The sequence below is a fragment of the Somniosus microcephalus genome, chromosome 12 (genome assembly GCF_052327205.1).
Source record: "Somniosus microcephalus isolate GS21.2 chromosome 12, FLI_Smic_1.0, whole genome shotgun sequence".
Classification (NCBI taxonomy): Eukaryota; Metazoa; Chordata; class Chondrichthyes; order Squaliformes; family Somniosidae; genus Somniosus; species Somniosus microcephalus.
This window is the reverse complement of record NC_140998.1, coordinates 81265888-81374560: the sequence shown is the minus strand read 5'-3', so window position 1 is coordinate 81374560 and position 108673 is coordinate 81265888. Positions and strand designations below refer to the sequence as shown.

At 43.8% G+C, this 108673-nt stretch overlaps 1 protein-coding gene across 4 annotated transcripts; it reads left to right on the top strand.

The window, feature by feature from the left end:
- The first annotated feature begins 38126 nt into the window (after positions 1–38126).
- Positions 38127–108350, top strand: gch1 (GTP cyclohydrolase 1). Of its 4 annotated transcripts, XR_015080244.1 has the most exons (7): positions 38129–38679; positions 72445–72554; positions 77663–77718; positions 94446–94477; positions 96403–96487; positions 96678–96769; positions 103495–103582. XR_015080244.1 is itself a non-coding variant. In XM_086003222.1 (6 exons), exons 1-6 carry the CDS (start codon positions 38328–38330, stop codon positions 96675–96677), a joined length of 657 nt encoding a protein of 218 aa, XP_085859348.1. In that variant the 5' UTR covers positions 38127–38327; the 3' UTR covers positions 96678–96753. The 4 variants fall into 4 exon arrangements, 3 of the variants coding, with proteins under 3 accessions (XP_085859348.1, XP_085859347.1, XP_085859346.1); XM_086003222.1 differs by lacking the exon at positions 103495–103582 and having other exon boundaries at positions 38127–38679; positions 96656–96753; XM_086003221.1 differs by lacking the exons at positions 77663–77718; positions 96678–96769 and adding an exon at positions 76888–76943 and having other exon boundaries at positions 38150–38679; positions 103495–108350.
- The last annotated feature ends 323 nt before the right edge of the window (positions 108351–108673 follow it).

The following is a 108673-nucleotide window of genomic DNA, read 5'->3' as shown; positions in this document are numbered from 1 at the left end:
AAACCCCGTGTCATTTCATGGGTGCCGAAGTCCTGTGGCTTTTGCTGTATCTCTGCAGCTCCTCTTGCTGCTGCTTTGTATGATACAGCCACACTGAAAGCCTTGTCCAGTGTCAAATCTTTCTCAGAAAGTAGCCTTTTCTGTGTTCCTTCACTTAGGAGACCGCAGACGAATTTGTCTCGTAGAGAATCTGCCAGTCCTGCCCCGAATTGGCAGTGCTTTGACAGCTTTCTTAATTCGGTGAGGTAATCAGCGTTACTTTCATTCTTGTGCTGATTCCTCCTGAAGAATTTGAATCGTTCCGCTATCAGCAGCGGTGTTGGGTTTAAGTGCTCCTGTAGGGTATCAACAATCTCCTTAAAATTCTTGTCCATCGGTTTGGCTGGAGTGATTAAGTTTCGTAACAGCCCATATGTCCTTGCGCCCATCAGATTTAGAAGTACCGATGCCTTTTTATCATCCTCTACTTCATTCGCTGTGCAATATACCTCCACTCTTTCCACATATGTGGTCCAATCCTCTGTCACTATCGAAAGCAGTAATATTGCCAGTCTTAGGCATCCTGAAAATCAAAAATGGCGCCTCCCGCGCTTTCCTTTCTTCCCTGCTGAGAAAAAATGGCGCCTCCCGCGCTTTCCTGCCGCTGCCGCTACTGACAACGTTGTTCTCCGCGGTTTTTATTTACACAGATATTTTTAATAGTTGGAGACTCGTTCCCGCCGGACTCTCTGGGACTTTTCCCTCCCTCTGCTTGGTCCGAACGCCAACCTGCTTTGCAGCGCCGGCCGTCTCCCGAGTGCTCCACCCTCCGTCTCTGTTTGCCTCTGCCTTCCGACTCGCTGCTCGGCCCCGCTGCAGAGCCACCCGACCGAGCCCCAGCCCGCTGCTCAGGAAGGATTAGTGCAGTACCTGCCACCAGCCCGGCTAGCTGGTGAAACCAGTGTTTTTTTTTTCTTCTTCGACCTTCGTCTGAGGAATCGATCTCCTTGAGGTGCTGCCGAATTGCAGGTAAGTCCGTTTCCAATTCGTCGCCACTGTTGTATCCGTGTGTTAATGGAGACACGGAATGCAGGAGTTGGTTTAACAGGTGTTTACTGAACAAAGTCTGGAGGTGAACTAAAAGATGCAAGACGCTATACAGGCTTATATACCCGAGTGGTCACTACCGGTATTACAGTACACAGGGGCTCTTAAAGGTACATACACTACAGTATGTTGGCCTTCATTGCAAGAGGATTTGAGTATAGGAGCAAGGATGTCTTACTACAGTTGTACAGGGCCTTGGTGAGACCACACCTGGAGTACTGTGCAGTTTTGGTCTCCTTACCTAAGAAAGGATATACTTGCCATAGAGGGAGTGCTGCGAATGTTCACCAGACTGATTCCTGGGATGACAGGTCTGTCGTATGAGGAGAGATTGGGTCAACTCGGCCTCTATTCACTAGAGTTTAGAAGAATGAGAGGGGATCTCATTGAAACGTATAAAATTCTGACAGGGCTAGACAGACTGGATGCAGAGAACATAGGAGCAGGAGTAGGCCATTCGGCCCTTCGAGCCTGCTCCACCATTCAATGTGATCATGGCTGATCATTCAAATTCAGTACCCTGTCCCTGCCTTTTCCCCATATCCCTTGATCCCTTTAGCCTCAAGAAATATATCCAACTCTTTCTTGAATATATTTAATGAACTAGCCTCCACCGCCCTCTGTGGCAGAGAATTCCACAGGTTCACCACTCTCTGGGTGAAGAAATTCCTCCTCATTTCAGTCCTAAATGGCTTACCCCTTATCCTTAGACTATGACCCCTGGTTCTGGACTCTCCGGCCATCAGAAACATCCTTCCTGCATCTAGTCTGTCCAGACCTGACAGAATTTTATAGGTTTCGATGAGATCCCCTCTCAATCTTCTAAACTCCAGTGAGTATAAGCCCAATCGACACAATCTCTCCTCATACGTCATTCCTGCCATCCCAGGTATCAGCCTGGTGAATCTTCGCTGCACTCCTTCCATGGCAAGAACGTCCTTCCTCAGATAAGGCGACCAAAACTGCACACAATACTCAAGGTGTGGTCTCACCAAGGCCCTGTACAACTGTAGCAAGACATCCTTGTTCCTGTACTCGAACCCTCTTGCTACGAAGGCCAACATACCATTTGCCTTCTTAACCGCCTGCTGCACCTGCATGCTTACCTTCAGCGACTGGTGCACAAGGACACCCAGGTCTCTTTGCACTTCCCCTTCTCCCAATCTATTGCCATTCAAATAATAATTACCTTCCTGTTTTTGCCACCAAAGTGGATAACCTCACATTTATCCACATTATAGTGCATTTGCCATGTTTCTGCCCAATCACCCAACCTGTCCAAATCGTACTGGAGTTTCCCGACATCCTCCTCGCAGCTTACCCTCCCGCCCAGCTTTGTGTCGTCTGCAAATTTGGAGATATTACATCCAATTCCCTCGTCCAGATCATTAATATATATTGTGAACAGCTGGGGTCCTAGGACCGAGCGTTGCGGTACCCCACTAGTCACTGCCTGCCACTCGGAAAACGACCCGTTTATTCCAACTCTTTGCTTTCTGTCCGCCAACCAGTTCTCTATCCAAGTCAGTACCTTGCCCCCAATCCCATGTGCCTTAATTTTGCACGCTAATCTCTTATGTGGGACCTTATCGAAAGCCTTCTGAAAGTCCAAATACACCACATCCACTGGTTCTCCCTTATCTATTTTACCAGTTACATCCTCAAAAAATTCCAGTAGATTAGTCAAGCATGATTTACCTTTTGTAAATCCATGTTGACTTTGTCCGATCCTGTCATTGCTTTCCAAGTGCTCTGCTATTACATCTTTTATAATAGACTCTAGCATTTTCCCCACTACCGATGTCAGGCTTACCGGTCTATAATTCCCCGCTTTTTCTCTACCACCTTTTTTGAATAGTGGGGTAACATTAGCTACCCTCCAATCCATGGGTACCGTTCCAGAGTCTATCGAGTTCTGGAAGATGACCAGTAATACATCTACTATCTCTAGGGCCACTTCCTTAAGTACCCTGGGATGTAGACCATCAGGCCCTGGGGATTTATCGGCCTTCAGTCCCATCAATTTTCCTAACACCATTTTCCTACAAATACTGATTTCTTTCAGTTCCTCTCTTTCATCAGACCCTATGTTCCCCGGCATCTCTGGGAGGTTATTTGTGTCCTCCTTTGTGAAGACAGAACCAAAGTATGTATTTAGTTGGTCTGCCATTTCCTTGTTTCCCATTATAAATTCCCCTGATTCTGACTGTAAGGGACCTACACTTGACTTCACTAATCTTTTTCTCTTCACATATCTATAAAAGCTTTTACAGTCAGTTTTTATGTTCCCTGCTAGCTTACTCTCATATTCTATTTTCCCTTTCTTAATTAATCCCTTTGTCCTCCTTTGTTGACTCCTAAACTGCTCCCAATCCTCAGGATTATTGCTTTTTCTAGCCAATTTATATATCCTCTCCTTGGATCTTATGCTATCCCTAATTTCCCTTGTTAGCCACGGTTGAGTCACCTTTTTTGTTTTATTTTTATGCCAAACTGGGATGAACAAATTCTGTAGCTCATCCATTCGGTGTTTGAATGTTTGCCATTGCCTATCCACCGTCAACCCTTTGAGCGCCATTCCCCACTCAATCCTACCCAACTCGCTCCTCAGACCATCATAGTTTCCTTTATTTAAATTGAGGACCCTTGTCTCTGTGTCAACTACTTCAGTCTCCATCTTAATCAAGAATTCGATCATATTATGATCGCTCCGACCCAAGGGGCCTCGTACAACAAGATTGCTAATTAATCCTTTCTTGTTACATAATACCCAGTCTAAGATGGCCTGATCTCTGGTTGGTTCCTCGACATATTGGTCCAGGAAACCATCCCGTAAACACTCCAGGAATTCCTCCTCCACAGTATTGTTATTAATTTGGTTGGCCCAATCTATATGTAGATTAAAGTCACCCATGATGACTGCTGTGCCCTTATTGCACGCTTCTTTAATTTCCCTTTTAATGCCATCCCCAACCTCCACCTTACTGTTGGGAGGTCTATATACCACTCCCACTAATGTTTTTTTCCCCTTAGTATTTCTCAATTCTACCCATACAGATTCCACATCAGCAGAGCTAATATCCTTCATTACAATTGTATTAATCCCTTCTTTAACCAGTAATGCTACCCCACCTCCCTTTCCTTTTTGCCTATCTTTCCTGAATATCGAATACCCCTGGATGTTGAGTTCCCAGTCTTGGCCATCCTTGAGCCACGTTTCCGTAATCCCAACCAAATCATATTCGTTTACCTATATTTGCGCAGCCAATTCATCCACCTTATTACAAATGCTCCTCGCATTAAGACACAAAGCCTTCAGGCTTGTTTTTTTAACGCTCTTAGACCTATTAGAATTATTTTTTACTGTGGCCACATTTGATTTAAACCGTTGATTTCTCTGACTGCCACTTTTGTTTTGCTCCTTCCTATCTTTTGCTTTTATCCCTGTTTTCCTTTCCTCTGTCTCCCTGCTCAGGTTCCCAACCCCCTGCCATTTTAGTTTAAACCCCCCCGAACAGTGCTAGCAAACCTCCCCGCAAGGATATTTGTCCCGCTCTGGTTCAGGTGCAACCCGTCCGACTTGTACAAGTCCCACCTTTCCCAGAAGCAGGCCCAGCGAGCCAGGAAACTAAAGCCCTCCCTCCTGCACCAACTCTTTAGCCACGCATTCATCTGCTCTATCCTCCTATTCCTATACTCACTAGCACGTGGCACCGGGAGTAATCCAGAGATTACAACCTTTGAGGTCCTGCTCTTTAATCTGCTACCTAGCTCCCTAAATTCTTGTTGCAGGACCTCATCCCTCTTCCTACCTATGTCGTTGGTCCCAATGTGAACCACGACCTCTGCCTGTTCACCCTCCCCCTTCAGAAAGCCCTGCAGCCGTTCAGTGACATCCTTGACCCTGGCACCAGGGAGGCAACAAACCATCCTGGAGTCACGTCTACAGCCACAGAACCGTCTATCTGTTCCCCTTACGATAGAATCCCCTACCACTATTGCTCTCCCACTCTGGCTGGGGGATCTAGAACAAGGGTCACAGTCTCAGGATATGGGGTAGGACATTTAGGACTGAGATGAGAAATTTCTTCACTCAGAGGGTGGTGAACCTGTGGAATTCTCTACCACAGAAGGCTGTGGAGGCCAAGTCACTGAATATATTTAAGAGGAGATAAATAGATTTCTAGGCACAAAAGGTATCAAGGGGTATTGGGAGAGAGCGGGAATATTGTATTGAGATAGAGGATCAGCCATGATCATATTGAATGGCGGAGCAGGCTCGAAGGGCCGAATGGCCTACTCCTGCTATTTTTCTATGTAAACGTGTGAGTTTGGTGAGTAAGGGAGTGAATCTTAAGGGTTAATTTTTTAAAATAAAATATAGTCTTGTGTGCCTGAAATTAACATTTAACTTAAATTTACTGCTTTTACGTTTCTTCCAGGCTTGGGCAGGGCAAAGCAAGCTCTGTGCTGGAGAGTGGGTGGGGCTAGTTAATTAATTAACTGGTCTAATTGGTCTGGATCTGCAACTGCCAGAGAGGTAACTCATAAATCTCAGTAGTATAAATAAGGAAGGCAAGAGTGCAGTTTGCACTGAGTGCAGCTTGGAACAGAGTGTAAACTTGCGAGTTTCGTGAGTAAGGGAGTATGGGGAAGGAGGTACGACTTTCTTCTTTTTCTATCCTTGTCAGCCTCTAGGAGAGCAGGAGTTAAAAATCTGCACAAGAGGGGACAGAGAATCAGCGGGAGGTCAGCGCTGTGAAACCCCGCAACCGCATTCAGAGAAAAGTAAAAGGTGACATTGCAGGGAAAAGGCAGAGGCAGCGGACCTGAGCGGGAGCGAGAGGAGGCTGAGCAAATAAACAGCGCGGCAGAGGAAGTGGACCTGACAACAAAAACAAGGAGTGACGTCACAGGAAAACAGGGAAGTGATTGGTCGGTCAGTATTTCTCTCTTTTCTTGGGCATCGGTTTAAATTAAGAGCCGGGATTAAAAACTGAATGTTCAAAACTTAAACACTTAATTAAATACATTAGCGATGGCGTGGCAGACGATGTGTTATTGCTGCAACATGTGGGAGATGGTGGAAACAATTGAGGTCCACGGCGACCACATTTGCAGTAAGTGTTGGTTGCTCGAGGAACTTCGGCTCCGTGTTGATGAGCTGGAGTCCGAGCTTCAAACATCAGGGAGGGGGAGAGTTACCTGGACGCTATGTTCCAGGAGGCAGTCACACCCCTTAGATTAATTAATTCAACTTTGGTCCATGGTCAGGGACAGGTGGCTGTGACTACGAGCGAGGCAGGTATGGGGAATCGGGAGGTAGTGGTGGAGGAGCCTTAGCCCTTGCTCTTGTCCAACAGTTATGAGGTTCTTACTCCCTAGGTGGACGAGAGCAGGGACTGCAGGGAGGATGAGCAAACTGACCACAGCACCGTGGTACAGGGAGCCATTCAAGTCGGGGGTGCAAAAAGAAATGTGGTAGTGGTAGGGGACAGTATAGTTAGGGGGATAGACACTGTTCTCTGCAGCCAAGAATGTGAGTCCCGAAGGCTGTTTTGCCTGCCCGGTGCCAGGGTAAAGGACATCTCCCCTGGGCTGGAGAGGAACTTGGAGTGGGAGGGGAAAGATCCAGTTGTCGTGGTCCATGTAGGTACCAACAAAATAGGTAGGATAAACAGAGGTTCTGTGGAGGGAGTATGAGTAGCTAGGGGCTAAATTAAAAAGCAGAACCACAAAGGTAATGATCTCTGGATTACTACCTGAGCCACATGCAAATTGGCATAGAGTAAATAAGATCAGAGAGATGAACGAGTGGCTCAAAGATTGGTGTGGGAGAAATGGGTTTCGATTCCTGGGAGCTGTTCCATCAGGACGGGCTTCATTTGAACCAGGCTGGGACCAGTGTCCTGGCGAATCGAATAACTAGGGCTGTAGATAGGGCTTTAAACTAAATAGTTGGGGGGAGGGATATGCTGAGCGGAAATTTAAAAAGTCAAAGAAAAATGAGAAGGCAAAAGTGCAGGGTAGCGATAGGGGTAATGATGACCAGAGTGTGACAGGAGTGGACAGAGCGTATACACATAAGAGTGCATCAGAAAGAGGGGTCAGAGTAGGGAAAAATGGTAACAAGACAGTATTAAAAGCTCTATATCTGAACGCATGCAGCATTCATAAAAGGTAGATGAGTTGATAGCACAAATAGAAATAAATGGGTATGATCTGATAGCCATTACAGAGACGTGGTTGCAGGGTGACCAAGGCTGGGAACCGAATATTCAGGGGTATTTGCCATTTCGTAAGGATAGGCAGAAAGGAAAAGGAGGTGGTGTAGCTCTGTTAGTAAGGGATGAGATCGGTGCAGTAATGAGAAATGACACTGGCCTAGAAGATCAAGATGTAGAATCAGTTTGGGTGGAGATAAGAAATAATAAGGGTAAGAAGTCACTGGTGGGAGTTGTCTACAGGCCCCCAAACAGTAGCCACACTGTAGGACAGAGTAATAAATCAAGAAATAATAGAGACATAAAGGTATGGCTATAATCATGGGCGATTTTAATCTTCATATTGATTAGACAATGCAAATTGGCAAAGCTAGACTTGAGGAAGAGTTTTTAGAGTGTATATGAGATGGTTTCTTGGAACAATATGTTGTGGAACCAACCAGGGAGAAGACTATTTTAGATCTGGTAATGTGTAACGAGGCTGGATTAATTAATGATCTCGAAGTGAAGGATCCTCTTGGGAAGAGTGATCATAGCATGGTAGAATTTCAAATTCAGTTTGAGGGTGAGAAAGCTAGGTCTCAAATTAGTGTCCTGAACTTAAACAAAGTTAATTACAAAGATATCACGGCAGACTTGGTTAAATATATATGGACTGGGAAAATATATTACAGGGTAAGACTGTAGGAAAGCAGTGGCAAACATTTAAGGAGATATTTCATAACTCTCAGCAAAGATATATTCCAGTGAGAAAGAAAGACTGTTATGAGAAGGATGAACCATCCGTGGCTAACTGAGGAAGTAAAGGATGGTATCAAATTGAAAACAAAAGCATACAATGTTGCGAAGAATAGTGAAAGGCCAGAGAATTGGGAAATGTTTAAAAACCAGCAAGGACGACACAAAAAATGATGGAGTGAGCAGATAGCTTATGAGAGTAAGCTAGCAAAAAATATAAAAACAGACAGTAAGAGCTTCTACAGGTATATAAAAAGGAAGCGAGTAGCTAAAGTAAACGTTAGCCCCCTAGAGGATCAGTCTGGGGAATTAATAATGGGAAACCGGGAAATGGCGGAGACTTTGAACAAATATTTTGTATCGGTCTTCACGGTAGAAGACACTAAAAGATTCCCAGTAATGGATAATCAAGGGGCTATTGGGGTTGGGGGGGAGCTTAAAACAATTACTATTACTAGAGAAAAAGTACTAGACAAACTAATGGGACGAAAGGTAGACAAGTCCCCTGGACCCGATGGCCTGCATCCTAGAGTCTTAAAAGAGGTGGCTGCAGAGATAGTGGATGCTTTTGTTTTCAATTTGATACCATCCTTTACTTCCTTAGTTAGCCACGGATGGTTCATCCTTCTCATAACAGTCTTTCTTTCTCACTGGAATATATCTTTGCTGAGAGTTATGAAATATCTCCTTAAATGTTTGCCACTGCTTTTCTACAGTCTTACCCTGTAATATATTTTCCCAGTCCATATATATTTAACCAAGTCTGCCGTGATATCTTTGTAATCTACCAAAATTCCCTGGATTCTGGAGAGGTCCCAGCAGACTGGAAAACCGCAAATATAACGCCCCTATTTAAAAAAGGAGGGAGACAGAAAGCAGGCAACTATTGACCAGTTAGCCTAACATCTGTCATTGAGAAAATGCTGAAGTCCATCATTAAGGAAGTGATAGCAGGACATTTAAAAAATCATAATATAGTCAAGCAGAGTCGGCATGGTTTTATGAAAGGGAAATCATGTTTGACAAATTTGCTGGTGTTCTTTGAGGATGTAATGAGCAGGGTGGATAAAGGGGAACCAGTAGATGTCATGTATTTGGATTTCCAGAAGGCATTCGATAAGGTGCCACATAAAAGGTTACTGCCCAAGATAAAAGCTCACAGGGTTGGGGGTAATATATTAGCATGGATAGAGGATTGGCTAACCAACAGAAAACAGAGAGTCAGGGTAAATGGGTCATTTTCAGGTTGGCAAACTGTAACTAGTGGGGTGCCGCGGGGATCAGTGCTGGGGCCTCAACTATTTACAATCTATATTAATGACTTGGATGAAGGGACTGAGTGTAATGTAGTCAAATTTGCTGATGTTACAAAGATAGGTGGGAAAGCAAATTATGTGGAGGACGCAAAGAATCTGCAAAGGGATATAGATAGGCTAAGTGAATGGGCAAAAATCTGGCAGATGGAGTTTAATCTGGGAAAATGCAAGGTTACCCCACTATTCAAAAAAGGTGGTAGAGAAAAAGCGGGGAATTATAGACCGGTAAGCCCGACATCGGTAGTGGGGAAAATGCTAGAGTCTATTATAAAAGATGTAATAGCAGAGCACTTGGAAAGCAGTGACAGGATCGGACAAAGTCAACATGGATTTACAAAAGGTAAATCATGCTTGACTAATCTACTGGAATTTTTTGAGGATGTAACTGGTGAAATAGATAAGGGAGAACCAGTGGATGTGGTGTATTTGGACTTTCAGAAGGCTTTCGATAAGGTCCCACATAAGAGATTAGCGTGCAAAATTAAGGCACATGGGATTGGGGCAAGGTATTGTTGACTTGGATAGAGAACTGGTTGGCGAACAGAAAGCAAAGAGTTGGAATAAACGGGTCGTTTTCCGAGTGGCAGGCAGTGACTAGTGAGGTACCGCAAGGATCGGTCCTAGGACCCCAGCTGTTCACAATATATATTAATGATCTGGACGAGGGAATTGGATGTAATATCTCCAAATTTGCAGACGACACAAAGCTGGGTGGGAGGGTAAGCTGTGAGGAGGATGTCGTGAAACTCCAGTACGATTTGGACAGGTTGGGTGATTGGGCAGAAACATGGCAAATGCACTATAATGTGGATAAATGTGAGGTTATCCACTTTGGTGGCAAAAACAGGAAGGCAGATTATTATTTGAATGGCAATAGATTGGGAGAAGGGGAAGTGCAAAGAGACCTGGGTGTTCTTGTGCACCAGTCGCTGAAGGTAAGCATGCAGGTGCAGCAGGCGGTTAAGAAGGCAAATGGTATGTTGGCCTTTGTAGCAAGAGGGTTCGAGTACAAGAACAAGGATGTCTTGCTGCAGTTGTACAGGGCCTTGGTGAGACCACACCATGAGTATTGTGTGCAGTTTTGGTCACCTTACCTGAGGAAGGACGTTCTTGCCATGGAGGGAGTGCAGCGAAGATTCACCAGGCTGATACCTGGGATGGCAGGAATGACGTATGAGGAGAGATTGTGTCGATTGGGCTTATACTCACTGGAGTTTAGAAGATTGAGAGGGGATCTCATCGAAACCTATAAAATTCTGTCAGGTCTGGACAGACTAGATGCAGAAAGGATGTTTCTGATGGCCGGGGAGTCCAGAACCAGGGGTCATAGTCTAAGGATAAGGGGTAAGCCATTTAGGACAGAAATGAGGAGGAATTTCTTCACCCAGAGAGTGGTGAACCTGTGGAATTCTCTGCCACAGAGGGCAGTGGAGGCCAGTTCATTAAATATATTCAAGAAAGAGTTGGATATATTTCTTGAGGCTAAAGGGATCAAGGGATATGGGGAGAAGGCAGGGACAGGGTACTGAATTTGGATGATCAGCCATGATCTCATTGAATGGCAGAGCAGGCTCGAAGGGCCGAATGGCCTACTCCTGCTCCTATCTTCTATGTTTCTATGTTATCCACTTTGGTAGGAAAAATAAAAAAAGCAAATTATTATTTAAACGGGGAGTGATTACAAAATGCTGAGGTACAGAGGGATCTGGGGGTCCTTGTAAATGAATCACCAAAAGTTAGCATGCAGGTGCAGCAAGTAATTAGGAAGGCAAATGGAATGTTGGCCTTTATTGCAAAGGGAATGGAGTATAAAAGTAGGGAAGTCCTGTTACAACTATACAGGTCGTTGGTGAGACCACACCTGGAGTACTGCATACAGTTTTGGTCTCCTTATTTAAGGAAGGATATACTTGCATTGGAGGCAGTTCAGAGAAGGTTCACGAGGTTGATTCCGGAGATGAAGGGGTTGTCTTATGAGGAAAGGTTGAGCAGGTTGGGCCTATACTCATTGGAGTTTAGAAGAATGAGAGGGGATCTTATTGAAACATAAGATTCTGAAGGGGCTTGACAGGGTCGATGCAGAGAGGATGTTTCCCCTCGTGGGGGAATCTAGAACTAGGGGCAGAATTTCAGAATAAGGGAAAACCCTTTTAAATCGGAAATGAGGAATTTCTTCTCTGAGGGTCGTGAATCTTTGGAATTCTCTTCCCCAGAGAGCTGTGGAGGCTGGGTCATTGAATATATTTAAGGTGGAGATAGACGGATTTTTGAAAGGTAAGGGAGTCGAGGGTTATGGGGAGCGGGCAGGGAAGTGGAGTTGAGACCAAGATCAGATCAGCCATGACCTTATTGAATGGTGGAGCAGGCTCGAGGGGCCAAATGACCTACTCCTGCTCCTACGTCTTATGTAAGTGCCACGTGACAGCACTGTCGATGGCACCTTCCATCACTTTGCTGATGATTGAGAGTAGACTGATGGGGCGGTAATTGGCCGGATTGGATTTGTCCTGCTTTTTGTGGACCGGGCATACCTGGACAGTTTTCCACATTGTCGGATTGATGCCAGTGCTGTAGCTGTACTGGAATAGCTTGGCTAGAGGCACGGCTAGTTCTGGAGCACAAGTCTTCAGCACAATAGCCGGGATGTTGTCAGGGCCCATAGCCTTTGATGTATCCAGTGCGCTCAGCTGTTTCTTGATATCACGTGGAATGAATCAAATAGGCTGAAGACTGGCTTCTGTGATGGTAGGGACCTCCAAAGGAGGCTGATATGGATCATCCACTCGGCACTTCTGGCTGAAGATGGTTGCAAATGCTTCAGCCTTGACTTTTGCACTGTGGTGGGAGTCCTTTGAAAAGTGAATATGTGCTGTGATAGTTGGAGCAACGGCTGAACATGCGAGAGTGTGTGCACCAAGGTTTTCTGACGATGTATTAGAGGTCTTGGTGCAAGACATGGAGAGGAGAAGAGGTATCCTGTATTCACAGGGGGGCAGGAGGCCCTCCAAACATATGCTCAGGAGGCAGTGGGAAGAAGTAGCGGCGGAGGTCAATGCTAGGAGTGTAGCTCCAACAACATGAATGCAGCACAGGAAGAAGTTTAACAATCTCACATGAGTTGTCAAGGTGAGTGAGTTCAACCTTCAAATGGCATTTCCTACCAGCTGTATAACTAGTCTCAGCCATTGCTTAACTAACTATATCCCCATAACCTACCTACCAACAATCGCTATCAATCAGTACTCAACCCTTCAATTCATATGCTTTACCTCACCCTCACACGCTTAGCACTGTTTCAAGCCTCGCACCCACAACTCGCAGCTCACACACACTGGAGCTATTCAACTTTGTCAGCCACAAGCAATGTTGTCCTTGGCCTGCTTTGAGGTTGCAGTTGTGGCTGCAGCAGTTGGCAGATTTCACTAACGACCTCTTTTGTGAAGCGAAGATGTCTCATGCATTGGTCCTTGCTGAAGTTGAGGTAAGAGAATTGCTCCCTGAAGACCTTTGGCAGATAGGGCCTCCTGCTGAGTGCCCTTCTCCCCCTACCTCCTTCTCCCTCTTCTAGCAGCTTGTCCTGCTCTGTGTGGCCACTCTTCATTCTCCCAGTCATGTTCAATTCTCAGAGGAATCCCTACCAGACCACCCATATCTGGAAGCAACTTATTTCAGCACAAGATTTTAAATGACCAAAAAGCTACTTCAAGACCACTCCCTGTAGACTATTCAAACTTTAGCAAAGTATAGGAAAACTCCAAAAACACATACAATTGCACCAGCAGCCAGAAGAAATAATCCAGCAACTAACCTATTAGTTTATGATCCCTTTAAATAGTGCTATGGCTGGGTGTCCCTTCATTCCGTTTAACATCGTGTTCTGGAGTGTAGAGTTCGAACATGGCAGCGCTGGCCTCCAATCAGCGTTGCTTACTGATTTGCGTCATCTCACTGCTCTGTATATTGCCGGCAGTCATTAGGTGCGCGCACGCACACACAATCCCCTTTACCAAGATGACGTCCTGCGCACTCCCCGTCTAATGTGTGCGCGCACATCTCGGACCTCATTTTTGATCCTTATGTGGCCGCGTAGTGCCTAAAAAAAAATGAACGCCACATGGCCCAATTGAGCCCCATCTTGTATTACTGGTGAAAAGTTCAATTTGCCCAAAAATATCTTGCATTCTGATATAAGAAGTGCAGAAGTTGAGTGTATGTTGTCTATCAAGATCTAGTGGAGTCAAAGTAACTTTCAATTTCAGTACTATTTCTGTTGTTTGAAGGCTTTTATTTTCTGGCCTTGTTTCCTTCAATGTAAAGAAATTATACCTGTTACCCTTCATAAATGATGTTTGTAAATTCTTGTGCACTTATTTCTGCACTGGTTTTTACCTTTCAAAAGGACCTCTGCAAACATTAAATTTGGGGTTTTGTGATTGATTCCTGGAAGTATATATCTGCACCTGTCCACCCTCTAGTTTTATTTTCTTCATTTTATTTTTCCTCACACTCTGTCACTCTTTCACATGTCAGTAATTACAATGTTTACATTACTATCAACCAAACTAGGTGATAATTGGAGTCAAACAGCTGCAAATGTTGGAAATCTGAAATGAAAACCGAAAACACTCAGCTGCTCAGACAGCATCTGTGGAGAGAATGGAGGAGTTTGACAGAGGGTCCACACCCAAACAATATCAACTCTGTACTCTTCACAGATGCTACCTGGCCGTCCAAGTGTTTTCAGAATTTTCTGTGATAATTAGAGACAATGTTCCCTCTAATTTGCTTTTTGTGCGCTGTCACCTTAGGGAACATTGATTAGAGACCTTCATTTCAAAACGTAACTTTAAAAAAAACTAACGTTAGCGGAGAAATTATTTTCTGTGTGTGTGTGCCTCTCTTTTTACCTTCTCTCTCAACTTGTGTGTCTCAACTTGTATGGTTGTGACGGTTTAAAGTATTTTATAATACGAAACCATCAAAAGTTGCAACATATGTAATCAGTACAGCCTCGCCTCTATTTCTCTCCTCACACTCTCTCTGAATAAATGTTTGCCCTTTAGATTCCCTCAAATAGTTTTGAAAAACAGCTAAATAGATTTGTTAGAGACTGAGAGAGAAGCATTATGTTACTCGGCTAGCTAAATGTTGTCGATTTGTTATGAGAAATTTGCATACTGCACATGCTTAAACTGCTGGATCTGTCTTCAACCAAGAGTCACCAATTTGGCCCAAAAATATCAAGTCCTAGTTCAAGCTAAGGCCTTCAGGTAAAAACTTTTAAGGAAGGCATTCAAAGACACAAGGCAGTTCACTAGGTTACTGTGAAATGTGTAATTAAAAAATATATATATATTTTCTTTAAAACCTTACTTTGGAAGTTAGAAATTTCAGTTACTGAGGAAAAGGTGGACAGTATTTTTACCCCAAAAACATATTGAGTGATTAGATTGTTTCATCAACGAATGAACTGAAATGTTGCCATGCTAAGAGTTGTTTTTCCATTATAAATGTTGATGGGAGCAGTTTCTATGTTAATGTAAAAAATATGACTCAAAATCAGGACATAAGAAGTAGGTGCATAATTTACATAATTTTATTTACTGTAAGTGACCTCCCTTCTCCATAAGTTTTCAGGCTTTCAATCTAATGTCTATATTTGACTTTACTTATTCTTTTCCCACACCTCTTCCTCTTTGTGTAATGTGTTCACTTTTTAGTCGCTGATTTTTTGGAGGGGATTCGTAACTTCTGCATTATTAAATATATTTTCTCTGCCTATTGTAGGAGTGCCTTTACTTTCCCTCCTGTTTTCAGAAGAATTAGAACCAGAAACTGAGAATTGAAACTGATGCAGTGGTGCCTCGGGAAAGCTAAGCCAGTGCATGGGAATAAGCAGCAATATGACTGAGCAAGGTAAACCAGTGACCAGGATTGAAGCATTGTGAGCAACTAAAAGAGTGAAAATGTGGTCTAGGATTCAGTTTATATTTCTGTAATACAGGAAGATTGTGTTGTATAACTGCTTTTACATTAACATTATTCTCTCAATAATGACTAGTACTGCTGAATTGCCAACAAAACATTGATTTGGCTCCCATTTGTGATTATGTGCAGCATAAATTTTAGTACATTTGGGCGAAAGAAAACCCTGATTTGTTTATGCTGCAAATGCAGTGCACCCACCAATATGAATGCTAGCAGGTTCCATCACTACATTATTTTTTTTAATGTTCTTGGATGTGGGAAACACTGAAAAGACAGTATTTATTGCCCATTGCTAGTTTCCCTGAAGGCATTAGGAGTTAATAATGTAGCGTGGGACTGGAATCACATGCAGGCAGACTGGTTAGGGGTGGCAGGTTCCTTCCCAGAAGGGCATTAATGAAGCAGTTTGTTTTTTGAAAGAAACCAGCAGCTTTCATGGGGTTACTTTATCTGGTGCCAGCCCACAAATTGCCAGAATTGTTAAATTCAATTTCCCAGCTTCCCAAAGTATTTTTGTTTTTTGTACGATGTAGTTACAGTATTATAGTTCAGTCATATTACAGTAACAAGGTTGCTCCTGACATCTGAGCAGCTTTTGTTTTTTTATGTTATTGCCTGTTTTATTATCATATAGTGTGTGAGCTCAAGCCCTGAAGATTTACAGCTCGAGGGGACTAGAATTTCCTCCTACTGCCAGTACTCTATGGGTTAACTATGTTTCATCATTAAAGCACCTGTTATCTTTAAATGTGGCATACTCTGTGAGTCACAGTAATGAATATTTATGATGTTTATGCTAATGTGCACTTTGTAAGCTACATTACCATGATCTTCCAGAGGTAGAGCTGGTTTTCTTTAGTGCCAGCAACAGTGGTATTGCAACATTAATTTACACATATAGTGCATTCTGAATGGGATTCTGCAGTGCAAAAAAGATTTATTTCAAAGTTGGACACATTCTGTTCTGCAGTACATGGAATGTGGGTAGGTCTTAACTTAAAGAGCTAGAGAAAGATGCTTTAGAGTTCCCACCTTTTTTATTATACATTCTCGGGATGTGGGTGTCACTGGCAAGCCAGGCATTCATTGCCCTCAAGAATATGGCGGTGAGACGTCTTCCTGAACCGCTGCAGTCCATGAAGGTTCTCCCACATTGCTGTTAGGTATGGGGTTCCAGGACTTTGACCCAGTAGGGTCCAGTAGGAATGAATGGCCAAGGATTGCTCGTATCCCTGGACTTGCTATCATTAGAATTCTCTTCTCCTTGTATCTATAACATATATTAAAATTCTTTAGACCGTGTGCATTTCCAATTATCACACTTCCTGCTGGAATGATTTTTGTCATGCCTGTAACTCTTAGTAATGCCTAATGTAATGCTCCAGTGATCAATGGTTAAACATCGACACAAATATCCAGACTTTTACTTTAAGTCCCCTGACACTATGTGACACTGACACTGCCAGCACTGAGCCTGACTGCTAACTTCAAGATGTTGCAAGTTAAAGGTATTCTCAATATTCATGCTGAATTGTTGAAACTCAATATTTTCTCCCATGCGAACCCTGACGTAAAGTAAATAAGTAAGTAGGCGAATTGCTGCTTCCCCATTGCCAGTGATATGGTGCAAATGATTATTTTGGACCCAGTTTGTAAACTGATTCCAAACTACTCGGCAAAAAAAAAGTTGCCCAATGGATTTTCTCCCCTGCTGCTTGCCGCATTTTAAAATAAATTAATAAATAAATGGCGGTCATTTCCCATTGCTGGCAATGTTTACATAAATAAATCCATTGTGGCTACTAGCTCACTTCATGAAAACTTCCTCGGCGTTCCCAGTGCCTCCTTGCAGTCCCTGTGGCACCAATACAGCTTGTATGTGTTTAAAAATCAGGTGGCCTTAGCTGGCATGATTTAAAAATAAATGCTGCTGTCTTGCCTGCTAAACGCTTGCTGTTTCACCATAAATGCTGCTGCTCACCCCCTTTGAGGGAGATCAACAGCCAGTAGGTTCAAGCATTCGGGGGCTGTGGAAACTAAAGGGAGACGCTCCAGACTGCCCCCAGGACTCATGCAGACCCTAGAGTAGGTGGGAGCCTGGTAGTAAGTAACTGTTTCACTGGGCATCATTATGCTGGGGTATTCCATGAGTGCTGCAAGAGGTAAATGAAAAACAAGGCAGAGTACACCCCCTCGGTGACCAGAACTGGACACGGTACGTGGTCTGACCAGAGCATTTTACAATCTGGACTTCTCACTTACACTCAACTATTTTGACTATGTAGTTCAACATCTATTGGTTGAGTGGTTGCTCTCTGTTAGTTGGACATGTTTGGGTTGAGTCTACTAAGACTCTCGCTGGATCTTTCAACTTCAGCAGGGGTGTAAAATGAGTGATATCAGTTTGGCCGCTCATTACAGGACTTCCATCACCTTTATAATCGAAGCCCTTAATCTTACTTTGGTTAACTGTTTGGGGAGGGCATGTTGCTCATGTCTTTCCTTGTGAATACTTGGAGGAAATAGTCATTCAGTATATTAACTATCGTGTTCATCCCGGTTTCAGTTCCATTTGTATCTTATTGTTTATGGGAAGTTGGGCCTGTCTCTCTGATCCATTTTCCCCACTCTGGCTGCTTGAAATATGCCTGAAAATGGGTGGAAAACCTATGCTGTAGACTGCAGTAACATTGTTCGATTGATGGAAGAGGTGGAGAGCTAAAGCTGGGTGTTGGTGTACAAGTGGGAGCTGATCCACTCATTCCCTTATCTTGCCCTGGATATATCATAAGAACATAAGAACATAAGAAATAGGAGCAAGAGTAGGCCAATCGGCCCCTCGAGCCTGCTCCGCCATTGAATAAGATCATGGCTGATCTGATCCTAACCGCCAATCCACTATCACAGAACCATCTCCTGAATCTAACAGAATTAGACACACGAAATAGGAGCAGGATCAGGCTACACGGCCCCTGGGCCCGCTCCGCTACCCACAGGGCCATGACCGATCCGAACCTAGACTCATGTCCAAATTCCTGCCCGCTCCCCGTAACCCTTAATTCCCTTTACTTCTAGGAAACTGTCCATTTCTGTTTTAAATTTATGTAATGATGTAGCTTCTACAGCTTTTTGGGGCAGCATATTCCATGGACCTACCACCCTCTGAGTGAAGTAGTTCCTCCTCATCTCAGTTTTGAAAGAGCAGCCCCTTATTCTAAGACTATGCCCCCTAGTTCTAGTTTCACCCATCATCGGGAACATCTTCCCTGCATCCACCCGATCCAACCCCTTCACAATCTTATATGTTTCAATAAGATCGCCTCTCATTCTTCTGAACTCCAATGAGTAGAGTCCCAATCTACTCAACCTCTCCTCATATGTCCATCCCCTCATCCCCGGGATTAACCGAGTGAACCTTCTTTGTACTGACTCGAGAGCAAGTATGTCCTTTCTTAAGTATGGACACCAAAACTGTACGCAGTATTCCAGGTGCGGTCTCACCAATACCTTGTACAACTGAAGTAATACCTCCCTATTTTTATATTCTATCCCCCTAGCAATGAAAGCCAACATTCCATTGGCCTTCTTAATCACTTGCTGCACCTGCATACTAACCTTTTGAGTTTCGTGCACCAGGACCCCCAGATCCCTTTGTACTTCAGTACTTTCCAGTTTCTTGCCATTAAGATAATAACTTGCTCTACGATTTTTTCTGCCAAAGTGCATAACCTCACACTTTCCAGTATTGTATTCCATCTGCCAAATCTCTGCCCACTCATTGCTCCCAGATCATGATTTATACATGTCACTTTCCTTCTTTTCCTTGCTGATTTTCTTGTTTTGTCTCTTTTTTGTACCTACATTTGTGAACCTACATTTGTGATAAACTATAAAGACAGTGATTATTATTTTGTTAAATAGTGAGAAGTGGAATGTTTTCACCACTGTGCAATTACTGTGGCTCAGCATGGGCCTGTGACGTAACTAATGGGAAGTTTCTCCACCGTTTTTGCAAGGTTCGTTGTGGATCTGTGGCTGAACTGACGAGACTTCACACTTCTCACTATTTAACAACATGTCATTGTTTTGATACTTTTCTTCATGTTTTTTCCAAAGTAGGTACAAAAACCACAGGAAAGTCAGTGAGGGAATACAACAAAATACATGGCATGTGGAGTGCAGCAATACCCTTGAAATGATGAAGCAGGTGTAGAGCTAAAGCTGGGTGTTGGTGTATAGAAGCTCACTCACTCATTCCCTTAACTTGCTCTGGATGCTGCCGTGCTCCCAGATCAAAATTCCAATCTGTCGTGCATTTTTCCTATATTTCCTTGTTGATTTTCCTGTATTGTACTTTTTGCAGCTACATTGGTGAAATAGCATTCAGGAAAGTATGAAGATGATGACCCTATTATCTCGTTCAGTGGTGAGATGTGAAAAGTTTTTGCCACTATTTTTGCATGACTCAGCATGGACTGTGGCTCAGCCACAAGGTCACTACCAGAAGGACTAGGTGGTTCAAAACCCTTGACCATATACAGGCAGATGATCTAGATTTGCTTTAGAGCTCCAGGTGTTGTTAAGGTCATCTTCAACAGAAAGGGGGATGACTAACACCATCAAATGAAAGAAGATATTAAACCATTTAAAACAAGGGCTTGTTGAGCAGTTATCCACCAGAATATCAAGTTGAGCCTCACCAACTATCCAAAGCTACATTGTGACTGGTGAGATAGGTTCTCTCTTCCTCATCCTTATGAGCTTACGCTCTCACTAACATTGAAGACATCTCTGTGTCAGGTATTGGTATCATCTGAACCAGGTTCTGTCTTTAATGTCTGTGCTGCCTGTGAAGACATTGCCAGCTGGTGTGGTGGGTGCTGACTCTCTGCATGCCTTCAAGAGGGAGTTGGACTGGTTCCTGACTGGGGCAGAGATTGCATCATATAGAAAGTAAGTGTCTTTATTGGTAATATTTGGTCCATGTGATCTGGACATGTTTCGATCGCCTGAGGTGGTCGGAGAGGAATTTTACAGTGTATTTTTGCCCTTATTGACCCTGTGGTTTATCTTCTTGCCTCTCCCAGGCAATTACATGGCTGCAGGGGTGGGTGTGAAGTGCGGGGGAGGGGGGCGGTGGAAGAGGGAGTGGGGGGGGTGAGGAAGGAGTGTTTAGCCATGATGGTCCAGCCATTGTAGTGTAGGGCTGAACTGATGGACCAGATGGTCTTTTCCTGCCCATCATTTAAGTATGTAAGATAGCCTAATGGTCAGGATAGTCACCATTCTCATGTTTCGGGGAGGGGAACTCACTTGCCAACGCCTGATTCAGAATTGGACATCCACAATCAGGATTTGCTTTAGATCAGAATGTAAATTTTTCTCCACACATACCCTTTCGAACAGTGCTCAACATGTTTTTAGCTATTAGAATAGTAATGATTTTTTTTTTAAATATTCATTCATGGGATGTGGGCTCTTATGTTCATTAATAAATAGACATTCTTATTATGAACACAGCTAGCTTTTGCTAGTTACTTCATTGAGCCCATGTGGACTAGGTACAGTATCTGTAGAGGCTTCCATCTTGACTGCTGCCTTGTGGGTAGCCTATTGCCTCATGGGTACTGTAGTCTTAATATACATACAGCTGGGTAGTGTAGTCTTATACATACAGCTCTACACAGCTCTACGGCTCCACCTAGTGTCCACTATAGAATGACATGTTATTGATCATTACATCCTCCTTTCTTTGAGGTTTAACAAAATCAATATCAATCAACTTTCAAGAAAACAATAAAGATAATATCAGTAACACTTTTGTTAGTGCTCTATAAACATAAACATTTTCAAAACAGTCAACACATTTTCAAAGCTTTACATTGTACTCAAAGATTAAGTCTATCAGGCTTTTTTACTTCACGTGTGGATCTTCTCAACACGGGTAAGTCTGATGTGTCTTCATGAGATTGTTCTGGCGGTGAATGACAAGATGCAGTTGCGGCATTGTCATCAATCTGCTCTTGTATAGATCGAGGTCTCCTTGCGATCTTTGCTTGGAGAGGGTTTCAGTGTTTCCTTCACTCTTCATGCCATAACTCTCAATGTAGTCAAGGCACTCTCAAAAAACTGCTGGCAGCTGGATCCCATCATACAGCATAGTCCTCTCAGCAGCCTCGGCTAATGGAACACCAAAGATTGGCCTGAGGGAAGAAGGAGTATCCACCGGAACTGCTTCCTGCTCTGGTGCAGGCTTCTTCTTTTTCTGCTTAACAACATCTGCTGCGGTTATATCTTTGGACTTTTTCTCCTTGTGTTTTTCCTCTTTGTGCTTTTCTTCCTTTGGCTTCTCTTTGACCTTAAAGTCTTTTTCTTTCTTCTTGGAGAAACTAGGCTTTTTGAAGACATGGATACCCTTTGGCCTTTTCATCCTTGATGGGCTCTCTGCTTCATCACCTGAGTCATTTGGTCTGCTTATGGCACAGTTTATACGGTAGACTCTCTTGACCAGTTCTAAGTCTTCACAAGCTTTGTCACCTAGTATCGAATCAAGTCTTTCAGCCACAACAGAAAACATGAGATGATGCACTTTGTCTTTGACTGTCACTTTAAGTCTGCATACACCTAAGCTATCTATTTTCTGTCCATTATAGCTCTTCAGTAGTACTGACTTTTTCTGTATTTTGGGCTTTTCTTTCATATTGTTAATGTCACTCATACTGATTAAGTTTGCTTTTGCCCCAGTGTCTAGTTTCAAGGTAACTAATGCTCCATTTACCTGCAGTGGGATCATCCATTTGTCCTCTTTTACTGCATTAACTTTATGTTCAGCATTGTCCATTTCTGAGGGCTGCACATTTTCTGTATCTTTTTTGATATCGTCACATGACACCATTCCTACAAAAAAAAGTCTCACTTAAATCAGTGTCCTCAATCACATTAACTTGTTGCCCTTTCATTGTTTTTACTTTTGAAAAGCATTGTTTGGCAAAGTGATTCTTTCCATTACACTTTGTGCACATTTTTCCAAACGCTGGGCATTGTCTTAACTGGTGTTTGTAACCACAGCGATTACAATTAAAAATTTCATCCTTCGATTGCTTTTCATTTCTGTTCTGCCCACGTTTCTTCCCCTTGTAGGACACAGCACCGACAGCAGCATTATCACTCATTACAATCGCATCATTATTGATTTCACTGAAAGTCTTCGCGTGCTTTCGAGCTAGCTCGCTGGCTTGGCATATTTTCACCGCATTTTCCAAATTTAGTTCGGTTTCTCTCAACAGACGTTCCCTGACTTTTTTTATCATGAATACCAAACACAATCTGGTCACGAATCATGGATGCTTTGAGCTCAGAGAAATTACATGTCTGTGCTTTCAGTTTCAGATCAGTTATAAAGCTATCAAAAGTCTCATTTTGCTGCTGTGTCCGAGAACAGAACATGTATCTTTCATAGGTCTCATTCTTTTTGGGAGAACAATGTGCATCAAATTTCTGTAGCACATCGTCTAATTTTCCTCTGTTCTCCTCTGGATTAAATCCAAATGTATTAAATACCTCTATCGCCTGTGGGCCTGCAACCGTAAGCAGCAATGCTATCTTCCTTGCGTCTGGCTTCGTACCGAATCCGATGGCTGCAATGTAGAGTTCGAATTGTTGTTTAAGAGTCTGCCAATTGTAGTCGATGTTTCCTGTGAGTTTCAAACGCTCTGGTGGCTTCAAATTCTCCATGTCGCTTTTCACAATTTTCAGCAGATCTTCACCATCCTGGTACCATCTTATGTTCATTAATAAATAGACATTCTTATTCTGAACACAGCTAGCTTTTGCTAGTTACTTTATTGAGCACATGTGGACTAGGTACAGTATCTGTAGAGGCTTCCATCTTGACTGCTGCCTTGTGGGTAGCCTATTGCCTCATGGGTACTGTAGTCTTAATATACATACAGCTGGGTAGTGTAGTCTTATACATACAGCTATATACAGCTCTACGGCTCCACCTAGTGTCCACTATAGAATGACATGTTATTGATCATTACATGGGCGACGCTGGCAAAGCCAGCATTTATTGCCCATCCCTAATTGCCCTTGAGAAGGTGGTGGTGAGCCACCTTCTTGAACCGCTGCAGTCAGTGTGGTGAAGGTGCTCCCACAGTGCTGTTAGGGAAGGAGTTCCAGGATTTTGACCCAGCGACGATGAAGGAATGGCGATATACTTCCAAGTCAGGATGGTGTGTAAATTGGAGGGGAACTTGTAGGTGATGGTGTTCCCATGCGCCTACTGTTCTTGTCCTTCTAGGTGGTAGAGGTCGTGGGTTTGGGAGGTGCTGCCAAAGAAGCCTTGGCGAGTTGCTCCAGAGCATCTTGTAGATGGTACACACTGCAGCCACGGTACACCGGTGGTGGAGGGAGTGAATATTTAAGGTGGTGGATGGGGTGCCAATCAAGCGGGCTGCTTTGTCTTGGATGGTGTCGAGCTTCTTGAGTGTTGTTGGAGCTACACTCATCCAGGCAAGTGGAGAGTATTCCATCACACTCGTGACTTGTGCCTTGTAGATGGTGGAAAGGCTTTGGGGAGTCAGGAGGTGAGACACTCCCTGCAGAATACCCAGCCTCTGACCTGCTCTGGTTGCCACAGTATTTATGTGGCTGGTCCAGTTAAGTTTCTGGTCAATGGTGACCCCCCAGGATGTTGATGATGCGGGATTCAGCGATGGTAATGCCATTGAATGTCAAGGGGCGGTGGTTAGACTCTCGCTTGTTGGAGATAGTCATTGCCTGGCACTTGTGTGGCACGAATGTTACCTGCCACTTATCAGCCCAAACCTGAATGTTGTCCAGGTCTTGCTGCATACGGGCATGGACTGCTTCATTATCTGAGGATACCAGGAAGCACCAGTGTGGAAAAATGCAGTTTGAAACCTCCAAATCTATTGTATTCCAAATCTCAGCCACTCAAAATGGGAAAGTTTTGACTGGAGTCAATGCATCTCTCCACAAGTAGAGGGAAATCTGATGCAGTGTCTCCATCATGTAGCTTTGGTAATCACCAAAGAGCAAAATTAATAGTGGGCTAGGAAACACCTTGCCCACCTTACCATCTCTTCTGTGGAAGGTGTATGCTCTGGGGAAGACCTAGGAGCTGGGAAATGGGGCCGGGGGTGGGGCGCGGTTTAGAAGTTGCATCCCCTCATTTGGAGGGGAGCCTATTCCCATTTTTGTTAACCCCAATTAAATAAATCCCAGTATTCAAACCCTGCACCATCAAAATGTAGGTACCCAGATGATTTGAATTAATTGAGAAAAATAGTAGCGAATGCTACCCACATTGTTTTCCTCAGGTGTGCTGCAGCACGTTGGACTTTTAACATGTGGTAACATCTGGGTTCCTACCTCTAATATACTATTTGCTGATTTCAGTGTACGGTGCAATGACAATGAAAGCCACGTGCTTCCCCGTGGAGGAAGGTGAAATTGGTGAATATGCTGCAATTGAGCCACTATTGTGTAACTCATTGTGGTTACATTGGCATAAGTCGAAGCAAGTTGGGTCAATTACAGTTAACATGTGGCTCAGGAAACCCCAAGTAATTTGAGGGGGAAAAATGGGTATAAGTCTATAAAGATTTTTTTTTAAGTTTATCTACCCCTGGCTCCATTCACATGTTGGGTCCCAAACTGAAAAATAAGGGAAATTACTTGCATGGTAATTCCTGTAATGCGAGGGATGGTTACTTCATACACATTCTTCTGAACTTGCATTAGGAAATTGTGCAATGACTTCTCCCTTGAATAATGGGAACTATTATGGTCAGTAATTTAACTTGAGTACTTCTCTGTTAAATATGTTTTAAGAATGCAATATTATGTCCACCAGTCTGAAAGAGAAAGTTGAAAAATTATGGCTGAATGAAATTTACAGCACTGAGGCCCCTGAACTGAATCCAGATACAGGAAAGATCAGGAGTACTTTGGAATCATGCTGTTTTATCACTGGGCCAATGTATGCTTTATAGAGTACTGAAGTTACCAAATATAAAAAGTAGGTTGGAGCTTCCTAAGCATTCCCCCTCTTCTCCCAGGTCATCTAGCCATTTTTGTCATTTTATTGCCTCTGTACAGTTCTATTAATTTAAATGCTTCAGTGTTTGTAACTGAGGAAAGAGTAATGCTTTTGTAGACTAGAATGGTTGAGTATCATTATGGTCACTTTCTCACACATGTTGAATATAAAACAGCACTTTATCCATCCACTCTTTAATTCTGTCTATTTCTGTCTGCAGTGACTTGGTCACGGACTGCCTTTTGTTAACATTCTGCTAATGACACTTCTACAGAGAATGTAATTTTTCCTGGCATTAATCAGAATGCTTATGAATACAATAAATGGATTGGCAACCATATGTCTGTGTTGTGAAAAGATGATGAATGCCCACTTTTTATGTCCTCTGAAGAAGGTGTATATCCACTTCATGAGCACACCCAGCTCTACCTCACCACCATCTCTCTCGACCCCTCCACTGTCTCTGATTTGTCATGCTGCTTGTATGACATCTGATGCTGGATGAGCAGAAATTTCCTCCAACTAAATATTGGGAAGTCCAAAGCTATTGTCTTTGGTCCCCACCACGAACTCCGTTCCCTAGCCACCAGCTCCATCCCTCTCCCTGGTCATTGTCTGAGGTTGAACCAGACTGTTCGCACCTTTGGTGTCCTATTTAACCCTGAGATGAGTTTCTAACCACATATCCCCTCCACCACCAAAACCACCTACTTCCACCTCCATAACATTGCCCGTCTCCGACCCTGCCCCAGCTCATCTGCTGCTGAAACCCTCATCCATGCCTTTGTTGTCTCTCGACTTGACTATTTCAATGCACTCCTGGCCGGCCTTCCATTTATCACTGGCAACTCTGCTGCCCGTATCCTAACTCACACTAAGTCCCGTTCACCCATCACGCTTATGCTCACTGACCTACATTGGCTTCCGGTCCGGCAATGCCTCGATTTTAAAATTCTCATCCTTGTTTTCAAATCTCCCTATTTCCTCACTGCGCCCTATCTCTATAGCCTCCTCTAGCCCCACAACACTCAGAGATCTCTGCCCTCCAATTCTGGCCTCTTGCGCCGATTTTAATGGCTCCACCATTGATGGCGGTGCCTTCAGCTGCCTATGCCCTAAGCTCTGGAATTCCCTCCCTAAACTCCTCCGCCTCTCTACCAATATTAACATTTAGCTGTGCAGTTGCCTGAAGCTCTGACGGAGGCCGCTTGCTGGTTTCTCAATGGAAAAACCGTGCAGGCGCGGAAGTTTGAATGGGCCACACAGCCCCTTAAAGGGACCGCGCACCGAAAAAAAATTAGAGCGAACATTGCTCTCTACCTCTCTCGCCTCCTTTAAGACCCTCCTTAAAACCTAACACTCACTTGTCCTAATATCTCCTTATGTGGTTTGGTGTCAAATTTTGTTTGATAATGCTCCTGTGAAGCGCCTTGGGTCGTTTTACTACGTTAAAGGCGGTATATAAATGCAAGCAGTTGTTGTTGTATTTGTCACCAGGTAGCTTTCCCTGGCCATGAGATGCCATATCACAACAAAGGCTAGAAGTGTTGAGGACTACTGCACAGACTAGTGTGATTTGTTACAGCTCACACAAGTAATGACTGAAACTAGGAGAAAAAGAATAGCAGTGCATAGTTTGAGAAAACTGATAGAAATTTAGATGAGCATTGTGTACACAGAGCTCTGCGTCTGTGCTACATTGCTGTGCTCCCTCTTTCAGCTCCACAGGCAAATCTACCAGACCACCCATGACTGGAATAAACTTTTAAAATCAGACATAAAAGAGCCCAAGCACCAGCAAGAGGATGTTCCTAGAAATCAGAATTACTTGTGGAATAGAGAAAATAGCCAAAAAAAGACCCAGAACTTAACTAGTAGTCTACAAGGACAAATTAGCAACGAACCTGTATGGAGTGGATGTGCCCAATTTCCCCAAATGGTCCTAAAACAGGCATAGGGTCCCCTTATTTTAATAAAGTGATGCTTTTTAATACTTGCACGTGCTTTGGATGCCTATGGAGCAGCCCGATCCAATATTGCGAGGAGTGCAAAACTGGCTAAGAAGTCAGGAGCACCTGGGGATGAGGGAAGAGGAGGGCACTGCACAGGAGGCCCTACCCACAGCGGGTCTTCAGGGAACACTTTGCTCCTCGGTCAGGTTGATCTAGGAAATGTATGAGGTGCCTGCACTTCACCGAGCTATGCCACCAAGCTATGCCACCTGCTGTAGCCACAACTCTGGCTGTCAAGGTCACCGTGCCCCTTAACTTTTACGCCACTCCAAACCTGAATCAGGCACAGACCATTGCTTCCTTGAGTGTGAATAGAAACATAATCAAAGTTACATGCTCTGTTGATGATTTTGTTCATGGAATAAAACGTATTTATTGTAGGACAGAGCAATTTCAGATAATGTTTTTGTTTGTCATTCCAGGCTGCAGCAGGTGACATTAGCGACATCTCCCAGTTTGCTGTGACCTGCTGTACCCTCAGGCACCCACTTTACACCTATAAAATGGGCACAGTGGGATTAAATCTCCAGGCCTTGAAGTTTCAGATACTGAGAAAGAAATGGCAGACAAAAACCTTTGCACAAAGCATTTTGAGTGATTTGTGGTGAAAAGATAATATAGCACCATGTGTGTTGTTACATGGAGACAGTGATCCGATTAACACTGGAAATCCTATTAGAGTGCCACTTACAAGGGTTACTGAGGAAACGTAACACGTAAGCATACAGATAAGTGGGCATTTGTACATTGGAATTCCTACAAGAAATGTTTACATCGGAGTTTTCAATGGAGCACATGACCCACATAAGAACTTTAACATATTGCAGCTATGTGTGAGTAAAGTGTGTGTGTATACATAAACTTTTTATATATACATAGAAATAAACAGGTTACAACACAGAAACAGGCCATTCAGCCCAACCAGGCCTCGTCAGTGCAAATAAATAGTTCTAATCACATTTACCCATCCCATTCCCATATCCCCTTTAACCCCTTTTCCTTCTCTGCCCATCCAATCTAATCTTGAATGTTGACATTGCTTTTGCTTCAACCACATTCTCATTCTGTGTAAAGAAGTTTTTCTTGCTTTCTGTTCCAAATCTCTTACATTTAATCTTGTATCTATAACCTCCTTGTTCTTGACCCCTCAACTACTGGAAACAGTCTGCTTCTATCTACCCTGTCTCATCCTTTCATCATTTTGTTCTGTATGCCAATTTCTCTTTCAACCTCACTTTATCTTTCTAAAATATATATATATATATATATATAAAATATAATATAAATATAAAATATAGGTCTGTGTATGTGTGTATCTATGTGGTGGATGAAAAAGAGGTGGATAGGAGTCGGGAGGCATGACCCCAGAGTCGGACGCCTGAAATAATGGCAGTAGAATTGCAAGTTCTTGTTGTGGAAACTGGCATGAAGACCAGAAATGGTATATGTGCCAAAAAAAGTCAACAGTCCCGGGGAAGTGGCACAAGGAGAGGCCCAAGGCCTTTGGAGGCGGCAGCCAGGGAACCACAGCAGTGGTGGAGGTGGGGCAGGGGGGCGCCAAGTGCAGGAGAAACAAGTAAAAAGTAAAAATAACTTAACTAAATTACATAAAACTCGTAGGTTCAAAAACAGCCCTGGCAAAGGAGCCGCAGTGCCACCTAACATCAGGAGGAACAGACCTGGGAGATGGAGTTTGGAGACACAGCAGCAGTTGAGCGACTGAAAAGGTAAGTATAATGTTAACCATACAAACCTTACAGTTAAAAGTATTTCCAAGGTGTGACACCCAGGTATGACTGAAAAACATGACAAAATTACGACGCAGGAAGTGTGACAAACTGATAGTGTGCACAAGATGCAAAATATTTAATATGAGAGAGAGATATTCTAGAGGATCTCCTGTGGCACTGCTTGTGGTGAGTCAGAGATCATTCTATTGCAAGAGGGTTGCTGCGATGTAGGGGAAAGGTGCACAATTGTGAAAGAAATTGAAATCAAAAGTCAAGGATATCTGCCTTGAGACAGTGAAACAAGTGCTTTTTAATTTTTTAAGTGAAAATAAATAATTGGTGATTCCTTTACCCACTACAGCTCTATAAACAAAGCTACATAAACTTCTCTTCTAGGAATGCCAGCCTTGAAGACGTTCTGCTCTTCTCAAAGACGGGATTTCTGTTTCTCTCTTTTACTTTGTTCATCTTCATTGCTTTTTGTTTTCCTTCTCGTGTTTGGTCAGGTATCTACCAAAATTCGATTTCACAGCCCTATCTCTTTCCTCAGCAACTGTCCCTGGCTCTTATTCCACGTGGATTCCTACTGAAATTCCACCCTTCATGTTTTGGATCCACCCAGGATTACATATATCTCCAAGATATTCAGCGTTCCTCAAACCACTGCTCTCGCCACATCCTAAGATCCACGCTCAATGCCATGCGCTGCCACATACACGCTCTTGACCTCTCTCTTCAGCAGCACTGACTTATTCTATCTCAAAGCTGTCCTGGTCCGTAGTTCCATTTCATCCTTCGCCTCATCCAGCGCTTTAACAATAAACTTTTTTTCTTCCTTTCAGGTGTCAAGGATCATAAGCTTCAACAACTCTTGGACACCAACGCCACTCTGGAACATTCTTCCCCTTCACTTTCCTCTGACCCCATCCCTTCTTCCAATCTCATTCCCTGCCGTGTTTTCACTATCCCCTCTGATCCCGATCGATCAGTCCTCAGCAAAGGCCTATGCTTCATCCACTTACGCCCCACCTCAATGAATTTCGAGCTCTGCACGACGCTGAGCTCTTTTTCCGTCATCTTCGTCTCCATGCCCTCTTGTTTGGCCAGGAGTCTTCCCCCCCCGTCCCCCTTCCCCCGCACAGCTGACCCTTTCTCCCGTTTTCAGAATTCTCGTTCTACCTGGACCCCTCCCTCTGGCCTCTTCACCTCTAGATCTTTTCATTGCGAACTGCCGGCGTGACATCAACCATCTCAATTTCTCTGCTACCCTCACTCACTCCAACCTACCTTCCTCTGAACTTCATTCTCTCAGATCCAACCCCAGCATTGTCATTAAGCCTGCTGACAAGGGTGACACTGTTGTTGTTTGGTGAACTGACCTCTAACTTGCGGAGGCTGAACGTCAAATCTCTGACACCTCCTCCTACCTCCCCCTGGACCCTGACCCCACTACCGAACATCAATCCATCACTTCCAAGACTGTCACTGATCTCATCTCCTCTGGAGATCTTCCCTTTACGGCCGCCAACCTCATAGTTCCCCAACCCCACACAGCCAGCTTCTACCTCCTTCCCAAGATCCACAAACAGGACTGCCCTGGTAGACCCATCGTTTCAGCCTGTTCTTGCCCCACGGAACTGATTAATCCTATCTCGACTATTTTTTCTCCCCTTGTCCAGTCTCTTCCCACCTACATCCGCGACTCTTCCGACGCCCTCTGCCACTTTAACAGTTTCCAGTTTCCTGGCCCCAACCATCTCCTTTTCACTATGGACGTCCAATCCCTCTACATCTCCATCCCCCACCAGGACGGCCCGAGGGCGCTCCCTTCTTCCTTGAACAGAGGTCCAACCAGTCCCACCCTCCTCCACCTGGCTGAACTTCTCCTCACATTGAACAACTTCTCCTTTGACTCCACTCACTTCCTCCAAATTAAAGGTGTTGCTATGGGAACCCGCATGGGTCCTAGCTATGCCTGCCTTTTTTTGGGCTATGTGAAACATTCTTTGTTCCAGTCCTACTCAGGTCCCCTCCCTCACTTCTTTTTCCGGTACATTGATGACTGTATCGGTGCCATTTCCTGCTCTCGCCCTGAACTAGAAAATTTCATTTACTTTCCTTCCAATTTCCACCCTTCCCTCACCTTCACATGGTCCATCTCCAACTCTTCCCTTCCCTTCCTTGACTTCTCTGACTCTATTTCTGAGGATAGGCTATCTACAAACATCTACTATAAGCCAACTGACTCCCCCGCTTCCTGTAAGGATTCTATTCCATTCTCCCAGTTTCTCCATCTCTGTCTCCTCTGTTCTGACGATGCCACCTTCCATACTAGTGCTTCCGATATGTCTTCCTTTTTCCTCAACCGAGGATTCCCCTCTACCATGGTTGACATTGTCCTCGACCGTGTCCGTTCCATTTCCCGCACTTCTGCTCTCTCCCCTTCTCCGCCCTCCCAGAACCACAATAGGCTTCCCCTTGTCCTCACCTTTCACCCTACCAGCCTCCACATTCAACGGATCATCCTCCGCAATTTCCGCCACCTCTAGCGTGATCCCACCACCAAACATATCTTCCCCTCCCCTCCCCTTTCAGCATTCCGAAGGGACCGCTCCCTCTGTGACACCCTGGTCCACTCCTCAGTCACCCCCAACACCCCCTCCCCTTCCTGTGCAAGTGCAGGAGATGCAACACATGCCCATATACCTCCCTCCTTCCCACTGTCCAGGACCCCCAAACACTCCTTCCAGGTGAAAGAGCAATTTACTTGTACTTCTTGCAATTTAGTATACTGTATTCGCTGCTCACAATGTGGTCTCCTCTACATTGGAGAGATCAAACACAGATTTGCAGAACACCTCCGTTCAGACCGTAAGTGTGACCCCGAGCTTCCGGTCGCCTGTCACTTTAATTCTCCGCTCCACTTCCACTCTGACCTCGGCCGCTTACATTGTTCCAACGAAGCTCTACGTAAGCTCAAGGAACAGCGCTCATCTTTCGATTAGGCACTTTACAGTCTTCTGGACTCAATATCGAGTTCAACAATTTCAGACCATAACCTTTGCACCTATTTTTTCACATGGCTGTTGATGATTCTGCCATTCCTATTTACACCTCTTCGAGACTCATCTTTTGTTTCTTTACTTGTCCTATTACCATCTCCTTTTGCTTTGTACAATCATACCTTTTGCCATTTAATCACTTCTGCCTTCCACCCTATCACAGACCTTCCCTTTTGTTCTTTCATCGCCTCCCCCATTTCCTTGCCGCTGCACTTGCTTAAAATCTGTTACATCTCTAACCTTTTTCAGTTCTGACGAAAGGTCATCGACCAGAAACGTTAACTCTGTTTCTCTCTCCACAAATGCTGCCTGACCTGAGTATTTCACAGAATCATAGAAGAATCATAGCTCTGATGATGTGGAATCTGTATGGGTAGAATTGAGAAATACTAAGGGGAAAAAAACATTAGTGGGAGTGGTATATAGACCTCCCAACAGTAAGGTGGAGGTTGGGGATGGCATTAAAAGGGAAATTAAAGAAGCGTGCAATAAGGGCACAGCAGTCATCATGGGTGACTTTAATCTACATATAGATTGGGCCAACCAAATTAGTAACAATACTGTGGAGGAGGAATTCCTGGAGTGTTTACGGGATGGTTTCCTGGACCAATATGTCGAGGAACCAACCAGAGATCAGGCCATCTTAGACTGGGTATTATGTAACGAGAAAGGATTAATTAGCAATCTTGTTGTACGAGGCCCCTTGGGTCGGAGCGATCATAATATGATCGAATTCTTCATTAAGATGGAGAATGAAGTAGTTGACTCAGAGACTAGGGTCCTCAATTTAAATAAAGGAAACTACGGTGGTCTGAGGAGCGAGTTGGGTAGGATTGATTGGGGAATGGCACTCAAAGGGTTGACGGTGGATAGGTAATGGCAAACATTCAAAGACCGAATGGATGAGCTACAGAATTTGTTCATCCCAATTTGGCATAAAAATAAAACAAAAATGGTGACTCAACCGTGGCTAACAAGGGAAATTAGGGATAGCATAAGATCCAAGGAGAGGACATATAAATTGGCCAGAAAAAGCAATAATCCTGAGGATTGGGAGCAGTTTAGGATTCAACAAAGGAGGACAAAGGGATTAATTAAGAGGGGGAAAATAGAATGAGAGTAAGCTTGCAGGGAACATAAAAACTGACTGTAAAAGCTTTTATAGATATGTAAAGAGAAAAAGATTGGTGAAGTCAAGCGCAGGTCCCTTGCAGTCAGAATCAGGGGAATTTATAATGGGAAACAAAGAAATGGCAGACCAACTAAATTCATACTTTGGTTCTGTCTTCACAAAGGAGGACACAAATAACCTCCCAGAGATGCCGGGGAACATAGGGTCTGATGAAAGGGTGGAACTGAAAGAAATCAGTATTTGTAGGGAAATGGTGTTAGGAAAATTGATGGGACTGAAGGCCGATAAATCCCCAGGGCCTGATAATCTACATTCCAGGGTACTTAAGGAAGAGGCCCTAGAAATAGTAGATGCATTGCTGGTCATCTTCCAGAACTCGATAGACTCTGGAACAGTACCCATGGATTGGAGGGTAGCTAATGTTACCCCACTATTCAAAAAGGTGGTAGAGAAAAAGCGGGGAATTATAGACCGGTAAGCCTGACCTGGGTGTTCTTGTGCACCAGTCGCTGAAGGTAAGCATGCAGGTGCAGCAGGCGGTTAAGAAGACAAATGGTATGTTGGCCTTCGTAGCAAGAGGATTCGAGTACAGGAACAAGGATGTCTTGCTACAGTTGTACAGGGCCTTGGTGAGACCGCACCTTGAGTATTGTGTGCAGTTTTGGTCGCCTTACCTGAGGAAGGACGTTCTTGCCATGGAAGGAGTGCAGCGAAGATTCACCAGGCTGATACCTGGGATGGCAGGAATGACGTATGAGGAGAGATTGTGTCGATTGGGCTTATACTCACTGGAGTTTAGAAGATTGAGAGGGGATCTCATCGAAACCTATAAAATTCTGTCAGGCCTGGACAGACTAGATGCAGGAAGGGTGTTTCTGATGGCCGGGGAGTCCAGAACCAGGGGTCACAGTCTAAGGATAAGGGGTAAGCCATTTAGGACTGAAATGAGGAGGAATTTCTTCACCCAGAGAGTGGTGAACCTGTGGAATTCTCTGCCACAGAGGGCGGTGGAGGCCAGTTCATTAAATATATTCAAGAAAGAGTTGGATATATTTCTTAAGGCTAAAGGGATCAAGGGATATGGGGAGAAGGCAGGGACAGGGTACTGAATTTGGATGATCAGCCATGATCTCATTGAATGGCGGAGCAGGCTCGAAGGGCCGAATGGCCTACTCCTGCTCCTATCTTCGATGTTTCTATGAATGGTTCCAGCACAGAAGGAGGCCATTCGGCCTGTCGAGCCCGTGCCAGCTCTCCAAGAGCACATCAACTCGTCCTACTCCCCCGCCCTTTCCCCGTAGCCCTGCAAATTTCTTTCCCTCAGATACTTATCCAACTCCCTTTTGAAAGCTGTGATTGAATCTGCCTCCACCACCCTTTCAGGCAGTGCATTCCAGATCTTAACCACTCACTGCGTAAAAAAGTTTTTTCTTACATCGCCTTTGGTTCTTTTGCCAATAACCTTAAATCTGTTCCCGCTGGTTCTTGGCCTTTCTGCAATGGGAACAGTTTCCCTCTATCTACTCTGTCCAGACCCCTCAAGATTTTGAACATCTCTATCAAATCTCCTCTCAATCTTCTCTGCTCTAAGGAGAACAACCCCAGCTTCTCCAGTCTATCCACGTAACTGAAGTCCCTCATTCCTGGAATCATTCTCGTAAATCTTTTTTGCACCCTCTCTAGGGCATTCACATCCTTCCTAAAGTGTGGTGCCCAGAATTGGACACTGTACTCCAGTTGGGGCCAAACCAGTGTTTTATACTGTAGGATTCGCAAAATTGAACTTTATATTATAAAGGGTCGAATGGCAGAAGAGGCCATGATTTTAAAGACTGTTTTAAAAGAAGCCTAGGAAAAAGGGGCATTCAAAATGGCCGCCAGACCCCGTGACCAATTTATTGGGACACTGTAAAATGGTTCCTGCAGTCCTCAGACAGCTTTGTGGATTCAGCCCACAGTAAGTTCTGGAAGCCGTTTCTGAGAGAACGAAACCAGACATCCACATATACATATAGATTGGATGCAGATCCAGTCAAGATTGGCCTGTAGATAAAGGCCATCTAAATGTTTACCCAGACAAAAGGGAACAGTTTCATATTCATGAGAAGAGCATCAAGGACCCGTTAAAGACATCACCAGGACATTAAAAACAATGAAGGTCATTCCAGACCAGAGATGGCCCGTCACCGGCCATCCAAGAACAGTTTAAAATATAATAACTACCCCGTTGTGCTCCCAGCCCGCCAAAATTAAAACAAAAGACTAACCTGATTTGGCGCGAGATAAGGGCTTCTGATGAGAAGTATATCTGGGAACCCAGGGGTAGAAAGAAAGGCGGCCATCGTGGTGATACCATCGTATCGGTGGCGTTATCGCTAGAAGAAGGAGAAGAAGATGGTTCGAGCCGGCGTCCCACCCCAGGGTAAAACATCGGGAGATCATCGACCAACCCCGGGCCGTTGACGAAACGGGAGGCCATCGACCCACTCCGGCTCGGGAGAAGAGACAATAAAAAACTACAGAAGAAACTATGGGGGCCAGCCTGAGGATCCTCTGACCGGGGTCGAGCCGACGATCCCCGGCCCCGCCAACATCCAGACCAGCCGGTGTCCAGCCGTCCCCGACCCCCACCTCAGGAGAGAGGTGTGGCGCAGCTCGCTGGGGCTCCACCAACCACGTGGAGACAGGACTCCTGAAAGGATCAAACGCAGACCTGTTTCAAAACCTTACACTTCCTAGTTGGATTGGTGAGCATGTTTCTGGCCCTTCATAATCAGATCTAGATAGGTTTAAGGGGGTGGACATTTAAGGGTATAATTAACATGAGTTGTCCCTCGATGTTCCGTGTGTTTTCCCCATTTCATGATGATCTTTGTAGAGTATAATATGCCTGTATTTGCCTTAGTTAGTATTGTGTCGTTATGATTTGTTTGTGTTTTTCCCTCCCATGTACCCTCTTATTTGCTTGCATTTGATTTGTTTTACATTATGCAACAAAATTCCATTTCGTTTCATCAAACTTGGTCTATAAGAGTTTTCTCTACATTGTAGTTCTTGCCCCAAAGTCCAGAGTACAGAATCTAAGGGGCGAGTGGGTCGAACCACTCATGGTTTTACTGTGCAAGAGAGAGAGGCCTCTAGAGAGAGAAACCTCTGTGATCTAAAACCCCTTACAATACAGGTTCATCATAATTTCCACACTTTTGTACTCTATACTTCTGTGAACCCAGGATCCCGTAAGTCTTTTTAACTGCTTTCTCATACTGCCCTGCCATCTTCAAATGTTTTTGCACACTTACCCCAGGTCTCTCTGTTCATGCACCCCCTTCAGGATTGTACCATTTAGTTTATATTGCCTCTCCTCATTTTTTTCTACCAAAATGTATCACTTCACACTTTTCTGGGTTAAATTTCATCTGCCACATGTCTGCCCATTTCACCAGCCTGTCTATCTTCCTGAAGTCTATCACTCTCCTCCTCACTGTTCACTATACTTCCAAGTTTTGTGTCATCTGCAAACTTTGAAATTGTGCCCTGTACACCCACGTCCAAGTCATTAATATATATCAAGAAAAGCAGTGGTCCTAGAACTGACCCCTGGGGAACACCACTGTATACCTTCCTCCAGTCTGAAAAACAACCGTTCACCACTACTGTTTCCTATCACTTAGCCAATTCCGTATCCATGCTGCCACTGTCCCTTTTATTCCATGGGCTTCAACTTTGCTGGCAAGTCTATTATGTGGCACTTTGTCGAACGCCTTTTTGAAATCCATATACACTAAGTCAACTGCATTACCCCGCATTTTCTGTTTTTAGTTCAGATTTCCAGCATCTGCAGTATTTTGCTTTTGTCTACATAAACTAAGTTGTTTTTGAATTCTAAGTATAAAAATAAAGAAAAGTTGCTCTAATCAGCATAATCTCTCACAGCAGCCTCTTTCTGAAGTTAGAACAAGTGCTTCAAAATAGTTACTTCAAAAAAGGTCCAGGTTGTTTTGATATCATTTGGAAAACAAATGTATGAATATTATCATAGCTGAGGAAAGACCGAGTTATAGTTGCACTAATACATGCTGGGAGATTCTCCACATTGCATAACTCAGTCTATTGCATCCTGAGAACTTACTGGGTAACCATCTCCACTGCCAGGGAAGTGTAATTACAGCATGACACATTTACATGTAAGTGTGGATGTAAGATTTTATAATGGGAGAAGTTCACAGGCAGGTGTAAGATTTTAATATATAAATATATAGATTGGGAAATATGTAATTTATGTTTTAACAAAAGCAAAATAATTAATTTTGAGCCACGATTATTTGACTTTTTATGAGGACAAAGGGTTTTGGGGAAAATCAAGTCAGTTGAGTAAAAACAGAAAATGCTGGAAACACTCAGGAGGCAGCATCTGTGGAGAGAGGGAGGTAGGGTTAAAGTTTCGACAAAACCCATTTGAGTCGGCGGGTGTCTGCTTTTATTGGTAAGGTTTCCTCAGGCTCAGATAGAGCTCTGATTTGCTGCGTTATGAATATGATTTTTGTTTTGAGCCAGTCAGGCGAAAACGTGACAAGAATTGTTTGCTATCGAGGGGTGTGAAGAGAACATAAATGCCAGCGGCAAAATCTGTGCCAGATCCATCCATTAAGTTAAATTAAAATAGGCAGGCGCAGTGGTGTACGTTTAATTTAACACAGAGAGAGGTGTTGGGTTGTTGGTTGCTGGGGATTCCGGTGGGAGGGCTGATCGCTTTGTTTGGGGGCTGGGATTGGACACTTGAGAGTGATCTCAGAGAAGTTTTCAATGAATGCGAATGACGCAACCAGGGAGCGGAGATCCCCGCAGCCAATGGCAGGTCGCCAGTCCAGAGCTATTTGTACTGAAGGAGCCGGAAATATTAGTATTGTGTTGGAACGAGCGGCAGCGGCGAATCCTTTCACTTTCCTCTTTCCAGCTCCTGTTCCCCCACATTCATGGATTGCGGAAAGCAGATAGCTAAAGGGGGCAAGGCCGAGGGGCAGAGCGGCGGTGCCGGTTCGGGCAAGCTGCCCATGCCTGCTGCCGGTGGTGCCAAGGGCTGGGCGAACGGGCACTCGGAGCCGCCCGAGTGGCAGGCGCCCCAGAGAGCGCCGGCTCAGTGGAAGGAGGAGCGGACCCGCAGCCATGAGGACAACCAGATGAGTTTGCCGAGTCTGGAAGCCGCCTACTCGGCTATCCTGAAGGGGCTCGGGGAGGACCCCGAACGGCAAGGGCTCCTCAGGACACCGTGGAGAGCCGCCACGGCCATGCAGTTCTTCACCAAGGGTTACCAGGAGAAGATTTCAGGTAGAGTCAGCGTGACGAGGAATCGGGGGCTCACCTCCCTTTTACTGCCTTCAAAAAACTCTTCCGTGTTTCTCTCGCTCTGTGATTTGACATAAAATATTTTAGGAATGTCCTAATTTTCGGTTTAATATAAACATTTGCTACATGTGTAATGATGGGCAGTGGTTCTGATTTTGAGAGATTGTGGTTGTTTGGAGGTGGTATCGCTGTCTTGAAAAGCCCCTTTTGATTTGGTGTTATTCGGTTTCTCACTCATTCACTAAAGTTTGTTTCTGAATATACTGTAGTCAGCGCCGCCGTAACAAGGTGTTTGACAGTCCTAAAAGAATCGTTTTGTGTTCTTTCTCCCCTCCCCGAATTGTATCACCTCCTCTGGCTAAGAGGGCAGGGAACCTGCTCGGCCAATTGGGCTTCAACCAAAAAGTAGAAGGACCCAACGTGAAGTATCAGTGTACATATGTTCGGTGTTTGGCCTTGTGGGGGAGTGCAGATTGACATGTCTTTATATCCCGAACAACCCAACTGAAATCGCGAGCAGGTTTGTGGCGATTTCTAATATTCCCTGCGTGCCACCCTGATAGTGAAAATCTCCAAAGCTGAACTGTCGATAGTTTATACGTGACTTTAAAACAAATTGTCTGCTAGAATAAACCAGTAATTCAGCATCCCTAACAGCACGCCTATTGTATTACCAAGCATTTTAAAGTCAGTGTTATTAAAGATACCAAAGCTAACTTAATCCTCTGCTCAGTTTTGTTTCAGCAGGCTGTGCCCTGTTTGTTTTCATTTAGCAAACCATTAGATTCTCAATGTGAATTTCACGTAACTAAAAGAAGACAGATCTGCGAATTTTAAATTGGTCTGCAAACCCCCCCTCTACTACAGGGGAGGAAACAAATTAGGCTCTGGAAAGTGAAATTGATGTGCCTCAATAAATCCGAGACTCGATGTTAGCGAAACAAAACAAGGCTTTTATTGACTTAGAAGGTAACACACAGAGGAGAATGTATCTTCCATCCAGAGGTCTGCCGTACTGGATGTGCTGCAGGCTGGGCCAGCTTACATAGGAGCCAGGTATGGGCGGAGCCCTACACACAGTACAATACAATGGAAATGAAACTGAAGCCAACCACAGTCACAGGCAGAGAAATACTGATGAGTGATGAATGGAATATTTCATCACAGAAACCATGTGCCGTGTATGCTTTTGTAATTTTTTAGACCTATATGTGTTTCACTGGTGAGATGTACTTACTTTACAGTGATGACCAGACTCATTTATTTAAAACAGCCGGTCCCTTCAGGAATATTTGATATAGTTTTTAGGATATATAAGATTTTGTAATAAAATGCAATCAAATCTATAATTCAGTCGTTCGTACATGCCGTGGTCCCATGCAAGGAAGCTTGACTTTACATGGGTTCGCATGATGAAAGGTGATTTCTAATTGCAAGAAAACCTGTAATTTCTCAATCAGATCTCTGTTAGATCCGTGATTCTGAGAGTATTGTGGCGGAGCCACCAAGGGTCTCAGAACAATTAGTAATAATCCCTTTAACTACAGTGTAGTGCAGCCGCGGACTGCACCTTTAAACTGCCTGTTAACTACTGTATTGTGTTTTCCTGCACTTCACGTGATGACGTCATGACGCCGATCACGTGACCACCAGTGGCGCGAAGAACGCGATGACGTCATGACGTCAGCTTCAAGAATCTTACAGTAGTCGTCGAGTGCCCAGCAAGCTGATTAGACCTGTGTACCATTTCTCCTGTAGTTTCCCTGTTAACTTCATTGTTCATTAAAACCTGTTGATTTGATTCATCGAGTCGAATACCTTATTCAGATAGGAACCTCCGTTCCTACATTGGTGACCCCGATCTCGTCGGACAACTTTCGTCGAGGATGAACATGAACGCCGTCGCCCTTAAACTGCCGCAGTTCTGGGAACAGCAGCTAGCAGCATGGTTTTTCCAGGCAGAAGCACAGTTCGCTCTCCGGGAGGTCACAGCAGATGCAACCCGTTATTATTATGTGGTTGCCGCTCTCGACAGTGCCACGGCCTCGCGGGTCGTCAGCATCCTTGGCAGCCCACCGGAGGATTGCAAGTACGAAGCGCTTAAAGCCCGTTTGCTACAGATATTTGATCTTAATAAGTCGGAGCGGGCACGCAAGCTTATTTCCATGCCTGGCCTCGGGGACTCAAAACCGTCAGAGCTGATGAGTCAAATGCTCACGCTGTTGGGCGCGGAACCTCAATGTTTTTTATTCCGTGAGCTTTTCCTCTGCCAGCTACCTGAACCGGTTCAGGTGGCTTTGGCCAACACTGCCATCACAGACGGTGCTGAACTCGCTGCAGAGGCAGACGAGATATTTACTGTTACTCAGCAATGTTGTGCAGCCACGAGGCGCCTTTCCCCCACGCGAGCGAAGCCCAACCCTCCCCCAGCAGGATGGTGCGCGTACCATGCCCGTTTTGGCGCCAAAGCTCGATGCTGCCGGCCTCCTTGCAGTTTCCCTCAAGAAAAAAAAAACTTCAACAAGCCCGCATCCTCCCGGACGGACGACAAAGTCTGAAAAGCACGGCAAGTTAGCTATGGCGGCGGGCTCAGCGGGCAAACTCATTTACGTTACGGATTCTGTTACGGGCTGACGATTCCTGTGCGACACTGGTTCACAGTGCAGCATCCTGCCAGCTTCAAAGCTGGACCTACTATCCGGCGGCCAGGGGCCTTCCCTCGTGGTGATAAACGGCGCTGCCATGCGTACGTTCGGTAAATGGACGGTAAACTTAACCTTCGCCGGTCAGCGTTTTGTCTGCGACTTTATTACAGCTAAGGTCTCACAGGCCATCCTGAGGGCTGATTTTTTCTGTGCCAACGGTCTGCTGGTCGACGTCCAACACTGCCGACTCATTAATGCGTCCACTTTCCACGCAGTGCCCTGCCACCGCAGCACCGCCGTGTCCTGGTCGGTGGCCTGTGCGGTTCCGTCGCAAGACGGGTTTACGCGCCTGCTCGGCGAATTCCCGGAGCTCACCAGGCCTACTTTTTCGGTTGCAGGCACACGGCACGGGGTGGAGCACCATATCTCCACGACTAGAGCACCCGTTTACGCTCGGGTGCGGCGATTAGAAGCCGGCAAGCTGGCAGCCGCAAAGGCTGAGTTCCAGACCATGGAGCGCCTCGGGATCATCCGGCGTTCGGACAGCCCTTGGTCCTCCCCACTGCATATAGTACCCAAACCAGGCGGCGGATGGCGACCTTGCGGGGATTACAGACGCTTAAACGACGCCACGACACCGGACAGGTATCCTATTCCCCACATCCAAGATTTTTCGGCACATCTGGCTGGCAACTCTATATTTTCTAAAGTGGATCTCGTTCGTGGATATCACCAAGTTCCGGTGCACCCTGCAGACGTCCCCAAAATGGCAGTCATCACTCCGTTCGGCCTTTTTGCGTTCCTCCGCATGCCATTCGGTCTGAAAAACGCAGCTCAAGCATTCCAGCGGTTGATGGACTCTGTCTTACGGGACCTGCCCTTCATTTTTGTATATTTGGACGACATCCTAATAGCCAGCAAGGATACGACAGCTCACATGGCCCATTTACGTACACTTTTCGCCCGGCTCAGCCAACACGGCCTTATTGTCAATCCGGCCAAATGCACGTTTGGAGTATCCAGTATTGATTTCCTGGGACACAGGATTACCCCAGAAGGCGCCGTCCCGCTAGCCACCAAGGTAGAGGCAGTTACCGCATTCCTGCAGCCTCACACAGTCAAACCCCTGCAAGAGTTCTTGGGGATGGTAAATTTTTATCATCGTTTCGTCCCCAAGGCGGCCCGGTTAATGCAACCTCTGTACGAAGCACTAAAAGGAAAGTCGGGCAAGGATGTTCTCACTTGGACACCGCAAATGGACCAGGCGTTCCGCGATACCAAGGTGGCGTTGGCGGATGCAACTATGCTAGCACACCCACTCCCGGGCGCGACTGTTGCCCTCACTACGGATGCCTCCGACTACGCCATCGGAGCAGTTCAAGAGCAGTGGGTCGACGGGGGTTGGCAGCCGTTAGCCTTTTTCAGCCGCCAACTGTGCAAGAACGAGCGAAAGTATAGCACTTTTGACAGAGAGTTGCTAGCCCTGTTTTTGGCCATCCGGCATTTCCGTTTCCTTCCAGAAGGCCGTCCATTCACTGCATTCGTGGACCGCAAGCCGCTCACCTTCGCCATGGCCAAAACGGCGGAACCTTGGTCAGCGCGGCAGCAGCGCCACCTCACGTTTATATCCAAATTCACAACGGATTTGCGGCACGTGTCAGGCAAGGATAATCTCGTGGCGGATTGCTTTTCCCGGGTTCCAGTCCAGGCAGTCCACCTGGGCATCGATTTCGTCGGACTGGCAGAGGATCAACTGGCAGACCCAGAGGTACAAGCATCTAGGACCACGCCTTCCAGTTGGCAGGTTGCAGACGTGCTGTTTCAAGCAGCAGGAACCACGCTCTTGTGCAACACATCCATGGGAGTGCCCCGGCCCATTGTGCCAGTCGAATGGCGCAAAAAAGTATTCCAGGCAATCCACGGGTTATCTCACCCGGGGATGCGGGCTTCTCAACGGCTAATGTCCCGCAAATTTGTTTGGAAAGGCATGCATTTGGACGTCCGAGACTGGACAAACAATTGTGTCGATTGTCAAAAATCCAAAGTCCACCGTCACGTCAAGGCTCCGGTGGCCAACTTCCCGGTGCCTGAGCGCTGTTTCGACCACGTTCACGTGGATTTAGTAGGTCCCCTTCCCGGGTCACGTGGATTCACACACCTCCTGACGGTGGTAGACCGGACCACCAGGTGGCCAGAGGCGATTCCCTTGGCCGCTACCACCGCAGCAGACGTCGCCAGGGCGTTTCTTTCGTCGTGGGTGGCTCGGTTCGGGGTGCCATCGGACATCTCCTCGGACCGCGGTCCGCAATTCACATCAGAGCTGTGGAACGCAGTGGCACAAGGCCTGGGTACCAAGCTGCACCGTTCCACCGCGTACCATTCGCAGGCGAATGGTCTGTGCGAAAGGTTCCATCGGTCTCTCAAAGCGTCCCTCCGTGCCAGCTTGAGGGGACCCAACTGGGTGGACAGGCTCCCATGGGTGATGCTGGGCCTCCGGACAGCCCCAAAGGAGGATCTTCAGTCTTCATCGGCTGAGCTGGTTTATGGCCAGACACTCCGAGTGCCAGGTGACTTTCTCCCTCCACACACCGAACCATGGTCTGCAGCTCAACAGCTCCTGCTACATCAGGAGGCGGCTAGGAATTTCCTGCCCATCCCAACCTTGCAGCATGACCTGCAGAGGCCTCATGTCCTGGCAGAGCTCATGAGTTCGGACTATGTCTTTATTAGACAGGACGGTCACAGAGACCTGCTCAAGCCGCCACATACCGGACCTTTTCGTGTCATCTCAGGGGAAAAGTTTTTCACAGTCGAAGTCGGTGGAAAGTCCAATACCATCTCTATCGACCGGCTCAAACCAGCCCACCTCGATCGGAGTGAGCCTGTCGTGGCCGCCCAACCGCCTCGCTGCGGCCGACCGCCGTTGGCCGCCAGACCAGCCGTGCACCAGCCCGCCGTCGAACAGCCCGATTCGGCCTCAGACGTGCCTGCACCTCTGACTACCATTTCTGCCTCGCCCGAGACGCTGCTTCTGCCGCAATCCGGCACTGGTTCATCTACTAACGCCCCGTTTCTGCTGCCTGAGTTTCGTCGCCGTTCGGCCAGGATCATTAAACCGCCTACTCGGTTGACAATGTCCGTTAAAATGGATTCTGGGGGGGGCGCCTGTGGCGGAGCCACCAAGGGTCTCAGAACAATTAGTAATAATCCCTTTAACTACAGTGTAGTGCAGCCGCGGACTGCACCTTTAAACTGCCTGTTAACTGTACTGTATTGTGTTTTCCTGCACTCCACGCGATGACGTCATGACGCCGATCACGTGACCACCAGTGGCGCGAAGAACACGATGACGTCATGATGTCAGCTTCCAGAATCTTCCAGTAGTCGTCGAGTGCCCAGCAAGCTGATCAGACCTGTGTACCGTTTCTCCTGTAGTTTCCCTGTTAACTTCGTTGTTCATTAAAACCTGTTGATTTGATTCATCGAGTCGAATACCTTATTCAGATAGGAACCTCCGTTCCTACAGTATGATGTTTTTCAATAACTACACGGATGCTGTAACTTAACAATCAACAGGTATTTACTGGAGTAGGGTAGTCTCAAGACTGGGGGTACAGAGGCATGCTCAAGGCTTATATACAGGTGTGGTCACTGCCGGTACTACAGTATACAGGAGCTGTAAAAGTAGTTCTCTCTTAAAGGTACATACACTACAATTCCTCCCCTTTTAGATTAGCAGTACCCATAATATTCAAATAACAATTAACACTTTAACATGCACGTTAAACAACAATAGTCCATTTATAGATTCAGTCTTTGGGGCGGCTTCCTGATCCTTTCGGGATAGCGCCTTTCCTGAGGTTCTTGTTCTTGGTGCGGAGGCGATTCTGGCCCCTTTTCGTTGGTTAGTTCATCGGTTTCCACTGCTACTGGTTCGGAGGTAGATGCTACCGGTATGTCGGGTTCATCCCCAGGTACACGAGACATGGGGTTGACTCGTTCCTGTGACGCTAAGATCTGATCGACGTGGCGTCTCACAATGTTCTCCCCGACATCCACTGTGTACATTAATGGCCCCTGCCTTGTGCACATCGTTCCGGGTTGCCATTTCTCTGTTCGGTAGTCACGGGCCAAGACTGGTTGTCCTACGTTGAAGCTCCTTGTCGGCTTCTCATTGATGTGCTGGAATTGTTTATTCTCAACATTTCTTCGCACATTTGGTCTGACCAAGTCCAGACGAGATCTCAACCTTCGGTTAAAGAACATCATGGCCGGGGTCTGGTTGGTAACTGCATGTGTCGCGTTTCGGTAGGCTAATAAGAAATTGTCCACCTTATGCTGTAGTGGAATTTCATCGTCGCACATGGCCTTTATCGCCTTTTTAAAGGTTTGTACGAACCTCTCAGCCAATCCATTTGTGGCTGGATGATACGGGGCGGATGTGTAATGCCTTACCCCATTCCTTCTCATAAATTTTCGAAACTTTTCGGGCACAAACTGTGGTCCATTATTAGAGCAAATCTGCTCTGGCAAGCCGTTCCTGGCAAATATGGTCCGTAGGACTGCAATCGTTTTCTCTGTAGTGGTTGAGGACATTTTTATCACCTCAGGCCATTTTGAATGAGCATCCACTGCTATTAAGAACATTGAGTCCATGAATGGACCAGCGAAATCAATATGCACCCGTTGCCATGGAAAGGAGGGCCACTCCCATGGGTGTAGAGGGGCATGTGGTGGTGCATTTTGGACCTTCTGGCATCCTGAGCAGCTCTTGGTTAGGTCTTCGATTTGTTGATCGATTCCCAGTCGCCACACATAAGCCCTAGCAAGGCTTTTCATTTTCACTTCCCCCCCGCCAGATGACCTTCATGAAGCTCATTTAGCACTCTCTCCCTTAACTTGGGTAGAATCACCACTCTGGATCCACACATCACTGTCCCCTGGCATACTGACAGCTGTTCTCTTCTGGATGAGAAGGCTGGCAACAGTGAGTCGCCATGTGTTGGCCATCCCCTCACTGTCAAATCATATACCTGAGACAGCGTCGGATCATTGCGGGTCTCCTTCGCTATATCCGCATTCGTTACTGGCAATCGTTCAATTATTGACGAATAAAATATCTCGATAGGGTCCACTGCTGGTGCTTCCTCCACAGTAGGCAGTGGCAGGCGTGATAGCCCATCAGCGTTTCCATGCTGTTTCGTGCCTTTATATTCTATTTCATATTGATTCGCCCCTAGAAACAGGGACCATCTTTGTAACCGTTGTACAGTCATCACTGGAACGCCCTTCTTAGGATTAAAGATGGAGACAAGTGGTTGGTGGTCAGTCAGCAAGGTGAACTTCTGCCCGTGCAGATAGTGGTTGAATTTTTTTACTCCCCATACTAGGCTGAGGGCCTCCCTGTCAATCTGGGCGTAGTTGCGCTCGGCTGAGGTTAGTGACCGAGACGCAAAGGCTACTGGCCTCTCCAACCCGTCTGGGAATTTGTGCGACAGCACCGCTCCAATACCATAGGGTGATGCATCACATGCCAAACGAATTGGTAGTGCTGGGTTGAAATGGGCCAACACCTCTGATGTAATCAATTCTTTGCACTTCTGGAAAGCTCGTCTACGTTCGTCATTCCACTTCCATGGTACCCCTGTTTGCAGTAGGGTGTTCAGTGGGTGTAATACCGTGGACAAATTTGGTAACAACTTATGGTAGTAGTTTACCAGCCCGAGGAACAACCTCAGTTGTGTCACATTTTCCGGTGCTGGAGCCTTGACTACTGCCTCAATCTTGTCAGGGGACTTATGTAACCCCTCTTCATCGATGACGTGGCCAAATACGAGATCTGCTTCTGGAAAAACTCGCACTTGTGGCGATTAGCTCGTAGCCCATATTCCTTTAATCTGGTGAGCACCTTCTCCAAGTTGGCGAGGTGATCACTGTCATTTTCGCCCATGACCAGGATGTCGTCCAAATAACACTGGGTCGCTGGAATCACTTGCAGGACTTGATCCATCGCCCTTTGCCAAACAGCCGGAGCCGATGCTACCCCGAACACCAATCGGTTGTACTGATAGAGACCTTTATGAGTGTTGATCGTGAGGTATTGTTTCGAGGCTTCTTCTACCTCCATTTGCAAGTACGCCTGGGCTAGATCAATTTTGGTGAAGCATTTACCTCCAGATAGCGAGGTGAAAATATCCTCAATTCGTGGAAGCGGATATTGTACCGTGTGAAGGACTGGGTTCACTGTCACCTTAAAATCCCCACAGATGCGGACCTTCTTTGGTTCCCCAGGCGTATTACTCAACGACCTCTTCATTACAGGAACGATGGGTGTAGCCCACTCGCTCCAGTCTACTTCGGACAGTACTCCTGAACGTTCCAACCCTTCCAGCTCTGCTTCGACGGCTGGTCTGATCGCTTAAGGCACTGGTCTGGCCTTCAGAAACTTTGGGCTTGCATTTTCCTCTATTTTAATCGTTGCTGTTATGCCTTTTAGTGTTCCGAGTCCCTCCTGGAACACTTCTTTTGCGTCAGTTAGCATTTTTGACAGTCGTCCAGGTGTGACGTCGTCATCCTTTTTGGCCTCAACCTTCAGTGCCTGTATGGAATGCCAATCTAATTGTATCTTCCGGATCCATTCACGTCCTAGCAGTGGTGGTCCTCCATCTGGCAATACATCTAAGTCCATTTTAGCTATTTCCTGGCCTTTGTATATCACTTTCACCCTTATTTTTCCTTTGGGGTAGACTTTTTGCCCCGTGTATGTCTTCAAGACAATCTCTAGCTTTCAAGGGTATATGTGAAAATAGCCGCTTGTAGTCCCTTTGGTTTATGACTGTTAGGGCTGATCCTGTGTCCAATTCCATTTTCACTTGGACTCCGTCTATCTTGAGCGTGACCCAGATAGTCTGGTGATCCTCCATTTTAGTTACCTTATGTAGTTTCAGACAACCCAGCTCCTTGCTTCCGGAGTCTGTGTCACTTTTCTGTTCATCTGAACTACTGTCCATCACCTTGTGTACCTTTTTGTACTTCTCCTGTGGAGATTTCTTGCTGTTGGTTTTCTTCCCAGACCTGCAGACTCTTGCTATGTGTCCTGCTTTCCCACACTGTCTGCATACTTGGTCCTTGAACCAACAATCCTTCTGGTCGTGTGTTGTTCTGCTGCAGCGATAACACTTCCCTGTTCCATAGGACATTTCATTGGTGCCATATTCTTGCGGTTTCCGTTGTATCTCTGCAGCGCCCCTTGCGGCTGCTTCGTGTGATACTGCCATACTAAAAGCCTTGTCCAGCGTAAGATCCTTTTCTGATAGAAGCCGTTTCTGGGTTCCTTCACTTTGAAGCCCACACACAAACTTGTCCCTTAACTTATCTGCTAGTCCCACGCCAAACTGGCAGTGTTTCGATAGCTTGCGCAGTTCTGTTAAGTACTCCGCATTGCTTTTGTCTTTGTGTTGGTTCCTTTTATGGAACTTGAATCGTTCTGCTATCAGCAGTGGTGTGGGGTTTAAGTGGTCCTGTAGGATTTCTACTATGCTTTCGAAATTCTTATTCACGGGCTTCTCTGGGTTATTAGGTTTCGCAGTAACCCATAAGTTTTTGCACCCATGGAATTTAACAAAACCAGTGCTTTCCTAGCATCTGGCACTTCATTCGCCCTGCAGTACACCTCAATATGTTCCACATATGTCGCCCAATCTTCGACTTCCTTGTCGAACATAGAGATACTGCCACTCTTCGGCATCCCTGGGTGTGATTTAACTGTCCAAAATGGCGTCTCCCGCGCTTTCCCTTCTTCTCCACTGGCACAAAATGGCATCTCCCGCGCTTTCCTTTCTTCCCGCGCTCGCCCTTCTTCTCCACTGCGGCTTCTAAAAATGGCGTCTCCCGCGCTCTTCCTTCTCCGCGGCTCAATGGCGTCTCCCTCGCTCTCCCTTCTTCTCCCCGCGGACACTGTTCAGCCCTTGAGCCCTGGCTGTGCTCTGCGCATTTTTTTCTGTGCGCTTTTCCCGTTTCCGCCGCTCGGTTCTGAACCCAGCTGCTGCTTTACCCTCTCTCTTACCCCGTCGACGCTGCTCGGCTTTTTCTCTGCCGTCGGTCGGCTCCAGCCGCCGCTGTCCGGGAAGGGTCTGCGCTGTACATGTCGTCAGTCTGTTGCTGATCGTCGTGGCTGGGGAACCAAGCCCGGCTCTCCACAGCCTCCCTGCGATGTTCACTCTCTGCCAGACGACTGGGCGGTTGCTCGTGGTCGACGCCCGTGCTTCTGGCCTCGACTTTCTTCCACCTCCCTCCCGGAGCAAATCCTCGAAGGGAAATGCAGAGTTGCAGGTAGATTCAAATCAACACTCATCGCCACTGTTAGATCCGTGATTCTGAGAGTAAGATGTTTTTCAATAACTACACGGATGCTGTAACTTAACAATCAACAGGTATTTACTGGAGTAGGGTAGTCTCAAGACTGGGGGTACAGAGGCATGCTCAAGGCTTATATACAGGTGTGGTCACTGCTGGTACTACAGCATACAGGAGCTGTAAAAGTAGTTCTCTCTTCAAGGTACGTACACTACAATCTCTATTCTCAACGACCCAATGTTTACACCTAGGATGACGCGTCAAAACTAACCTTTCATATTAGGATAAGTTGATCGCATCTGTATCTTCAAACCCCATTGATTATTTTTGCTTGCAATTTTTTGCCAGGAATAAATTACTGTAATAACACTTCTAGGATGGCACTGTTTCAAAAGTTGGAGCAGGGTTGATTTCGGTAATTATACTGGCTTGGTGATCTAGTTCTAGGACCTACTTTCTCTTAGATTTCTATCGACATCTAAACAAGCTAACCTTGATATGTTTTAATCAGAGCGAGTTATATGTATGATATTTTCTAATTGTAATTTGTGGACCATATTAAGAGCAAATAGTTAACCGTAAAATATACATTTTTTAACTTTGCACTTCTAATCTTCAGATGAGTTGATAATCTGATGGGCTTTGTTTATTTTCTTTTTGTTTGAGGTGTACCAGAGGTGTACCAATGTGTCAAGCAGAAACTTAGACTTGTAATTTTAGCTCCCTCCGCCAAACTATGTTCTGCTCTAGGGCAGAACATAATTCAAGTCTTACACATAAGATTCTTCAATCATTTACAAGGGAAGAGTAGCTGAGATGGTTTCCCGTTGCCGTCCTCATGGTTTTTATCTTCGGAATGCCATCTCCTAGGTGGCCTTCTACCAAAACCTGGGTGACCTTCTACCAAAACTAAGGAGCCTCACCTAGCTTTTACGATCGGGTGTGGACCACTTGCACCCACTGGAAATAAGTACCCCAGCTGGACGTCAAGCCAGTATTCAGAGTTGGCACTCTGGTCTCCGCTCGGCAGAGCTGTCTGGAGTGGGACCCGAACGCAACCCTTCTGACTCAGGCAGGAATACTACCATTGAATCAGTGGTCACTCCTAATCTTAGGTACCTGTTTATATATTGTAATAACTTTAAGATGTCAGAGGCAAATTTCAATGCAACTGATGGTAGATGATGTCAGTAAGTACACGAGAGCATGATGTCAGTAAGTACACGAGAGCTTAATGAAATTCTGGCAGTATATTCGTAGTCTGGTTATCTCCTGCAACTCTTCAGTACACAAAACTGTTAAGATAACCCTTTATCCTGCTAGAATAAAGAAAGAAATCTCTGTTTATTACAAATGCAGTCACTTTTATTGCCTTGCCATTGTGCCAAAGGTATATGCATCCATTTACATCACATCTGTTAGATAATTGTGCCACATACACTCTTGAATTTGCTCCTGTAACGTTAAATTTGTAAAGGATTTGCACTTCATCCTATGAGTCATTCTATGAGTAATACTATTTGTATCCGATTCCACAATCATTTTGATTCAAAAAAAGAGCAGGAAGTGATGCTTTCATTTACAAGAAGCGATGCTTTCATTTACAAGAAAAGATAAATGATTGCAATGTAGTGTTTTCTGAACTTTTACATCGGAATTGTTAGACCAAAAAAGACCAGGGTCCATCCAGCTCGCCTTCTACCATTCTAGTATTCACATGATACAACGATAATGGAGTTATCAGGGATTCCTTTTACATTTATACTATAACTAGTTGGTCTTCTATGACATTGTACATGGGAGTTAAGACCAAGATCACTTTTAAGTCAAGCAGGGTTAGAGGGTGGGAAATAATTGGAGTAGGGCTGAGGGAAGAATGCAGAACTGGTCAAAGGGGGAGGAGGGTACAGCGGTGTTAAGAGACCAGAAGGGTATGTGTAAAGCCGCACTCAGGCACTCAGGATTATTTCTTAATAGAAAATATGTTCACTGGAGTATTGCAGTGAGCATGAACATCGGTTTAAACCTGCTAGTAGAATGTGAAATAAAATTCAGCCTAATTTGTTTTTGAATCCTAATTAGTGAACCAAAGGATTGGAATTGGGTCAATGGTTGTCTAGAACAACATTTAATAAGATTACATTTCGTAAGGATAGGAATATAATTAATCTTTGCCTTATGTTTTTTTTAATTCTCTTATGGGATGTGGGCATCGCTGGCAAAGCCAGCATTTATTGCCCATCCCTAATTGCCCTTGAGAAGGTGGTGGTGAGCCGCCGCCTTGAACTGCTGCAGTCTGTGTGGTGAAGGTACTCCCACAGTGCTGTTAGGTAGGGAGTTCCAGGATTTTGACCCAGCAATGATGAAGGAACAGCGATATACTTCCAAGTCAGGATGGTGTGTGACTTGAAGGGGATCTTGGAGGTAGTGGTGTTCCCATGCGCCTGCTGCCCTTGTCCTTCTAGGTGGTAGGGATCACGGGTTTGGGAGGTGCTGCCGAAGAAGCCTTGGCGAGTTGCTGCAGTGCATCTTGTAGATGGTACACACTGCAGCCACGGTACGCCGGTGGTGGAGGGAGTGAATGTTGAAGGTGGTGGATGTGGTGCCAATCAAGCGGGCTGCTTTGTCCTGGATGTTGTCGAGCTTCGAGTGTTGTTGGAGCTGCACTCATCCAGGCAAGTGGAGAGTATTCCATCACACTCCTTACTTGTGCCTTGTAGATGGTGGAAAGACTTTGGGGAGTCAGGAGGTGAGACACTCACCACAGAATACCTAGCCTCTGACCTGCTCTTGCTGCCACAGTATTTATGTGGCTGATCCAGTTAAGTTTCTGGTCAATGGTGACCCCCCCAGGATGTTGATAGTGGGGGATTCGCCAATGGTAATGCCGTTGAATGTCAAGGGGCGGTGGTTAGACTCTCGCTTGTTGGAGATGCTCATTGCCTGGCACTTGTGTGGCACGAATGTTACCTGCCACTTCTCAGCCCAAGCCTGAACATCATCCAGGTCTTGTTGCATGCGGGCATAGATAGCTTCATTATCTGAGTAGTTGTGAATAGCGCTGAACACTGTGCAGTCATCAGCGAACATCCCCATTTCTGACCACCTGTTGGAAGGTCATTGATGAAGCAGCTGAAGATGGTTGGGCCTAGGACACTGCCCTGAGGAACTCTGCAGTGATGTCCTGGGGCTGTGATGATTGACCTTCAACCACCACAACCATCTTCCTTTGTGCTAGGTATGACTCCAGCCAGTGGAGAAGTTTCCCCCCGATTCCCATTGACTTCAGTTTTACTAGGGCTGCTTGATGCCACACTCGGTCACATGCTGCCTTGATGTCAAGGGCAGTCACTCTCACCTCACCTCTGGAATTCAGCTCATTTGTCCATGTTTGGACCAAGGCTATAATGAGGTCGGGAGCTAAATGGTCTTGGCGCAACCCAAACTGGGCATCAGTGAGCAGGTTATTGGTGAGTAAGTGCCGCTTGATAGCACTGTTGATGACACCTTCCATCACTTTGCTGATGATTGAGAGTAGACTGATGGGGTGGTAATTGGCCAGGTTGAATTTGTCCTTTTTGTGGACAGGACACACCTGGGCACAAAATTTGTGGCCTGTGTGTTCTGCAGATTGAGAATAATATAGTGCTTACAGTAATAATTACAGCATGCACCTCACGCATACCCCCCTCTAACTCACACTCAGTGCGCACAAGAGAGTGCAAGGGAAAGAGAGTGCGCATGTTCTCTTTTGCTATCTCGTACACGTGTGCTCTCGGGTGTGTGTTTTTGTGTGTGTGCTCTCGCTCGCTCTCTTGCTCCACTTCCTTGCTGCCTCTGCTGTGTGCGGATCACCATCTCCCCGCGTGAGAAAGAGCAATAGTGCATGAGAGAATCTGTTATTAAGGACAGACTGAGCACTTGGACAAATATGAACTGATTAGAGAAAACAGCATGGATTCGTAAAGGGCAAGTCATGTCTAACAAACCTAGTTTAATTTTTTTTTTAAGGAGGTAACTAACGTGGTCAATAAGGGATTGCCTATGGATGTTTATAGACTTCCAGAAGGCATTCAGTAAGGTTCCACATAAGAGACTGTTAACAAAAATAATAGCGCATGGAATTAGAGGCAACCTAGTGACGTGGGTAGGGAATTGGTTAGGAGGTAGGAGTCTGGGAGTAGGGATAATGGGTACGTACTTAAATTAGCAGGATGTGACTAGTGGTGTTCCCAGGGATATGTGTTAGGGCCTCAGCTTTTCATTATATTTATAAATGACTTGGATGAAGGAATAGAAAGCTGTATATCCAAGTTTTCTGACAGCATCATGTTAGGCGGCACAGTAAATAGTGTGGATGAGAGCAGAAAGTTGCAAAAGGACATTGATAGATTAAGTGAATGGGCAAAACTGTGGCAAATGGAGTTCAGTGTGGGGAAGTGTGAGGTCATCCACTTTGGACCTAAGAAAGGTAGATCGGAGTACTTCTAAATGGAGAGATGCTAGGATCTGTGGAGAAGTAGAGAGATTCAGGGGTCCAAGTACAGAAATCACTTAAAAAAAAAAAAAAAGAAGTGGACAGGTACAAATTTTTTTTAAAAGGCTAATGGAATGTTGGCCTTTATCTTGAGGGGGCTGGAATACAAAGGGGTAGAAGTTATGTTACAGTTATATAAAACGCCGGTGTGATTCCATTTTGAGTACTGCATTTAGTTGGGCACCACACCTCCGGAAGGATAAGGCCTTGGAGCGGGCGCAGCCCAGATTCACCAGAATGGTACCTGTGCTAAAAGGGTTAAATTATGAGGACAGGTTGCAAAGACTAGGCTTGTATTCCCTGGAGTATAGAAGATTAAGGGGTGATCTAATTGAGGTATTTAAAATGATTAAAGGATTTGATAGGGTAGTTAGCGAAAATATTTCCTCTGGTGGGGGGGGGGGTCCAGGACAAGGGGGCATAACCTTAAAATTAGAGCTATGCCTTTCAGGGGTGATATCAAAAAGCACTCCTTCACACAAATGGTAGTGGAAATCTGGAACTATTTCCACCTCCCCCCCACCCCCCCCCCCCCAACTCCAAAAAAATAGCTGTTGGCTAGGTCAGTTGAAAATTTCAAAACTGAGACTGATAGATTTTTGATAGGCAAGGGTATTAAGGGTTACGGAACCAAGACAGATAGATGGAGTTAAGATACACATCAGAGGCTGAATGGGCTTCTCCTGTTCCTATGAGAGGGATCATGTGAATGCTGTCTCTGTCTCTCTCCGGGCATGCTCTCTCACTCTCTTGTCTCTTTGCTCTCTTGCTCTCTGTCTCCTCTTTCTTTCATGTGTGCCCACTTTCTCTCGCTTCTTTATCTCTTTTTGCGTGTGCGATTTCTTGATCTCTCTCTGGCGTACTCTTGTGCATGCTCACTCTCTCTGATTCCCTGTGTCTTTCTCTCATACTCTCCCTCAAATGCACAGTTGCTTTCTTTTTTTGTCATGCTCTATTTCTTGCTTTGGCAATCGCACTCTCTGCACGAACTTACTCTCTGTGCACATGCACTTCCCGTGCTCTCAAGCGTGCTGCGCTGCACTCACTACATTACAACAGTGACTACATTTCAATAATTACTTAATTGGCTGATATTTCATGTTTTTATTTTTTTCCCCTCGCATATGTACTGAGCACTCCCTCTTGCTGCACGCTCTCTCGTGCTTTTCTTCCCTCTTAATTTTTTGCAAATGTTTTGTCTCCTCTCCTTGCCCCTCCCCTTTCCTTGCTGCGGTACAGCTCCACAGCGGAAGCCAAGCGCAAACAGCGGAAGGATCGCACGTTAACCCAAGCACCCCACCCACCCGCCCCTTCAACCACCGTCTGCCCCACCTGTGACAGAGACTGTAGGTCCCACAGTGGACTCATCAGCCACCTGAGAACTCATTTTTAATGTGGAAATAAGTCAACCTCGGTTCCGAGGGACTGCCTAAGAAGAAGACAGTTCCACAGATGTTGGATGATTTCCACTACCTTTCCAAAGTGGAAGTCAATTTGCAATTCCTCGCTGTCATCCCAGAAAACGTAAGATAACTCAACACACGCCTAGGATCCAACTGGTGTTTACAGCTGGTGTTTACTCACTGTAAACATTACTTTGGCACATTGGATCCAAAATTAGCTTGGTGGCAGGAGGCAGAGGGTGATGGTCGAAGGATGTTTTTGTGACCGGAAGCCTGTGTCCAGTGGTGTACCGCAGGGATCGGTGCTGGGTACCTTGCTGTTTGTAGTGTACATTAATGATTTAGATATGAATGTAGGAGGTATGATCAGTAAGTTCATAGATGACACGAAAATTGGTGGAGTGGTAAATAGCGAGGAGGGAAGCCTCAGGTTACAGGACGATATAGACGGGTTGGTCAGATGGGCAGAACAGGGGCAAATGGAATTTAACCCTGAAAAGTGTGAGGTGATGCATTTTGGGAGGACTAACAAGGCAAGGGAATACACAATGAATGGTAGGACCCTAGGAAGGACAGAGGGACCTTGGTGTGCATGTACATAGATCCCTGAATGCAGCAGGACAGGTAGATAAGGTGGTTAAAAAGGCATATGGGATACTTTCCTTCATTAGCCAAGGCATAGAATATAAGAGCAGGGAGGTTATGATGAAGCTGTACAAAACGCTAGTTAGGCCACAGCTGGAATACTGTGTGCAGTTCTGGTCGCCACACTATAGGAAGGATGTGATTGCATTGGAGAGGGTGCAGAGGAGATTCACCAGGATGTTACCTGGGCTAGAGCGCTTCAGCTATGAAGAGAGACTGGACAGGCTGGGGTTATTTACCTTAGAGCAGAGAAGGCTGAGGGGGGGACCTGATTGAGGTGTACAAAATTATGAGGGGCATAGATAGGGTAGATGGAAAGGAACTTTTCCCCTTGGTAGAGAGGTCAATAACCAAGGGGGCATAGTTTCACGGTAAGGGGCAGGAGGTTTAGAGGGGATTTGAGGAAAAACGTTTTCACCCAGAGGGTGGTTGGAATCTGGAACTCACTGCCTGAAAGGGTGGTAGAGACAGGAACCCTCAACATTTAAAAAGCATTAAGATGAGCACTTGAAACGCCATAGCATACAAGGCTACGGACCAAGTGCTGGAAAATGGGATTAGAATAGACAGGGCTTGATGGCCGGCGTGGACACGATGGGCCGAAGGGCCTCTTTCTGTGCTGTATAACTCTGACTGTCTTAACCAGCTGAACCATCGTGGGAGCCTCACTAGGTTATGTATTGTCACTTCAACATGAGTTGTTTTCATATTGTGAGGTAAGCACAGAAATATACATCTATTAAGAAAATATTTGAACATCTCAGCTGAACTGGAGAGAAAATATAAAGTAGAAGTTTGTGTGTTTTGCAGTAAGACTGTTTAGCAGTGCAGGGAAATGTGCATCAATTTGTTTTCACCCAGTTCTACACAATGACGTATTTGTTTAATATCCTTCATTTCATTTTTCCTCACTTCACAATAGTGTTGATAAGCTACACTCGTTGCTTTGTTTTGTTATATTAGTTTTTTCTGTCACCGAAGTGTACACTGAGATGTTTGCAGCAATCCAGACAGTTGCCATATCAACACATTGTCTTTTTGTGATGCAGTTCCTGAAAATAACTGTTAAAGTCAAATTTAATCTCCATTCCTTGAAAGGTGTGGTGTTATCATGTTTGCTGTTTCATATCCACAGATGATTGAAATTCTGCTCGTCAAAAGGATATGGTGCAGAAATTGTGTCACGTTATATATTTCCTAGCAGCGCCAGTAATTGTTTTGTTGGCCATTGCTAAAGATGGTGTTCTGTAGTGACAATTGATATGTACTTTCACCATTAGCTGTGAGAAAGATTTAAAATAAATCTGCAGTTCCTAGCCTTAATTAAAAAAGATAAAATTTAAATATACTGTAGTACTTGGATATGCACTTGAAGTGCCATAACCTACAAGGCTACGGACCAAAAGCTGGAAGGTGGGATTAGGCTGGATAGCTCTTTTTCGGCTGACACAAACATGATGCCTCCTTCTGTAGCGTAAACTTTTATGATTCTAAATGCCGGCCTTGTCAGCGAGGTCCACAGCCCGAGAATGACTTTAAAAAAAAAAAAGGTACACATTTAAAATTGCATAAATATGAACACCGTGAGTTGTGGGATGAGGCTGTTCGCACAGTGAGAGTTTCCATTCTCAGTCACTGACAAATATAGAACAGAAGCCAAGCACTTCACCACAAGGGCAGATGATGAGGGAAAATCTAAAGGGCCAGTAACCTGCAGTAACCATCTTCTAGCAGCTGGTTGTAGGGAAACATAGGCTGAAGCCTCAGTCCTGACTCTTGGGGGAATTTAAATACCTGGGTGAGAACTTTTAATTTGAGGCTTTGGGGACTGGAAGCTGATTTAGGACAGCAAGGAAAGAGATAATGAGATGGTGCAGGATAAGATACAGGCAACAGTGTTTTGGAGGAGCTAAATTTTATGGAGGGGGAAGATGGAAGGCCAGCCAGGACATCGTTGGAATAATCAAGTTTGGAGGTGACAAAAGACATGGATGAGGGTTTCAATGGCAGATGGGTTGAGGTAGGGGTAGAGGTGGGCCATGTTCAAGTGCAAGCATGCTGTCTTTGTGATGGAGAGGATATGGAGGTGGAAGCTCAACTCGGTGGAAAATAGGAGGCCGAGGTTGCAAACAGTTTGAGCTAGTGGCTGGGGAGGGGATGGAGTTCGTCGCAAGGGAATGGAGTTTGTGGTGGGGGCTGAAGATGATGGCTTCAGTCTTCCCAGTTTTTAGCTGGAGAAAATTAACATTCATCTAAGACTGGATATTGGACAAGTAGTCTGACAGTAGAGGAAGTGGTGGAGAAGTAGAGCTAAAAGTTCCCTTTAGGCTGTCCCAACAATAGTAGTTAATCCTGAATTCAAGGTCTACTCGTACAGCACCAATAAAAAATTTCCAATTCCAATTTTCCAAACCAGGGGTCCCTGTGGGAATTTGAATGTGATTGCTAACTTTGTGGGAATTTTTGTCGGTTTCTGTGCTGTAGATGTATAGCTATTAGGAACTACTTAAGAGCTAAGTTGAGGCTGCCTGCACTTGAGCACCCTTGCACTGACAGGAGAATTTAATTCCGTTAGTTTCATCTAGATTTGAACAGTCTCAAAGCAAAAATGAAATGCTAGCCCACTGCCCAGACACCTTGTAGAGCTTCACTCTAAATGATGCTAATTTGGTTCTTATTTTTAGGAGCTGAATACCCTGACACACAAGGTCTGAAGTTCTGACTTGACACAGTGGAACACCAGATGCAGTTCTGGTTCCCCACTCCATTAATGTAATCACAAATTTGACATGATTTGAATGTGGGGTAGACTAAGCACAAAAATGTCGATACAATCTTTTTACATTCTTCACTGGCAGAGAAATTTTGAGTATTACAGGTCTTCCAGTGATTATAAGGAAGGAAGCCTCAGTCTTAAATATCCGGGTCTATCAGTGGTTTAGCTTGCTTTATTAGTAATGCATTTGTTGGTACTCTAGGGTTTAGTCAATCACAAGTAAAGATACTCTTGACTGTAGTCCTCTTGTAGCAATTTTGCAAACATTTTCATGTTTTAGCTGTTTGCTACATTGAGACTCGCATTAGAGTAAAATTAATGGTTACAAATGTAATTGTTTCTTTAGGCGAATAAGAATGTGTATGCTGTTCACACCGAAGCATTGAAAATGCACAATATATAACTGTAGGCAGCACGTAATGGAAAGCAGATTCCATGTAATTTTAACCCACAAGTTAGTTTCAGCATTTGTTGTGTCATCAGGATGGATTTTCTACAACAGTGACTACACTTCAAAAAGTACTTCATTGGCTGTAAAGCGCTTTGGGATGTCTGGTGGTCATGAAAGCCGCTATATAATTGCAAGTCTTTTTACAATACAGACTCGAGTTCAAAAGAATGAGAGGTGATCTCGTTGAAACATAAGATTCTGCGAGGGCTTGACAGGGTAGATGCTGAGAGAAATAAAAACAGAAAATGCTGGAAATACCCAGCAGGTCAGGCAGCATCTGTGGAGAGAGAAACAGAGTTAACGTTTCAGGTCGATGACCTTTCCCTGGTTGGGAAGTCCAGAACCAGGGCTCACAGTCTCAGGATAAGGGGTCGGCCATTTAGGACTGAGATGAGGAGAAATTTCTTCACTCCGAGGGTGGTGAATCTTTGGAATTCTCTACCCTAGAAGGCTACAGATGCCCAGTCATTGAGTATATTCAAGGCTGTGATTGATAGATTTTTGGACGAAGGGAATCGAGGGATATGGGGATTGGGGAGGGAAAGTGGAGTTGAGGCCGAAGATCAGCCATGATCTTATTGAATGGTGGAGCAGGCTCGAGGGACCGTACGGCCTACTCCTGCTCCTATTTCTTATGTTCTTAACACACAAAAATTGCAATTGAGTTTTAAGTAATTGGAAGTTAAAACCAAAATGGAAATAACTCAAAAATACAGCACACCTAAACCATGCACTAACAATACTGTCAGTAAAATATTTTCAAACACTGATTACAGCTAGAAACCTTTACAAATAAGAGGACATAGTGTAGATGTGATGCATGCTCTTTTTGAAATGTAACCTATAAAACCCACAAATAAAGTGCAGGCGTTTTGTTTGAAGTCTGTTCTTAACAACAAAGAATGATGTGCACCTTGAGGTTTCTATGATTACAGCCATAGATCATGGATTGCAGACAGGAAATTAACATCATGCCGCACTGCTTTGATGGTCTGAGCATCAAATGGTTGTGCATTAGTTATTACAAAATGGAGGGGAGAATAATCATTTCAATATTATTTTGTTGGTGAAAATACATTGAAATGTATTAAACATAAATGGTCTGAAAACATTGATAATTGCCAAATCAGATAATTGAATATTGCAGAATTTAACCATGAGTTGTAATCTGCACCTTTTTATAAGAGAAAATGATCCAGGAGGAGTTCTTGCTCTCGATTTTAGTCTCCCACTAATATATTGGGAGCAACAGAAACTAAAACAATCTTCTTAGTGTAATACGGGAGCTTCAATTTAGCTGTTGCTATAGCTTTTAAAATATCTTGGCATTTAATGTCTCTTACAACTGTAAAATAAATGAATTTAAAATTATATTAAACTGCATGTTGGTTTTGTGGCTTTTCTGCCACTGTTCGTTCTCTCTTCTGTTGTATTGCCCCTCTTTAGGTTATCAGTATAATATGCCACTGTCTGGTCAAAGAGACAGGCAATTAGATATTGTGCTTAATTTTTGGAGAGTAGGGTGGGGGCTGTTCTGACCAGGTTTTGATTAAAACAGATCTTTCAAATATGCATGATTTATGTTCAGAAAACATACTTGTTTATTGGAACTGATTTTATTCCATCTCCAATTGGTTGTGAATATGCCAGTTTCCTTGTGTATTATGTTTTTTGACTGCAGCACTATAGAACTGCAAGTGACCGGAAGCTCAGGGTCACACTTGCGGACTGAACGGAGGTGTTCAGCAAAATGATCACCCAATCTGCCTTTGGTCTCCCCAGTGTAGAGGAGACCATGTGGTGAGCAGCAAACGCAGTATACTAAATTGAAAGAAGTACAAGTAAATCACTATTTCACCTGTACACAGATCTCTCTACAGATGCTGCCTGACCTGCTGAGTATTTCCAGCATTTTCTGTGTTTATTTCAAATTTCCAACATCCACGGTATTTTGCTTTAGAAAACTGGTGAGATGGGCTGAAATTTGGCAATTCCTCATGAATCCCCTAGTGTCTAGGATCTGTTTCAAAACCAAGGTGAAAAACTGAGGAGCAGAACTGATACTGGATTGAATCGTTAAAGCTGCTTGTGTCCAAAACCACTAAATCTGTTTTTGTTTAAAGTAAATACCCACCAATTATTGTGCAGATGACAAAACTAATGACATTTTCTGGTTTAATAACTGCTGTGTCACTTGCAGCAATAACAGGTCTATTCAGGAATCCATGACTCCTGTGCCAAAATTTAGAAAGAATCTACCCAGATGATGATCCTTGGCCAGTTAGAAAAGAAGAAATTTGAGGGGGAAATCTAGTTTCTGTGATTGACTAATTTGCAAATGCCATGGCATCAGGCACTTTTTACTTTCCCTATTTTTACAATAAGACATCTTATCACCATTCAGCTCCTCATATTGCCAAGAAAGAAATACTTTATATATTGACTGCTTAAAAGTCAAAATGCATAAATGTCAAAAGCTACTCAAAGTTAACAATTTCACTTGAAAGGAGTAATGATATGTTTCACTCCGTCAACAGATTTTGCTTCCCCAGGAAGAACTTCAGGTCTCTATCAACCAACTGATCATGATTTCTGCAGTGGGCCCAGCTCTGACTGAAACACTGTAATTGAATCCATCCCTGCAGCAAATAGGATAGCTCACTTCCCAACAGGAAAAATAAGTTTAAAAAAAAAAAAAAATCAGTCATGAAATATTGCACTGAATCACTAAGTGAATTTTCAGTGTCATATTTGAAAAGATTTGCATCTCGGTTTCACAATCTCTTAGATGTTCAAACCTCTGAGGCAGGACTAGTAATAGTTAAGAAGTTCTTAACTTACTGATTATTTTCATTCTGGGAGAAAGACTGAGGAGCAGAACCAATACTGGATTGAAGCTTCAGTTACTTGGCTCCAAAAGCACAAAACAAATACTGACCAGTATTGGCAAAACTGTGATCAAGTTAGAGTTGTACCAAAATAAATTCAAAAGAGAAGTCAATAAAGATCTAGATTTATTATTTAAAAATAACCAGTCCAAGGTTTGGATCTGGTACTGTGTAATGAGAAAGGGCTAATCAATAATCTTGTGGTAAAGAGGCCTTCAGGGACAAGTGACCATAATATGATTGAATTTTACATTAAGTTTGAGAGTGATGTAGTCCAATCTGAAACTAAGGTCTTCAATCTAAACAGAGGAAACTACAAGGGTATGAGGGACAAGTTGGCCATGGTAGATTGGGAGACTACACTAAAAGGTATGAAGGTGGACATACAATGGCTAACATTCAAGGAAATAATGCATAATTTGCAACAAGCATATATTCCTCCTAGGGCATAAAAACCCAAAAGGAAAAGTGATCCAACCATGGCTAACAAAAGAAATTAAAGCTAGTATTAAGTCAAAGGAGGAAGCTTATAAAGTTGCCAGAAAAAGTGGTCAGCCTGAGGATTGGGATCTTTTTAGAAATCAGCAAAGGGGGACCAAGAAATTGACAAAGGGAAAATGGAATATGAGCACAAACTAGCGAAAAATATAAAAACGGATTGTGAAAGCTTCTATAGGTATGTGAAAAGGAAAAGACTGGCAAAGGTAAACGTAGGTCCTTTACAGTCAGAGACGGGAGAATTTATAATGGGGAATGAGGAAATGGAAGAGAAATTAAATAAATACTTTGTTTTTGTCTTGACGGAGGAAAACACAAAAAACCTCCCAGAGATACGAGAAAACCAAGGGTGTGGCGAGAATGAGGAACTTATTGAAATTATTATTAGTAAAAAAACAGTACTAGCAAAATTAATGGGACTAAAGGTCAATAAATCCCAAGGACCGGATGACCTACATCCTAGGGTTTTGAAAGAGGTGGCCATTGGGATAGGGTTGTCACCTTCCAAAATTCTATAGATTCTGGAATGGTTCCTGCAGATTGGAGGATAGCTAATGTAACCCCGCTATTTAAGAAAGGAGGGAGAGAGAAAACTGGGAACTACAGACTTGTTAGCCTCACATCAGTATTTGGGAAAATGCTGGAATCTATTATAAAGGATGCAATAACTAGGCACTTAGAAACTAATAGAAAGATTCCTGCCTGTCCTTTAAACTAACTAGTGGGGGGGAGGTTCCTAGAGAGCAAATAATAAAAATGACAACAGAGAAGGTCATAGACTTAGGTAGCAGTGGGGAAATTAAAAACCAGAGCGTGTCAGGAAGGGGCAGAAGGTATGGAGTAAAAGGTAAAATAATAAAAAGGGCAAAAGCAGGAACTAAGTGTCACAAAACATATTTGAAAGTTCTCTATCTGAATGCACGTAGCATTCGTAACAAAATAGACGAGTTAATGGCACAAATAACTACATATGGGTATGATCTTGTGGCCATTACAGAAACATGGCTGCAGGGTGACAATGCTTGGGAATTAAACATACCAGGTTATTTAACGATCAGGAAGGACAGGCAGGAAGGAAGGGGAGGTGGGGTGGCTATGTTAATAAAGGAAGGAATCACTGTAATACAGAGAAATGATATTGGGTCAAAAGATCAGGATAATGAAACAGTTTGGGTGGAGGTAAGGAATAATAAGGGGAAAAAAACACTAGTGGGCATAGTCTATAGGCCTCCGAACAGTGGCAACTCTGTTGGACGGAGTATCAATCAGGAAATAGTTGAGGCTTGTAATAAGGGAACATCTATAATTATGGGGGATTTTAACTATCATATTAATTGGACAAATCAAATTGGGCAGGGCTGCCTTGAGGATGAGTTCATTGAGTGTATTAGGGATGGGTTTCTTGAGCAGTATGTAACTGAACCGACCAGGGGGCAAACAACCTTAGATCTGGTCCTGTGTAACGAGACGGGATTAATTAAAAATGTCCTAGTAAAGGATCCCCTTGGAATGAGTGACCATAACATGGTTGAATTCCATATTCAATTAGAGGGTGAGAAGGTTGGATCTCAAACAAGCGTGCTACGCTTGAATAAAGGAGACTGAAGGTATGAGAGCGGAATTGAGTAGAGTGGATTGGGAAAATAGATTAAAGGGTAAGATGATACATGATCAGTGGTGTACATTTAAGGAGTTATTTTACAACTTCCGAAAAAAATATATTCCACTGAGAAGAAAAGGGTGTAAAAGAAAAGACAGCCATCCGTGGCTAAGTAAAGAAATTAAGGATAGTATTCGACTAAAAACAAAGGCATATAAAGGTAGCCAAATCTAGTGGGAGGATAGGGAAAACTTTAAAAGACAGCAAAAAATAACAAAAAGATTGATTAAGCAAGGGAAGATAGATTATGAAAGTAAATTAGCAAAAAATATAAAAACAGATAGCAAGAGTTTTTATAGTTATATAAAAAGAAAAAGGGTGGCTAAAGTAAATGTTGGTCCCTTAGAGGATGAGACCGGGAAATTAATGGTGGGAAATATGGAGATGGCAAAAACACTGAATGAATATTTTACATCAGTCTTTACAGTAGAAGACACTAAGAATATCCCAACACTGGACAAACAGGGGGCTAAAGGGGGGAGGAGCTAAACACGATCAAAATCACTAAGGAAGTGGTACTCGGTAAAATAATGGGACTCAAGGCGGATAAATCACCTGGACCTGATGGCTTACATCCAAGGGTCTTGAGGGAAGTGGCGGTAGGGATTGTGGATGCATTGGTAATAATTTTCCAAAACTCCCTGGACTCGGCAAAGGTCCCGGCAGACTGGAAAACTGCTAATGTAACACCCTTATTTAAAAAGGGCAGTAGACAGAAGGCTGGAAACTATAGACCGGTTAGCCTAACATCTGTGGTAGGTAAAATTTTGGAGTCCATTATTAAGGAGACAGTAACAGGACATTTGGATAATCATAATTTAATAGGACAAAGTCAGCATGGTTTTATGAAGGGGAAGTCATGTTTGACAAATTTGCTGGCGTTCTTTGAGGAAGTAACATATAGGGTGGATAAAGGGGAACCAGTGGACGTAGTGTATTTAGACTTCCAAAAGGCATTTGACAAGGTGCCACACAAAAGATTATTGCTTAAGATAAAAAATCGCGGGATTGGGGGTAATATTCTGGCATGGATAGAGGATTGGCTATCTAACAGAAGGCAGAGAGTTGGGATAAATGGTTCATTCTCAGACTGGCAATCAGTAACTAGTGGTGTTCCGCAGGGGTCAGTGCTGGGTCCCCAACTCTTTACAATCTCGGCACAGTGGCATAGTGGTTAGCACTGTTGCCTCACAGCGCCAGGGACCCGGGTTCTGGCCTCGGGCGACTGTCTGTGTGGAGTTTGCACATTCTCCCTGTGTCTGCATGGGTTTTCTCCGGGTGCTCCGGTTTCCTCCCACAGTCCAAAGATGTGCAGGTTAGGTTGATTTGGCTATGATAAATTGACCCTTAGTGTTAGGGGGTTAAATGCGTGGGGTTACGGGGATAGGGTGGGATATGTGTCGGTGCAGGCTCGATGGGCCGAAATGGCCTCTATCTGCACTGTAGATTCTGTGATCTATATTAACGATTTGGAGGAGGGGACTGAGTGTAACATATCAAAGTTTGCAGATGATACTAAGATGGGAGGGAAAGTAGTGAGTGAGGAGGACATAAAAAACCTGCAAGGGGACATCGACAGGCTAAGTAAGTGGGCAGAGATTTGGCAGATGGAATACAATACTGGAAAGTGTGAGGTTATGCACTTTGGCAGGAAAAATCGTAGAGCAAGTTATTATCTTAATGGCAAGAAACTGGAAAGTACTGAAGTACAAAGGGATCTGGGGGTCCTGGTGCACGAAACTCAAAAGGTTAGTATGCAGGTGCAGCAAGTGATTAAGAAGGCCAATGGAATGTTGGCTTTCATTGCTAGGGGGATAGAATATAAAAATAGGGAGGTATTGCTTCAGTTGTACAAGGTATTGGTGAGACCGCACCTGGAATACTGCGTACAGTTTTGGTGTCCATACTTAAGAAAGGACATACTTGCTCTCGAGTCAGTACAAAGAAGGTTCACTCGGTTAATCCCGGGGATGGACATATGAGGAGAGGTTGAGTAGATTGGGACTCTACTCATTGGAGTTCAGAAGAATGAGAGGCGATCTTATTGAAACATATAAGATTGTGAAGGGGTTGGATCGGGTGGATGCGGGGAAGATGTTCCCGATGATGGGTGAAACTAGAACTAGGGGGCATAGTCTTAGAATAAGGGGCTGCTCTTTCAAAACTGAGATGAGGAGGAACTACTTCACTCAGAGGGTGGTAGGTCCATGGAATAGGCTGCCCCAAAAAGCTGTAGAAGCTACATCATTACATAAATTTAAAACAGAAATAGACAGTTTCCTAGAAGTAAAGGGAATTAAGGGTTACGGGGAGCGGGCAGGAATTTGGACATGAGTCTAGGTTCGGATCAGTCATGGCCCTGTGGGTAGCGGAGCGGGCCCAGGTACCGTGTAGCCTGATCCTGCTCCTATTTCGTGTGTCTAATTCTGTTAGATTCAGGAGGTGGTTCTGTGATAGTAGATTGGCGGTTAGGATCAGATCAGCCATGATCTTATTGAATGGCGGAGCAGGCTCGAGGGGCCGATTGGCCTACTCCTGCTCCTATTTCTTATGTTCTTATGTTCTTATTGGTCAGTCAACATGGATTTATGAAAGGGAAATCCTGTTTGACAAACCTATTGGAGTTCTTTGAGGATGTAACTAGGGGAGTAGACAAAGGGGAACCGGTAGATGTGGTGTACTTGGATTTTCAGAAGGTCTTCGATAAGGTCCCACACAAGAGGTTGGTGAACAAAATTAGGGCACATGGAATTGGGGGTAATATACTAGCATGGATTGAGAATTAGTTAAGACAAAACAAAGAGTAGGGATAAACCGGTCTTTTTCAGGATGGCAGGCTGTGACTAGTAGGGTACCGCGAGGATCGGTGTTTGGGCCCCAGCTATTCACAATCTATAGCAATGATTTGGGACTAAATGTCACATTTCCAGATTTGCTGCTGATACAAAGTTAGATGTCAGTTGTGAAGAGGCTTGAAGGGGATCTCGACAGGCTCAGTGAGTGGGCGAGAACATGACAGATAGAATATAATGTGGATAAATGTGAAGTTATCAACTTTGGTAGAAAAAACAGAAAGGCAGAGTATTTCCTAAATGGTGAAAGATTGGGGAATGCAGATGCTCAAAGGGCCCTGGGTGTCCTTGTATATGAGTCACTGAAAGTGAATGTGCAGGTGCGGCAAGCCATTAGGAAGGCAAATGGTATGCTGGCCTTCATTAGAAGAGGATTTGAGTACAGGAGTAAAGAAGTCAACTCCAATTATATAGGGCCTTGGTGAGACCACACCTGGAGTACTGTTTACAATTTTGGTCTCCTCACCTAAGGAAGGATATACTTGCCATAGAGGAGTGCAACGAAGGTTCACGAGATTGATGCCTGGGATGGCGGGACTGTTGTATGAGAAAAGATTGAGTAAACTAGGCCTGTATTCCCTTGAATTCAGAAGAATGAGAGGGGATGTCATTGAAACATACAAAATTATTACAGGGCTTGATAGGGAGAATGTTTCCCTTGGCTGGGAGTCTAGAACCAGGGGCCACAGCCTCAGGATAAAGGGTAGGCCATTCAGGACTGAGATGAGAAGAAATTTCTTCACACAGAGGGTGATTGATGGGCCTTCAATAACCACAAAACTAGAAGTTATAGACTTAAACAAGTTGGCTTTTAATCACTAAGATCAGAGCTAACATCTCAACACGCCGACTGGTTCACAGGAATGAGTCCTACAGATCCTGGGATCTTTATGTAAGAGAAGTCAGGGGCGGAGCCAAGAGCCAAAACCTGGAACCTCCCAGGTTAGTCGGGAAAGAGGAAGTGAAACTATACACAGTGGGGGAGGGTAATATACATGAGTGCAAAACGAATACAGGATCAAGACAAACAGATTTCATTACAGTGATGAATCTTTGGAATTCTCTACCCCAGAGGGCTGTGGAGGCTCAGTCATTGGGTATATTCAAAACAGAAGTCAATAGATTTCTAACTAGTAAGGGCATCAAGGGATATGGCGATAGGGCCGGTGAATGGCATTGAGGCAGAAGATCAGCCATAATCTCATTGAATGGCAGAGCAGGCTCGAATGGCCTACTCCTGCTCCTATTTCTTATGTTCTTAAGGTGTAATGTGTTCTAGTTTTATGATTTTTAAAAAAAAACTTCATTTGATGCTTTTGCCCTCAAAATTTCTTAAGACTTTCAAGGTTAGTTACTGATCATGCCATGCAGTAATTGGCAAGTCAGACGATTTTACACATTGACCCTGTACTACTACTTTAAAAACTATACAAACAATTATCTGAGTAATGTTAGCACTTCACATTATTATTGAACAGCAGCAACTTTTATTGGGCTAGCTCATTTAACATAAAAAAAAAGTTCCAAAGCATTTCCCACGTGGACTCTTCAAGTACATGTCTAATTGCCTTTTGAAAGTTTCTATGGAATCTGATTCCACCACCCTTTCAAGTAGTGTGTTCCAGATCTTAACAACCCTCTGTGTGAAAATATTTCTCCTCATTGCCCCTCTAGTTTTGCCAATTATTTTAAATCTATGACTTCTGGTTACTGACTCACTTGCCAGAGGAAACTGTTTCTCCCTACTAGCTCTACTAAAAACCCTCATAATTCTGAATACCTCTATTAGGTCACCCCTTAACCTTCTCTGCTCCATGGAGAACAATCCCAGCTTCTCCAATTTCTCCACATAACTGAAGTCCCTCATTCTTGGTAAACCCCCCTCTATACGCTCTCCAAGGTCTTGACATCCTAAAGTGTGGTGCCCAGAATTGTACACAGTACTCCACACATACGCCTAACCAGTGATTTGTAAAGGTTTAGTATGACTTCCTTGTTTCTGTATTCAAAGCCAAGTATCCCATATGCTTTCTAAACCGTCTTATCAACTTGCCCTTCTACCTTCAAAGTTTTGTGAATATGCACCCCCAGGTCCTTCTGCTCTTGTACCCCCCTGAAAATAGTACCATATAGATTATACGGCCTCTCCATATTGTTGCTCCCAAAATGCATCATTTCACACTTATCCACATTAAATTGTACCTGCCATGTGTCTGCCCATTTCACCAGTCTGTCTGTCCTCCTGAAGTCTGCTCACTATTTACTACGTTGCCAAATTTTGTATCATCCGCAAACTTTAAGATTGTACTCCCTATACTCAAGTCCGGGTCATTTATATATAACAAGGAAAGCAATGGTCCTGATACCGACCCTGGGGGACCCCACTGCATACTTCTCTCCAGTCAGAAAAACATCTGTTCACCACTACTCTCTGCCTCCTATACCTTAGCCAATTATGTACCCAAGTTACCACCACCCCTTTAATACCATGTGCTTTATTTTCCAAATAAGTCTGTTATGTGGTACTTTATCAAATGCCTTTTTAAAATCCATATATACATCTACTGCACTACCTTCATCAATCAGGTTAGCCAGACACGATTTGACTTCAACAAATCCCTGCTGGCTTTCCTTTATTAATCCATGCTTCTCCAAGTGAGAATTAATTTTGTCCTTGACAGTGGTCTCAAGTAGTTTTCCTACCACTGAAAGTCGACAGATTGGCCTGTAGTTACCAGGTTTATCGTGCTCCCTTTTTTGAACAGAGGTGTAACATTTGCAATCCTCCGTTATCTATCACCACTTCCATATCCAAGGAGGATTGAAAGATTGTAGTCTGAGGTTTTGCTATCTCCACCCTAGCTTCCCTCAGCACCCTAGGATGCAGCCCATCTACACCAGGTCACTAGTAGTACTACGTGTCAAAGGCCGAGATTTTCCTTACCTCGGCAGGGTTGGTGACTGGTCGCGGCCCCGCTGCTGGCTCCATCCTGCTGCCTAAAATGAATTTACGTTGATGGGGCTTGTTAAGCCCATCCAGAGTGTTTCCTGGTCCAATTAGAGGACGCGTCATCAGCCGGTTTCCTTAAAGGGACCATGGCCAACTTTCGTTTGACATTTGTGCTGTCAGTGTTCTACAATATTGAATTGAATTGCTGCAAACACTGACAATAATTGCACAGAGGTACAGGGCTGCACCCAGGTTCTCCCATGACTCCCTCCATATGCTTATGGAAGGAGTCAGAGCATGCAGGGAGGTCCTCTTCCCTTCCAATGGGCGGAAAAGACCTCCCCAGGAGACCAACACAGCCTGGTTGCACATTGCAGAAGAGGTCACAAGCAGTAATGTCGTCAGGGGGAGTACAAAGCCACACTCGCCTTCATCCTGCTGTGCCTCTCCTCACATTCCCATCACTCTGCCTTCCCTATCCTACTCCTGCACATCCTTACTCACACCAACTTACCTTACACCTGTGTGTGTCTCTCTGTGTGTGTCTCTCTCTCTGTCTTATCACACCCCCATCTCGCTAGCCACCCCTCACACACCCTCTTATCCCAGTGCAATCATACCAACTCACAACACACAAGGGTAGCCAATTTGGTGTTTTATCCAATGTTCATGCAAAGGTTCTGTTAATGTGCTGCCAAACATTGAAACCTTTATTTTCAACACTTTCTGTTCTTGGACACATTTGTGTGCACCTTTGGAAGTGGCTTAGTGAGTTGCAGTGAATGGTGAGGCATAACGGTACCCCCCGCAATGATGAGGAGTGTGAAAGGAATGGCTTGGGCATTGTAGGGATGCTTTATGGTGTTGATGTGGGGTAGTGCCAACCTGGTGCATCATGTGGCAGCCAGGGTGTAAGCAAATCAAATCAAAATCAAATCAACTTTTATTGTCATTGTTAGTGCACAAGTGCAGTACAACGAAATGTAGGCTTGCGGCTCCCGAGAGTGTACATTTGGATTAAGACATTTAAACATTCAACATACATTTGGCTTGTAGTATATTAACATAAATATGACCATAATAAAGTGCATTGGCAGATGTGCAGGCTTTAGAGTTTATTTGTGGAGTTCAGTAGAATGACAGCCCTGGGAAAGAAGCTGTTCCTAAATCTGGTCGTACGGGTGCGAATGCACCTGTAGCGTCTCCCAGATGGTAGGAGGGTGAACAGACTGTGGCTGGGGTGGGTAGGGTCTTTGATGATGGACCGTGACCTCCGTAGACAGCGTTTCTGGTATATGTGCTCTATGGTCGGTAGAGCATCAAGTTAAATTAATCTGGCCATGGTGAGGCCATCCCTGGCAGCAATGTGGTCGGGTGCTGATGCCCTCTGTCCTGTGCAGCATCAGGTGATTGCGGAGAAGGTTGGTGCTGATCGTGGTCGGATTCTGAGGACCAAGGTGAGACAGTTATGAAGGGCACCCATGTTGATGGAATAGATGGCAGGTGAAGTAGAGATGACAGAAGCATTCTGTCAATGATGAGAGTGTTCTTCCAATGAGGTAAGAGTGGAAGGAGAGTGCAAAGTGGAAAACCTGCAGAACCTGTGCTGGAAATGGACTGAGAAACAGTTTGTGGCTGAGGAAAGTGTTGATCTGTCAGCTGGGAGCTTTTACTGTACATTTGAAGTTGTCAAGTAATCAGCTGGAGCAATGGCCATTCAACTCCCACCTCAGGTTCACAGGCATGGACCCCGTTGGCGAGCAGTTACAGTTAAATAGTAAGGTTAAAAGCATTATTAAGGGTCTGTCAACAACCCAATAATTGGTTTAATTGGGTCGCCCACCTCCGCAGGTCGGGTCAGATTGGAAATCTCACACGTGCCGTTGGGAAAGGCGCATTGCGGCGGGTTGACAGCGGGGTCCTGACCACCTGTCAAAAAAATCAAATTTCCCACCTGACCCGCCACCAATCCCGCCCACTGACTCCCCCTGCCCACGCCCCCCCCCCCGGAAAATTGCAGCCAAAAAGTGTAGTCAATCTAACGTGCTGCTTACTTTTTAATATGTGACATATCCTTTCCTCTCCAGATATTTTGAATGATGCCATATTTGACGAGGACCATGATGAGATGGTAATAGTGAAGGACATTGACATGTTTTCGATGTGTGAACACCATTTAGTTCCATTTATTGGAAAGGTAAGCAAAGCAAAATCTGCCTGGTGTGGAGTATCTACACCCTACCATGTCACGTGGCATAAAACATGTCGTGATGTGAACCACGGTTCCTGAGCCTGACTGACTTTTTTGGAAGGAATGTAAACATTAATTTTCATCAAGAAATCAGGGAATTTACCCCTCGGCATCTTGACTATTTGAAAAGCTCTTGACATTTATTTCAAAACACTTTGTAGAGTACAAGAAATGCTTCAGGGCAGATGTCACAGAATTAAACCAGATCACAATAGACAGAACCTTATCTAACCTGGAAATTACAGCTGTAAGCTGCAAGAACAGATTACATGTTCCTATCATACTTAACTTTTTAAACTCTGGAAAAGGCTATAATGCCTGAGAAAACAATTCAATATCATTTACATTGTTCCACAAACTTTTAGTCAGTATTTAATAGCAAATGGAAACATTTTCTGTTCACTTCCTGGTCAATGTATGCCTTAATGTTATGCTAGCCGTACAAATCTGCCCTCCTTGTTGGACTGAAGGATTAAGTTTTGCTTTATCCGAGCTCACATGCCAATTTTATCTTCCTTCACTTTCCCTTTGACATTGTTAATAGGGGAATATTCCCTGGGATACATATCTAGGTAGGAAGTAACTGCAGCAGGAATGTATAAGCCTGGGATGTAATCTTAATCTGGTGCTTAGCTGTACACGCAATTGAACCAATGAACTCTTCTGAGCTGATGATGAACATTTTTATACAAATGATGTGTTGCATTGACATTAATTCCATGTGCAATATTCATCTGTTTTCATCAGGTCCCACTCCAGGGACTTGAGCATGTAAATCTAGGCTGACACTCCAGTGCAGTACTGAGTGAGCGCTGCACTGTTGGAGGTGCCGTCATTCGGATGAGACGTTAAACCGAGGCCCCGTTTGCTCTCTCAGGTGGGCGTAAAAGATCCCATGGCACTATTTCGAAGAAGAGCAGGGGAGTTATCCCTGGTGTCCTGGGCAATAGTTATCCCTCAATCAACATAACAAAAACAGATTATCTGGTCATTATCACATTGCTGTTTGTGGGAGCTTGCTGTGCTCATTGGCTGCCATGTTTCCCACATCACAACAGTGACTACACTCCAAAAGTACTTCATTGGCTGTAAAGCGCTTTGAGATGTCCGGTGGTCATGAAAGGCGCTATATAAATGCAAGTCTGTCTTTCCTTTCTTCAGGGATCTGCCCAAGTATAGCTAGGGTAAAATTGACACGGGAAGATACCCAATTACAACTTGCAGCCTTAATGGGACACACTACAATATGCATAGATGTATTTTAGCTACAGAATAATACATTATTTGTTACATGGTATAATGTTCCAAACTTTATAAAACATCTGTCTTCTGACCTACTGTCAGCAGCAATATGGCAGATCTGCTAATGTATTTAAAACCTGCTTTTATGATTGCATTCATTACATGGTATAAGCTATAAGTGAAAGGACCTAAATAAGGTTTTGATTTTCATGTATTGAATACAATTATCTGCACTCTCTGAATAATATTTTGTACTGGACCAGACACGTGGGTAGCTCTATGTTTTGATGGGTTTGTGTGCGTTCTTTTGAACTTGATTTGGGTAAAATGGGCTAGTTGCCTGCAATGTTCCTAGCTGAAGAGTAATACCATTTTTAAATACAAAATTATATGGCCAGCTTGTTCATAAACTGTGTAATTTTCTTTGACTTAAAAAAAAAAAGAAGTTACATGGAAGAGCAATAATATACTGTCGCATTTACTCAGGTTAGTAGTCAATTTAAAGAGTTTAACTTGTCTCAATATTTAATTAACTGGCTTCTGCTTGATTCTCCTCCAGACAATAGACAAGCAATTATGTTGTTGAAGTGGAAGTATACAATAATCAAAGAATAGTTCAACAGGAAACCAGATTCTAGTAGCTCATTTCATTGCACTGTTCTCAGTGCTTCTCACTTTAATTATGAATAGCTGTTAATTCTCATTTCTTAAATAAATTATGTAATTTGGGATTGGAGTTCACATGAGATGCTCCTATGCAAATTTACCATAACTTTCTGAACCTGGGTTGTTGGAGCTGGTTCTTAGGCTAAGAGAAATCTCCTGGCTTGGTCTTTGGCACATCAGTACTACAGGAAACTCTTTTTTATTCGGGACCGGCCTGTTACCGGTTTATCAAAATTTCCGGATGACAGAGAGGGTTATCTACCGAGGCTATTTTTAACAAAGAAAAATTAAAAAAATCAAGAAATGTGCAGTATACAGTAATTGGGTACTCACCTACATAATGTTGTGTTAAATGGATGGTGGAAGATGCTTGATTAAGTACAGTACTGCCAGTTGAGGGTAATCCATAGCTCTTTAATTACTTAACAGTAAAACAAAACTTATAAACGACTGTACAGTATAAAGTACAGTACTGTGGTTGACTGTACACTTATTCCAAGTCAGCTGGTTCATCAGGAATATCCATGTCAGCTGGGTCATCAGGATCATGCACTTCAACAGATTCTTCAGGCACTTCCACTGCTTCAACTCTTTTGGAAGCTTTCCTAAACATGTCCCGGATGTCTGTTTGCTTAGTGGACTCTTGCCTTTTTTGTAGAAAGGTGGAATGCAGAATATGGAGGTGCATAACTTGGGCAGAATAGCAAGGATGCCTTTCAGCAAATTTGAGGAATAAAGCAAATCCTTCTGCAGCTTTAGCCCAAGAAATCTTCTTCTCTTCAGAAATCTCATCCTCTTCACTTTCCATCTCACTTTCCTTTTCTTTCTTTGGATTCAAAACAGTCTCCATTATTTCATCATCAATTAGCATATGCACAACAGCAACTCCTCTATCTGCATCAACCCACTGCTCAATATCACTTTCACTGAGGTAACGTAGAGGGTTTGCTGGGTGTACATTTTTCACCATGCCAGCCATTTCCATTACTGTACTCCTCTTGGGATGAACATTGAACCCATGAAATTCCTCCTCTGAAGAAGAACCTTCAGCAAACATTACAGAAGGCCACAATTTGCGCCAGGCTTGTCTCAAAGTGTGACCTTTCACCAAGTTCCAGGAACATGCAGCATTAAAGATGGCATCTTTAAGATTGTATTCCTTCTGAAATGCGTGAATGTTGTCATCTTGGCTTATCAGTTTACGTAGGAAGTCTTTCTTGTAATGACACTTGAGATTTTGGATAACGCCCTGGTCCATGGGTTGTATGAGAGAAGTTACATTTGGTGGCAAATAAATGGTGAAATTATTTCCCGAAACCAACTCGAATTCAGTGTCCGTGAGCTCCATCTTTGCATAGAAATCCTTCGCTTTTTCGATTAGCATGGGTCCGGAAATCGGAACACCCTCTGAACGCTTAAGAGAAAACCACTCATAAAGCACTTCAAGCTTAGGCTTATGAAGCGTACGCTGTTTCTCTACACCCTTAGATGTCTCTGAGCTTGAATAAAACTTGAGCAGCTTATCCTTCTGCGATTTGATGTCATAGATTGTTGACGAACCGATTTTGAATTCATTCATAATGTTGATACGCTTCTCTCCCCTTTCTAGTCGTTGGCCTATGTCGATTTTCTGTTTTAAAGTTAACACCACTCTTCCTTTTGCTTGGACCAACTTTTGGGATTTCCATAATGCAATGACTACCAGCAGCGTGGGAGACACACGGTACCCCTGTAAAATGGCGGATCAGAAGAGACTACCGGCAGCGCGGGAGAGTCAGACTCCTGTTACAGGGGTATTGAGGTGTTCCGACTTCCGACAGCGCCAAGAAGCCGAGTAGTGGCAGTTTGGAGAACTACCCCCACTGACTGACTAAATCGGCCACCGGGGGAGACTCGGACTCGGCAACATTGCTGGTTATTGAGGTGTTGTTTTCGGAGCGAGAATTTTGCCGGTTAATAGAGAATTCCGGCTATTTAGGTGCCATTTAAACAAGAGTTTCCTGTATTTCTTTAGGTCCTTCTATGTTTGCAGCAACCGCAGGGTCAAAGTTTAAGAAATCTGCCTTCAATATAGATGTCTCCAGCTGTACCCTGTTGTTATTTCATCTAATATTACCAAAAATGACAGAAAATGGAGGATAGAGTACAAGTAATGCAACAAAAGAAATGACTAACATTAGGGGTTGATTTTTCCCTTTTTAAAAAAAAAAAAAAATGTTAAGCTTCCTTGGGCAAAGATTAATCTTGCTCCAGTGCAAACAAATGTACTTGTCCTTTCCTCAATTAAATATTCTGTTCACAATCCATAGTTACTAATATAATCTGTTAAACATAAGATTCTTTGACTTTGAAACTGTCTCCTTTTTTTCAGGTTTCAATTGGTTATTTACCAAACAGAAAAGTTATAGGAGTGAGCAAGTTAGCCAGGTAACTCGGCTCAAGTGCCTGCGAGAGAGACAGATGCAACAGATGGTAGACATTGTAGTTTCAGTTGGGTGCTCACTATTCCAGTCAGACTGAACCGGAACTGGCACCCAATGAAACAAAGGCTGCATTTCTCCTATTGTTGTCATCTGTGGCAATACCCTAAGTCTTTGGTTAGACAAAAGATAGAAAACTAATACTAAAGCTGCTGCAATATGGTGCATGCGTACCTGTAATTTTTTTTAATGAAACAAAATTTGATAGTATTTTAATCATTTTTTAATATAGAATATTATGATTTATTGGTGTGCTCAAAATGTACCCATATGACCATATGTCATTGCCCTAGTTATGCATGACCATTTTATTGCAGGAATCCTTTTGTAATGAATGTTTTGCCAAAGACTTGTGATATACAGCACTGGTTGCTGCAAGCTTTAGGAAACCAGAGTTCTGTTTAGTTTAGTTCATTGGCTTGTAGTTGAATGAGCAGTTTTCCCTGAAGCCGTGTTACTCACAGCTTGCTGTTTATTCCAGAAGGCTGCTTATGATTGCATGGTCATCCCATTGCACACATTTGGCCTCATACTGATTCGGGACTCATCAGAAAATGTCAGCATCTCTCTTGTCTACAAATACTTCAATTTTGACCTTGCTGAGAAAGTTCTTGGTCCCTTCTGTGTGTGGTCAGATGTAGTCAATGTTTTCTTTCCATCCTGTAGGTACATATAGGTTATCTACCTGAAAAGCGGCTCCTTGGTCTCAGCAAGCTAGCCAGGTAAGTACTGATTGGCTATGACTGAGGGTCAGTTAGGCCACAGTTACTTCAAATCAATGACTTACAACTTTGTTTTACTTTTTTTCATTTTTAATCTTGAATTGTTATAGTATTTAAATTTTGCTGAAGAAATTGGAACAGGATAAATATTAAAAATGTCAGCCAGAAAGTTGTTATTTTTTGCAAAGTGATTAAAGAACATATTGCTTATGAGTCATAATTTTAAAAAAAAATTACGACAAAGCAGATAATTGTTTTAGATTCATGCCACATATAGATATATCTCTCATCTTTCTTTGGCCAGCTATCTTGGCACAGTTTTATTCAGAACATGTTATTTATAGATGGTCAGAATCTTCTCCTAGTATATTTGCCCTTCAAGGAAGGAAAGAATAAAATAAAAACTAATGAACAAACTGATGTTCTGCTTTCCTTCTGTAATTACGAATCAATTATTAGTGCAGTCATGTATTACTGGATTCATAATTTAAACTTGTTCACCTGGGAGGTGCATTAAGACTACATATATCGATCAAATTTGTGACTAGTTGACATTTTATAATAAATCTGTGATATTTTATTTTGATGAAACATGCTGTGCATGTAATTACACCGCCTTTACAATTAATTTCCTAGGTATTGAACAAAATGACTAAGTTGTTCAAATTGCAACTTCTATTAGACTCATTTTTCATAGATTTCCTGTAACCCTGTAAGTCCATATATCATAGAAACATAGAAACATAGAAGATAGGAGCAGGAGTAGGCCATTCGGCCCTTCGAGCCTGCTCCGCCATTCAATGAGATCATGGCTGATCATCAAAATTCAGTACCCTGTCCCTGCCTTCTCCCCATATCCCTTGATCCTTTTAGCCTCAAGAAATATATCCAACTCTTTCTTGAATGTATTTAATGAATTGGCCTCCACCACCCTCTGTGGCAGAGAATTCCACAGTTTCACCACTCTCTGGGTGAAGAAATTCCTCCTCATTTCAGTCCTAAATGGCTTACCCCTTAGAATATGACCCCTGGTTCTGGACTCCCCGGCCATCAGAAACATCCTTTCTGCAACTAGTCTGTCCAGACCTGACAGAATTTTATAGGTTTCGATGAGATCCCCTCTCAATCTTCTAAACTCCAGTGAGTATAAGCCCAATCGACACAATCTCTCCTCGTACGTCATTCCTGCCATCCCAGGTATCAGCCTGATGAATCTTTGCTGCACTCCCTCCATGGCAAGAACGTCCTTCCTCAGGTAAGGTGACCAAAACTGCACACAATACTCAAGGTGCGGTCTCACCAAGGCCCTGTACAACTGCAGCAAGACATCCTTGTTCTTGTACTCGAACCCTCTTGCTACGAAGGCCAACATACCATTTGCCGCCTTAACCGCCTGCTGCACCTGCATGCTTACCTTCAGCGACTAGTGCACAATAACACCCAGGTCTCTTTGCATTTCCCCTTCTCCCAATCTATTGCCATTCAAATAATAATCTGCCTTCCTGTTTTTGCCACCAAAGTGGATAACCTCACATTTATCCACATAGTGCATTTGCCATGTTTCTGCCCAATCACCCAACCTGTCCAAATCGTACTGGAGCTTCACGACATCCTCCTCACAGCTTACCCTCCCACCCAGCTTTGTGTCGTCTGCAAATTTGGAGATATTACATCCAATTCCCTGATCCAGATCATTAATATATATTGTGAACAGCTGGGGTCCTAGGACCGATCCTTGCGGTACCCCACTAGTCACTGCCTGCTACTCGGAAAACGACCCGTTTATTCCAACTCTTTGCTTTCTGTCCGCCAACCAGTTCTCTATCCAAGTCAATACCTTGCCCCCAATCCCATGTGCCTTAATTTTGCACGCTAATCTCTTATGCGGGACCTTATCGAAAGCCTTCTGAAAGTCCAAATACACCACATCCACTGGTTCTCCCTTATCTATTTTACCAGTTACATCCTCAAAAAATTCCAGTAGATTAGTCAAGCATGATTTACCTTTTGTAAATCCATGTTGACTTTGTCCGATCCTGTCACTGCTTTCCAAGTGCTCTGCTATTACATCTTTTATAATAGACTCTAGCATTTTCCCCACTACCGATGTCAGGCTTACCGGTCTATAATTCCCTGCTTTTTCTCTACCACCTTTTTTGAATAGTGGGGTAACATTAGCTGCCCTCCAATCCATGGGTACTGTTCCAGAGTCTATCGAGTTCTGGAAGATGACCAGCAATGCATCTACTATCTCTAGGGCCACTTTCTTAACTACCCTGGGATGTAGACCATCAGGCCCTGGGGATTTATCGGCCTTCAGTCCCATCAATTTTCTTAACACCATTTCCCTACAGATACTGATTTCTTTCAGTTCCTCCCTCTCATTAGACCCTATGTTCCCCGGCATCTCTGAGAGGTTATTTGTGTCCTCCTTTGTGAAGACAGAACCAAAGTATGTATTTAGTTGGTCTGCCATTTCTTTGTTCCCCATTATAAATTCCCCTGATTCTGACTGTAAGGGACCTACACTTGACTTCACCAATCTTTTTCTCTTCACATATCTAAAAAAGCTTTTACAGTCAGTTTTTATGTTCCCTGCGAGCTTACTCTAATATTCTATTTTCCCTTTCTTCATTAATCCCTTTGTCCTCCTTTGTTGACTCCTAAACTGCTCCCAATCCTCAGGATTATTGCTTTTTCTAGCCAATTTATATGTCAACTCCTTGGATCTTATGCCATCCCTAATTTCCCTTGTTAGCCACGGTTGAGTCACCTTTTTTGTTTTATTTTTATGCCAAACTGGGATGAACAAATTCTGTAGCTCATCCATTCGGTCTTTGAATGTTTGCCATTGCCTATCCACCGTCATCCCTTTGAGTGCCATTCCCCAATCAATCCTACCCAACTCGCTCCTCAGACCATCGTAGTTTCCTTTATTTAAATTGAGGACCCTTGTCTCTGTGTCAACTACTTCAGTCTCCATCTTAATGAAGAATTCGATCAAAGTATGATCGCTCCGACCTAAGGGGCCTCTTACAACAAGATTGCTAATTAATCCTTTCTCGTTACATAATACCCAGTCTAAGATGGTCTGATCTCTGGTTGGTTCCTCGACATATTGGTCCAGGAAACCATCCCGTATACACTCCAGGAATTCCTCCTCCACAGTATTGTTACTAATTTGGTTGGCCCAATCTATATGTAGATTAAAGTCACCCATGATGACTGCTGTGCCCTTATTGCACGCTTCTTTAATTTCCCTTTTAATGCCATCCCCAACCTCCGCCTTACTGTTTGGAGGTCTATATACCACTCCCACTAATGTTTTTTTCCCCTTAATATTTCTCAATTCTACCCATACAGATTCCACATCATCAGAGCTAATATCCTTCATTGCCATTGTATTAATCCCTTCTTTAACCAGTAATGCTACCCCACCTCCCTTTCCTTTTTGCCTATCTTTCCTGAATATCGAATACCCCTGGATGTTGAGTTCCCAGTCTTGGCCATCCTTGAGCCACGTTTCTATAATCCCAACCAAATCATATTCGTTTACCTCTATTTGCGCAGCCAATTCATCCATCTTATTACAAATGCTCCTCGCATTAAGACACAAAGCCTTCAGGCCTGTTTTTTTTAATGCTCTTAGACCTATTAGAATTATTATTTACTGTGGCCATGTTTGATTTAAACCGTTGATTTCTCTGACTGCCACTTTTGTTTTTCTCCTTCCTATCTTTTGCTTTTATCCCTGTTTTCCTTTCCTCTGTCTCCCTGCTCAGGTTCCCAACCCCCTGCCTTTTTAGTTTAAATCCCCCCGAACAGTGCTAGCAAACCTCCCCGCAAGGATATTTGTCCCGCTCTGGTTCAGGTGCAACCCGTCCGACTTGTACAAGTCCCACCTTCCCCAGAAGCAGGCCCAGTGATCCAGGAAACTAAAGCCCTCCCTCCTGCACCAACTCATTAGCCACGCATTCATCTGTTCTATCCTCCTATTCCTATACGCACTAGCACGTGGCACCGGGAGTAATCCAGAGATTACAACCTTCGAGGTCCTACTCTTTAATCTGCTACCTAGCTCCCTAAATTCTTGCTGCAGGACCTCATCCCTCTTCTTACCTATGTCGTTGGTCCCAATGTGAACCATGACCTCTGCCTGTTCACCCTCCCCCTTCAGCATGCCCTGCAGCCGTTCAGTGACATCCTTGAGGAGGCACTAGGGAGGCAGCAAACCATCCTGGAGTCACGTCTACGGCCTCAGAAATGCCTATCTGTTCCCCTTATGATAGAATCCCCTACCACTATTGCTCTCCCACTCTTTTTCCTCCCTTCCTGAGCAGCAGAAGCACCCCTGGTGCCAGGAAGTTGGCTGCTGCTGCCTTCCTCTGGTGAGTCATCCCCCTCAACTATATCCAAACTGGTATACCTGTTTGAAAGGGGGATGGCCACAGGGGTCCCCTGCACTACCTGCCTGCTTCTATTGATCCGCCTGGTGGTCACCCATTTCCCTTCTGCTTGTGCAGCCCTACCCTGCGGCATGACCAACTCATCAAACGTGTAATCCACGACCCTCTCAGCATCGTGAATGCTCCACAACCCATCCATCCGCAGCTCCAGCACCTTCATATGGCCCGTTAGTAGCTGCAGCTGGATGCATTTCTGGCACACGTGGTCGTCAGGGACACAGGCAGCGTCGCTGAATTCCCACATAGAGTAAGAGGAGCATAACATGGGGCTGGGCTCTCCTGGCATGACTTACCCCTTTAATTAATTTTAAATTAATTCAATACCACCAGTTAAAGATAAGAACATAAGAAATAGGAGCAGGAGTAGGCCAATCGGCCCCTCGAGCCTGCTCCGCCATTCAATAAGATCATGGCTGATCTGATCCTAACCGCCAATCCACTATCACAGAACCATCTCCTGAATCTAACAGAATTAGACACACGAAATAGGAGCAGGATCAGGCTACACGGCCCCTGGGCCCACTCCGCTACCCACAGGGCCATGACCGATCCGAACCTAGACTCATGTCCAAATTCCTGCCCGCTCCCCGTAACCCTTAATTCCCTTTACTTCTAGGAAACTGTCTATTTCTGTTTTAAATTTATGTAATGATGTAGCTTCTACAGCTTTTTGGGGCAGCATATTCCATGGACCTACCACCCTCTGAGTGAAGTAGTTCCTCCTCATCTCAGTTTTGAAAGAGCAGCCCCTTATTCTAAGACTATGCCCCCTAGTTCTAGTTTCACCCATCATCGGGAACATCTTCCCCGCATCCACCCGATCCAACCCCTTCACAATCTTATATGTTTCAATAAGATCGCCTCTCATTCTTCTGAACTCCAATGAGTAGAGTCCCAATCTACTCAACCTCTCCTCATATGTCCATCCCCTCATCCCCGGGATTAACCGAGTGAACCTTCTTTGTACTGACTCGAGAGCAAGTATGTCCTTAAGTATGGACACCAAAACTGTACGCAGTATTCCAGGTGCGATCTCACCAATAGCTTGTACAACTGAAGCAATACCTCCCTATTTTTATATTCTATCCCCCTAGCAATGAAAGCCAACATTCCATTGGCCTTCTTAATCACTTGCTGCACCTGCATACTAACCTTTTGAGTTTCGTGCACCAGGACCCCCAGATCCCTTTGTACTTCAGTACTTTCCAGTTTCTTGCCATTAAGATAATAACTTGCTCTACGATTTTTCCTGCCAAAGTGCATAGCCTCACACTTTCCAGTATTGTATTCCATCTGCCAAATCTCTGCCCACTTACTTAGCCTGTCGATGTCCCCTTGCAGGTTTTTTATGTCCTCCTCACTCACTACTTTCCCTCCCATCTTAGTATCATCTGCAAACTTTGATATGTTACACTCGGTCCCCTCCTCTAAATCGTTAATATAGATTGTAAAGAGTTGGGGACCTAGCACTGACCCCTGCGGAACACCACTAGTTACTGATTGCCAGTCTGAGAATGAACCATTTATCCGAACTCTCTGCCTTCTGTTAGATAGCCAATCCTCTATCCATGCCAGAATATTACCCCCAATCCCGTGATTTTTTATCTTAAGCAATAATCTTTTGTGTAAATACTCTAGGGCGCTTATTTACCAACTGTCCCCACTACACCACAGAGACCCAAGAAAATATAAACCACAGAATTTAAGCTTGTAATGTAAAGGAGAAAGAAATACTCACCAACCAATCACTTACCTGCTTCCTGGTGACATCACACTTGGATTACTTTTTACCTCTCTCCCCGGCTGTTGAATTGGTGGGCCTCGCCTCGCTCCTCACTGCCGCCGGTTTCAAACTGCCGCCGATGCTCAGTGTTCCCACGCAGGTCCGCTCTGGTCGGGCCGCTCTGCACTCACTGCCGCCGATTTCAAACTGCCGCCGATGCTCAGTGTTCCCACGCAGGTCCTTTCAAATATATATGGCCTATTTACCAAGCACTACCTGTGATGTGACTAATGAGTCCTTATTGTGTGCAACAAACACCTACACTATTACTGATCAGGAAAGGTAGAAGATATTACATGACGGGCAGCTTTAAACTTGAAACATTCCTCGTTGTGACTCCCTTGCATCCAATATAAGCCTCCTTGTACATATGTGTTTACATTTTACATTAGATTCCAAACATGACTCCAAAGTGATCTGCTAAGTAACTATTGCCTGTACAGAGCGGGATTAAACGGAGTGGACTTGACAGTGTTTTATTTGGGTATTTAGAAAGAGTGGGAATTTGGAGAAGAGGGGGAAGGAGTTGCTGCTTTTTGCCGATACTATTTGTCGTGCTTTGTGTTACAAGTAGATATTTACTTTCTGTACCCTAACTTAATGTAGATCAAGTAAATAGTCAAGAAACTACACTGTACACTAAGTTACCTAATTAATTTAATTAAATAAATCTAGACACAAAAGGCATCAAGGGGTATGGGGGGAGAGCGGGAATATGGTATTGAGATAGAGGATCAGCCGTGATCATATTGATGGCGGAGCAGGCTCGAAGGGCCGAATGGCCTACTCCTGCTCCTATTTTTTTCTATGCTTCTAAAACAAGGTTATATAGGGATGGCAGTGCAGGTGGTGTGCCGCAACTGTAGCTTGTGGGAGTTTGTGGAGAGCATTGTGATCCCAGACAACCACGTTTGCAGTAAGTGCCTGCAGCTTGAGGAACTTCAGCTCAGAGTTGTTGAGCTGGAGTCTGAGGTGCAGACATTGTGGGGCATCAGGGATGGAGAGAGTTACCTGGGCACTTTGATCCAGGAGGCAGTCACACCCCTTAGGTTAGGTAGTGGTACAGGTTTGGTTAGTAGCCAGGGACAAGAGGGTGTGACTGCAACTCAGGCAAGTAAGGGGACCCCAGGTGCAGTGCTGGGGGAGCCTCAGCCTTTGCCCTTGTCCAACAGGTATGAGATTCTTGCTGCCTGTGTGGATGAGGGAAAAGTCTGCAGGATGGATGAGCAAGCTGACTATGGCACCATGGTGCAGGAGGCCATTGAAGTGGGGGGAGTGAAAGGGAATGTAGTTGCGGTAGGGCACAGTATAGTCGGGGGGATAGATACTGTTCTCTGCAGCCGCGACCAAGAGGTCCGAAGGTTGTGTTGCCTGCCCGGTGCCAGGGTTAAAGACATCACCTCGCAGCTGGAGAAGAACTTGGAGTGGGAGGATCCAGTTGTCATGGTCTATGTAGAAACCAATGACATAGGTAGAACCAGGAATGAAGTTCTGCTGAGGGAGTTTGAGGAGCAAGGATCTAAATTAAAAAGCAGAACCTCAAAGGTAATAATTTCTGGATTGTTACCTGAGCCACGTGCAAATTGGTATAGGAACAAACAGATTAGTGGTTTAAATGCGTGGCTCAGAGTGTTGTGGGAGGAAGGGGTTTCAGTTCATGGGGCACTGACACCAGTACTGGGGAAAGAGGGAGCTGTTCCGTTGGGACGGGCTCCACTTAAACCGGGCTGGGACCAGTGTCCTGGCGAACCAAATAACTAGGGCAGTAGACAGGGCTTTAAACTAATGAAGGGGGGGCGGGAGGATTCAGGAAAGAGTAAATTTAAAAACAGCGAGAGAAATGTCAAGGCTCTAGAGCAGAGTAGAGATTTGGGTAAAAATAAGCAGAGTAGGAAGGGACCGAGAGAGTAACAAAGGTAATAAAGCATCAGTGGCTAAGGTGACCTCGGAAAAACAGAAATAAGTCAAAGCTAAAGGCACTATATCTGAATGCGTGAAGCATTTGCAACAAAATAGATGAATTAATAGCGCAGATAGAAATGAACAGGTTTGATCTAATAGCCATAATGGAGACGTGGTTGCAAAGTGGCCAAGGCTGGGAACTAAATATTCCAGGATACTTAACTTTTTAGAAGAGATAGGCAAAATGGAAAAGGAGGAGGGGTAGCCCTGATAATGAAGGATGCGATAAAGACAGTAGAGAGAAAGGATCCTGGCTCTGAAAATCAAGAAGTAGAATTGGAACTAAGAAACAGCAACGGGCAGAAAATATTGGTGGGAGTTGTTTATAGGCCCCCAAACAGTAGTTATAATGTAGGGCAGAGTATAAATCAGGGAATTAGAGGCACATGTAACAAGGGTAATACAGTAATCATAGGGGACTTTAATCTACATATAGACTGGGCAAACCAAATTTGCAGTAATCGTGTGGAGGACAAATTCATGGAATGTATGCAAGATAGTTTTCTAGATCAGTATGTTGAGGAACCAACTAGGGATCAGGCTATTTTAGATCTAGTATTTTGCAGTGAGAAAGGATTCATTAATAACCTTGTAGTAAAGGGGCCTTTAGGGAAGAGTGACCATAATATGATAGAATTTTATATTGAATTTGAAAGTGATTTTGTTAAATCCGAAAATCTAAACAAAGCAAACTACGTAGATATGAGAGGCGAGTTGGCTAAGGTAGATTGGGAAACTACATTAAAAGGTATGACACTAGAGAAGCAATTAATACATAATTCTTTAAGGCACAAAAAACCTGCAGGAAAACAAGAAAAGTTAAAGATAGTATTAGATCAAAGAAAGAGGCTTATAATGTTGTCAAAGTGTAGTAAGCCTGAGGATTGGGAGGATTTTAGAATTCAGCAAAGGAGGACCAATAAATTGATAAAGAAAGGGAAAAAAGAATGAGAGTAAACTTTGGATGAGGGGACCAAATGTAATATATCCAAGTTTGCTGATGATACAAAGCTGGTGGGAATGTAAGTTGTGAGGAGGATGCAAGGAGGCTTCAAGGGGATATAGACAGGCTAAGTGAGTGGGCAAGAACTTGGCAAATTGAATATAATGTGGAGAAATGTGAAGTATTCCACTTGGTAGGAAAAATAGGAAAGCAGAGTATTTTTTAAATGGTGAGAGATTGGGAAATGTTGGTGTTCAGAGGGACTTGGGTGTCCTTGTACACGAATCACTGAAAGTTAACATGCAGGTACAGCAAGCAATTAGGAAAGCAAATGGTATGTTGGTCTTTTTTACAAGAGGATTTGAGTATAAGAGTAAAGACGTCTTACTGCAATGATATAGGGCCCTGGTAAGACCACACCTGGAATATTGTGTACAGTTTTGGTCTCCTTACCTAAGGAAGGACATACTTGCCATAGAGGGAGTGCAATAAAGGTTCAACAGACTTGTTCCTGGGATGGGGGAATTGTCCTATGAGGGTGGTGAATCTTTGGAATTCTCTACCCCAGAGGGCTGTGGAGGCTCAGTCATTGAGTATATATTCAAGACAGAGATCGATAGATTTTTGAATATTAAGGGATATGGGGATAGTGCAGGAAAGTGGAGATGAGGTAGAAGATCAGCCATGATCTTATTTAATGGCGGAGCAGACTCGAAGAGCCAAATGGATCACTTGGAAAACAGTGACAGGATCGGACAAAGTCAACATGGATTTACAAAAGGTAAATCGTGCTTGACTAATCTACTGGAATTTTTTGAGGATGTAACTAGTAAAATAGATAAGGGAGAACCAGTGGATGTGGTGTATTTGGACTTTCAGAAGGCTTTCGATAAGGTCTCACAAGAGATTAGCGTGTAAAGTTAAGGCACATGGGATTGGGGGCAAGGTATTGACTTGGATAGAGAACTGGTTGGCAGATAGAAAGCAAAGAGTTGGAATAAACGGGTCTTTTTCCGAGTGGCAGGCAGTGACTAGTGGGGTGCCGCAGGGATCGGTCTTTGGACCCCAGCTATTCACAATATATATTAATGATCTAGACATGGGAACTAGATGTAATATCTCCAAATTTGCAGATGACACAAAGCTGGGTGGACGTGTGTGCTGTGAGGAGGATGCCAAGAAACTACAGGATGATTTGGACAGGTTGGGTGATTGGGCAGAAGCATGGCAGATGCAATATAATGTGGATAAATATGAGGTTATCCACTTTGGTGTCAAAAACAGGAAGGCAGATTATTATCTGAATGGCAATAGATTGGGAGAAGGGGAAGTGCAACGAGACCTGGGTGTCCTTGTGCACCAGTCGCTGAAGGTAAGCATGCAGGTGCAGCAGGCGGTTAAGAAGGCAAATGGCATGTTGGCCTTCATAGCGAGAGGGTTTGAGTATAGGAACAAGGATGTCTTGCTACAGTTGTACAGGGCCTTGGTGAGACCATATCTTGAGTATTGTGTGCAGTTTTGGTCGCCTTATCTGAGGAAGGATATTCTTGCCATGGAAGGAGTTCAGTGAAGATTCACCAGGCTGATACCTGGGATGGCAGGAATGACGTATGAGGAGCGATTGGGTCGATTGGGCTTGTACTCGCTGGAATTTAGAAGAATGAGAGGGGATCTCATTGAAACTTATAAAATTCTGGCAGGACTGGACAGACTGGATGCAGGGAGGATGTTCCCGATGGTCGGGGAATCCAGAACCAGGGGTCACAGTCTAGGGATAAGGGGTAGGCCTTTTAGGACAGAAATGAGGAGGAATTTCTTCACCCAGAGTGTGGTGAACCTGTGGAATTCTCTACCACAGAAGGCAGTAGAGGCCAATTCATTAAATATATTCAAGAAGGAGTTGGATATATTTCTTAAGGCTAAAGGGATCAAGGGGTATGGGGAGAAAGCAGGGACTGGGTACTGAACTTGGATGATCAGCCATGATCACATTGAATGGCGGAGCAGGCTCGAGGGGCCGAATGGCCTAATCCTACTCTTATTTCTTATGTAAGCTGATTATTCAAATGTGATTACATCTGGCAAGTGTGTTAAAGTACACCAGTAACTCTAACTAATCAAACATTTTTTTTTACTCAAAACAATAAAACAATGTTGTTCTTCACTGGCTTGCAAAAAACCCTCTGAATCCATGAATTAGAAACAAATGCTATTAATCTATATGTCCTAGGGCGGTAGATAGGGCTTTAAACTAAATAGTGGGGGGTGGGTTCAGGTGAAGGGGAATTTAGAAAGGAGAAGTAAATAGTGCAGGGTAGCGATGGGGGTAATGATAACCAGAGTGTGATAGGAGGAGACAGAGCATACGAATGTAAACGTGCATCAGCAAATAGAGTCAGAGTCGGTAAAAATGGTATAAAGAAAAAATTAAAAGCTCTTTATCTGAATGCATGCAGCATTCATAACAAGACAGATGAGTTGATGGCACAAATAGAAATAAATGGGTATACATAGAAACATATAAGATAGGAGCAGGAGTAGGCCATTCGGCCCCTCGAGCATGCTCCGCCATTCAATGAGATCATGGCTGATCATCCAAACTCAGTACCCTGTCCCTGCCTTCTCCCCAGATCCCTTTAGCCTTAAGAAATGTATCTAACTCCTTCTTGAATATATTTAATGAATTGGCCTCAACTGCCTTCTGTGGTAGAGAATTCCACAGGTTCACCAGTCTCTGGGTGAAGAAATTCCTCCTCATCTCTGTCCTAAATGGCTTACCCCTTATCCTTAGACTGTGACCCCTGGTTCTGGACTCCCCCGTCATCAGGAACGTCCTTCAGGCATCTAGTCTGTCTCGTCCTGTTAGAATTTTATAAGTTTCAATGAGATCCCCTCTCATTCTTCTAAATTCTAGCGAACATAAGCCTAATCGACCCAATCTCTCCTCGTACGTCATTCCTGCCATCCCAGGTATCAGTCTGGTGAATCTTGGCTGCATTCCCTCCATGGCAAGAACATCCTTCCTCAGATAAGGTGACCAAAACTGCAAAAAATCCTCAAGGTGTGGTCTCACCAAGGCCCTGTACAACTGCAGCATGACATCCTTGTTCCTGTACTCGAACCCTCTCGCTACGAAGGCCAACATACCATTTGCCTTCTTAACCGCCTGCTGCACCTGCATGCTTACCTTCAGCAACTGGTGCACAAGGACACCCAGGTCTCGTTGCACTTCCCCTTCTCCCAATCTATTGCCATTCAGATAATAATCTGCCTTCCTGTTTTTGCCACCAAAGTGGATAACCTCGCATTTATCCTCATATGATCTAATAGCCATTACAGAGACGTAGTTGCAAGGTGACCAAGGCTGGGAACTGAATATTCAGGGGTATTTGACATTTTGGAATGATAGGCAGAAAGGAAAAGGTGGGGTAGCTCTGTTAATAAAGGATGAGATCAGTGCAGTGGTGAGAAATGATATTGGCTCAGAAGATCAAGATGTAGAATCAGTTTGGGTGGAGATAAGAAATAGTAAGGGAAAGAAGTCACTAGTGGGAGTGGTCTATAGGCCCCCTAACAGAAGCTACACTGTAGGACAGAGTATAAATCAAGAAAGAATAGGGGCTTGTAAGAAAGGTACTGCGATAATCATGGGCGATTTTAATCTTCTTATAGATTGGACAAATCAAATTGGCAAGGGTAGCCTTGAGGACGAGTTCATAGAATGTATTCAGGATGGTTTCTTAGAACAATACGTTGTGGAACAAACCAGAGAGAAGGCTATTTTAGATCTGGTAATGTGTAATGAGACAGGATTAATTAATGTTCTCCTAGTAAAGGATCTTCTAGGGAAGAGTGATCATAGCATGATAGAATTTCAAATTCAGTTTGAGGGTGAGAAACTTGGGTCTGAAACTAGGGTGACAAACTTGGTCTGAAACTAGTGTCCTAAACTTAAATAAAGGCAATTACAAAGGCATGAAGACAGAGTTGGCTAAAGTAGACTGGGAAAATAGATAAAAGGGTAAGACGGTAGATGAGCAGTGGCAGACATTTAAGGAGATATTTCATAACTCTCAGCAAAGGTTTATTCCAGTGAGAAAGAAAAAGACTCTACGAGAAGGATGAACCATCCGTGGTTAACAAAGGAAGTTAAGGATGGTATCAAATTGAAAGGCATAAAATGTTGCGAAGGTTAGTGGTAGGCCAGAGGATTGGGAAATTTTTAGAAACCAGCAAAGGATGACTAAAAAAATAATGGAGGGAGAAGATAGATTATGAAAATAAACTAGCAAAAATCATAAAACAGACAGTAAGAGCTTCTACAGGTATATAAAAGGGAAGCGAGTAGCTAAAGTAAACATTAGTCCCTTAGAGGATGGGACTGGGGAATTAATAATGGGAAACAGGGAAATGGCAGAGACTTTGAACAAATATTTTGTACTGGTCTTCATGTTAGAAGACACTAAAAGCATTCCAATAATAATTGATAATCAAGGGGCTATAGGGAGGGAGGAACTTAAGACAATGACTATCACTAGAGAAAAAGTACTAGGCAAACTAATGGGACTAAAGGCTGACAAGTCCCCTGGACCTGATGGCCTACATCCTAGGGTCTTAAAAGAAGTGGCTGCAGAGATAGTGGATGCGTTGGTTGTAATCTACCAAAATTCCCTGGATTCTGGAGAGGCCCCAGCGGATTGGAAAACCGCAAATATAACGCCCCTATTCAAGAAAGGAAGGAGGCAAAAAGCAGGAAACTATAGGCCAGTTAGCCTGACATCTGTCATTGCGAAAATGCTGGATTCCATTATTAAAGAAGTAATAACGGGACATTTAGAAAATCATAATACAATCAGCAGAGTCAACATGGTTTTATGAAAGGGAAATCATGTTTGACAAATTTACTAGAGTTCTTTGAGGATGTAACGAGCAGGGTGGATAAAGGGGAACCAGTAGATGTGGTGTATTTGGATTTCCAGAAGGCATTCGATAAGATACCATATAAAAGGTTACTGCACAAGATCAGAGCTCACGGGGTTGGGGGTAATATATTAGCATGGATAGAGGATTGGCCAACTAACAGAAAACAGAGAGTCGGGATAAATGGGTCATTTTCAGGTTGGCAAACTGTAACTAGTGGGGTGCCACAGGGATCGGTGCTGGGGCTTCAACTAATTACAATCTACATTAATGACTTGGATGAAGGGACCGTGTGTACTGTAGCCAAATTTGCTAGTTGGGAAAGCAAGTTGTGAGCGGGACATAGATAGGTTAAGTGAGTGGGCAAAAATTTGGCAGATGGAGTATAATGTGGGAAAATGTGAGGTTATCCACTTTGGCAGGAAAAATAAAAAAGCAAATTATTATTTAAATGGGGAGAGACTACATAATGCTGCGATACAGAGGGATCTGGGGGGTCATCGTACATGAAACACAAAAAGTTAGCATGCAGGTACAGCAAGTAATTAGGAAGGCAAATGGAATGTTGGCCTTTATTGCAAGGGGGATGGAGTATAAAAGTAGGGAAGTCTTGCTAAAACTGTACAGGGCGCTGGTTAGACCACACCTGGAATACAGCGTGCAGATTTGGCCTCCTTATTTAAAGAGGGATATACTTGCATTGGAGGCAGTTCAGAGAAGGTTCACTAGGTTAATTCCTGAGATGAAGGGGTTGTCTTATGAAGAAAGGTTGAGCAGGTCGGGCGTATACTCATTGGGGTTTAGAAGAAAGAGAGGTGATCTTATTGAAACATATAAGATTCTGAGGGGGCTTGACAGGGTAGATGCAGGGATGATGTTTCCCCTCGTGGGGGAATCTAGAACTAGGGGGCACAGTTTCAGGATAAGAGGTCGCTAATTTAAAACGGAGATGAGGAGGAATTTCTTCTCTGAGGGCCGTGAATCTTTGGATTTCTCTACCCCAGAGAGCTGTGCAGGTGGAGTCATTGAATATATTCAAGGCGAAGATAGACCTATATTTGAGCTACAGGGCAGTTAAGGGTTATGGGGAGTGGGCGGGAAAGTGGAGCTGAGGCCAAGTTCAGATCAGCCATGATCTTATTGAATGGCGGGGCAGGCTCGAGGGACCGAATGGCCAACTTCTGCTCCTATTTCTTATGTTCTTATGTCCAGTTATTTTGCTGGATTACTATTTTAGCAATTTCTTTTTTAAAACACGTAGGGGGAAAAATTCAGTTGTTTGTGCCTCCCGTTAGCGCCTTAAGAGGGCGCTAATGGGGCGCAAAGCACCTAGTGCCCGGGCACGGCGATGTTTGTGCCGCTCGTGAAAATAACTAGACATTTTGCGGCGGTGCTAAACACTACCACCACGATCTCCTGCGCCAGCAGATTGTGACATCAGTCGAATACGCAATGCCCCGTTAGCGCCCCGGATCGGATATTGAGTGGCGCCCCCTGCCTTACCGCCTGCCGCTAGCAACGACAGGTTGAGGGGAGCGTTATGCTGTCAGAAAGGGACTAGGGGAGCGCTATTTAAAGGTGACCGCTTCCTGCCTTTTTTTATCAGTGACATTTTTGCACCACGCATTCTGAGAGAGAGAGACTTCTGGAGAGATTCAACGCTGTGTGAAGGAGTTTTGAGTACTGAGCAGCACTTTGCAGGTTTATTTTGATTTGCCCTTCCTTGCTTCACCAACGCTCTGAGGTAGCGCCTCGCTCCTCAGCCTTTGCGCCTTAAGAGAGGTGTGTAGCGCCTGATTTAGCGCTCCAATCACCTCCGGGGTGATAAAAGCCAAGTTTGCTGTCGGAGGCAATAATTAGCACCAGGCGCTAAACTTTGCGCACAGCCGATAATGGCGCCCCAAACGGGGCGATACTGAATTTTTCCCCCGTAGTTCCTTAATTTAATTGTTCAAATGTAAGACTGAAATACTTTTTAAGATCAATCTATATTTAAAGGACCTAATCTAAGCTAATTAATGGCGCAAATACTGTACCACTGTGAGAGGTTATTTGGCCTGCAAAAAGATTATTTCAAAAAGCATGTTTCATGAAAAATGAAACTGTCTCCACATTTTAATTTCTTGTTCTCTTGATGATCCATGGAGCACTGATCTTTTATATTACCTTCAGGATAGAGGTACGTGCACCTCCATGAGCAAGAAATGAAAATTCACCTAGGCAACCCAATAGGAGAATGGAAACCCCGACTTCATTTACTATATGAATCTTCTCTGCTACTGGAACATTTCTGTTCTTTCTACTTATAATGGAAGCATGTTATAGGATAACATGGTCTCGGAGTATTTCGTTAAATAAAGCATTTTCTCAAACACTTATCCACCTGTTATTTTTAGTCATTTGAGTTCTGAAAGATCTTTTCAGATTTCAAAATATGCATATTTTATTTTTTTCTATAAGGATTGTAATCAGTTCATTTCAAATGGCTAACATTATAGAGAAATAATCAGAACCGTAAACTATAATAGCATCTGAATAAATTTAAAATATTAATTTTGATGCAGAACTTTTAGGAATAATTGGCTAAAAGGAAAGTTTTGCTTGTGGCTTCATACTTGTTTAAAGAAAGTACTTACCTAATTTTGTTTTCCAGGATTGTTGAAATTTACAGTAGGAGACTCCAAGGTAAGTATTTAATAAACTTTTTTAATTTATTTAAAATTTGTTTGCATTTTTAAATCGTTCTAGCCCCATTTTAAATGTAATCAGTGTGATCTTTGGTCTAATACCGAGTATGTGGTAACTCTGATAATCCACCCCAGTTAGTGGAACTACTATTCAAGTTAGATACAGGTGGCACACACTGAAACTAAAACCTTCAAAAACACAACAATCATAAACATTTGATTTATTGAATTGCTGTTTGATTTATAATTATTGTTACAGCTCTGTATAACTAGGAGCATAGGATCAGAAGAAATCATTGCTGATCGCCATACTCAAATGCATAATATTTTAACAGGTGGTGTAAACAGAATCAGGCTGACTTATTCCACCGAGAAACGGTCGACCTGGTGGGAGAAACGCTTTTGATGAGTGCCTATTTCAGCTTTGTATAAAAGCTGTTTGAATTATTTACATTGCCACCCTGTTTATATATTTGCCAAATGGCCGTCCTGCTTCCAATATGCTGCCCTCCATACTAGGGCGTATTCTAATTAGAAACGCAGGGAAATATGGGGCAACTTGTTGATAGCGAGATCAGCGCTCTGGACGGCTCAATTTATGGTGTAGGCCACCAATCTTGCTGCTGCAGGATTATCTGGGGCACATACATATGTAGCTGGTCTCTATAGGAGGTGAAAGAAAAAGGCATGAATAAAGAACATGGATGAATAAAGAACCAGAGAGGCAGAGTGTGTGGGAAACATACAGAAAAGAGAAGAGACATCACAAAGGAAAGACTAATTGAGTGGATGAGAACAAGTCAAACAAGCAGAGATAGAGTTAGAAATTAGAGAACATATGTGAGACATAGAGACCAAGAAAGGGGGAAGGTGTGCGAGAGGCATACGAGTGAGTGGGAAACATGCAAGAGAAAAGAGACATTGTGAAAGACTTACAGATAGAAAGAGAAAGTGAAGAGAAGTAGAGATACAGATATGATCGAAATGGTGAGAAGCATAGAGGGAGAGAGAGAGAAAGTGTGGAAGATGAACAGAAAGATGGTGATTTCACTGGGCCCAGGTCCATACTACAGCAGTTTATGTATTTTACAGTTAAATAACAATGCTTTTGCTACATTAAACTGAGTTTGCCTGTCCCACCACCTGCCACAGAATTTTTGTCACTAGCTATCCGTAAATAAGCATCTCAGAGCAAATATTATTCAGCACTACTAAGCACAGCTATGGTAGCATAGTGGTTATGTTACTGGACTAGTAATCCAGAGGCCTAGACTAATGATCCAGGGACATGAGTTCAAATACCACCACGACAGCTGGGGAATTTACATTCAGTTAATTAAATAAAGAATATCTGAAATTAAAAAGCTAATATCAGTAATGGTGACCATGAAACTACTGGATTGTTGTAAAAGCCCATCTGGTTCACTAATGTCCTTTTTAAGGGAAGGAAATCTGCTGTCTTTACCTGGTCTGACCTGTGACTCACAGCAATGTGGTTGACTCTTAACTGCCCTCTGCGATTGAAGATGGCGGCTCACCACCACCTTCTCGAGGGCAATTAGGAATGGGCAACAAATGCTGGCCTTGCCCATGAACGAATTAAAAAAAAACTTTTTAAAAAATACATTAATATAACCTTGTTACTTTGATTAGACTACTGGATTAGACAAGTGGATTAGTATTAGATTTGTATAGATGGTTAAATGAACATATTAAAATTACAAAGATAAGAATGATGAGGGGTAATTTACTTACATGTGTATTGTGATTTGTATAAGTTATAAAACTGTACTCATCTTTTACTCTGAACAGGCTAATAGAAATTTTATGAATATAATGAAAACACACAATTAAATGGTGTTGTAATTTCCCAGTTGACTCTGGTCTCCTTTCTTATGGGTACATTATTCTTCCTGCCAACAGTACAAGAGCGTCTCACCAAACAAATTGCGATAGCGATCACAGAAGCCTTACAGCCTGCAGGGGTGGGAGTTGTGATTGAAGCTACGTAAGTTCTGAACCCAAAGTTCACTTTGAAAAGCTAAACCATTTTTTTGTGCTTTGTAATAATTTTTAGTTTTCATAATTAAAAAAAAAACAGCTTTAACTTGGAAATTATTGTAATTATCAGGTAGAATAGTAAGAATAATTTATATTGTTAAAGAAACTCTTGTAGCAGTTCATGTTCACCTAGGTAGGTATCGGACGAATGACTACTAAATAATCGAGTTCGACTTCAGGAGAACAATCTAGAAGTTGTTTATTTACAAGAACAGACGAAATACAACAGGTAAGGCGGCTGGATGCAGGAGCACTGTGAAGTAGGTCTTTCCCCAGCGGGGACGCCACGAGGACTGAGTCCGCAGTCCTGTGGCTAGCGTGATGACGTCATCACGCTCGGTCGCGTTTTCCCGCGCTTGGTTGGTCACGTGACCTGCGTTGTGATGTCGACGCGTTTGCCCGCACTTGGGTGGTCACGTGACCCGCGTCACAACGTCGACGCGTTTACCCGGTACTGTGGCTGGCCGTTGCGGCCGAAGTCGCGAGAGCGGGAGGCACCCGGCACTGCGGCTGGCCGATGCGGGCGCGGCAGGCCGAGCTGTGCCGGCGGCCGTTACGGGAGGCCGGGCCGGCGGCCGCCGCGCGTACGTCATGTGATGCGTGACGCGACGTCAGTGCGTTAGGACGCGTCCTTAAAGGGGCAATGGCCCAAACAGGTAAGTTAAAGGGGCAACGGCCCAAACAGGTAAGTTATATACATACATAGTAAAGTTAAAGGGAATTATGTATATACATAGTAAGGGACACCCGGTGGTACCGCCACACTTTGGTATGCTAGGTTTTTTGCTGTTTTGTTAATGTAGCCATTTAATTAATCCTTTTTTTCTTCATCCATGGGATGTGGGTGTCGCTGGCAAGGCCAGCATTTATTGCCCATCCCTAATTGCCCTTGAGAAGGTGGTGGTGAGCCGCTTCTTGAATCGCTGCAGTCCGTGTGATGAAGGTACTCCCACAGTGCTGTTAGGGAGGGTGTTCCAGGATTTTGATTCAGTGATGATGAAGGAATGGCGATATATTTCTAAGTCAGGATAGTGTGACTTGAAGGGGAACTTGGAGAGGTGGTGGTGTTCCCTTGGGCCTGCTGCCCTTGCCCTTCTAGGTGGTAGAGGTCACGAGTTTGGGAGTTGCTGTAGTGCATCTTGTAGATGGTACACACTGCAGCCACGGTGGCAGAGGGAGTGAATGTTTAAGGTGGTGGATGGGGTGACAATCAAGCGGGCTGCTTTGTCCTGGATGGTGGTGAGCTTCCTGAGTGTTGTTGGAGCTGCACTCATCCAGGCAAGTGGAGAGTATTCCATCACACTCCTTACTTGTGCCTTATAGATAGTGGAAAGGCTTTGAGGAGTCAGGAGGTGAGACACTCACCACAGAATACCCAACCTCTGACCTGTTATTGTAGCTACAGTATTTATGTGGCTGGTCCAGTTAAGTTTCTGGTCAAAGGTGACCCCCAGGATGTTGATGGTGGGGGATTTGGCGATAGTAATGCCATTGAATGTCAAGGGGGCGGTGGTTAGAATCTCTCTTGTTGGAGATAGTCATTGCTTGGTACTTGTGTGGCGTGAATGTGGCAAGTAATCCAGGTCTTGCTGCAGGCAGGCATGGACTGCTTCATTTTCTGAGGAGTTGCGATAGGAACTGAACACTGTGCTATCATCAGCGGACATCCCCATTTCTGACCTTATGATGGAGGTAAGGTCATTGATGAAGCAGCTGAAGATGGTTGGGCCTAGGACACTGCCCTGAGGAACTCCTGCAGCAATGTCCTGGGGCTGAGATGATTGGCCAACAACCATCTTCCTTTGTCATAGAGTCATAACGGCACAGAAGGAGGCCATTCGGCCCATCGAGTCCTCACCGGCTCACTGCAGAGCAATCCAGTCAGTCCCACTCCCCCGCTCGATCCCTGTAGCCCTGCAAGTTTACTTCCCTCAAGTGCCTATCCAGTCTCCCCTTAAAAACATTGAGTGTCTCCACTTCCACCACTTCCGTCGACTGCGAGTTCCAGGTCCTCACCACTCGCTGCGTAAAATTTTTTTTCCTCACATTCCCCCTGTATCTCTTGCCCAAAACCTTAAATCTGTGTCCCCTAGTCCTTGTACCATCAACTAGTGGGAACAGCTTTTCCCAGTCTAGCCTATCCAAACCCGTCATAATCTTGTACACCTCTATCAAATCACCCCTCAACCTCCTTTGCTCTAGTGAAAACAAATCCAGCTTCTCCAACCTGTCCTTGTAGCTAAGATCCCCCATCCCCGGAACCATTCTAGTAAATCTCCTCTGCACCCTCTCAAGGGCCTTCACATCCTTTCTAAAGTGTGGTGACCAGAACTGGACGCAATACTCCAGTTGTGGCCTTACCAGCGCTTTGTGCTAGGTATGACTCCAGCCAGCGGAGAGTGTCTCCCCCCCTTCCCTTCCCACCACCCCCCCCCCCCCCCCCCCCAGATTCCCATTGTCTTTAAATTTACTCGGGCTCCTTGATGCCACACTCGGTCAAGGGCAGTCTCTCTCACCTCACCTTGTGAAGTTTTCAAAGGTTGTGTAGTTTGGAGCAGTGATCAGAATGCCAAGATTACATTGAAACCAGTCCCTGGTGTAATTTTATAACCGTGTGAATGTGTGTGGGTGTATTTTTGTCATCTGGCAAGGCTGCCCATCCCTAGTTTTCCTGAAGGCAGTGATGGGCCTTCCCTTTGAATTGCGACAGTATCTTACAGTATTGGTAGGGAATTCCAGCGAGAGCCAGCATGGGCTCGACAGGCTGAATGGCCGCCTTCCGTGCTGTAACCATTCTATGATTCTATGAAAGGAATGGTGTGTGTATATTATATGTATGTTTGGGTGAATAATATAGTCTGAATGGTGTGTGACTTGGAGGAGGATTTGCAGGTGATGGTGTTTCTACAACATTGCTGCTCTTGTCCTTCTCAGGGGTAGAGGTTGCTGGACAGGGAGGGGCTGGTAAATTAACTTTGGTGAACTGCTGCAGTGCATCCTTTAGATTGGACATCCTGCAGCCAGAGTGGCAGAGGGAGAGGATAATTAGTCCAGTGGCGGGGGCACCGATCCAGCAAACTGCTCTGTCCTGGATGGTGCTGAGCTTTGTGTTGTGGCTTCACCCATCCAGGTGGGTGGAGAATATTCCATCACACTTCTGACTTAAACCTTGTAGATGGTGGATGGGCTTTAAGGAGTCATCGGGAGGTGAGTCACTCTTCAGGGTACCTAGCCTCTGCTCTGTTCTTGTAGCCAAGATGTTGATATGGCTAGTCCTGTTCAAGCTTCTGGTCAGTGATGACTCCAAGATGCTGATGGTGGGGGACTTGGTGGTGCTGTTAAAGTCCAAGGGCAGATGTTGGGCTTTATCTTTATCTTAATTGATCTCCTGTGATGTTGAATGGGTGGAGTTAAGATCAAGTGTAATTATCACAGAATCACAGAATCACAGAAACCTCACAGTACAGATAGAGGCCATTTCAGCCCATCGAGCCTGCACCGACACATATCCCACCCGATCCCCGTAACCCCTACACCAACACATATCCCACCCTATCCCTATTAGGGTTGCAAAATTCTGGGAATTTTTAAAAGAGGAAACTTTCCATGGGAATTTATGGGAATTTTGGGAATTTTGAGTTTTTCTGCACACTGATGGTTTTTGTCTCTGACCCTTATATTATCTTTGTCGTCAAAATAGACATACTGTTCCATACAAATAAAAACAGGCTTTCAAAACTTTATTTAGGTTATAATTTTGAACTTTATTGAACCCCCACAAAAAAGACCCATCTAAAATAAAATAAAAAGAGCGTCAGCTTATTTAGCCTGTAATTTGTCCTTATTTTGTCCCTTTGAGTCTTCTACTCCTGAGTCTTCTGAGTCTTCTACTCCTCATTGCTCCTCCTGATTCTCTGACTCTGGCTCTGACATGTCCATTTCCTCCTCTGTGTCAGTGTCTAGCTGTGTGGTGGACACTTCTGTATCTGGCTCAATAAGTTGTAGGTTCGCCCGGATAGCCACCAGTTTCTCCACTCTCTTGTTAGTCAGCCTGTTGCGCACCTTTGTATGCGTATTCCCAAAAAGCGACCAGTTTCGTTCAGAGGCCGCTGATGAAGGTGGGATTTGGAGTATCACCGATGCAATAGGTGACAGGGCCTCAGATGCACAAAGTCCCTTCCACCAGGTATGTGCACTGATATGCTTGCATGATTTCCATACCCCATCCCCATTCCAAAGACCTTGCTTGGTAGAGAACTTTGCCAGACTTCCCAGAACTTTGCCCACATCCAGATTGAGATGGTGTGGGAGGGTAGAAATCACACTGTAAGCGCTGTTGATCTGTTCTCCAGAAAGTATTGGTCTCCCAACATGCTTTGGGTCCAGCATGTATGCTGCAGCATGAATCGGCTTGACACAAAATTCTTGACGTGTCTGTATGAATTGAACAATTGCCTTCTCCTCTGCTTTGAGCAGCAGGGATGTGGGTAGGGCAATGCTGATTTGTTCTTTTAAATCAGTAAAAAGCCTGAGAACATCTGACAAGACAGCGTCATCTCCTTCAATCTGAGCAATTGCAGATGCTACTGGTGAGAGTAGTTTAAGGCTGCTAACCACTCTCTCCCAAAACACATCATCCAGCAGTATTTTCTTGATGGTGGTTTCCATATCCCCAGACTGGGATATTGCCATTTCTTGCAGCGACTCCTTACCCTCCAGAAGGCTGTTGTACATTATGACAACACCACCCCATCTAGTGTTGTTGGGCAGCTTCAGTGTGGTGTTCTTGTTCTTTGTCATTTGCTTGGAGTTGTAGGTTGCTGCAACTACCTGTTTTCCCCTGACATACTTAACAACTTGCTTGGCTCTCTTGTACAGTGCTTCCATGGTTCTCAAACCCATGATGTCCTTGAGGAGCAAGTTAGGCCCATGAGCTGCGCACCCAATAGCCGTAATATGAGTGAAGTTGTTGCATTTGGATAAATGCTGCTGCATCTTTGTGGCATTCTTTACATATGGCTTTCTACAGTGTTTGCACATGTACACAGTCTTTCCATCTTTAATGCCTGGGGTAAAATGCTTCCACACATCCGACGGTAAACGTGGCATTGTTCTATGCAGAGAAATAAAGGGCATTCATCTCTGTGTCGAACTGCGGTCGATCAGCACGATTGCAACAGGGTGAGTACATTTTTGCTGATGCTCCATGTGATGGAAGCATGACCTGTACACACACGACGCTACATCACCAATAGTGTATTATTTTGTATATTTTAAATTGAAGGACAACAGAGTTCAACAAGTAACTGGTTTATTTGGTATAAAGTCTGATTTACTTACTGCATCATCACAACATCAGCAGAAAACAAAATGACTTCCCTCAGGCCCCCTAACCTGGATCTTAAAAAAACTATAGCAGTCTTACAGATGCCTGCAGGCCAATCACAATTCGATATGCAAATATTACAAATAGAGGGAGCTAATCGCTCACCCACTCATCCAACCAATCAGGACACATTTGTTCACAGTCACACACAAAACTTGTAATTATTAAAACAAGCCAAGTAAGAAGATAAACATATATTGATTAAGAAATTCCTTAATAATTAAGATTCCATCTCTGTTAGTAATTTTAAGAGAGGACCTGTGGGGGAAAAAAAAGAAAGAAATACAAAAAAAACAATATTATGCTAGCATGTGCTTTTTTGGGCAAAATTCCCAAGCTAAACTTCCCGTGGAAAATTTCCGGAAATTTACCGGAAACTTTCCACCCCTTTGCAACCCTAAGTGTAATAATCCCATCTAGTAGGGTTAGAGGGTGGGGAGAATAATTGAACATGACCAGGGGGGACGAGGGAAGGAGGCAGATAGATGGTGGAATTGAGGAGAAGGAAAGGGGGGAGATGGAGAGGAAGCGGTGGGAAAAAGAGGACATGGAATGACGAGGGAAGAGAGCAGTGAGTAGGGAAGGAGAGATGAAGGAGGAGGAATGGGAGAGAGAGAGAATCCAGGGGAAGGTGGATATGACTGGGAAGGAGGGAGAGCAAGAGGAGAGGAAAAGGCAGTTGGAATAGAGAGGGGATGGGTGTAGAACAAGAGCAGAACGTGTTCATGGGGGTTGGGGGGTGAGGGTGGTTGTGAAGTTTTGGTCATGATGGAAATAATGCTGCTCAGTGTTGGGGTGGCGATTTGGGGGTTGGGAAAAACGCTGGTTTGGTTTTGGAAAGCTATGCTCAGTGGGAAGTTGCAAAAATAAACTAAGTTTGTTGAAAGTAGCAATTTATCAATTATAAAAACCAAAAATGCTGGAAATACTCAGCAGGTCAGGCAGCATATGGCAGCTGTTGATGATTCTGTGATTCCCATTTACACCGCTTCCAGACCCATCTTTTGTTCCTTTACTTGTCCCATTACTATCTCCTTTTGCCTTGCACCATAGAATGGTTACAGCACGGAAGAAGGCCATTCGGCCCGTCGAGCCCATGCCAACTCTCTGCAAGAGCACGTCAGCTAGTCCCACTACCCCACCCTTTCCCCGTATCCCTGCAATCATCCTTTTTGTCTTTTTTTCGTCTCCTGCCTTCCACCCTATCACAGATCTTCCATTTTGTTCTTTCCTACCCCCCCTTTCCCTGCCCCTGCACTTGCTTAAAACCTGTTATCTCTCTAACCTTTTTCAGTTCTGACGAAAGATCATCGACCTGAATCACCAACTGTTTCTCTCTCCACAGTTGCTGCCTGACCTGCTGAGTATTTCCAGCATTTTCTGTTTTTATTTCAGATTTCCAGCATCCGCAGTATTTTTCTGTTGTATTTTTCAGTTATGAAGGGGTGTAAAATGAAGTTGCACTAAACTCACTGAACAGCCAAGCCATTCTGAGAAATCGCTCAGTGGAAAACTCAGATGGAGAATACTGTCAACAAACCTGTTTATAATGTCTTTTTTTTTTGCAGGCACATGTGCATGGTGATGAGGGGAGTGCAAAAGATGAACAGTAAAACTGTAACCAGCACTATGTTGGGTGTTTTCCGGGAAGACCCAAAGACCCGTGAAGAGTTTCTGACTCTTATTAGGAATTGAAAATCGTGCCCTGGAAGGAACTGCACTAAGTGTATGGGCTGCTTTTAAATGTTCAGTACGTGGTTTAATTGTTTTTACTGGTTTGTATTTTGTAGTATGTGTAGATGTCGGATTCAGGCGGACAAACAAAAATCAAATTGTTAATGGTAAACTAATGTATCTAGGGCTGTGCCAACATACTTGTAACAAATAGTCTCTGTTATTAGTGTTTAATATTTGGCTGTATGAAATTCTTCAATAAAGAACATTGTAGTTTCATCGCTTTAAATGTCCTGTAACCAACTGGTTAGCATCTGTTGCAATTAAACAAATAGGGCTCAGAATACTTGTACAACTTTACAGATTGGTAGCTATTAACTAAAAACAAAAAGACTTTCTCCTTCATATCTGCCAGACAGTTAAACAGGGGATAATCGCAAGTGATTCTGAATTTTCACTCAATGCTTCATCCATCCCACATCCTTCATATGGTCTCCTCCCTGCACACCTACATGGTTTAGGTTTATTTTTTTCTTCTTGTCAGCATCAACCAGTGCTTCTGATGGCTTGGCGTCAATGGCTCGGTGTAGAATTTGAAGTGGTGACTAGAGATAATGGCATAGGTCTTCCCCATGTGACAGTGCCACTTGTGGTTTGAGCTTGTGAACTCTTTTTTTGTAGAGTTCTGACTCCACTCCACTGATAAATTAGATTCACCAGATCAGGCCAAACCCTTTCATTATTGTTGTTTGCTTCAGAGTTGAGAATGAGGGAGGTCAGTTTGCCCATCTTGCTTCATCCATCCAGAATGACCCTAAAATTAGGGCATCTAATTGGTTCTTCATGATTCTAGGCTTTTTGTCTCCGCTATTTGATTTGGGAGACCATTCCATGTATTGGTCACTGTCTGTGTGAAGAAACGGTTCCTTCTGTCAGTCCTTTTACTATTCCACCCTGTGGCCCCTTGTTCTACTTTTGCAATTTAAAGTAATTTTCTGGATTTATCTATTCAAAACCATTGTATATACCTCAATAGGATTACCCCTCAGATTCTTTCAAGGATGAAAAGCACAAGTTTTTCCAAGCATTTCTCCAAACTCCGACCCGAGACACGGGATCACCCTTGTGGCTCTTCTGTCTCCTTTGTATCTCCATGACCAGAAATGGACACAGTAGTCAAGACCTGGTCTGACCAGAGCACTGTACAGTTTGATTATGACTTCCTCTAACTTGTATTCTACTGTTTTGATAACATAGTTCAACATTCCATTGCCTTTACATAGAAATTATAACCTGGAAGTGGTCCAACCAGTCTGTGTTCATGTTTATCCTCATCATGGGGCAGTAGACCCAATGTTCCATTAGCTTTTTTAAAATAAGCTTATCCACTTGAGGTGCTGCTTTTAATATGCTGTGAGCCTGAACACCCCCCCCCCCCCAATCCCTCTACTCTTGCACATCACCCAGCCTCTCTCCATTCAAAGTATAATTATTACTTTTATTTCTTTTAACTAAAGTGTACCACCTCATATTTACTGACATTGAATTCCAACTGCCATTTTTTGCCCATTCCACCATCTTATCAATATTCCTCTGCAGCTTCCTTTGGTCCTCACAATTATTTACTAGGCCTTCTATTTTAGTATTGTCCACAAATTTCTCTAGCCCTATATCCAAATCATTGATTGCTGCTCTGTAGTGGTTGGACATGTTCAGTGTCAAGTCTACTAAAACTCGATCGTGCAGTCTTCTACACTTGCCTGTATTAAATTTAATCTGCCATTGTTCTGCCCACTTATATATTTTGTCCAAATCATTCTATAATTTCTGTTCTGTCTCCTTCGATTCCACTGCCCTCTCTAGTTTGATATAATTTGCAAATTTAATGAATTTGAATTGTGTTTCTAATCCAATCTCATTAATTAAGACACCAGTATTGTGGAAAAGTGCAGATTTACCATTATGTCAGATTTATGATGAGCCTTGGCATCACATTCCAAGAAAAAAAATGAAAAGGTTCAGGCAAAGGGCAGGAGAATCGGACTAAGTAAATCACTTTCTGAGAGTTGGCACAGGCATGATGGGCCAAATAACTCCTCCTATGCTGTAAAAATCCTAGGCTCAGAATTTGAAATGAGTGCTTCTGTTTTATAGTGGAGCCGTTCTCTTTTTATACTATGTTTAAAAGAAGTTTAGATTTCAGGACAGATCTGAATTATTATTATTATAAATAAGATCTTAGAAGGCACAGGTATTGATACTTTTACAAAAAGCTACCATTTTATAGCCAACTTAACACAGCTGTTCTCATGTTTGGATAGAAGTGGCAGATGGTTTAAATAGGCTCCATCATTGGTTTAGATTGACTTATAACCATATCGCAAATATGTGGGAAAAGGATGTCCTGTAAGACTCTGAGGAGGGCAGATGGAGGATTGGAGGGAGCAGAACATGAAGCATGAATACTGCATACTGAGCAGTGCTAGCTGACCCTAAATCTAAGACATAATATATTGACAAGGAAGCTGCTGTGCTTAAATGATAGCCCAACAATACACCATACTGATACAAAGTACAATGGAGTGGAAAGGACATGGGTTCTGTCCCATAAATCCATGCAGTGTGAGTTCCAAATATCACTTAGTCAATTGGAGGGGTTTTAGGATACTGCCCTTGAGGTAGAGGAGAAATAAAATCAGGGGGGTTAAAGTTGACTTACATAGGTCAAGAAATGGTGAGAAGAACTGGGAATAGATGTGCCTGGTGATTTTCTGTTAATGTTGACTGATTCACCAATGATATGTGGAGAATAATTTAATTGAAAGAATATGGACTACCACATTTTCAGTCAGAATATGGATTACCAACTTTAAGTAATTTGTCCTTCTGTTTTGCTTTTGTTCAGCAGATACTAGTGTGCCTGAAGGCAAGGCAATTTAATGAAGTATTTAATTATCAGTGTTTAAATGCATAATTATTAACCAAAGATCCAGCACAGCCTGAGTGCAATCATGCAAACTAAGGCCGTGAAATTACATGGTGTGAATATTAACATGTTTAACACATTTGGATGGAATTATTTTGATGCCTGCTCTTGTAATGGAGGTGTAAAACCTCCATTAGGCATCCCGGAAGGCACTAAACACCTCGAGTCTCTTCGCTGGGAGCAAGCGGAAGCCAAGCGCAAGCAGTGCACATCAACCCAAGCACCGTCTGCCCCACCTGTGACAGAGACTGTAGGTCCCGCATTGGACTCCTCAGTCACCTGAGAACTCATTTTAATGTGGAAGCAAGTCATCCTCGGTTCTGAGGGACTGCCTAAGAAGAAGTTAAACCTTTTAAAAATGACCAAGTTAATGCCTCTGTTAAAAAAGCAGCAAAGAAATTTGTTGAAACACATTATGCAGTTGTACACTAATATTCACACAGCACACTTTCAAGGCCCATGTGTCATGATGATGGTTATTAAATGCTTAACTATTCCTTGTAAAATATTGGAGGAAAATTACTTCTAAGTACTTATTATTTTAATGTTTACCAATCAAAAATGTTGGTGAAATATAGAACTAATAACTTGTGAATTAACTTTTTAGTTAGAATTATTTTAAAACAAGCACTATCCTTGAGCACAGACTATTGTGTGTTTTCTAGGGATTCTGAGAGCATAACAATGTGTATATGTAGTGGTGTGTGACTTAAGAATGAATACCTTTTAAAAAAAAACTTTGTTACTTTTTAAAAGTAGCTCCAATTCATTACCCAGCCAAGGATAAAAAGTGTCAATTTAGGACCTAATTAATTTAAGTAGCTTCTTGCAATGAGGAAAATTTAAATGCTTTGTGATAGATGACAGACTTTTGTATGTTCACCAAGCTGCTGATTCCTCTTATTTTTTTTAAAAAGTAGTGAGAGAGCAGAGTGTTAATTCAGTTTGAAGGAATTAATATTGGGTGCAGGGTTGAATTTAATTGAAGCGTTTAGCAGATATTCTATTTTAATACAAATTAAGTTTTAAATGTGGATTTATTCTATACTTGGTTCATGCTTTGAGCCAGCAGGAATTTAGTACAGACACTGACCACCAGCGCATCCTATATCATTGAGAGTGATGACATTCAGAGTGAAGGATTAAGCATTGTCATTACTGTAAAATTATTTCTTGATAAATTGCACCTGAATGCCACAAAAACTTTATAACCAGTGTATGATTCTCCTTGTAATATGTATGCGTAAGTACTTGTTATGCGCATTTTCTTAAATGTGTACACTGCAGTGCAATGATGATGATCCTTTATTTTAAAAGTTAATGATTTCATGTTCCAATTGTGTGACAATCTAGGACTCTGCAGTACTCAAGTGAATACTATTGCATTGCTCAGAATGTTGATGTGCAATTTTGCGGAAGGAAAATCGGATGTTATTAATTGACCACTTTAGCTGTATAGAGTGAACTTGAATCGTGTACAAGTTTACTGTAAACAAGTTACTTATGTTGAAAAAAATATATTTCATTCAGGTATGTGGAATTCCACACTCACTATTCTGAGCCACCTATTGTAGTGTATTAACCTGGAGTTTGTTGACACTAAATTGTGGCCTTGGACTCTGTTGTATCCTCAGAGGCAAATAGATTGTTTATTTTAATCACAAGTTTTGTAATTGTTTTGTCTTTTTTGAAATGTATTTGGTTTTAGTGCACATATATAGCACTGTATTGGATAAACAATCACAAATAAAGATATAATGTATATATGTCTAGCACATTAGTTGTTTATACAAAGTATTTTGTTTTAACACTTTCTCTCCATTAAATTATATTTTAAACTAAAATTTTAAATGAGCTGACCTTCAAACTTTTTTTAATGTAAGTAGTTTATGGAATTTGAGCAATATTTTGCTTTAAATTATAAAATTACAACATCATTAATTTTCACCAAGCTAATGCTGTCTCCCCAGGTTAGCGAGGTGGGGGAGGGGAGTTCAGCTTGACACATAACATGCCAGGTGCTTTGATCTGCAAATGAGTCAGCTGTTGCAGAACTAATCTGATTAAAGCTTGTTAAAGCATTAGTA

Coding starts and splice junctions, on each gene's coding strand:
- gch1 (XM_086003221.1), top strand. CDS start 38,328: ATGGATTGCGGAAAGCAGATAGCTAAAGGGGGCAAGGCCGAGGGGCAG. Junction 72,555..76,887: donor TAGTTCCATTTATTGGAAAG/GTAAGCAAAGCA, acceptor CCTTTTTTTCAG/GTTTCAATTGGTTATTTACC. Junction 94,478..96,402: donor TTACAGTAGGAGACTCCAAG/GTAAGTATTTAA, acceptor TCCTGCCAACAG/TACAAGAGCGTCTCACCAAA.